Below are 139330 nucleotides of genomic sequence, written 5' to 3'. Positions count from 1 at the left end.
TGGAGATATGGTCTCTGCTCACAGGGAGCTCAGTATAGTAGGAGAGAGGAGTCATGGGCACAGAGACCAAACGTATGGGGACCAGACTAACTACCAGCCAGCATGATCTGGGGAGGCTTCATGGAAGAGGTGGCATTGAACTGGACCTTGAGGGAAGAAGATTGGGGCTGGGGACACCTGCCATTCCAGACAGAAGAAGAGCGTGAATAAGGCTTAGACTTTTAATGTTTAAAACACTGGCTGTGTTTAGGGAGATGAAGGCAGCATAAGTGTTCCAAGGTGAGTGGTGGGAAATAAAATTGGAGATTTAGTTTGAAGCAAGCTCCTCAGTGAGGCTGTTTGGTGCTAGAAAGCTGGGAGGCAGCTCCCCCAGCAGGTGCACTGGTGCTTGTTCCAGGATGTAGGGAATGCCTTTTGGAAACCCTGGGATTCCAGAAGTTAGTGTCTAGTGCCAGCCTCTGGCAGTGCTGGGATGCCAGCCCAGTCCTTCAATGTCCCTGCCCTGCCTGCCCAGCCCGGCTTGATGCTCCTGGCCTTCCCCAGGCTGGGTGACTGTCACCAGCCCGCTTTCTCCACACAGCTCTCACCAGCATCTTGGGGGAATGGGGGGCAGGATCCAGACAAGAAGCCTGCTTTCTTTCCCTTTTAATGGTCATGGACATTGGCTCCCCTATCTGGAGGTCAGGCTTCAAACCTCAGCCCTGTGGGAAATACCTTAATCTAGGAGGGTGGCAGGAGTAGCAGTCAGGGAGCACCCCTGCCTGGACCCTAGCAGTTATTCTCAGAGTGAGGTCAGAGGACCACCTGCCTTGGCATCACCAGGGACGGGGGCAGGACTCTGCATACTTAACGTTATTTGTGTGCTTACTAAGGTCTGAGAGCCACTGTCCTAGGCCGTCCCTCCATTGCTGGTGCATTTTTTTTTTTTTTTGTGGTACGCGGGCCTCGCTATTGTGGCCTCTCCCGTTGCGGAGCACAGGCTGCGGAGCACAGGCTCCGGACATGCAGGCTCAGCGGCCATGGTTCATGGGCCCAGCCGCTCCGCGGCATGTGAGATCTTCCCGGACCAGGGCACGAGCCCGTGTCCCCTGCAGCGGCAGGCGGACTCTCAACCACTGTGCCACCAGGGAAGCCCTGCTGGTGCATTTTTAATGGCCAGTTTGGAGATCCTGCTATGTGCCAGGTAGTGTTTGAGACCCTTTTGATACTACAGGTACAGCCCAAGTCCCTGCTCTCAAGGCCTTATGTTTTAATGTGTAAGACAGGCAGTTGGCATGTTTACGAACAAAATGGTGTCATGTAATGAGAGTTGTGAATAGCTAACATTTTTTGAGCACTTACTCTATGTTCCAAAATCAGACTGGCTGAGTTCAAATTCAGAAAATTACCTACTACTTTGTTCCTCAATTTTCTTATCCGTAGGGTGGGGGTAGTAATGATCCCTACAGTACAGGTTTCTTGTGTGGATCCGATGAGCCAATCCACATACAGCACTCAGAACAACGCCTGGAACATTGTAAGCACTCGCTGAATGTTAGCTCGCATTTTAGTGATGTTGTCGTCATTATCATCACTGTTTGCTGGGCCTGTTCTAAGCCTTCCACATATATTAACTTATTTAATCCTCAGACCAGTCAGTCTTATGAAGTAGTCACTGTTACTGTCTATTTTAGAGATAAGGAAACTGAGACTTAAGTAACCTGCATAAAGTCAAACAGCTGGTCCTGGCCTGTCTTCCTCCAGTGACTGTGATGAGGTTCAAATGAGATAATGTCCGTTAGGCACTTGGTGAACTGCAAAACTAAACTGTGGAGGGCCCTAGTTTTATCTGGTTTCCCAGCCCAGAGCACATTAGACATAGCAAAAAAAAAAAAAAAAATTTTTTTTTTTTTTTTTTTTGCCACACCACGTGGCATGCAGGATCTTAGTTCCCTGACGAGGATCGAACCTGCGCTCCCTGCAGCGGAAGCATAGAGTCTTAACCACTGGACCTCCAGGGAAGTCCCTAGACATAGCAAATTGGTGGGAAGGTGGAGGGTGGCAGGCACAGGGCCTTCAGAAAGGACAGCTGGCAGCACTGGGGGAGGTGCCAGAAAGACACAAAAGCAGCACTGCTGCCCCATCATGCCACCCACCCCAGTGAAGAGATACACGCAGCTGTATAACTAAAAATGGTGGAACTCTAGGCATTCTAAGCAGTAGATATGGAAAGACTGATAATGCTATCCACAGCTTCCAAAACAGCCCAGGGATTAAAAAAAAGCCAAAAGGAGTAAATTAAACTTTATCATTCTTATGAAAAGTAGGAAATTAGAAAAGAAATTAAGCAAGGTAAACAGAAAATACGAAGTAAAATGGTAGAAACTAGTTCACGTGTTCAGTAAAAAGGATAAACTGGCAAAATATAACAAGAGAAATTGCGGGATCAAGTCTAATAGTGGGAGAGGTCCAGAGGCCAAAAGCCTACAGTGCAGCCCTCAGCTCCCCACAATGCTGCACATACACACACACTTAAAAAAAAAGATACACACAGATGCCCACTTCTTTGTTACTTCTGGAAGGCTCTCCCCAGCCCCTAACCAGTTTGGCTCCCAGCACTTGGTACTTGTCTGGCACAGAATTGTCTCAGCTTGTTGATGCAGACTCTGGACTGAGGACTTTATATGAAGACGACCTTGTGGTTTTGGTGGGCATTCTCCATCCAAGAGGTCAGGGCAGGAGATAGTAAATTTTAAACAGATTTCCAACATAAACGGTTGAAACGAGGTCAGCCTCAGGTACAGGTGATGGTGTGTGACTCGCCCTTGCTGGTACCCCTCCCCTCCACCGGGTGTGTGGCCTTCTGCTGTCTCCAGGAGCCCCTCAAGGGCTCGTAAGAAGGCAGTGGAAATGTGGCTGCTTGTAGGTGTTTTGTTGCCCCAAAGCACGTCTCTCTGCGTATGTCTTTCTCAGTCATCTGGAATCTCGAGTCTGATTTCGGGGTCACTGAGACAACCAAGAGGGGAGATCTCTGACTCCTCTGTCTCCTTCTCTTCTCTCCCTTCCCTTCAGACTTGGAGACATCAATTGGAGGTGCCACTGTGTCCTGGCCGCAGCCCAAGCCTGCCGCTACTGCCACCGCCGACATCTGGGGAGACTTTACCAAATCCACAGGGTGAGGAGGGTCATGTTCTCTGTGGGGGACTGGGGCCAAGGCTCTTTCTCTCAAAAACCTGGGAGCAACAGCTCTGGTTCAGACATTTTCCGGCCAGCCAGAGGACAGAGCCCCAGAGTGCCCACTTTGGGAGGCATGTTTCTCTCCGGGAAGGCTTTTTGCTGGTGTCCACTGCTGGGTGGCCTGGAGCCACCTTCTGCAACTCTTTCTGGTCTTTAAACCACCTCACCAAGTGCTTTGGCTTGTCACCAGTACCTCCCTCTTCCCCTCCTCCCCTGCAGCTACCCTAGGATACTGGGCTGAGAGTTAACCTGGGTTCTGGCCTTGGCCCGTTGTCATGGGACCTCTGAGGCAGGGTCTCTTGCCTTTTCTGCTTCCTTAAAATTTCGAGCCTTTACTTGGTGTCACGGTGAAGAGATGCTAAATACTAGTCACACAGTTGTTTATGTGGACAAGCTCTAGGACAGGAGTCAGCACACATTTTCCATAAAGGACCAGGAAGCAAATAGTTTAGACTGTGCAGACCATGTGGTCTCTGTTCCGGCTGCTCAGCACTGTTCTTGTAGCTCAAAAGCAGCCACAGACAGTATATAAATGAATGAGCATGGCTCTGTACAAATGAAACTTTACCTACTAAAACAGGCAGAGGACTAGATTTGGTCTAGTCCTGGGCTGTAGTTTGCTGACCCCTGTTCTAGAACATTCGGGGACTGGCCTTTTGGAGCTCTTTCTGCCCAGAAAGAAGTCCCGTCTTATCTGCTTTGTATTTTCAGATATCTGAAATCTCCCACCCCTCCCTATCTAACCTTTCCAGGTCCACCTCCAGCCAGACTCAGCCAGGCACAGGCTGGGTCCAGTTCTGACCTGAGCACAACTCCTTTTCCTCACACAACTTCTGGAAAGGAGCTGCCTCATCTGGGCAGAAGGAAGGAGGATGAAGCACTCCCTGGCCAGCCTCTGTTTGGAGCATGACTCTCTCCTCTCCTCTTCCTTGCCTGAACTCGCCTGACAGACTGGGCGTGTCAGGCAGTAAATGGGCACCATGTCGCGCTGCTTCCTGGGATTCGAGCTTGCAGCCAGAACACGGGAGAAGAGTTGCAGGATCCCTGTCCCTGTCTGTCCTCTTGACTTGAGAGAGACTGAGACTTCTTCCATCGCAAAGACTCGTGTTAAACACAAGCCCCTGAAGCAAAAGAAGGGGTCGAGTGTGCTGCCTGGATTCAGATCACCCCTTCTCGGGGGGTTACAGGTGTCACGTGATCAGTGTCTGGAGGGGGGCTTTCCTCACTCCCATTGGCTGTAGCCATTCCAGTCAGGTGCCTTAACAGGAGGGATTCCTTCCTGATTTCTAGCAGGTTTATAGGCTGCAGCTTGGACAGATAATCAGGAGGGAAATCAAGAGTATTATCCAGACTTTTAAGATTTTTTTGATACTTGCTTTGCTAACATGCTGATCTGCACTAACTCATTGTCTTTGCAAAAGGCTTGCTTCTGTAGTCTGCGCCCGCAGGGGCCTCTGAAAGCATTCCTCACTGTCAGTCGCAGGAGCTGCTTCGAGCCCCAGGAAGCAGTGTTCATCTTGGCTATGGGGCCTGGTTTCCGTGTTTGCCGGGCCGGGCAGACGCTGGAAACCAGGTGCGACAGTGTTTGCGCTGGAAAGTGGCAGCTGTTCTCATGCAGGTGGGGCTTTGGCCTTCCCATTCACTGGCAGCTCTCTGGGCTCACAGTGCAGTTCCTGGCGGACTTGGGTTTTCTCCTGGGTGGTTTCTGAAGTGCCTTGTCTGCAGACAACCTCTTACTTTCTTTTCTTCTTCAGGGACTGTACATGAAAGACAGAAGGAGTTCTGAAGCAACTGGAAGTCTAGAGTTGCCTGGTTTATAAGAAATAATTTTATAAGAAATAATTTTATCTGAGCACAACCTCTAAAATTGCTTTTATCGACGTATGTTACCTCTTAATTGAAAGATTTCTTTTTCTGAAGGGTCAAGATGATGAACTGAAAAGAAGTGTTAGCCCCTTTGTGGGACCAGATTTCTAAGATGAAAAATAAATATTTCTACTCTGTCAGTGTACATCAGAGATGGAAGTGTTTTTGGCGGCCTGGCTGCCAAACCCTCCAGGATGCCTCAGCCACCTCTCACCACTGAGCATTTGTCCAGACTTAAAAGTCTAGGGCCATGGTGACAGATTGGCCAAAATAGGGGAATTTGGCCCTCTTGCCCTAAGGCAACCAGCAATTTCCCTTCCACATAGAAGAGACAGTCTTTCTGCCATTCTGGGACATTCTGGGCTCCTTGCCTTCTAATGTGGGAGGAGAGTCCTGCCTCCCACCAAGACCTCCCCATAGAAGCATCTTCCTAAATAGTAAGGGTATCTGGGTACACAGAGGCCAAAAAATAAGATAAAGGCCTTGGTGCTTGTCATGTCTGGGTTCTGTAAGAAAGATGCATTTTTGTTGTTGGTTATAGAAATGGCCACTCTGGCTAATAAACTGTGTAAGGGAGGACAAAGAAAATTGGAATTGAGGATCCTCATGTCCTTTGAATAAGGAAAAGGAAATTGCATCAAGGGATTCTCAGGAGTGGTAAACTTCTTTGTGTCTGCTTCCCATTACTCCCTATCTTCTTTATAAGTGCTTAGAGGCTAGAAAAGAGGAAGCTTAGAGTTAGAGGAGAGCCTTAACCAGAAGCATATACCATTGAAGGTAAGCCCTTGGGTCCTGCAGACAGACCTGGGCTTTGATCTAGGTTGTCTACTGGTAAATGTGTGACTACAGGCTCCTTAAGCCAAGTGTCACTCAGATGAGGCATATGAAGCACTAGCGGGTGCCCATCCTATAATTTGACCTTAATCACCTTGATGTAGAATCAGGTAACGCATCCAGAACCATTACTCATAATGGTGCTGTTAAGGCAGCTGATGAAGAAACAGCAGTCACAAAATCTAACCTGAAAAGCACCTTGAGGGGTCTCTGGTGGGCAGGGGATAGTCTGGTGCTCTCCATCACCAACTGGAATCCCAGCTATGGGACCAGGGTCCCCAGGAAAACTCCCAGTACCAAACCAGGCATCTCTTCACTTACACCCTTGACTGGAGCTTCCAAATTGGCGGGGTGGGGGTAAGAGATGGATGTTGGGTTTCGGGATTTTGAGACCTGAGCTGCTCTCTGTACAGCAGGAGGACTTGGACACATTGAGGTGGCAGGCGGACTACAGCAAGATGTTTCCATGATTAAATGACATGGCATTGCAACATCTGTCTTGCTTTAAAGAAACCACCTGCCATGTTGTGTGAGTTGCCCTAATCCGAGGGTCACAGTGTCAAGGTGGCAAAAGTAGCCTCTGCCGACAGCCAACAAATAGCTGAAGCTCCGGGCAGCGGTCTGCGTGGAACCGGATGCTACCAAAACCACCGGAGCTGGGAAGCAGAGCCTTCCTCAGCTGATCCTTGGATGAGCCCCGCCTGCCAACACTGTGAGTGCAGCCTTACAGAGGACCCAGCCAAGTTGTGCCCAGACTCCTAACCCCCGGAAACTGAGTTAGTAAATGTGTTTCAAGCTGCCAAGATGGTAATATCATTAGGCAGCAATAGATAACTAATACAAGAGGTGAGTGAAGGGCATTGGAGATGGGAGTCAGTGTGAGAAAAGAGTCTGGACAGGAACCTCCCTGGTCATGCATGGTTAAGAGTCCACCTGCCAGTGCAGGGGACACGGGTTCGAGCCCTGGTGCGGGAAGATTCCCACGTGCCGTGTAGCAACTGAGCCCATGCGCCACAACTACTGAGCGTGCACTCTAGAGACTGTGAGCTACAACTGCTGAGCCTATGTGCCACAACTACTGAAGCCCGTGCGCCTAGAGCCCATGCTTTGCAACAAGAGAAACCACCAAAATGAGAAGCCTGCGCATCACAATGAAGAGTAGCCCCTGCTCGCCGCAACCAGAGAAAAGCCCGCGTGCAGCAACGAGGACCCAACACAGCAAAAAATTTAAAAAATTTTAAAAAGAATCCTCCTGCCAATGCAGGGGCACGGGTTCGAACCCTGGTCCAGGAAGATCCAACGTGCGATGGAGCAGCTGAGCCCCTGCACCACAGCTACTGAGCCCGAGTGCCACAGCTACTGAAGCCCAAGCGCTTAGAGCCTGTGCTCCGCAACAAGATAAGCCACCGCAATGAGAAGCCCGCGCACCACAATGAAGAGTAGCCCCTGCTCACCGCAACTAGAGAAAGCCCGGGAACAGCAACGAAGACACAATGCAGCCAAAAATTTTTTTTTTAAAGTGGACAGATTTAATGGCTGTATGGCCTTGGGAGGTCACTTAACCTGCTCCTTGGGGGCCTCACTTTCCCTGTATGTGGACAGCAACTATTGCTTATGTGCTGCTTACTCTGCACAAGGCACTGTTCTATGCACTTAACATAAAATTCATTTCAGGCGGTCCAGTGGTTAAGACTCCTCGTCCCCACCACAGGTGGCACGGGTTCGATCCCTGGTCAGAGAACTAAGATCCTGCAAGCCGTGTGGCCAAAATAAATAATTTTTAAGATTCATTTCATTGTCACAGCGGCCCTATGAGATAGATACTCGTCCCTGTTTTACAAGTGATGAGACTGAAGCACAGTGAGATTATGTAATTTGCCCAAAGTCACATAGCTGCTAAGTTGGAACCCAGGCAGCCTGGCTCTAGCATCCATGCTTTTAATCAGGTTGATCTTGAGTGGTGCTGCTGACAGGGCTGGCACCTAAGACCTGCCTAATACATGGAAGTTCCCATTCCCTCCATGTGGATTAAGAAAGCCCTAATATGGGGGCTTCCCTGGTGGCACAGTGGTTGAGAGTCCGCCTGCCGATGCAGGGGACACGGGTTCGTGCCCCGGTCCGGGAAGATCCCACATGTCGCGGAGCGGCTGGGACCGTGAGCCATGGCCGCTGGGCCTATGCGTCCCGAGCCTGTGCTCCGCAACGGGAGAGGCCACACGGTGAGAGGCCCGCGTACCGCAAAAAAAAGTGCCCTAATATGGCAGGTGTTTAATGACAGGCCAAGGGGTGGGGCTTTATTCCATAGGTAATTGGAAACCACTGAAAGGCATCATAGACACACAGTAGGTGCTCAATATCTGTTGATTTCTCTGAGCAAGGAATGACAGGAAGATACCATCCTCAGTGGGCAGAGTAGACCTGATTATGGGTGTGTAATGCAATAAGAAAACAGAAAAACACAATATTAACAAGCAAATGTAATATTATCATAGCAAAAGACTGGAAATAGCCTACACGTCTATATTAGTTATCTATTGCTGGGTAACAATCACCCCAAAACTTAGCTTAAGACATTTCTTGTCTGACACCTGGACTGCAGCCTGTGAGAGGTGTGGAGACAATACCCAGCTAAGCTGCACCTGGATTTCCCACCCACAGAAACTGAGACAATAAATGTGTTAAGCTGCTAAGTATTGGGGGTAAGGTGTAAACGTGCTCTCTTTCGCATAAAATGGGAAGGGGAAAATATACTTTATGTGCATAAAATATCTGGAAAGATATATAGGAAACAGCACCGCACAGGTTGCCTGCAGGGAGAGACTGGGTGTCTAGGAGACAGGGATGGGAGGGATACTTACTTTTACTTTACAACGTTCTGCACTATTTGAATTCGAACCATGTAAATGTACCATCTTTTCAACAAAAGAAAATCTATGTTTAAGAGGTCATCTGTCATCCTAACACCTAAAGATAGCATGGTTAACGTTTTAGTGTCTTCTCATGTTTTTCCTATTATATCTATATACAAGAAATATTTTTCGGGAATTCCCTGGTGATCCAGTGGTTAGGACTCGGCACTTTCACTGCTGTGGCCCAGGTTCAATCCCTGGTCAGGGAACTAAGATCCCGCAAAAAAAAAAAAAAAAAAATTACAAACAAGGGCTAATTCTGTCCTACTATTCCGAAACTTTTCACTTAATATAACAATTTCTGGATTTTCCTGGTGGTGCAGTGGTTAAGAATCTGCCTGCCAATGCAGGGGACACGGGTTCAAGCCCTGGTCCGGGAATATCCCACATGTCAGGGAGCAACTAAGCCCATGCGCCGCAAATACTGAGCCTGCGCTCTGGAGCCCACGAGCCATAACTACTGAAGCCCGTGCGCCTAGAGCCCATGCTCCACAACAAGAGAAGCCACTGCAGTGAGAAGACTGAGCACCGCAACAAAGAGTAGCCCCTGCTCGCCACAACTAGAGAAAGCCAGCAAGCAGCAATGAAGACCCAACGCAGCCAAATAAATACATACATACACACATAAAATTTAAAAATATATATGTATAACAATTTCTCCAGTTGCTGAACTTTTTTTGTAACATTTGGAATGACTTCATAGTATTCCATTAAATGAACAACTTACATATGCAGGTCCCCTATTGCTGGACATTTTGGTCTTTCTAATTTTTTGCTGTTAAAGCCAGGCATTAAAAGGCATTGCCAATTAGCCTTAAGATATCTGGCAAATCCAGTTAACCAGAACATCTGTCCTCTAAGCCTCCTGGGTAATGTGGTGTTGCTGTTGGTGGGCAGAGTCCAACCCAGCCTAGCACGTGGGTTTGGCAGGCACTTGGCTCCAGCAACCTGGGGTTGGTAAGTCCCAGTCACTTGTTTCCCAGTTACCTGAGTTGCAGACTTAGAACCCTCCACAGTGAGTAGGTGAGTACCCAACACAACTCCCTTCTGGTGGCTGGACCTTGGGGCTCTGGGCTGGGCACCACCTGGTTATGGAGCAGTGACCAGTGGGCAGCAGCCCTGGGTATTCAGATGCTCGCAGGCCAGGCTGAGCTGAGCAGAGTCACTGAGTCAGCACAGCAGGGGAGCTCAAGGCCTCTGGAGGAGGGTTGGTGTAAGTATGTGCCTCCCTGCAGCAGGATCCTGGTGCCCCCGGGGATAGGGTCAAGGAGAGAGGAACCGTGTTTGCTGTCCCTCCCAAAATCTCACATTAGGCAGTATGGTGTAGAGGAAAGAGCATGGGTTTGGGGACTTCCCTGGTGGCACAGTGGTTAAGGATCCGCCTGCCAATGCAAGGCACACGGGTTCGAGCCCTGGTCCGGGAAGATCCCACATGCCATGGAGCAACTAAGCCCGTGCACCACAACTACTGAGCCTACGCTCTAGAGCCCGTGAGCCACAACTACTGAGCTTGCGAGCCACAACTACTTGGCCTGTGAGCCACAACTACTGAAGCCCGTGTGCCTAGAGCCCGTGCTCTGCAACAAGAGAAGCCACCACAACGAGAAGCCCATGCACCGCAACGAAGAGTAGTCCCCGCTCGCCACAACTAGAGAAAGCCCGCGCGCAGCAACAAAGACCCAACATAGCCAAAAATAAATTTAAAAAAAAAGAAAGTTAAAAAAAACCCAAAAAGCCCAGGCTCCTCTTTGATAAATAAAACTCCCACTTATCCCCTCTGACTGATGGGGAAACCATTGGCTGTAGGCCTGCTGCTTTTCTTTCTGGGTATTTACTTTTTTTCAAATGTAAAATCATAAAATGAAATATGCTTTTATAGACAAAACACCCCTCCCTAAGCCCTAGAGATTCAGACCTGCCTCCCCCCACCCTTTTTTTTTTTTTTGTGGTACGCGGGCCTCTCACTGCTGTGGCCTCTCCCGTTGCGGAGCACAGGCTCCGGACGCGCAGGCTCAGCGGCCATGGCTCACGGGCCCAGCCGCTCCGCAGCATGTGGGATCTTCCTGGACCGGGGCACGAACCCGTGTCCCCTGCAACGGCAGGCGGACTCTCAACCACTGCGCCGCCAGGGAAGCCCTGCCTCCCCCTTTTGAGGTGGATCTGGTGCCTTCAAGAATGCAGGGAATGGACTTCCCTGGTGGCGCAGTGGTTAAGAATCTGCCTGCCAATGCAGGGGACACGGGTTTGAGCCCTGGTCCAGGAAGATCCCACATGCCGCGGAGCAACTAAGCCCGTGTGCCACAACTGCTGAGCCTGTTCTCTAAAGACCTCAAGACACAACTACTGAAGCCCACACGCCTAGAGCCTGTGCTCCACAACAAGAGAGGCCACTGCAATGAGAAGCCCGCGCACCACAACAAAGAGTGGGCCCCGCTCTCTGCAACTAGAGAAAGCCCACGCACAGGAACTAAGACCCAATGCAGCCAATAAATAAATAAATAAATAAATTTATGTAAAGAAAAAGAATGCAGGGAAGTTGAGGCCAGGTGAGAGGATGGACATCTAACCTATTGTTAGAATAGACAGGACACATCACTGTTTAGTTTCAAAAGCATGGTTTTCTCTATGGTCTCATCCCCATCCCATGTGGAGAAGGCACCTGAGCTTGTGAGAAGGAATGGGCAGCTCCACCATTTTACCGATGAACAAACCGAGGCCAGAGTGCCTCAACCAAGGTTGCAGGTCAATCAGGAAAACAAAGACATTCTCCCTACAGGTCAAGTCATTGAGGTCTCACATGGCTTGGGCTCTGAAATGGGGCAGGCATGCCCCCTTAGTCTGGTTGGGCGACGGGTCAAGGCCAGATCTTAGGAGTTTAAGGCCTTTTCTTTTCTTTGTTTCCTTTTTTTAAACATTTTTATTGGAGTATAATTGCTTTACAATGTTGTATTAGTTTCTGCTGTACAGCAAAGTGAATCAGCTGTATGTATACATATATCCCCTTACCCCCCCCTCTTGCGTCTCCCTCCCATCCTCCATATCCCACCCCTGTAGGTGGTCACAAAGCACCGAGCTGATCTCCCTATGCTATGCGGCTGCTTCCCACTAGCTATCTATTTTACATTTGGTAGTGTATATATGTCATTGCTACTCTCACTTTGTCCCAGCTTACCCTTCCCCTCCCCGTGTCCTCAAGTCCATTCTCTACATCTGTGTTTTTATTCCTGTCTTGCCCCTAGGTTCATCAGAACCATTTTTTTTTTGATTCTATATATATATGTGTTACCATACAGTATTTGTTTTTCTCTTTCTGACTTGCTTCACTCTGTATGACAGACTCTAGGTCCATCCACCTCACTACAAATAACTCCATTTCGTTTCTTTTTTTTTTTTTTTTTTTTTTTGCGGTACGCGGGCCTCTCACTGTTGTGGCCTCTCCCGTTGCGGAGCACAGGCTCCGGACTCGCAGGCTCAGCGGCCATGGCTCACGGGCCCAGCCGCTCCGCGGCATGTGGGATCCTCCCAGACTGGGGCACGAACCCGTGTCCCCTGCATTGGCAGGCGGACTCTCAACCACTGCGCCACCAGGGAAGCCCTATCATATGGTTTTTATCCTTCAGTTTGTTAATATGGTGTATCACATTGATTTGCGTATATTAAAGAATCCTTGCATTCCTGGAATAAACCCCACTTGATCATGGTGTATGATCCTTTTAATGTGCTGTTGGATTCTGTTTGCTAGTATTTTGTTGAGGATTTTTGCATCTATGTTCATCAGTGATATTGGCCTATAGTTTTCTTTTTTTGTGACATCTTTGTCTGGTTTTGGTATCAGGGTGATGGTGGCCTCTTAGAATGAGTTTGGGAGTGTTCCTCCCTCTGCTATATTTTGGAAGAGTTTGAGAAGGATACGTGTTAGCTCTTCTCTAAATGTTTGATAGAATTCACCTGTGAAGCCATCTGGTCCTGGGCTTTTGTTTGTTGGAAGATTTTTAATCACAGTTTCAATTTCAGTGCCTGTGATTGGTCTGTTAATATTTTCTATTTCTTCTTGGTTCAGTCTCAGAAAGTTGTACTTTTTTAAGAATTTGTCCATTTCTTCCAGGTTGTCCATTTTATTGGCATATAGTTGCTTGTAGTAATCTCTCATGATCCTTTGGATTTCTGCCGTGTCAGTTGTTCTCCTTTTTCATTTCTAATTCTATTGATTTGAGTCTTCTCCCTTTTTTTCTTGATGAGTCTGGCTAATGGTTTATCAATTTTGTTTATCTTCTCAAAGAACCAGCTTTTAGTTTTATTGACCTTTGCTATTGTTTCCTTCATTACTTTTTCATTTATTTCTGATCTGATCTTTATGATTTCTTTCCTTCTGCTAACTTTGGGGTTTTTTGGTTCTTCTTTCTCTAATTGTTTTAGGTGTAAGGTTAGGTTGTTTTTTTGAGATTTTTCTTGTTTCTTGAGGTAGGATTGTATTGTTATAATCTTCCCTCGTAGAGCTGCCTTTGCGGCATCCCATAGGTTTTGGGTCATTGTGTTTTCATTGTCATTTGTCTCTAGTTTTGTTTTTTTGTTTTTTTTTTTGCTGCGTTGGGTCTTCGTTGCTGTGCACAGGCTTTCTCTAGTTGCAGCGAGCAGGGACTACTCTTCGTAGTGTTGCACGGGCTTTCTCATTGCAGTGGCTTCTCTTGTTGCAGAGCACGGGCTCTAGGAGCACGGGCTTCAGTGGTTGTAGCATTTGGGCTCAGTAGTTGTGGCTCATGGGCTGTAGAGCGCAGGCTTTGTAGCTGTGGAGCAAGGGCTTAATTGCTTTTCAGCGTGTGTGTATTTTTTACAGTTTTTTTTCCTGTAACTGATATCTAGTCTCATAGCGTTGTGGTCGGAAAAGATACTTGATACGATTTCAATTTTCTTAAATTTACTGAGGCTTGATTTGTGACCCAAGATATGACCTATCCTGGAGAATGTTCCACGAGCACTTGAGAAGAAAGTATATTCTGGTTTTTTTTGGATGGAATGTCCTGTAAATATCAATTAAATCCATCTTGTCTAATGTGTCATTTAAAGCTTGTGTTTCCTTATTTATTTTCATTTTGGATGATCTGTCCATTGGTGAAAGTGTGGTGTTAAGAGTTTAAGGCCTTTAAGGCTGGGCCAGGGAACACAAAACCGAGACTGCAGCCGGGTCTTTGTTCCCAAGCATCCAGCTCTGCCACCCTTCAGCTTCGAGACCCTGAGCAATTAGCTTAATCTTCACTTTCCCGTTTATGCATAAGGAGCTAATAATCCCTGTTTCCTGGGTTGTCCGGCGCAGTAAATGCGATCGTGTATGAAAAGCCCTCCATCTAGTGCGGCTCCCAGATAAGCGCTCGTAGACTGAGGCTGCCGCACGCTCCCAGCGGCCGGCCCCGCCCCAGGCCCAGGGCGCGCCCTCCACCCCAGGCGACGCGGGGACGCGGGCGGGTCGGGCGCGGGCTCCGCCCTCTGGCTTCGGCTGGCCCGGCCCGCTCGGCCTCGGCGGCAGCGGTGGTGTCGCGCCAAGGTAGGAGGCCCGCGGCGCGCGCTCCCGTGGGTCAGGGGCTCGGGCGCGCGGGGCGGGCTGCGGCGGGAGAAGGCCGCGGGGCCGAGATTGCGGCGCGCGCGGAGGGCGGGAAGGCGGGCGCGCGCCAGGGGGCGGGCTGGAGCCGCCGTCCCGGCCCTGGAGGCGCTCAGGGCGTACGCGCCGCACCCTCCGGCGCTGCCCGGCTCGGCCTCCTGGAGAGCGCGCCCGGGGCCTCTGCGGACATCCTGCCAGCCGTCCTGCTCCAAATCCTGCCCGGGTTCCCGCGGGCTCGAGTAGGCGGCAGGAGGCGGGGGCCTGCCCGGGCGCAGCGGCCTGCAGACAAGCGCCTCTCCGCCCCGGGGGTCACCTCTTTCCAGGCTGAGCTGCGGTAGGAGGCTTTTCCCAATTGTCACCACCAGCAGCGATAACTTGCTGCGGCTTCGTGTGGGCCAGGCACCGTCCCTGCCCTCCTCGCTTGGATAGTGTTTCAGTGCAACGTACGGAGTCGAAAGTAGCTCCGTTTTACCGATGAGGAAACTGAGGCCCAGAGCAGCCAATTGAACTGCCCGAGATGGCACAGCCTGTGCAGGGATTTGGGCCCCCCTTGGGTTACTCAAAGTAGGGCCTGAGACCCCACCCTCGTGCCAGTCTCTGGGGTTGCCGTTACGAGCAGGCTCCCTTGTGATCTTTTTGCCAACCCGAGAGGACAGCGCTCTGAGGCAATGTCTGCGCCCTTGGTGGCCAGTCTCCCCAGCTCCATCTGGGACCTTGACTTGTCTGGGGGATTGGGACACTGGGGGAGGGGGCCCTGTTTTCCTTAGCTAAGCTCACAGTAGGTGCTTAACAAACAAATCCTGTGGCCGGATCAGACCAGAGGCTAAGGCCAGGCTCCTCAGCCAGGAAAGACCTCAGGAGTTAGAACCCCTGGATCTTGGAGGTTTCCTTGACTTAGCTCCTCCTCTCTGGTCTTTCTCTCAAGCCCTGGGGATGGGGGTCAGCCCTCAGAGACTAGGTACCCCTCCCACCCAGGAGTCCCCTGTGGGGGACACTGCCTGGTTTTTACCTTGAACTCCTGCGAGGTGTTCAGGGGTTGGGTATGTGTTCGCTGGGGCCCTTATGGGAGCTCAGCCTGTGGGTCACATCAAACATGGCCAAGACTTGCCCTGTGTGACCCCTGCCAAACCGTTTCTTTGTTTTTTTCATTTAATTTCCTATATTACTACTTGTCTCCTAGCATTTATTCACTCACTCAACAGCTGTTCATGGCGCTTTGGGCCTTAGGCCCTGTGGAGACAGCAGTAAACAAGGACGACTTGGTCCCTGACCTTGGAGCAGACAGATAACGTACATGTAGAAGAAAACAGTGAACAGTTACTGGCAGGAACCACTTTGGCTGGGAGGTCAGAGTCCACAATCTCAGAAGGTGACATTTTTGGCCAGGGTCTGGAGTCAGCCATGAAAGGAAGGGAGAAGAGCATTCCAGGCAGAGAAAATGACAGATGCAAAGGCCCTGAGGTCGGAGCATGCTTGGTGTGTTTGAGAATCAAGAAGGCCAGCATGGCTAGAGTGGAATAGCTGGGGGAGAGGGGAGATGAGGTGGAGAGGTAGACCAGGGCTAGACTGAGCAGGCCTTGTTCACTGCGGTAGGACTTTGAATTTTATTTTGAGAGTGATAGTAGCCAGCGTGGGGGTTGAATAGAAGAGGGATGTGTGAGAATAGACTGGGCTGGGGGACAAGAGAGGAAGTAGGGAGACCCATGAGGAGCCATCTCAGCAGGCCAGGCAAGCAGTGGCAGTGGCTTATATAATATACATCAGAGACCTAGGGTGGCGCCTGGCGTACAGTAAGCACTACATGATGGTAGCCATTGTGTGATTGTTTAAAACTTTGGAACCAGCCATACTTCTCACCTGTGGCTTCAGCTCTTCATGGCTGGATGACTTTGAGCAAACCATTTAACTTCACCCAGCCTCAGTGTTGTCATCTGTAAAGTGGGTAGAACGGTACCAGCATCATGGGACTGTCAAGAAGGTTAAAACAGATATGGTACAGATGCAGAAACTGGGGCACAGAGCCTGGCTCATGGTTGGCTCAATATTTTTATTATAATTTCTAGTCAGCAACTGGAGAATAAAGAAAGGATAAGTGGGTGAGAGCAGCTGGTATGTTTGAAGCTCATGAGTGGCCTTTGAGGGACTTTTTGGCTAGGGCCTGCAGCTGGACCTGGTAAATGGCAGCTTTGCAGGGTGGTCAAAGGACTAAGCAGGACTGGGGAGGGAGCAAGTGCAAAGGGTGTCTCCTCTGTGTTTATTCGCCCAACCATGGCTGAGGGTCTACTGTGTACCAGGCAGGGTTCTAGATTGGGTAGGGCGCTGGCTGGGGAGAGGCACAGAATAATTCAGTTCAGTTCACCAAGCACACTGGGTACTGGGAGGAGCCAATAATATTAGTGATGATAACACTAATAATAGACAACACGTATGCACTATGTAACAGTGGGTAATCATTAAGGTAATTCTAGCTGATAGGATAGTGGAATCCTGAAATCTCAGTGGTTTAACACAACAGAAGTTTATTTCTCATTTGTGAAAAGTCCTGTTTGGTGGCTTTCTACATGGTGACCCATGGACCCAGACCCCTTCCAGCTTGTGGCTCTCGCATCCCCTAGGAACTCAGCGTTATTTCCTTCCAGCTGGGGGGAGGAGAGGAGTCCTTGTGGGAGGTTTTTATGGGCCAGGTCCGAAGTGGCACACCTTCTTTCTGTCTTAATTCTGCTGGTCAGAACTTGATCACATGGCCATATCTGACTGCAGTGGAGTCTGGGAAATGACTTGTAGCCATATTCCTAAGAAGAATCAGAAATGTTTTTTGGTGAACACAGAGCAGCTTCTGTCACCCCATATCTAGGCACATAGCTAAGCGTAGATCATCTTTTTTAATCCTCCTAATAGAAGCAGGCACTGTTATTATCCCATTTTACAGAAAAGGAAACTGAGGCTCAGAGAGGCAAACTCATTGGCCATTGGCCCAGGGTCACACAGCTTGTGGGGAGGCACAGCCAGATTGGATTCCTGGCAGTCAGACGCTGAAGCTGTAACATCCAGATCTTTCCTATGAGGAATTCAATTGTTGTTCGGAGAATTGGGTGGAACCTGCAGACATTAGAAAATGCACATACACGCAGGGTTTAGATACGGTTTCTTGGGCTTTATAATAGAACCCAGAAGGACCAGAGGGGGAGAACTTTGTGGACAGAGCCAAGGGCTGGAATCACTCAGCGCAAAGGGTTCTGGTATCCTGCTCCCTTCCCCCATCCCCTAGGGCACTGGCTGGGGAAGGGCACAGAATAAGTCAGTTCAGTTCACCAAGCACATCTGGGGCGCCCTCTCTGCCAAGCTGGGCAAGCAGGTCTGGAGAGCCTGGCCTGCGGGTGCCTGTGGCTTCCCCCTGCTCTGGTTATGGGTGTGCAGCCTGTACAGGGGCTTTCTGGAGGCTGTCTGGAGGTGGGAAAATGGAGTCCCAGGGTTTTGTAGTGACGGCTTCCTGCCTCTGGCTGCGTTTAGTTTTGCCTAAATCTGGCCTTGGTTGCCATGGCAATGTGGAGGCACTTATTATTTTGGCCCAGTGTACCCTGTTTCCTGGTTTTCCATTTCCAGAGCAGATTCCCTAGTTGCGGGTGAGGGTTCCAGGCTCTGCTTGGACTGATGTACGTTTATGCAGCACCTGCTGCATTCCTGGGTCTGACTTAGACACGGTTGGTAGAGCGTTGAAGTGCAAATGCCCCGGTCTTGCCCTTGAGGCACTTATTGGGAGGCTGCCTGGCTTAAGTGGAAAGAACTTAGGGCTTCCCACTTCCCTGCAGCAGTGTGCCACTTTGTATAGGTAGGAGCCCCAACCTTTCTGTGTCCCGGTTTTCTCATCTGGAAATGGGTTGAGGTGAGGATTTAATGAGATAACATGAATGTGCCTCCTATGGGACACGGCATTAGAGCAGAGGGCACCCTGAGGCCGTGGGCCAAGAGGTAGCAGGAGCCCAGACACATGGTGCTAATGACAATGGGAAGAGCAGCCGCCGTTTACTCCCTGCTCACCACGTGCCAGCTGTGGTGCAAACCCCTTACACTGTTCAACCATTTCATCTTCACAGTGACTCTGTGTGGTAGGTGCTATCAGTTTCATTTTAGAGATGAGGAAACTGAGGCTCAGAGAGGTAACTTGTCCAAGGTCATACTGCCAACAAGTGGCAGAGCTGGGGCTCCGATGCGACCCCATATCTGACCCTGATTTCAGAGCTGACAGCCTAACCACTACACCGCACAGCCTCCTTGCCTTAGGGAAGGAACAATGGCAGGCAGTGGGTGGACCGCTGAGCCCCAGGGTCCGGGGTACAGGGACTGTACATTTCAGATCTTCAGATGAATGAAATCAGTATTGATCACATGCTCACTCTGAGCCCGGTGCCCAGTTGTAAGCTCTCTATGCCCCCAGGTGACTCCATGGGATGGGTGCCAATATTCGCATCTTGCAACACGGAGGCTCAGATAGGCAAAGTTGCTTTCCCTGGGGCACACAGCTAGTGCGGGGGTGGGGCTGGGAGTTGGAGAAGGGGGATTCAGCTCCTTGCCTGGACTGGGCAATTCCACAGCCTGCACCTGATGTGGGAAAACGTCATCCCAGCACCCTATAAAGACATTCTTAGCAAACCCTGTGACCCCTTTTCTGGGTCAGTAAAGACAGTCTTGAAGACTGGCCTTTTCCGCCTCCTGTATGCTGACCCCACCCCCTGCGCTTGGAGAGGGTAGAGTGTGTGTGCCTGTGTGTGTGTGTGTGTGTGTGTGCTTTCCGGAGAGGGTAGAGTGTGTGTGCGTGCCTGTGTGTGTGTGTGTGTGTGTGTGTGTGTAGTGGGGGGGGTCTTCACCTCCAGGTCCCTTCCCCCTTTCCCTTCCCCCTCCTCTCCATCCTTTCCCTCTTCTTTCCACTCCTTCCCTTTCTCCCCAACCTCCTCCCCTCTCTCCTCTCCTCCCCCTTTTCGTCCTTCCTCCTCCTGTTCCCTGCTGCCCAGCTTCCCGCCCACCCTCTCTTTTCCCCTCCCCTCCCCCCTCAGCCCCGCCCACCTCCCTGATCACGTGGGGGCGCCGCCGGATTTAAGCCTAATCTGCCCAGCGCTCAGCACAGCAGCCTGGCTGTGGGGTGGGCGGGCTGTGTTGGTCTCCAGGGCCCTGGCGCAGGGCCTGGAGAGGGGTGCCCACGGCCTCCACCCCATGAACTTGGGACTGGAGGGGTCGTTGGAGGCCCAGCTGGCACTGGAGGCGGTTATCCAGGTGGGTCCTGGGGGCTGTGCCCACCCTGTCCAGGGCAGGGGAGTGTGGGCCTAGCAGGAGTGGGAGGCGTGGGCACATCTTAGGGGTCCAGGGGTGGGAGAGGTGTGGTGGCGGGGTGCGCAGGGACCCCAGCTTGCAGCTCCCGGCCAGACTGGTGGTAGAAGGGTGCTCAGGTCTCAACTCCGTGACTCCCTTATCCAGTGCCCCTCGAGTGAAGGGAAGTCCCTACTTCCAGATTTTAGGGTTGAGGTGACCTGTGCTGGAGCAGTGGGGTCATCACCCATCTAGGGTGGGAGCTGGATTGGAGCCCCCAACGCTCTGTGCTGCCCTGGGAGGTCTGTGAGTGGGCCGTGGGCTTTGGTTTGCTTCTCTGGCCCCCGAGGGGGCCTCCTTCCCGGGGCAGGGGGCACACAGAGTATCCTCCCATTGGGCTTTTTGCGATTCTAACTCCCAGGCTTCCTTCCATTTGGGGGTTTCCCGAGGGTCTCCTGGGCACCCACATCTTTGTTTGGTGCGGCAGGACTTTGTTTCTCTCCCACCCACACCAGGGAGCCCAAGGTCCCAGGTTCCCCGCAGACCCTCCTTCTTTCCCTGCAGACACTGGAGAGCAGCATCCTGGGGTCGGGCCAGGAGAAGGGCCTGAACGTGCAGGACCCGGCCCAGGATTCCCAGCCCACCTGCCTGCCTGCCCGCATCAGGGAGATTGTCACCCGCGACTTCTCCCAGCCTGAGAGCCCAGGTACCACTCCCCTTCACAGACACTGCCTGCATCTCACCTCTTCTCACTCCCCCTCCTCGACAGTCATAATGACAATAACGAGTGCAGCTTCCATTTCTTGAATAATCACTGTGAGGCAGGCACAAGCCTGTGATGGAGGGTCCCATTTTACAGATGAGGAAATAGAGGCTCAGAGGTGTAATTTTCCCAGACTTGTTCTCCATGTGATGCTGCTGGAAGGCAGAGCTGAGCATCCCCTCCTTGCTTGCAGGCAGCCTGCTGCAAAGACTTAAACCCCAAACACCACATTCTCTCCCAGGGAAGGAGTGAGCTGGATGAACCCAAGATTAGAGGGGGAGGGCAGCTCAGCTTAGCTCAGGGCTTTGTAGAAGTATAAGGGGTGGCAGTGTCCATTCCCCACCCGGACAGGAAGGCTGATGGACCCCTGCTCCCCCTGGAGGGCAGCACCCACACCTCATATTTGGGTCGAGAGAGTCTGGGAAGGGCCCCCTCAGCTACAGCTCCTCGTGGGGACCTGGTCCATCTTCCTGCCTCCAGGGATGAGTAGGGCACCTGCAGGGGGAGGCGGTTCCTCAGGATGCAGGTGGAAGCTAATTGTGTGCCGGCTGTCCCTCTCCAGCCCTGCTGCCGGCCACCGAGATGGCATCCATGCTGTCACTGAAGGAGGAGAGCCAGCTTCTGCAGCAGGAGCTGTCCCGCGTGGAGGACCTGCTGGCCCAGAGCCGGGCTGAGCGCGATGAGCTGGCCATCAAGTACAACGCGGTCAGTGAGAGGGTGGGTGCTGCGGGGGGCTGAGAGCTGGGCTAGGGGCTCCCCTGCCGCAGGGGTGGGGAGACAGCCAGGGCAGGCCCGCTTCCTGGGCAGAATGTGGGCCCTGGAGTCAGGCCGCCTCCATTCAGATTGTGGCTCTGCCCACTTGAGCGGCCTCGAGCAAATCACCCCGCGCTGCGAGCCTGCTTTCCGTAGCGGGGACAGTAATGTGACGTGGAGCTGTGAGGAATCCATGAGACGAGGGGATGAAGTGCCTGGAAACTGGGGTATTTCATTCCTGGCTGTCCCGAGCCTGCTTGGGGGGTGGGGCACGGAGAACAAGACCCCTAGAGGCCCCTGCCACCCCTTGAGTCTCTGGGCATCTTCCTGTGCCCCCGGTTACCTGAGCCTTGGGGTCCACCCAACAGGCCGGGGTAGGCACAGGCAGCCACAGACCTGCCCTGCTCCCCGTGGGGGTGAGGCCCAGCAAAGGAAGGAAGGAAGGAGAAGCCGGGCCTGCCTGCAAGTCCAGGCAGGATTCACATCCCCCGGGACCTGTGCTGCAGGGCCTGGGCAGGAGGTCGGTGTGAGTGGAGTACAGGTGGTTCTTAGTGCATTTTCTCCTTTAGGCCTCCAGGCTCGTGGGAAATGACCCTGGGGAGTTGATGGTGGCTGAAAGTTGGTGAGAGAGTTGCATGAGGGAGGGAGTGTGTGTGCGGATGGGAGATGTGTGGGTGGTAATAACACTCGTTATAGTAGCTGCTGGTTACTGAGTGCCTACTCTGTGCCAAGCATGAGCTGGGTGCTTTACATTTAATGCACCAAGGTCGGGACCATTATGATGCTCGCTTAACAGAGGAGATAACCAAGGCTCAGAGAGGGAAAGCACCCTGCTTGAGGGTCACACAGCTGAGGGCTCTGGGTTACAGTTTTGTTTCCTGGGTATGGGAAGAGGCAACCGGCCTGGGAGTTCCAGGGGGCACCTGGCCCTGGGAAAGCTGGAAGGGCCTCAGACGTGACCCCTGATGTTACAAACGGAAGATTGAAGCTGGCCCAGGGTCCCCTGTGTGGGACTAGCAGAGCTAGGGATGGCTAGACCCCGGAGCCGGGCCTGTCTACACAGGGGCTTGTATACCCGTGATGGGAAGAGGGATCTGTGTTCCTCTGTGTCGTTGTGGGATGTGCCTGTGTCCTGACATCCGCCTGCCTGGACAAGCCCCTGATGTGTTGGGACCTGCAGAAGAGCAGGATGGTGGCCGGCACTGGGGACTGTGCAGAGCTAGTTTTCCCAAGGTTTGCAGGAGGCGTGGCAGGTGGGCTGGGCGGAGTCTGTATTGTTGGTGGTGGGCCCTGAGACAGCCCCCTCCTAGTTTAGGCTGGTCATCTTTTGGCCCCTGGCACAGTGTCAGGCCCCTGGGGGCTGCCTCTTTTACTTTTATTTATTTATTTTTGGCTGCCTCTTTTATTTTTTATTATTATTATTTTTTTTTGCGGTACGCGGGCCTCTCACTGTTGTGGCCTCTCCCCGTTGCGGAGCACAGGATCCGGACACGCAGGCTCAGCGGCCATGGCTCACGGGCCCAGCCGCTCCGCGGCACGTGGGATCTTCCCGGACCGGGGCACGAACCTGTGTCCCCTGCATCGGCAGGCGGCCTCTCAACCACTGTGCCACCAGTGAAACCCTGGCTGCCTCTTTTAAATGCCAACTTCTGACTGACAGTGAGGCTATCACTGCCCCTTAGGCTGGCATGGGGAGGGAAGAAGAGGTGGGGTAGCGGGTCCCTTTGCTTCTAGGGCACAGCTGTGGGGCTGGGCCGGTTGGGGGAGCTGCTTTGGTCTAGAAAGTTTCCTTGTGTGGCTGGAGAGGCCCCTGAATAGCATGTAGAGCGAGCCTGGCAGGAGACTGTCCTCTGTCTGAGATGTGGCCCCCTGGAGGCAGGGGCTGCATGACAGTGACCTTGAGGCCTTTCCTGGGGGTGGGTCCACAGGGAACCTCAGAGCCTGGAGATCACCTCATTAGAGATGGGGAAACAGGCCCAGGGAGGGGACATGACAGGCCCAAGGTCGGTGGTGGAGCTGGGCTGAGACCCCTGGTCCGGGACTCTGTGCTCCTGTGGCACGGTCACTCCCTGCTGCCCCCTTGTCCCCGGGCTGCAGGTGACAGGCTGCCCTATAACTGCTGCACGTGCGCTGGCTTAGGGGGCCAGTCAGTGAGGTTGTTCCGACCCCTTAAACCCCACAGCATCCCTGGGAAAGGGGAGTGGAGGTGAGGTCAGGATCTCTGTCCTATTGACTACATGTAGGGAAACTGAGGCAGGGGCTCCTAGTGGCTACCTCCCAGGTCAGAGGGAGAACCTCAGGGTCCCAGTGGAGGCCCCCGCTTCTTCCTGTCCCTGACGAGCAGGTGCTGGGCGAGGCAGCTGGGATGGGAAGGAGGGAGTCGGCTCCACAGGCCAGGCCCCCTGCCCCCCCACCCCCAGTGTCCGTGGCAACCTGGACCGGAATGTCGGGGACTGGGGCAGCGGTTGCTAGGGGAGACAGTAAACTTCTTTCATCCCTGGCTTGGTAGCAGCCTCCTTCTCTCTTGAATTACAAGTAAAATTGAAAGGCTGCTTGGTGAGCAGCAAAGTTTGTGGAAAGGGGTGGGGTGTGGCCAGGAGTGGCTTGGGTCTGGCGGTGAGCGCTGGAGAAGCGGTGGAGCGCCTGGCGGCTGCAGGAAGCCCTCTAAAGCCACGAAGCAGGCAGCAGCTGGTTCACACAGATGTGCAAAAGGCACACAACACAAGCCACAATCAGACCCTCCCCGCACACCAACACAAACCCACCTCGGGGAGACACTCAGATTCACAGAAGCTGCCCAGACACCGCACAGTCCCACCCACACGCACAGTCACACACCGTGGTATATCCGGCATACCCACACCGCAGACAACACAACATTGTCTCACAGCTCCTGGACACCTACAGCCAGACAAAGGTACACACAAGTGCACAGACGCGTGCAGAGCCCAGCTTCGCTCCCCAGGTCCGCCCACTTGTGACTGTGCACACCGTCATACAGACACATGGACACACGGGTGCACATGAAGACGACCCATCGCCCGCAGCACAACGTAGACCTGGGACTGCAGCCGCCACCTCACCCGGTCCCTGTGAAGGCCCAGACCCAGAGACACACAGGGTCCCACATGGAGACAGACGACAAGACGCACCCCCCCACCCCCAAGGAAGCGCCCGCATCCATGCACAACACACTCACGGCATCTCGGTGCCACCGTCACTGCACGCAGATGCGATGCTCTGCCCATCACCTGACTTAGGTGGACTTCGCGCAGATGCTGGCCACGGGCCTGCAGCACACCCTCCAGGTGGAGACCCCCTGCACATTGCCTTCTCCTCCACCCTCAGACCGGATCCCCACCCACATAAGCTGAAGCCCCAAGCAGCCTCCGTGGGCACAGTCACCCTGCCCAGCGCTGTCCCCGGGGGTGGGCGTGGTTTGGCCGAATATCGGCTTCCCTGTGCACCGAGGCCGAACAGAAATACGGAGACAGGGATTTTGGAGGAAGAGAGAGATGGCTTTATTTTTCTGCCAGGCCGAAGGCAAGACACAGCAGGCTAGCGCCTCAAGAACGGTGCCCCCCTCCTTGGGAATCAGGGAAGATTTTATATGTGGGGCTCGCAGTCCGGGGTATGTGATAAGGATCAGAGTAGTGAAGGTCTTGCATTCTTCCTTTCCTTTGCATTATTTCGAAACAGTCATAGCTGGCGTCAGGTTGCCCAGTAATTGGGGTCCGGCGGTCTGGTAATGGTGTCCGTTTGCCTCGTTCGTTTGCCTCTGGTTTATCAGCCGGCGACCTTGTTTCTGAAATGCAAAAACTATAGGGGGTGATTTGTTATGGAATGTAAGTGCCGGGACAAAGTAAGGTTAGGGATTGAGAGGCAGGGGATGTAACTCGAAGAGCGAGGCGTGATAGGTGCTGAACGTAAATTACATAGTGTCAGGGAGTGAGGTTAGCTTTGTAAAGCTACTACAAATTAGTGACAGTTAAAGTAAATCGAGGAGTGATTAACTCTTTCAGGCCAGGTTGTGTTTCTTCGCTAGCCTGTTCACTGTTCCCTTTGTTCTCCTTGTTCTCAGGGGAGGGAAAACTCCATTTCTATGTTTGCTGCAACAGGGGTGGGGCTGGAGATGCCTCTCAGCTTGGTGGCTCACTGGGTCTCTCCTGCCACACCGCTTAACACAGGCCTGGAGGGCTGACCTGGCCTGGCCCCCGCTACTAGCGTGGGTGAGAGTAGCTGCCCTTGCCATTGGCTTCCCTGGGACCCAGTGTGGGTGGGCGTGTGAATACCCTGCCCGGGCTTTTGCAGGCCAGGCACTGGGCTGGGCTCTCGTGCTGTTGGTTCTCCCTGGGCGCTGTCGCTCCTCTGTTGGTCTTGCTTGTCCTCAGCGGCCTCCTCCCTCCTCCCTTCCAAACAGCTGGAGGAGGCTGAGGGGCCCCCTGGGACCAGCGGGTACCTAAGGGTGTTAGGGGGTTCCAGGCTAGCGAGGCAGTCAGAGCCGGCAGGCATCCTGCCTCTGCCCCCAGGGTCTGATGATGAAGGGGCTGCAAGCTGCCTGTGGGTAGGGGAAGGGCGGCGACCGCAGAGGCTTCCCTGAGTCCAGGGAGAGGAGGGAGCCCAAGGCTAGGCTGGGCTGAGAGGGCGTTAATAAACCACACCTTATATGAGAACCCATGTGCGCACCTCTTACAAACCTGAGTGCTGTGTATGTGGGGAGTGGGGGCGGGGTGAGTTCATCTGTGTCACCTTCGGGGTGTTTTAGGTGGCCTCTGTGTGTTATGTGCGTGCATGTCTCTAAGCTCAGATATGCATACGTGTATTGATGCCTGTGAATGTATTCACGTGTGCTCATGCTGTTAATTCATTAACATTGCTACTGCCACTGTTCTAAAATACAATGGGGAGCAAAATCCAGGCTTTTCTGAGCTCACTTAGGGTGGGGGTGGGGAGACAGGGGCATGAATCCAATAATTATCCACCACAGGGGGTTGGGTGTCTTGGAGGAGAGGCTCACGGTGTACCCAGGGCCTTTAAGGTTTATCCCAGGTGCATCTTTGTGCTTTGCATGCACACGTTTGTGGGCCCACCTGCATGTGTCCATGCACACCCAGTCTGTGTATCCGCGCTTGCCCAGTCTGTGTGTCCATGCACGGCTGCATTACCCGTGCACACGTGCATTGCATCATGGTATTGCCCACATGTGCCTGCAAGGCATTGTGGGTCCGGGTCCAGCCTGGCGCCCCCTGCAGAGGCCTGTGACTGCCTTCCTGGGGGGCCCAGGACTCTCACCCAGGGCCCTTCCCTGCAGCTGGAGCAGGCTGTGCGGCTGGAGTCTGGGGAGCTGGAAACACAGGAGCCCAGGGGGCTGGCACGGCAGAGCGTGGAGCTGCGGAGGCAGCTGCAGGAGGAGCAGGCCTCCTACCGGCGCAAGCTGCAGGCCTACCAGGAGGGCCAGCAGCGGCAGGCCCAGCTCGTGCAGCGGCTGCAGGCCAAGGTCAGGGCCACCCACTCCTGCTCCTGCCCACCCTTGCGCTCACTTGGCCCGGCCCCCATGCCCCCTGGGGCTGACCGGCCACTCTCCACCCATCCCCAGATCCTCCAGTACAAGAAGAAGACCTCGGAGCTGGAGCAGCAGCTGCTGGAGAGAGCTGCGGAGCTGGGGCAGCAGCGGCTGAGGGTGGGTGCTGGGCTGTGGCAGGGCAGACGCTTCCCTCCACGTTGCCCAGCCTAATGCCCCCGCTTCTCCCACCTAGGCCACAGAGCACAGCCATGACCTAGAGAGCGCCCTCATCCGCCTGGAGGAGGAACAGCAGAGGTGGGACACAGCGGGGGATAGCACGTGGCTGGCAGGGCTGTCCTCTCTGGCCACGCACCCACTGGTCCCTTTTCCCCCACCCAGAAGCGCCAGCCTGGCCCAGGTGAACTCTATGCTCCGAGAGCAGCTGGACCAGGCGAACTCGGCCAACCAGGCTCTGAGTGAGGACATACGCAAGGTGACCAGTGACTGGACACGCAGCCGCCAGGAGCTGGAGCAGCGGGAGGCAGCGTGGAGGCGCGAGGGAGAGGTGGGCACCGGGGAGCTGACCCGAGGGGAACAGCCTATGGGGGCGGGGGGCGGGGGAGGGGGAGGGAGGGGGAGGGGGAGGGAGGGCCCTGCTGGTCAGGTGAGCCCTTTAGTAGAGGTAAATGGTTGTCATAATAATAGCCTTGATTAGCACATACCACGTGCCAGTGCCAGTGCCAGGCAGGCGATTTCTCCTCTGTTCCTCATGGTAACCATATGTGGAAAGTGTCATCATCCTCCTTCTAAAGAGAGGTTGGATAGCTGCCCAGTCATGCAGCTGGCTGGCAGCTGGGATGCAAACCTCGGTCCCCAGCGCTTTCTGCCCTCCCTCACTGCTGCTTGCAGTCCGTGGAGGCTTTGAAATCCAGCTCCCCGAGCCAGCGGGAGGCTTGAGCTGGTGACCGTACAGCTCCGGCACAGCCCTGTCTGCGGGCCCAGAGCCGGCCCCCTGGGAGCCTCCGGGGTGGTCAGAGCTGGGGCAGGAAGTGGGCCGGCCCCCGCTCCAGCCCCTCACTCGGCCCCTCTGCCCTCCAGTCTTTCAACGCCTACTTCAGCCAGGAGCACAGCCGCCTGCTTCTCCTGTGGAGGCAGGCTGTGGGGGCCCGACGGCTGCTCAGCGAGGTGAAGATGTCCACCGAGAGGTGAGGAGGCCTGGCCGGCGGAGGGGCGGCTCGGGGAGACGCTGCAGCAGCCGGGAGACAACCCTGCTTTGCACACTGAATTCAACTCAACTCAGTTGAACTTCGGTCCGACCCAAAACACCTATCGTGTGCCGGGCCCTACGGAGATGCAGAGGCAACTAGTAATAATTAACTCTTACCAAGATCATGGCGGTCACTTAGTATTTACTTAATGTACTTGCTAAATTGGCTATTTATGACCAAATGACTAAGGCTAAATACTAAATACTATTTGGTATTTACTAAATTTACTGTTTCCTAGTCATTACCAGTAAATAGTAAACGTTTACTAGGTGTTTGCTCTGAGCTAGGCTCTTTGTACATTTTATTTCGTCTCATATCCACAGTGTCCCTATGAGGTAGGAACTGGAATGATCCCCATTTTACAGATGAGGACACTGAGGCTCAGAGAGGTAGAGTGACCTTCCCAAGGTCACACAGCAGTAAGTAAGTGGCTGAATCAGGATTTGCAGTTCCTGCTTTTAATCTACTATGATATTCAGCTTCTGCTAACAAGGACCTCGCAACCTCTAGGGAATTCCCTGGCGGTCCAGTGGTTAGGACTCCACACTTTCACTGCCAAGGGCTGGGGTTCAATCCCTGGTCGGGGAACTAAGATCCCACAAGCCGTGTGGTGTGGCCAAAAATTAAATTAAATTAAATTTTTAAAAAAAGGAACTTGCAACCTCTAGACTGAGGAAGTGAGTGGTCAGAGACGTGAAAGTGGAACAGAAAGGATGTCCTGGATGCTCAGAAAACTGGGAGGGGTGGAGAGGTCAGAAGAATGCTTCATTGAGGAGGTGGAATTTGCTCTGACCCCAAGGGATGGGCGGGGTTTTAACTGGCAGAGCTGAGGGCGCCCCAGGCAGAGCAGCAGAAGCAAAGGCTTGGAGGTGCCAGAAAATGGCAGCCAGTGGGGTTGAAGCAAAAGGCAAGTGAAAGGAGGTCAGGTTGGAAAGGAGCCTCAAAGGCCTCCTGCCACAGGGGACTTGGTCCTGCTTGGTCTTTGGGCAGGTGAGGCTGCAGAGGGGAGAGCCTAGAGGCAGGCCGACCAATTTGTTTCCTTTTGTGCCTTAAACATTTGTTTGAGCGATGATCTTTTGTTGAGATCATCTACTATTCTCTCAGTATCCAAATTTCCAGTTGACTCATCAGTGTCACTGATGGTGTTTCTTCACTTTTTGTCTTTAAAATTCTTTGAATCAGGATCCACAGATGTTCACAAAGTGTGATTGGTTGATTTGTCTTCTAAGTCTCTTTTATTTGTTCAGGAAACCGGGACAGTCGTCCTTAGAGATTCCCACAGTCTGGATTCTGTGGTGTCCTTTAACACCTTTAACAGGGTTGTGCCCTGTAAATTGGATGTTGGATTTAAGGCTTGATCAGATTCAGGTTCGGGTTGTTGTGTTTTGCTGTGTTTTGTTTTGACAAGACTTCTTCATAAGCGCCGTGTGTACTCTGCCATCAGGAGCCTCTGTCTGCGTTAGCAGCCCTTGGCGCTCAATGCCAAGGTCCAGACATTCGTCAGAGGCTGCAGAATCATGATTGTCTCATTCTGTCACTTCTTCACGTATTAACTGGAATTCTTCTATAATAAGGCACTTCCTCTTCTTACCGTTAGGTACCCAGTGGTACAGTTCATTCAGGAAAGGGGAGGATTTAACCTATTTGATATATTTAAAATACCTAATTTTTAATTAGCATTTAAAATGTTAACATCTTGCTTTTGAATAACTCACACATGCACAAGGTTCAAATTTCAAAAGGGTGTATGGTGAAAACTCAACTCTTCCTGCTGCCTCTGACCCAGACACTCAGGCTCATTTTTTTTTTTTTTTTTTTTTTGTGCGGTACGAGGGCCTCTCACTGTTGTGGCCTCTCCCGTTGCGGAGCACAGGCTCTGGACGCGCAGGCTCGGTGGCCATGGCTTACGGGCCCAGCCGCTCCACGGCATGTGGGATCTTCCCGGACCGGGGCATGAACCCGTGTCCCCTGCATCGGCAGGCAGACTCTCAACCACTGCGCCACCAGGGAAGCCCTCAGGCTCATTTGATACAAGCAAATACAGCAGATTGTACGTTTCCCCCCCAGCCCCCACTTTTCTTTTATACACTCTTGGGAGAATTTCATCTTTGCAGTTCTTTTTTTTTTTCGGGCACACCGCACAGCTTGTGGGAGTTCCCCAACCAGGGACTGAACCCATGCTCCCTGCATTGGAGGCACAGAGTCCTAACCACTGAACCACCAGGGAGTTCCCTTTTTGCAGTTCTTGAAGATGCTTTGTTCACCCAATAGTTATAGCTGGGAATTGGTTCCGCATCAGGCTCTAAAGAGCTTCCCCATTCGTTTTTCTTGGCTCCAGAGTATTCCACTGAAGGGATGTATCATGATGTTTTTTTTTTTTGCGGTACGCGGCCTCTCACTGTTGTGGCCTCTCCCGTTGCGGAGCACAGGCTCTGGACGCGCAGGCTCAGTGGCCATGGCTCACAGGCCTAGCTGCTCTGCGGCATGTGGGATCTTCCTGGACCGGGGCACGAACCTGTGTCCCCTGCATCGGCAGGCGGACTCTCAACCACTGCGCCACCAGGGAAGCCCCATGATGTTTTTAATAGCAGCTCCCTGCCGAGTTACCTGGTGGCCTAGTGGTTAGGATTCCAGGCTTTCACTGCCGAGGCCCGCATTCAATTCCTGGTCTGGGAACTGAGATCCTGCAAGCCACGCGGTGGCCAAAAGAAAAAAGAAAAGGCAATAGCAGCTCCCTTTCGATAGATATTTAGGTTGCCACCAGTATTTCTTACGTGAGCAAGGCTGCAGTGGATCCCCTTATACACAGGTCATTTTCCTTGCTCTGGGGCATATCTGTAGGATAAATTCTGAGCGATGGAGTCCGTGGGTCCTAGAACCTATCCATTTATAATTTTCAAAGTTCTTCTAATTGCCCTCTGTGTGGTTACACTCACCCTCCCACCAGGAGTGTAGGGAGAGCCTGTTTCCCCGCAGCCTCACCTACACTGCATTATGTGACTTTTTGTCCCCAGTCTGATAGCGACAAATGGCATCCCACTGTAGTTTTAATTTACACTTGGGAGCCCTCCCCCGCATCCCATCCCCATCCTGTGTTCTCTACACCAGGGACCTGCTGCAGCTGGGAGGGGAGCTGGCCCGGACCTCACGAGCCATCCAGGAGGCGAGCCTGGGGCTGAGCGCAGGCCTGCGGCTGGCCGAGAGCCGGGCCGAGGCGTCCCTGGAGAAGCAGGCCCTGCTGCAGGCCCAGCTGGAGGAGCAGCTGCGGGACAAGGTGCTCCAGGAGAAGGACCTGGCCCAGCTGCAGGTGCAGAGCAACCTGGACAAAGCCGACCTCAGTGCCAGGTGGGCGCCCAGAGGCACCACGCGAGGCAGACCTCCCCACAGAGTGTACGCCCGGAGATACAGGGAGGAGGGGGCGTCTGTTCAACAGGGATGGGCCCTTCCCCTGTGTGAGTTCAGCCAGTCTCCCCAGGCACCCCGTTTGGCAGAGGGGGAGACGGAGGTTCATAGGGCTCTTGCCCAGGGCACATCACAAACAGTTCAGCCTCTGCTCCTGAGACCTAGACTAGTCCCAAGGGGTTTTCCCGTGAGATAAAGTGGGTGGCCACCTCATTCTCATTTAGAGATGAGAAAGGAGAGTGACTTCAGGTCACACAGCAAGGGAGGCGAATCCTAGGGTCCCTGCCTCAGGTTTGGGGAAGCATGAAGGACACAGAGCTGGTGGGTTTGAGGAGAAGCTGGGTGGGTCTCCCATTCACCTGTGTTGCTCCCCTGCCTCCAGAGTGACTGAGCTGGCCCTGACAGTCGAGCGCCTTCAGAACCAGAATCTGGAAAAGGATCGGCTCAACAAGGCCCTCACTGAGAAGCTTGAGGCCCTGGTGAGGTGCAGGGCAGGGCGGGGGGACCGACCAGATCCATGGACACAGGCTGAGGGCTGGGTAGCTTGGGCCAACCCCAAGCATCCCACTCAGACTCAGTTTCACCCCTCATTAATTGAGCACCTAGTATGTGCCAGCTTTAGTGTGAGCGCCTAGTGGGTGCCAGCTTTAGTGGTAAGCACATTCACCTCCTTTATCCCATTTCATCCTCTCAGCAGTTCTGTAGCATGATCCCCATTATACAGATGAGGAACCTGAGGCCCAAGGGGAAATACTTGTCCAGAGTCTCAGAGCCATTAAGCTGGGGAGTCAGGACTTGAACTCCTGCCTGTGCCCTGCTAGCCCAGGGCTCTTTCTTTTGGAACTCAGCTGCCTCCCCACCAGAGGGACCCCTCTCAAGGGTACTGCCTGGGTTGGTCATCCTTCTGTGTGGGGTCTGGCCTGGGTTCTACGTCCAGCTCTCCTCCAATAGGCTGTGTGACTTGGGGCAGGACACCACATCTCTCTGGGCCTGGTCTGTTCAGTGAGGAAACTGGGGCCGCTGTGGGGTCTACCGAGCTGCTGGCCCCTGGGCATGGCCTTCGAGGCCAACTGATTGGTGGTAATCCCGTGAGGGAGACGAAGGTGGGGTTTCTGACTAGGGCAGAGACCCTGACCCCTCTTTGCCTGTCTCCCTAACACCACTCTAGGAATCCCTGCGGCTCCAGGAGCAGGCGGCCCTGGAGACGGAGGATGGAGAGGGGCTGCAGCAGACCCTGAGGGACCTGGCACAGGTTCGGAGCCGGGAGAAGCCAGAAGGGGTGGGAACCCTGGGCAGGGCAAGGCCAGGTAGTCCTAGGCCACCACGACCCCTGGTGGCCTTCAGCTGAACTGCAAGTGGTTGGGGGCCCTGGAAACCTAGGCTGCCTTTTAACACCCCTGCTAGCTCCGCCCAAAATCTGCCACCCCCTGCCTCCCACCCCGGGGGAGTTCCCCGTTGGAGAGGAGGCACTGCATGTTCCCTACCCATCTGTGAGAAGCGCTGAATCATGTCTTCCCAGTAAATGGGAGGCCTTACCTGGTGGGCTGAGGGCTGTGAGCTAGCGGAGGTGAGAAAGTGCTGCAGGGTTAGGGATGAAGCTAGACGTGAGGACCCTGGTGGCCCCACTGCCTCCCGAGGCTTTGCCCAACTAACCCCACAGCTCCCCTTCTCCTTCTGCCTCCCTAACCCACCCTCAGGCCGTCCTGTCAGACATGGAGAGCGGCGTCCAGTTAAGTGGCTCTGAGCGTACAGCGGCCGCATCGGACGGCAGCCTGCGGGGGCTCTCGGGGGCCCGGACCCCGTCCCCACCGAGGCGCTCCTCGCCCGGCCGTGGCCGTTCCCCCCGCCGAGGCCCATCCCCTGCCTGCTCGGACTCCTCCACACTAGCCCTGATTCACTCCGCTCTGCACAAGCGGCAGCTGCAGGTCCAGGTAAGAAGGGGCCTGAGTGTCCTGGGGCGGAGCTCGAGTCCAGCGGGGAGGGGCTTGGGCAACCTTGATCGGAGCCGGGGTCTTAGGGGAGGAGCCTGAGCATTCAGGCTAGAGTCAGAGCCTTGAGAAACGGCAACTGAGTCAGGACCCATGGAGGTGGCTGAGAGCACTGGAGGAATCTGAGTCTAGAGTGGGAGGGGCTTGAGAAGCTGGGGGCGGAGCCTGGGGTGGAGTAAGAGGCCTGGTGTAGGAAGGGAGATGGGGTTCCCACACAGAGCCAGAGAGCCTTGGTGTGTGTTTGGAGGGGGGCGGCGTCAGAAGTGGGGGAGGGGAAGGAGTGTGCTTGGCGGTTTGTCTGGTGTCCTGGGGACTTAGGTTGCCTGGGACCCCAGGGAGATGGAGGCTCAGAGGCCTTGCAGAGGTCTCAGAAGGCTGGTGAGGGCACGATGCAGGGGAGTGGAAACAGTCTGGGGGCGTAGCTCCACTCTCCTGCCCCAGGGCTGGACCCAGGCCTAGGCCGCAGCGTAGGCTGGTGTGCATCGTGCGGAGAGCGGGGAGGGTGCTTCACAGGGCTCCCCTACACTCAGTGATTCCCATATGCCACAGGACATGCGGGGGCGCTATGAGGCCAGCCAGGACCTCCTGGGCACCCTGCGGAAGCAGCTTAGTGACAGCGAGTTGGAGCGCCGTGCCCTTGAGGAACAGCTGCAGCGTCTTCGGGATAAGACCGACGGGGCCACCCAGGCCCAGGAGGATGCACAGCGCGAGGCCCAGCGCCTGCGCAGTGCCGTCGACCTCCTGAACAGGTGCGGGGAGGTCAGAGGCGGGGAGCCCAGAGAATAAGTCAGCGTCTGGGCCTAACACGAGCCAGAGCCTGTGAACATGCAGATTTGCACTAATATGGTCATAACTAGCCGCATGTGTCTGTTCAAATGTAAATTAAGTAAACATTTACAAATGTAAACGTTTGCATTAGCCACATTTCAAGTGCTAACAAGTAGGACATATGACTATAAAACATTTCCATCATCTCCAAGGGCCATATTGACACTGTTATTCTCGACTCTGTCTCTCGGAGATTTTGGAGACAAGAAATTATCCACTCTTAGCTGCCTGGTTGTTTTGATTATTTGGGTGCTTGTTTTTTGGTTTTTCTCTTTGTAAATGTAACCACGTAATAAAAAGTTTGAAAAATTGAGGGGAAATAAAAAGATGGGACCTCCTCACAGCTTCCCCTGCTCATCCTAACCCCTGTTAATGCACTGGCTTTGCTTCCGGTTGTGTTTCCTGGCAGTCAGTTTGCAAACCTTTCCAGTATACCTACTATGTGCTAGGCTTATTGCCAAGTGCTTCCTGTGTATTATCTCAGTTAGTCTTCCCATCAAACTCATGCAGTTCACAACTGTTACTGTCCTGAGGTTGAGAGACTTGTCCAAGGTCACACAGCGACGTGGCTGGGGTAGGAATTAGGATTCAGGTCCATCTGACAGCAAAACCAGTGCTTCCCATGCCTTGGAAGGAAAGGGGCTTTTTATGTAGTTGGATTCCCAGCGAACACCTCATTTTTTTTTTTTTTTTTGCGGTATGTAGGCCTCTCACTGTTGTGGCCTCTCCCATTGCGGAGCACAGGCTCCGGATGCGCAGGCTCAGCGGCCATGGCTCACGGGTCCAGCCACTCCGCGGCATGTGGGATCTTCCAGGACCGGGGACGAACCCGTGTCCCCTGCATTGGCAGACAGACTCTCAGCCACTGTGCCACCAGGGAAGCCCGAACACCTCATTTTACCTTCTACTATTTTTCTTAATTTCATGTCAAATGTTTTTTTTTTAAAAACTTGGACAGAGTTTGACCCCACCCTTTTTTTCTGATAATTTTATTTACTCATTTATTTATTTTTGGCTGCATTGGGTCTTCGTTGCGGTGCGTGGGCTTCTCATTGCGGTAGCTTGTTGTGGAGCATGGGCTCTAGGTGCACAGGCTTCAGTAGTTGTGGCACACGGGCTTAGTTGCTCCGAGGCACGTGGGATCTTCCTGGACCAGGGCTCGAACCCGTGTCCCCTGCATTGGCAGGTGGATTCTTAACCACTGCACCACCAGGGAAGCCCATGTCGAGTATTTTTTCCCACCTACTGCCAGCCTTCGTATCTAATATATCAATATTTACAGGTTGCCACTTTGAGCGCAGGGGGGCGGCAGTGGAGGATATGATAGCGATCAGCCCTAAGCCTGAGCTAGAAACCCCTGCCTTGGAAGGAGCCTCCTCCCTCCCCTGCCCTGGCTACCATGTGTTGCTGGCCTGGGCAGCAGGCAGTTGTGGGATCTGGACAGACCCAGCTCTATTGAGCCTCCCAGAATTGAGGGGCATAGGGTGCTGTAGGGGGCATTTCCTGGTCACGTGGACTAGCAGAGCTGGCAGCAAAATTGCCCACATGTCTCAGGAACCTAGCCTGGCATCTTCACCTGGTGGGGTAGTTGGAGATAACACCAGTGCCTCCATCCATTCCACTGGGCCTCCAAGTGGGCTGGTTGGGTAGAAGGAAAGCTGAGTGCCCTATGCCGGGAAGAGTCAGCTCTAGGGAGACGTGGATGAAATGAGTGGGCCATGCTTAGGGGCAGGAAGGCTTTCTAGAGGCCGGGGCCTCGGAGGATGGGAGGATGTGGCTCCTGGCTAGGACAGCAGCACGGCCGTCTTCCCCGGTGGGAGTGGCCTCTGCATCCCCTTCAGCTCCCCCTCCCCTTTTCCTGCAGGGAGAAGGACAGCCTAGCCCACAGCCTGCAGGTGGCCCAGCAGCAGGCTGAGGAGCTACCGCAGGAGCGGGAGAAGCTGCATGCAGCCCAGGAGGAGCTGCGGCGCCAGCGGGAGCAGCTGGAGGAAGAGCGGGAGGACGCAGCACAGGACAGCGCACGGACACGCAGGGAGCTTGAGCGCAGGTGAGTGGCGTCTGGCTCCCTGCCAGGGCCGCTTGGGTGGGCCATGGGGCTCCCGACTGTCCCTGGGGGCTAGGGAGTACTGACTGTGTCTTGGGCCTTCTACTGTCTCGAGGAGCCTCATGGCACCCCTCTGCTATAGGGTCTTCTCACCAGACCCATTTCAGGAGACTGAGATTCAGGGAGGTTTAGTCATTTACCTGAGATCAGAGAACTGGTAGGAGGTAGAGTGTGGATGATGATAACAACTGGACTTCCCTGGCGGTCCAGTGGTTAAGGCTCTGCGCTTCTACTGCAGGCGGCGTGGGTTCGATCCCTGGTTGGGGAGCTAAGATCCCACGTGCCTTGCAGCACAGCCAAAAAACAAAAAAACCGAATATAACAGTAGTTATATTAACTATATAGCATTCGTAGTATTGTTAATTAAGTTAATTAACAATAATATTAATATAACATTAATAATTTTTAAATTTAAAGTTATAATAATAACATCAGTACTTATATTACTAAGTACTAGGCACCTTTTTTTTTTTTTTTTTGCGGTACGTGGGCCTCTCACTGCTGTGGCCTCTCCCGTTGCGGAGCACAGGCTCCGGACGCACAGGCTCAGCGGCCATGGCTCACGGGCCCAGCCACCCCGCGGCATGTGGGATCCTCCTGGACTGGGGCATGAACCTGTGTCCCCTGCATCGGCAGGCGGACTCTCAACCACTGTGCCACCAGGGAAGCCCCAGGCACCATTTTAAGCACTTAGATTCTCTTATTTAACCTTCATGATAACTCTGTGATGTAGGAGATATTATTATCTCCATTTGGATGAGATGGATGGCGAAACTGAGGCACAGAGAGGTTATGTAACTTGCCCAAGGTCACACAGCTAGTTAGTGGAAGAGCCAGGATTTGAATTCAGTCATTGGGGCTTCAGAGTTAATCTCTTAATCACTTCACTATTTACTTCTGTGAGGCATTAGTAACAGTGATGTTTAGTACATTGTGGCGGTGGATATTATCCTTGTTTCCGAAGGCCCTTGGAGAGATATGTCAGGTACAATAAGGACACATATCCTTTTTTTTTTTTTTTAAATTTTATTTATTTTTGACTGTGTTGGGTCTTCGTTGCTGTGGGCGGGCTTTCTCTAGTTGCGGCGAGCGGGGGCTACTCTTCGTTGCGGTGCGTGGGCTTCTCATTGTGGTGGCTTCTCTTGTTACGGAGCACGGGCTCTAGGTGCGTGGGCTTCAGTCGTTGCAGCACACGGGCTCAGTAGTTGCAGCATGCGGGCCCTAGAGCACACGGGCTTCAGTAGTTGTGATGCATGGGCTCAGTAGTTGTGGCTCGCGGGCTTAGTCGCTCTGTGACATAAGGGATCTTCCCGGACCAGGGGTCGAACTCGTGTCCCTTGCATTGGCAGGCAGATTCTTAACCACTGTGCCACCAGGGAAGTCCCAGGACACATATCCTTTTCATAATGTTATGAGGCGAGCATTACCCCATTTTGCAGATGTGAAAACTGAGGCCCAACAGTGGGCTTGGCTGTCCTTGTGGATGAGGCTCCTGCCTTGGGCCTGGCCCCTGGCTGCTCCAGCATGTCTGGCCATGGGAGACTCAGGGTAGGGGAGTGACATGGGGCACCCCCCACCCTCTGTCCCACAGCCATAGACAACTAGAGCAGCTGGAAGTGAAGCGCTCAGGGCTGGCGAAGGAGCTGGTGGAGGTGAGGGAGGCGCTGAGCTGTACCACGCTTCAGCGGGACATGCTGCAGGCTGAGAAGGCCGAGGTGGCCGAGGCACTGACCAAGGTGGGTCCCCGTTTGCCACACCGCCACAAACCCACCTCTACCCTAGGCCCCAGGCCTTCTCACTCTGGGCGCAGACTGACCCCTATTTCAGGCTTACCTCTGACCCTGGCCACACACTGATCTCTGATCCCAGCCATAAGTGAACTGACCTTTAGGACTGGTCATATCCCTGCTTTTCCAGATGCTTCTGGGGCAGGGCCTGCAGCTCAGGTCATCCAGTCCCATCTCTGGACACAGGTCCTGGGGTCTGTGAGGGTTGGGGGCACAGATCTTGGTCGGTGCCTGCCCTGCTGTCTGTGGTCTGGGCCCTGAGCAAGGCCACCCTAGACCCCACTCTGGGGTGCCCTCTGACCTCTGGCCGCGCCCCACAGTGGGAGCCAGCTTCATTGGTCCTTGCCCGGCTCTGGGTGCGCAGCAGCGTGGGCAGCAGGGCGTCTGCAGGGATTTTGTTTCTGTCTCGTGTTCTCATGTTCTATCTCCCTCCTCGTGTCCCCTGCCCTGTCTCTGGGGGCCCTGTCTCTCCGTGCCTCTTCTCGTCACCTCCCTACCTCCTGCCTCTCCCATCTCTCTGCCTTTCTCCCCATTTCTCCTTATCTTTCCATGTCTCTGCACGTCTTTTCCCATCTCTCTCCATCTCTCCCCGCCTGACCGTCTCTGGCCGCCCTGGTCCCGACCCTGCAGGCTGAGGCTGGCCGCGTGGAGCTTGAGCTCTCCATGACCAAGCTGAGGGCCGAGGAGGCCTCTCTGCGGGACTCCTTATCCAAGCTGAGCGCCCTGAACGAGAGTCTTGCCCAGGACAAGCTGGGTCTGAACCGCCTTGTCGCCCAGGTATGTTGTGTGCCAGCAGGCCCTCCTGCCTCGCCCACCTGTCCTCCCCGCTCAGAGACCCTGCTGAGGCATCCCCAGGCCCAGCCTAGGCCCACACCCCGACGTCTCCCTGTACACCTCTGTCCCTCTGTCTTGTTGTTCTGTCTCTGACTCCTTCTGTCTGTCTGTCTTCTCTCTCATGGTCTGAGAGGAAAGAAGCTCCATGGGCCCTTCCTTCTGCTCCTCCCCAGTGTCCACACACCCTAGGGCACCGCCCCTTACCCCCGGGAGCCTCCCACGTGCTGGCTGTAATAGGTGGGTGGAGAAGGCATCCTTGGTCCCGGGTGGGACCTCTTCGGACCATGAGGGCCTGGGCTGATCTGGTCACTCGCCTCCGCCTGGCCCCCACAGCTCGAAGAGGAAAAGGCAGCCCTGCTGGGCCGGCAGCGGCAGGCGGAGCGCGAGGCCGCCTCCGCGCAGGAGGGGCAGGTGCTGCTGGAGCAGCTGCGGCTGGAGCACGAGGTAGAGCGGCAGGGCCTGCAGGGCTCCCTGCGGGCGGCAGAGCAGGCCCGGGGGGCCCTGGAGCGCCAGCTCCCGGAGTTGCACCAGGAGCGCTGCCGGCTGCAGGAGCAGCTGGCCCAGGTGGGTGTACGTGGGGTCTGGGGAGCAGGTGGAGAAGGGGTTCTAGGCTCCCGGCCTTTTGCAGTCTGTCCTGGGGGATGTCACAGGCTCAGGAGCCTGCTTCCTGGCTGAAATCCAGCCCCACCTCTGCCAGCTGGGGGCCTTGAGCAAGTTACCCGACCTCCCCATGCCTCAGTGGCCCCACCTGTAACATGGGGCTAATAGTTCTTACCACAAAGCGTTGTTCTGAAGAGTATACGGTGTAAGCACTTACAGAAATGAATCACCACTCAGTAAAGATTAATGATATGATAATTGGTAGAGAATTTTAGAATTGGAATCTTAGACTTGTTGGGAAATCATAGCTGGAAGGGACCTTAGGGTGTCTGTCCTGGAGGGCCTGGCTTCCTGGGAGGGGCCTCTAGGGAACAGACGACGCGGTGCAGGGAGCCAGGCTCTAGGTTCCCTTTCTGAGGCCTGCAGCGCAGCTCTCCTTTGCTTTCTCTTATACATTCAGCTTCTCTGGACATTTTGGGGTGCAGGAAGTGTTTGGTTGCCACCCAAACTAAGTGACGACCCTTATGTTTGCATGTGCGTGCACTGCAGGTCCAGAGAAGGCTGTGATTTGTCCAGGTTCACACAGCACATCAGGGTACAACCGGGGCTTGAACCTGGTCTCCTGCCTGCCAGGGCCGGGTCGGGCCCAGGGTCGGGGTGATGCCCGATAAGCAGGCTGGGGGATTCCAGGGCTGGTGCTCACAGCGCCGGGGTGGGGCCAGCTCTCCCGGCAGCTGAGCGGGCGGGAGCATGAGCTGGAGCAGGCTCGGCGGGAGACGCAGCGGCAGACGGAGGCGTCGGAGCGGGCGGCCCGGGAGAAGGAGGCGCTGGCCAAGGAGCGGGCCGGCCTGGCGGTGCAGCTGGCAGCAGCCGAGCGTGAGGGCCGGACCCTGTCGGAGGAGGCCACACGCCTGCGGTGAGGCCTTGAGCTCTGCCCAGCCCGCCTTGGGGGGTCTGACGGGGCCACCCCGTGGCCAGCCACGTCCAGCACGGGCCCTCAGGGGCCAGGTCACCGGCTCATCTCAGTCTGGGCTCAGGCTTCCCCGGGGAGCGTGGGCACGGCTGGGCAGGTGGGCTGGCGCCTGGCCCATGGCTGGCCACGCCCTGGGATTCACAGTGTCCTGGGGCCCGGGAGGTTGGGTCCCGGGGCCTCAGGGATCGTACGTGCTGCAGCTTGGAGAAGGAAGCCCTGGAGAGCAGCCTGTTTGAGGTGCAGCGGCAGCTGGCGCAGCTCGAGGCCCGGCGGGAGCAGCTGGAAGCAGATGGGCAGGCCCTACTGCTGGCCAAGGAGACCCTGACCGGTAGGGAGGCCAGGGGTGAGGGGTGGGGAACCCCGGGCTCCAGCCCGGAGCTGGAGCTGTAACCTGTCGAGTTCTGGGGTCTCACCGAAACTGGGATCACTGGCTTTGGGTTGTGGCTGACCTGGCTTCCAATCCAGCCACTGTCCCAGGCCAGCCGCTTCCCTCTCTGGGCCACGGGTTCCTCATCTGACAGTTAGGGGTGATGAGGCTTTGCCAGGATGAGGTGAGAAAAGCATGGCCTTGGCATAGTGCCTGGCTCTGCAGCCAGCGGTGGCCGCTGTCTGTCATCATCAGGGCGCTTAGAGAGTTCTGCGTCTCCGCGGAGCCGTCATCAGCTGCTTTTCTGGCGACTCTCATTCCCGCCCAGTCTCTGAACTCACAGGTTTTTCTTGCTCAACAGACATTTACTAAGCACCTGCTTGGGCCGCGAAAATTAAGTTTTTCGTCCACGTCCACATGAGCCAGACAGAACCGGGAAGGGAAATGCTGACAGCCTCTGGTGGACTTCCCACCCCGAGGATAGTTTTTAGATTGTCCCCTGTGGGGTGCACCCTCCCCTGGTCACTTTCATTAGTGCTGAGAGTCCAGCAAGTATGCTTATGGCAGTCAGTCAGTAAAGGTGATGCCTCATGGAAAGCTGTGCAGCCTTGGGAGGTTACCTGTCTCCTCTGAGCCTCTGTTTCCTCATCTGTAAATTGGGGATAAGCCACATGGGTGTGATGTGAAGCTGTGTTGTGCTCAGCCAGGTGCCTGCCCGTGATAAGCACTCAGTCAGTGATGGGGGTTCTCATGTTTTTGCTGTCCTCTCCATGTGGGGGGCCCTCCTCATCAGTCACTTCATCCTTTAGATGCCACTCCAGGTAGGTAGGGAGGGGGACAGGGCCACTGGGCCCATGCAGTTGGCGGGGAAACAGAGGCCCAGAGAGGGCAAGAATGTTCTCCAAGGGAACTCAGCTAGATACCGGTGGGCCCCCTCCCCTCTGGGATTTTGCCCACACAGCTCACCTGGCCTGAGTCTGTTGGCCCACTGGGAGGTTCTCCTTTCCATCCCTTCTGTGCAGGGGAGTTGGCGGGCTTGCGGCAGCAGATAACAACTACAGAGGAGAAGGTCGCTCTGGACAAGGAACTGATGGCCCAGAAGTTGGTGCAGGCTGAGCGGGAGGCCCAGGCCTCTCTGCGGGAGCAGCGGGCAGTCCACAAGGAGGACTTACAGCGACTCCAGCGAGAGAAGGTTCAGGCAGCTGGGTTGGGGCAGGCGGTGGGGTGGGGGAGGGCTCTGAACCACTGTCTCTGTCTCCTCTGTGACCTCAGGCGAGTATCCTTCTCACTCTGCATCAGTGAAATGGAACTTCATCTCTGTTTCAGGGGTTCTGGGGGCAGCTGGGAGGATCCATCGGGGACCACTCCTTATCAAACATGCAGATTCCCAGGCCCCAATCTGGTCCAGCCCTGGTGATCCTGATGCAGGGGGTCCACGACCATATTTGGAAAATGCTGATCTAATGTAGAGTCAGAAAGCACTTTAATTTGCTAAGAAGTGCAGTTTGCATATGAAAGATCACTCGGGGGACCAGAGCGCATAGAAAGGCGAGGGGCCAGGTCACCAAAAGACAGAAGTACCTAAGAACACTGGCTCTGGAGTTACATTGCCTGGGTTTCAACCTGATCTTGGCCAAATGCTGGTTATGTTACCTAAGGTCTCTGTGCCTTCATTTCCCCATTTAAAAAAAAATATATTTATTTATTTGGCTGCACCAGGTTTTAGCTGCGGCATGTGGGATCTTTGTTGCCGCATGCGGGATCTTTTTTTTTTTAGTTGCAGCATGTGGAATCTTTAGTTGCGGCATGTGGGATCTAGTTCCCTGACCAGGGATCGAACCTGGGCCCCCTGTATTGGGAGCGCGGAGTCTTAGCCACTGGACCACCAGGGAAGTCCCCCATTTCCCCATCTTAACAATGGGGATAATGATAGTATAATTTATGAGGATGAGGTGAGATGATCCTTACAAAGAGCTTAACGTAGAGGCTGGCGCTTTGTAAATGCTCCATAATTGCTGGTTGTCATTATTACTATCGTACTGAGATACTCTCCAGAGTGGGCCTCTGGACAGGGGACCTGAGTCCCTCATCTTGGACTGGGCTGCTGCTGACAGAGGTTCAGGCTGTGGCTCCCGACACCAGGGGGCGCCATTCACCTTGTACGTAGTCTTTTTGGATTTGTGGATAGAATCACTTTTCCAGGAGGTGGCGACAGAGCATTTGAAGCAGAGACCATTTTCACACAGCTGTTAGGGACTAGTGCTGGGGCCAGGCACCTCCCTCAGACCCCAAGTGGGCTCTGCCTGTGGGTTGTACCCACCCAGTCCCCAGGGAGCCACGCTCTCCTGTGCCTTCCCTCATTCTCCCTGCACCAGCAGACTCAGCCTCTTAATGGCACCATACCTGTACTCTTCTCTGCAGCTATTCTGCCACCCCCAGACCCATGCCCTCTTATTGCTCACAGCTGACCCAACTCCCCTCTACTCCAACCCCCAATCCTGGTCCCTCTTTCACAAGCTCTGAGCAACCGCTATTCTAAAATTCAGATTGCTCCTTGTCACTCTGTCTTGAGGCTCTGCCGTCTCAACTGTCCTGAAAATCAGGTCACCCCTCCCTAAAGCCCACTGGTCTGGTCTGGCCTGGCTGCTGCCTGTGGCTCTGGCCTCGTCCTTCACCATGTCCTCCTCGTAGTCCAAGCTCCAGTGACCTTAAATATCACAGTTTCCCTGTTCGTCATGTTTCCTCTTTCCTCCGAGTCGTCTCCGGGGCTGTACTCTGGCCTGGGGTTCTTTTCCTTTTCTCTCTACCTGACTGACGGCTGCTTGTTTCCTCCAGGAAACATTCTCTGACCCCTCACCCTCCTCCCCCCGCCCACCCAAAGGCCAGGCTGTTGCTCCTGGCATGTCCCCATCACGGCCCTCATTATCACCCACCCCACCTTGTAGTTCCCTGATTACCTGCCCCACGGCCCTTGCTGCCCCGAGGTTGGCGAGGGGCTGTCTGGGCCCAGCCTCGTGGGTCACACGCACGTGGGCCTGGCCCCCAGGAGGCGGCATGGCGGGAGCTGGAGGCAGAGCGGGCCCAGCTGCAGAGTCAGCTGCAGCGGGAACGGGAGGAACTGCTGGCCCGGCTGGAGGCCGAGAAGGAAGAGCTGAGCGAGGAGATTGCCGCCCTGCAGCAGGAACGCGACGAGGGCCTCCTCCTGGCCGAGAGTGAGAAGCAGCAGGTTCGTGAGCCTCCACTGCTGCCTGAGGGGCCCCTGTTCTGGGGCTGGTCCCCGCTCAGCCACCCAGCAGCTAGGAGCTAGGAGTCCTTTTCTGGGCCTCGGTTTCCTCACCTTCAGGATGGGGGAGTTCAAGGGGTGTTTGTGAAGCGTCGCTGAGACCCCTGTCCAGCGAGCGGGCCCGGCACGTGGTGGGAGCTTACCGAGTGGCAGCCGCAGTCATGACACCGTGAGCATTGTTCCGGAAAAGCTGACCCACGTTCTCCCATCCCTCCTCCCACCCCAGGCTGGGCATGGCGTCCCCATGACCGCCTCTGAGCAGTCCCTGCGAAGCCCACATGCAGCAGCTGACCCTCCTCAGAAAGAACTAACTCCTGACTTTCCCATAATGTAATGGAGACAGGGCAGACTGCGTCCATCTCCTCTCCTCACCTGCTGCATCACCCTGGGCAAGTCACTTTACCTCTTTGAGCCTCAGTAGCCTCATCTGTAAAATGGGAATCATGAAAGGCCCTGCTTCAGGATGTGAGATGTCCGAGTTGTATCTGTGTCCAGGTTATTGTTACTGCTGTTGTACCCTTTCCTGGGGCTGCCGAGGGGGTGAGCCTGCACCTCTGCCCTGGCTCCACCTGTGGTGGCCCAGTCAGGTCCCCGAGCCCCCAGTGGGCACATTTCCGAGGCCAACGTGGGGGAAAGGCCCAAGCATGCCCAAGACCACCCAACACCCCGAGCCCTTTGCTCCCTGCCTCTGCCCAGGCCCTGTCCCTGAAGGAGTCCGAGAAGACGGCGCTGTCGGAGAAGTTGATGGGGACGCAGCACAGCCTGGCCGCCATCTCCCTGGAGATGGAGCGACAGAAGCGCGATGCTCAGAGCCGGCAGGAGCAGGACCGGGTAGGCCAGGCGGGGGCGGGCGGGCCTCCATCGGAGCCAGGGTTGGGGATGGGGGGGGCACAGCACTGCCCGAGAGGGACACGTGGCTCTGCCCTGGGGGCGGCATCCAGGCTGTCGGCGGAGCTTCCCCCTTCCTTGGGAGTCCCCATTGGAGGGAGGTGGCACGGCTCTGCCCTGTGAATCCCCTAGTCTGAGGGAGAGACCGGCTACGTGCATAGCACTTGCCAGGCGTCAAGGGATCAGTAGAGGGCCCGGCAGGCCAGCGTGAGGGGCCGTGTCTAGAGCCGCAAATGGACAGTTCAGTTGGCGCAGCTGGGATCAGTGGCGGTGCGGGTTGGGAGTGCGGGGGAGGAGGACACAGCAGTGCCAAGTCTCAGGAGCCCGTGTGTCCTAGAGCACCGTGAATGCCCTGACGTCCGAGCTGCGGGACCTGCGGGCCCAGCTTGAGGAGGCTGCCGCGGCCCATGTGCAGGAGGTGAAGAGGCTGCAGGAACAGGCCCGAGACCTGGGCCGGCAGCGGGAGTCCTGCCTGCGTGAGGTGAGCTGCCTGCCCGTCCACCCACCCGCTTCCTCCTAGGCAGTGCAGCCTAGACGCCGCTGGGAACCCAGAAGCGTGTGTTCGAGGACAAAGGAATGCATGAAAGGAAGCAGGCGGCAGGCGTTAGGCGTTTATTAAGTACCTGCTGGGTACGTGTGGGACTTGGGCTCTCACAGAGAGGCTGGGCTGGGCGTCCCTGCCCTCTTGAGGTCGATCCACAGGATGAGCTTTTTATTTATTTTATTTATTTATTTTTTGGCTGTATTGGGTCTTCGTCGCTGTGTGTGTGGGCTTTCTCTAGTTGCGGTGAGCGGGGGCTGCTCTTTGTTGCGGTGCGTGGGCTTCTCATTGCGGTGGCTTCTCTTGTTGCGGAGCACGGGCTCTAGGCGCGCGGGCTTCAGTAGTTGCGGCATGCAGGCTCATTTGTTGTGGCTTGTGGGCTCTAAGAGCGCAGGCTCAGTAGTTGTGGCGCACTGGCTCAGTTGCTCTGCGGCGTGTGGGATCTACCCGGCCCAGGGCTCGAACCCGTGTCCCCTGAATTGGCAGGCGGATTCTTAACCACTGCGCCACCAGGGAAGTCCCACAGGATGATCTTGATTGATGTTTATTTCAGGCCAGAGCACCGCTGACTCCAATATGTTTTTCCCCAAATCATAACTCTCACCTGCAGTCCGAGCCGCTGCAGAGGGTTGGGGCAGGTGCCCCGTGGCCAGGGAGACGGGGATGGGCTCCTTTCCACCCAGCTTGAGTGGGCCCCGACCCCCGTATGTGGACCCCCGCTGTCCTCACAGGCAGAAGAGCTTCGGACCCAGCTGCACCTGCTGGAGGATGCCCGCGACGGGCTGCGGCGGGAGCTGCTGGAGGCCCAGCGCAAGTTGCGTGAGAGCCAGGACAGCCGTGAGGCCCAGCGCCAGGAGGCGGGTGAGCTGAGGCGCAGCCTGAGCGAGGGGGCCAAGGAGCTCGAGGCCCTGCGGCGGTCCAACGAGGAGCTGCGGGTGGCCGTGAAGAAGGCGGAGAGCGAGCGGATCAGGTGGGGTGACACGGGGGCCTAGCCCCCAGCCCTTCACCGAGCCTCGTCCTTCATTCGCACTGAATGTCATCCCAGGAACTAACTTCACCCCCCATGGTTCTGGGGAAATCGCGCAGATGGGGGGTCTCTGCCCTCGAACCAAGCCCGGACTTGGTTTGTTTTAGGTGACTGTCCTTCCTGAAGGAAGGGGAATGGTGGTTGCAGGCAGGGTTGGGCCCAGACTCTGACCTCACCCACTGGCATCACCCTGGAGACTAGCGTGTGTCGCTGGTCCACCTCTCTCAGCCGAGGGCCTGATCCCCAGCCCTGGAGGGCTCAGCTCAGGAGAGGGCCACTTTGCAGGCAGCACTGGGGGAACCTCTAGGCCAAGAGCCTGCCAGACCCACTCTGGGAATCAGGGGAAGGGACCTTTGTGTAGGGCCACTCACCTACTCTTCCAGGACCTGGGGCTACCTCTGCCCTCTGCCCTCTGCCCCCTCCAGCCTGAAGCTTGCCAATGAGGACAAGGAACAGAAGCTCGTGCTCCTGGAGGAGGCCCGGGCGGCTGTGGGCAAGGAGGCTGGCGAGCTGCGGGCTGGGCTGCAGGAGGTGGAGCGCTCACGGCTGGAGGCTCGGAGGGAGCTGCAGGAGCTCCGGCGGCAGGTAACACCCCTGGGCAGTCACTGTGTGCGCTGGGCCACAGCACCCCCTTTTGGGAGCCGAGGTCCCTCATAGGTAAAACCAGGGCCTTGAACTATAACAAGGCTTGTTACCTAACCTTGGTATTAATGGGTGGGCTTTAAGGAATCCTCAGACCCTGAAACCGTGTGTTTGTGTGTGCGTATGTGGATGCATTTGTGTTCACACTCGCTCACATTTCTCCAAAGACTGGGTCTGGGGCTCTTGTCCAATTCTCAAAGGAATCTGTGAACAACAAGAGGTGCAGATCCCGTGAACTAGGTCAGGAGCTGGCAACCTTTTTTTGTAAAGCGCCCAGTAGTAAATATTTCCAGCTTTATGGGCCGTACGGTCTCTGTTGCAGCCACTCAACTCTGCCATCGTAGGGAGGAAGCAGGTCTGGATGGTACCTACATGAGTGGAGTGTGTTCCATTAAAACTTTGCTTATGGACATTGAAATTTGAATTTTATATACTTTTTTTATGATTTAAAAAAATTATTTAGGCTGCATTGGGTCTTCTTTGCTGCGTGCGGGCTTTCTCTAGTCGCGGCGAGCGGGGGGCTACTCTTCGTTGCGGTGCGCGGGCTTCTCTTGTTGCAGAGCACGGGCTCTAGGCACGCGGGCTTCAGTAGTTGTGGCACGTGGGCTCAGTAGTTGTGGCTCGCGGGCTCTAGAGGGCAGGCTCAGTAGTTGTGGCGCACGGGCCTAGTTGCTCCGTGGCATATGGGATCTTCCTGGACCACGGCTTGAACCTGTGTCCCCTTTGTTGGCAGGCGGATTCTTAACCACTGTGCCACCAGGGAAGTCCCCTGAATTTTATATACTTTTCACGTGTCGGAAATATTGTTCTTCTTTTGCTTTTCTTTCAACCGTGTAAAAATGAGCCATTTTTAACTACTTAAAAATGTACAAACCATCCTTAGCTCAAGCCCTTACAGAAGCAGATGACCGGTGGAATTTGGCCTGCAGAATTTTGGCCTGCAGTTTGCAGAGCCCTGAACTAGATGATTTCCAAGCCCATCAATAACAGCAAGCATTTAACAAGCGCCTGCTGTATACTGGGCACTGCCCTGGACACTAAGGGCTCAGGCTTTCCCGCCCTAGAAGACCCGGCAGAACAGGAAACAGCCCCCTTTGGCACCCAGGCCCTGCCTCCCCAGAGATATTGCAGCCTGAATAACAAATCCCCTCCACCTCCCACCGATGTACCCCTCTACCCGGGCCCCCTCCCAATGGGCTGAAGTCCCAGGAAACATTAGGAATCCCTGAAAGGAACTGTGTGCCAGGCTCTTGCTGGGTGTTTTGTGTGCTATGGCACGTTTTCATATTCCCTTTGCTGTAGCACTGTGGGGTAAGTAGGCCTCATCCCCCCACCTGCTCCTCTGGGGAAATAGGGGCCTAGAAACATACCTTTGATTCTGCTTGTCTGAGATCAAATCCCAGTCTGCTGCTTAGGAGCTGTGTGACTTTGGGCAAGTCTCTTCACCTCTCTAAGCTTTCATCTTCATGTCTGTTAAAGAGGGAGAATGTTAGTACTTACCCCGTATTGAGTTAATATGAGCGAAGTGCTTAGAACAGAGCTGGACACATGGTAAACACTCCATAAAAGTTAGGCATCATCGTGGAGGTGAAGAGTGACCCAGAGTTCCTGCCCTGCAGAGCTCTTAGGGGTTCAGCACTCCCTATCTCTACTCTCCACGATAGGTAGTTATGATTAGGTGGTACATTGAGGTCATTGGTGCCCAGGTGCCTGGCGTGGCTCAACCAGGGTGGAGTTAGCAGGGGCAGGCTCCCAGTGGATTGGGGTGGTGTTCAATGTATGTGTCCCTAGAGCAGTGGATCCCAGATACCCTCTGTGCCCGGTTTGGACTGGGCAGGGTATAGGGGCAGAGCTGAAAAGGCTGCCATTGAGCCTGCGGGCACTCTCCGGTACCCTGGGCTAGAAGGGGCTGTGGGTGCTGAGAATGGGTCCTAGGTCCTGCCTGTGTCCACTCTTTCTCACAGATGAAGATGCTGGACAGTGAGAACGCCAGGCTGGGCCGGGAGCTGGTGGAGCTGCAGGGCCGCGTGGCACTGGGCGAGAGGGCAGAAAAGGAGGGCAGACGGGAGGCCCTGGGCCTCCGACAGAAGCTGCTGAAGGGCGAAGCCAACCTGGAGGCTGTGCGGCAGGAGGTAACTAGATGGTGGGCAGACTGCCTGGAGGAGGAGGATCCTCAGAGGCAGCCAGGCTGCCCTGGGCCTTCTCCAGTGAGAAGCAATGGGGACTCCAATGCTGGAGTCATTCTGAGAGATCACGCCTAGGACTGGTCCCTGTTCCCCACTCCTTGAGATTCTTCCCCAGGTATAATAATAACAATAATAACAACTGCAAGAACTGTGTAGTGGGGGTGGGGGGAGCTTTGTAGACAGAATCTTGTTTGATTCTCCCAGCAGCCTCATGATGTAGGTATAATTAGCCCCAGTTTACAGAGGGAACCAGACACTGGGGCTCAGAGAGGTCAAGGGATCTACTCAAGGTCACACAGCCACCCAGGTCTGTCCAACTCCAAAGCCTACACTCTTTTCACTCTGTGTTTTCTGGCAGTGAATCTACTGTGTGACCTTGACTAAATCACTCAACCTCTCTGTGCTTTAGAGCATTCATGGGATAGGGGCTAGCACAGCAGGGGATGTATACCAGGTCCTTGTGTAGGTCTTGTCATCCAGGTGTTCCATAGATGGTTTCCATTGAAACTGATGACTGTGAGGGGTTGACTCATTCTCTGAACCAGAGGGGTCTGTGTGAGTGTGTGTGACCATGCACTTCACTGGTAAATGATTTTTTACTACCTCCCCTCATTGTGGGATTTATTGATAAATTATGTGTACTGAGAGGCAGTGTGGTCTAGTGGTTAAGAGAAAAGGCTCTGGAGCCAGGGTGCCTGGCTTTGAATCCTAGCTCTCAGTTTACTAGCTGTGTGGCCTCCGGCAAGTTACATAACTGCCCTGTGCTCAGTTTCCTCATCTGTAAAATGGAGATGATTTATAGTGGTAATTAGAGTTGATTTTTTTGAGGGGAAAGTACTTAGTGCCTGGCACTAATAATTCCTATCTGTGTAAGCATTAGCTGTTAGCTTATTACTAATAAACTGTGTACATTGCAAGGCATATACACAGAAGAAAGAGGTAAACAAATTCTAATAGTTTCCTTCCATACTCCCATGATGTTCCTGCATCTCCTGCCTGGGTGGAGACCATTAACGAAACAGGAGTTCTGCAAGCCACTTTTGGGCCCGTGGGCTCCAGGCTGAGCCTGGGAGGGTGGGTGTCGGGTTGAGGGGCGGCCTTGCTGACCCTCACCTCCCGGCCTTGCCCCCTCACCCCAGCTCCAGGGAGCCCAGCGGAAGCTGCAGGAGCAAGAGGGCGAGTTCCGGACCCGCGAGCGAGGCCTGCTGGGCTCCCTGGAGGAGGCACACAGCGCCCAGAAACAGCAGTTGGACCATGCCCGCAGCCTGGAACTGAAGCTGGAGGCCGCCCGGGCCGAGGCTGCGGAGCTGGGGCTGCGACTGAGCGCGGCCGAGGGCCGGGCTCAAGGCCTGGAGGCCGAGCTGGCCCGCGTGGAGACGCAACGGCGCGCAGCCGAGGCCCAGTTGGGGGGCCTGCGCTCAGCCCTGCGCCGGGGCCTGGGCCTCAGTGGTGTGTCCAGCCCTCCCCCGCTGCCCGCGCCCGTCTCTCCTAACCGGAGCGCGCCTGCTGGAGGTGAGAGAGCTCGGTGGAGAAGGGGAGGGTCAGTGGGCGGGCCTCGCAGAACCTCCGCCCCTACTCTCCGCCCCCATGTCAGTTCTGTCCCGCCTACGAGGCCGCCCTTGGCCTGGTCCGCCCCGCCCCTCTTTTGATGACCAGTCTCAAACCCCGCCTCTTCAGCTAGTTCCTTGCTGAGACCCGCCTACCTGCGCCCCCCACCCCCCTTACATCACTTTCTGGCCCTTCGCTGGGCCGCGCCCCTCTCGAGCCCAGTCTCTGTCCTGCCACTCACCCAGGCTGATCTGCGCACAGCGTAGCTTGCTGCTTTTTAAAGGGAGTAGAGGGTGGCGCTTTTTTTTTTTCCATTGAAATATAGTTGATTTACAATGTGGTAATTTCTGCTGTATTGCAAAGTGATTCAGTTATACATGTATATACATTTTTAAAATATCCTGTTCCATTATGATTTATCACAATATTGAATATAGTTCCCTGTACTCTACAGTAGGACCTTGTTGTTTATCCATTCTATACATAATAGTTTGCATCTGCTAATCCCAAACTCCCACTCAATTCCTCTCCCACCCCCCTTTCCCCTTGTCAGCCACAAGTCTGTTCTGTGTCTGTGAGTCTGTTTCTGTGTCATAAAAGTTCATTTGTGTCATATTTTAGATTCCACATTTAAGTGATTATCATATGGTATTTGTCTTTCTCTTTCTGACTTACTTCACTTAGTATGATAATCTCTAGGTCCATCCATGTTGCTGCAAATGGCATTATTTTGTTCTTTTTTATGACTGAGTAGTATTCCATTGTATGTGTATACCACATCATCTTTTTTTTTTAAAAAAAGAAATCATTTATTTATTTGGTTGCACCAGGTCTTAGTTGCAGCAGGTGGGCTCCTTAGTTGTGGCTCCAGGGCTCCTTAGTTGCGGCTCGCTGGCTCCTTAGTTGTGGCATACGAACTCTTAGTTGTGGGATCTAGTTCCCTGACAAGGGATCGAACCCGGGCCCCCTGCATTGGTAGCATGGAGTCTCATCCACTGCGCCACCAGGGAAGTCCCTGTACCACATCTTCTTTATCCATTCATCTGTCGATGGACATTTAGGTTGTTTCCATGTCTTGGCTATTGTGAATATGTGCTGCTATGAACATAGGGGTGCATGTATCTTTTTCCATTATATTTTTGTCTGGGTATATGCCCAGGAGTGGGATTGCTGGGTCATATGGCAGCTCTAGTTTTAGTTTTTTGAGGACCCTCCGTACTGTTTTCCATAGTGGCTGAGGGTGCTGCTTCTTAATGCCCTTAACTCCTCTGAGTCTTTGAGTCTCCACCCTTTCTAATTGACCCCTGCCCTCTCTTCATCAGCACCTCATCCTCTTCATTCTCTTGTCGCTGGCTCCACACCCCTCCATACCAGACCTATGACCCCCATATCTACCCCAGAAAGATACACATTCAGCCCAACCCCCTTTCCAGGAACTTCTTCTGAAGAGATCCTCCCACCCGCACCTGCTCCCAAGGCCCAGGGGATGACTCTGGGAAAATCAGCACTGTGTTTCAGCGGGTGCAAGCAGCCTTTTAGGGAGCATTCATCTTGTCTCGGCCTGACCCCAATCTCACCTTGATTCCTAGGGCCTAGAATAGAACGTGTGGAATCTTAGAACGGTGGGAAATTTCACTATGAGATATTGAGTTGTTGCCTCTTCAAATCCACGGATTTAGCCCCAGGATTGCATTCGTTCATTCAGTTCCGCTATTTATTAAGCACCTACTATGTGCCAAATACAGTTGGAGCACTGGGGATGGAGTGGTAAACAAAACTGCCAAGCAGTTCTGCTTCTATGGAGCTTATGGTCTAGGTATGGGAGTAGCAGACAATAAAAGTGCTATATAAATTAAATATAGAATGTATTGGGTGGTGGTATGAGCTGGAAAATAGGTAAGGAAAAATAAGTCAAGGGATATTGCTGGTGAGAATGTAAAACGGTGCAGCCACTTTGGAAAATAGTTTGGCAGTTCCTCAAAAAACTAAAACTTAGAATTACCGTCTGACCTAACAATTCCACACCTAGGTATATACCCAAAAGAATAGGCACTTGAATAGATATTGTCCACCAGTGTTGGTTGTAGCATTATTCACAGTAGCCAAAATGTGGAAGCAACTGAAGTGTGAGTCGGCAGGTGAATTGATCATGTGATACCATTATTATTCAACCTTGAAAAGGAGTGACATTTTGATACATGTTACAACATGGGTAAACTTTGGCAACGTTATGCTAAGCGAAATAAGCTACTCACAAGAGGACAAATATAGTATGATTTTACTTATATGAAATATGTAGAATAGACGTTCATGGAGACAGAAAGAGTTTAGAGGTTACCAGGGTGTAAGGGGGTGTGAGGAGGGGAGAATTAAGAGTTACTGCCTCCTGGTTACAGAGTTTGGGGTTGTATTAGTCTGCCAAGGCTGCTGTAACAAAGTACCACAAACTGAGTGGCTTAAACAACAGAAATTTATGTCTCAGGGTTCTGGAGCCAGAAGTCCAAGGTCAGGGTGTCTACAGGGCCATGCTTCCCCTAAAGGCATTAGGGAAGAATTTGTTCCAGGTTTCCTAGCTTCTGGTAGTTCCTTGACTTATGGCAGCATAACCCCAGTCTTCACATGGAGTTCTCCTTGAGTGTGTGTCTCAATTCCCCCTTTATATAACGACACCGATCATACTGGATTAGGGTCCACCCTACTCCAATATGACCTCGTCTTAACTCATGACATCCATAACAACCCTATCTCCAAATAAGGTCACATTCTGGGTATGGCAGTTAGGACTTCAACATACGAATTTTGAGGAAATGCGATTCAACCCATAATAGGGGTGATGGAAAGGATTTAGAAAGTGGTGATGTTCACACAACAGCATGTAATTAATGCCACTTAAAGGTGGTGAGAAAGGCATATTTTGTTATATATATCTTAAGACAGTAAAATTTTTTTTTAAATTTATTTATTTTTGGCTGTGTTGGGTCTTCGTTGCAGCGTGCGGGCTTTCTCTAGTTGTGGCAAACGGGGGCTACTCTTTGTTGCAGTGCGCCGGCTTCTCATTGTGGTGGCTTCTCTTGCTGCGGAGCACAGGCTCCAGTTGCTGTGGCGCATGGGCTCAGTAGTTGTGGCGTGCGGGCTCTAGAGCGCAGGCTCAGTAGTTGTGGCGCACGGGCTTCGTTGCTCTGCGGCATGTGGGATCTTCCCAGACCAGGGCTCGAACCCGTGTCCCCTGCATTGGCAGGCAGATTCTCAACCACTGCGCCTCCAGGGAAGCCCCAGTAAAATTGTTTTTGAAGCTAAGGCCAGGACGGGGGCTAAGGTGTCCCTGTGGGAGGCAGGGAGAGCCCCGCTGAGGAGCAGGTGGGGAAGGGAAGGGTGGGAGAAGAGACTGAGGGCAAGTGGAGAAGTCCTGAGTGGCGGTACCCCTGTCCTGTGCACAGCAAGGGCCACAGCGCTGCCGGAGTGTAGCGAACCAGGTGGAGAGGTGTGGGATGTGAGGCCATGGGACACCAGACCTGCTCAAGCGGTCCTTGCAGGCCGCCACGAGGGTACCGGCTTCACTCTGAGGGGAGGGAGGCAGTGGGTAGACGTCCCGCTCTGGGTCCTCTGGGTGCTGATGGAGCTGTGGGGCTGGCTGGGTGTCACTGCTAAGGCCGACCCCCGTCCTGCAGTTCTCATTATTGACCTCCAGGTGCTGTCTCATCTCTGTCTGCCCTGTCCCCTCCCACCTCGTCATTGCCTGTCATCTCCCAAGCACAGTTCAAGTTTTTCTGCTGGGAAATAGGGACACCTGGGTTCAAATCCCAGCTCTGGATCTTCCGAGCTTTGAGACCAAGCAAATCACTTAACTGCTCTGAGCCTGCCCAGCCTGTGAAGCGGGGGAGTTGGTCCTTACCTCTCAGGGAATTACTGTGAGGATGAAACGAGATGATGTAGGGTAAGCATTGGCCCAGTGCCTGGCACATAGTAAGCGCTCGTTACAGGGCAGTGTTGAGGGGATGGAGTGTCCACCCTTGGACTGGGCCCAGGGGATGCAGCCCTCATGTGCTTGTGGTCTGGGTGGGAGAGGCAGACATCGGACCCCCATGAGGGTGGGATGAGCTCACCCTAACCCAGCCTGGGGTCAGGGAGGCCTCTGAGGAGTGTTCTTTTTTTTTAAAATAAATTTATTTATTTATTCATTTATTTAATTTTTGGCTGCATTGGGTCTTTGCTGCTGCACGTGGGTTTTCTCTAGTTGCGGCGAGCGGGGGCTACTCTTCCTTGCGGTGCGTGGGCTTCTCACTGCGGTGGCTTCTCTTGTTGCGGAGCATGGGCTCTAGGCGCTCGGGCTTCAGTAGTTGCGGCACTCGGGCTCAATAGTTGTGGCTTGCAGTCTCTAGAGCGCAGGGTCAGTAGTTGTGGTGCACGGGCTTGGTTGCTCTGTGGCATGTGGGATCTTCCCGGCCCAGGGCTCGAACCCGTGTCCCCTGCATTGGCAGCTGGGTTATCAACCACTGCCCCACCAGGGAAGCCCCTGAGGAGGGTTCTTTACACGTAGGAATGGGCCAGGCAAAGAGAAGCCATTGAGAGAGAAGGCAACAGAAGGTACAAAGGTCCTGGTGCCTTTGTAAGAGGGAATGTTCTAGAACGTGGGAGCTGTGGGTGATGTGAAGTGGCCAGCTTGTCAAGGGAGAGGGTGATGCTGGTGGGGGTGAGTGACAGGTGATGGCAAGGAAGCTGGGCTTGGTTCTGAGGGTTGGAAGGGCTGGTCAAGGGTTAAGCAAGAAGCTGAGGGGACCCAGTTTGTGCTGTGGGGAGCTCACTGGGCTGCCGGGCTCAGCAGGGATGGGCGAGATGCCTTGGGAGCCTGCAGGCACCAACCAGGCAGGAGAGGCCTGTGGCTCCTGCATCCCCGAGCGTGTCTCATTCTCTAGGAAGTGGGGAAGAGCTCAGCAGCCCCAAGCCCTTGGAACGCAGCCCTGGGTCCCAGCCACCATCCCCAGGACCTGCCACCTCCCCGGCATCTCCAGACCTGGACCCGGAAGCAGTGCGGGGGGCCCTCCGGGAGTTCCTGCAGGAGCTGCAGAGCGCCCAGAGAGAACGGGTGAGGTGGGGCGTGAGTGTCTGCAGGGGGAGCCCCGTGGCCCAGGGCCCTGTGAGGGGCCGCAGGTCGTCCGAGCAGGTCTTCCCTCCCCCCCCAACATTGGGGTTGCAGGATGAGCTTCGGGCCCAGACGAGTACCCTGAGTCGCCAGCTGGCGGAGGCGGAGGCCGAGAGGGACAGTGCGACCTCACGGGCGAGGCAGTTGCAGAGGGCTGTGGCTGCGAGTGAGGAGGGTGAGTCTGATCCTCTGGGTCCTTGCTTTGCTCTCTTGTGCCCTTAGCAGCTGAGGTGGGAGGCTGTGGGCTTGGCCTGAGCCACTCCTGCGTCCCTGCCCTGGCCACCGTGGCCTGAGCGGGCTGTCTCCTCTGGGGCCCCCTCCCCGGTCAGCCTCACCCCGTGTCCAGACCCACGGACCCCCCCAAGGGCTCAGAGAGGCAAGCCCTGCAGTGGGCGGAGGGCGAACCTGATTCAGGGCTCAGGCTGTGTGCCTGGCTGGGCCTGACGGAGCTGGGCGGGGGCCGCAGCCCAGCGCAGCGTGGACGGGCGGCTGAGCGGGGCCCAGGCCGAGCTGGCGCTGCAGGAGGAGAGCGCGCGGCACAGCGAGCGGGAGCGCCGGGCTGTGCTGGACCAGGTGGCTGCCCTGGAGAGGGGCCTGCAGGCCACCGAGAGCGAGCTCCGGGCCAGCCAGGTAGGCAGGAGCTGAGGGCCAGTGGGAGAGGGCGGCGGAGTGCGGGCGATCTGTGTGCGCCTGAATGGACGTCTGTAAGGCCTCCTGTTCTGTCTGCCTGGGTCTGCCAGCACCCACTGACGTGACCAGCCTGTGACTTTCTCCAAAAGCACATTCAGATTTCATCATCTTGTTCCATATGAGGTCATTAGGCTACAGAAAAAAGAGCCTGGGCATTCGCAGCTCACAGACCTGGGTTCAAGTTCTTGCCCTGCTGTGTGATTCTCGCTTTTCTCATCTATAAAAGGGGGAGAACAGTAACTCTGTCCCTGAGACGATGCACGTGCACTCTTAACACATAGACAGTGCTCAGCGGACCTGTTTCCTTCATCTCTGTATAGCCACACCACTGGTGTTCTGGGGGTTTTATGTGTTTGGGAGACATCTGTATATACGTGTGTGCATGCGTGCGTGCGTGTGTGTGTGTGTGTGTGTGTGTCTGGGGCAGGAAGCACAGGCCCTGGTGGTGACAGTCCAGGCCGCCGAAGCCTTGAGCCCTTCTTGCTGCCGCAGATTCCCCCCCTCCCCTTTCCTCCTCTGGCCCTCCATGCCTGTCCCCACAGCCCACCCCAGGCCTCTGGCTCCAGGCCGAGCTTGAGCTGGATTGTTGTGTCTGCGGCTCCGGCTCTGGCCTTGGGCCCAGCCACAGGGGCCGCGGGAGGAGGCCAGGAACAAAGCTGGGCAGGAGCCAGAGTGGGGCTGCTGGGCCCAGACATGGCAGGGTTGGGGCTCTGAGCAGGGTGGAAGCGGGGCAGGCCTGGACGCTGTTGTAATAACAGCCCCTTGCCCCGCCCTGTCTCTAGGATGGTGACAGGAAGAGAAGGACCCCTGTCTGTCTTCCTGCCCTATCCCCACTCCCCAAGTCTCCTTCACCAGCTGACCCCGCATCAGGAAGGGAGGAGTATCATCCCCTAAAACCCGGCAGGGCCCAGGGCTCCTGCCCGACTCAGTTCAGGTCCCGCATGCAGCTCTGGGCCTGCCTCTGGAGAGCAATGCAGCAGAGCAGGGAAGCCCTGGAATCTGCATTTTTACACCTTCCCCCCTCACCGCCCTGGGGCTCTGTAAACACCTAGGTTGTGGCGTCCCTGGACCAATCTGGTCCCTCGACCACACAGAGGTGAAATAGGGCCAGAGAGCAGGGACGGAGGGATGAGCCTGGATCACACAGCCTGTGAGACTTGGGCAAAACTGGAAAGTGCTCTGGGGTCCTCAAGTCACCCTGTGAGCATGTGGGGAGACGGAGGCCCCAAGAGGGTCAGGGGCTGGCCCTGGGTCACACAGCGAGTGGTGTCTGTGACCACTTCCAGGCTGCTCCCCACTTCCTCCTAAGGGTCCTGAGGGATGTGGGAGGCGTGGGGTGGGCTGCACAGCTGGGGCCTGAGCCCTGCCCCACCCACAGGAGAAGATCAGCAAGATGAAGGCCAACGAGGTGAAGCTGGAGAGCGACAAGCGGCGTCTGAAGGAAGTGCTGGATGCCTCTGAGAGCCGCAGCGTCAAGCTGGAGCTGCAGCGGCGCTCGCTCGAGGGGGAGCTGCAGCGCAGCCGCCTGGGCCTGAGCGACCGGGAGGCCCAGGCCCAGGCCCTCCGGGAGCGGGTCGACTCCCTGCAGAGGCAGGTGGGTCCCGTCCCCTGACCTCAGGCCCCTCTTCTGCATGCCCTGTGCCAAGTGCGTTATGGGGACTCTGTTTGATCCTCCCAGCTACCCTGCGAGGCAGGTATTATCATCACCCCATTTCACAGATGGGCGGATGGAAGCTCACGGAGGTGACGTCATTGCCCAAGATCCCATAGCTAATAAGAGGCAGGGCCAAAATGAGAATTCAGGACTGTTTGTTGACGGGGTCTGCACTCATAGGAGGCATGTGGGACCAGTTAGAGATATAGATTTCACTCATTTTCTTTCTTTGCCTTGGCCGCCAGGAAGCTCAGCTCTAACTGGAATGTTCAGTAGCTCTGCTATCCCTACACTGTCACCCACCTAAGTCAGGAACACAGAAAATCTCAGGGTTGTGGTGGTTACCCTTTCTTCTCCATAACAGGGAGGAATGGGGAATGAGAACCGGCGGAAGACCACGGGGTCTGGGACAGCCAGGTTGATGGCATTCTGCGTGAGGGTAGTTAACTGACGGTGCGACCGGGCCCAGGTTGTAGTCACCTGAGCCAGTGGGAACGCATGGGAACAGTATCAGTGAGAAAGGCCTAGAGAGAGGTGGCAGGGGCTTGGGTTAGGCACACCTGGACCATCCTGTCTGTCTTCCCACCAGGTGGCAGACAGTGAGGCAAAGGCGGGGACTCTGCAGCTGATGGTCGAGCGGCTGAGGGGGGCCCTGGCCAAGGTGGAAGAGAGCGAGGGGGTCCTGCGGGACAAGGTGCAGGGCCTGATGGAGGCTCTGACCCAAAGCAGCGCCAGCCTCACCAGCACCCAGGACAAGAACCTGCACATGCAGAAGGCCCTGACTGCTTGTGAACATGACCGCCAAGTGCTCCAAGTATGGGGGTTCCAGGGTCTGGCTGCGGGTGGGCCCAGTGAGAGTTAGCCTACAAAGGCAGGCTTGGGGGCCCTGGTGGAGAGCTGACCCCTGGGACGGTCAATAAGAGCTGCCTTTGAGGGAGGGGTGGGCCCAGTAAGAGCATCAGCCAATGAGGGGAAGCTCTGGGGGGAGGTGGGATCAAGCCTACTAGGAGAGGCTGCAGGACCCAGGGGCAGGCTAAGGGAAGAGCTGGGGTCTGAGGGCTTCCCCACCTTGTGTAGGTCAGTGGCTAGGCTGTGGGCCAGGCCTGCTGTCTGGCTTACTCTCCAGGTGAGAGGACTACCTGTTTAAGGGGCTGCGAACCTGGCCCAGAGGTCCCGAGTAGAGAGGAGCCCCTTGCCTCAGGGCTCCCAGGACAGCCTGGCACCATCAGCCCTTGTCCCGCAGGAACGGCTGGAGGCCACGCGGCAGGCGTTATCCGAGGCAAGGAAGCAGAGCAGCTCCCTGGCCGAGCAGGTGCAGACCGTGCGGGGCGAGCTAGCGGACCTGGAGCTGCAGCGGGCGGAGTCCGAGGGCCGGCTGCAACAGCTGCAGGAGGTGAGGGCCAGGGTGGCCCTTCCGTTCCCAGGACCGTGAGGCCCTCGGCATCGGGACCTTCTCACCTATCTCCACCTTATCCCAAACTTAGGCCCAGCCTCCTGTGAGGAAGCATGGATTCACTCAGTCCATATCCCCATTATACAGATGGAGAAACTGAGGCCCAGAGAGAACTGTCTGGCCTCGGGTGACCATTCCCTGATGTGGCCCTCATAATAGCCTTACCTAGAAAGTGGGCCTGGCAGGCTGGCATCGTCATCTCCAAGCTTCCGATGCACACCCTGAGGCCCAGAGGGATTAGGGACTCGCTGGCTTCTGCTGCAGGCGCTGCGGCAACGGCAAGAAGGTGAGGCTGCGGCCCTACACACGGTCCAGAAGCTGCAGGATGAGCGGCGGCTGCTGCAGGAGCGCCTGGGGAGCCTGCAGCGTGCCCTGGCTCAGCTGGAGGCCGAGAAGCGGGAGGCGGAGCGCTCAGCCCTGCAGCTGGAGAAGGACCGGGTGGCCCTCAAGAGGATGCTGGACAAGGTGGGCTGTGTCCCTAGGGCCCTCCCTTCACTTCCTTGGGTCCCAGCCCTGGTTGGTCCCAGCTGTGTGTCCCCAGGATGTGGGGGCTGCAAGTCCCCCCGGCCCTGCTACCTGTAACCCAACACCCCTTTCTGAGCTGCTCCCACTTCCTGGGACCTCCCTCCTTCCCCGGGCACCCTGACCCCCTCCCGCTCTCCCACCTAGGTGGAATGGGAGAAGCTTCGCAGTCACGAGGACACGGTGCGGCTGAGCGCAGAGAAGGGCCTCCTGGACCACACGCTCACAGAGGCTGAGTTGGAGCTGGCCGAGGCCCGGGGGCAGATCCAGCTGCTGGAGGTCTAGCCCCTGCCCACCCAGCCCTGGACACGCTTTCTCTCCCCAGCCCTGGACCCAACTCCACCCCCACAGTCCACAAGCCCAGAGCCTTGGAGGGGGTGCCCAGAGCCAGGTCCCAGAGGGAGGGGTCCTCCCCAGAGTGGAGAGGAAAGAGACCTGCCAGCACACGCGCCTGTGTGCTCACGTTGGTTGTGGACGTGAAGAGCTATGAGTGTATGTGAGAGTATTCTTGCGCGTGTAGCACGACTCTTGTGCATGGACGTGGCATATCTAAGTATTAGGGCTATATCTGTGTCTTCATGTACAGGTCTCCTGTATGTAGATGTATGTAAGAGTACTGGGCTTCTGCACATATGCATACATCCGTGTGAACACAGGTTTTTACATGCTTGCTTTTATCTGTCTTATCTATCTATATCTGTATACACATGTGGACTTGTCTCTGTGTTTGAATGTGTCTGTGTGTGTGTTTGTGTGCCTGAATGGGGGTCACTAACTACCCTGACCCAGGATTTGCAGGCCAGGAGGGCTGGGGGTTGGGAGAAAAACAAGGGTCTCTCCTACATCCCCTGCTTTGCCCCAAGGGGCCCTCAGGCTCCCACCCCAGGGAGGTGCCTGACACCCTACGGCCAGAGGCCTGACCCGTGGGCCCTCCTGCAGGCCCAGGTGGCAGCACTGCAGCAGAACCACAGCCCAGCGCGGCTGGAGGTGGATGAGCAGCGGCTGGAGCTGCAGCAGGAAGTGGATCGCCTGCGCAGTGCCCAGGTGCAGACGGAGCGCACTCTGGAGGCGCGGGAGCGGGCCCACCGGCAGCGGGTGCGTGGCCTGGAGGAGCAGGTACTCAGGCCTGGTGGGCTCTGGCCCTTCCCCAGGGGGCGGCAGCAGCGGCAGGACTCCCCCTTCAGGAGGCTGGGCCAGGATGGAAGTGTGGAGCTGGGGGAAGGGGGCGGAGGAAGAGGAGGGGGCGAGGAAGAGGAAGAAGTGGGGGCAGGGAGAGGGCTGGCAGTAACCTCTTGGGTATAAGTGGTCAATGGCACCCATAACTGAAACGGCCCGGGTGGATCTGTGCTGCTATGAGCCATGGCTGGACACAGGGGCTCAAGTGATGTCATTGGAACTCAGTCCCCTTGCCACGGCTCCATGCCCGGGCAGGCCGTTTCCCCGGGTGGCACAGGTGGCCTCAGCAGCTCCAGCCTGGGGTTATCCTAACAACCCATGATCCCAGCGGAGAGGGGGGCCCTTTTCCCTGAGGTCAGCAGCACAGGTCCCAAGGATGCACCTCATTGGCCAGCTGAGACCGCAGGCCCCCTCGTGACCATCTCTGCCCTGATCATGTCTGCAGGGCAAGGCTGCTTTGGTAGGCCAGGCCTGGGTCACAGGTCCACCCCTGGAGTCCAGCTAGCTCCAGGCCTGGCCTAGTGGTGAGAGTGGGGATGGGTGGCCCCCAAAGAGAGGCCGAGCAGTCTGGAGACACCCCGCTGCTCCATGGAGCAAAATGAGAAGGGGAGGAAATACCCTGGCTCTTAATGACACCTGGTTTTTCTGAAACAGGCAGCACTGGGTCCCTTCTGGTGTCCTTCCATCAGCCACACCCCACCCCCGCCACCCCGCTTTTTCTGAAACCAGGCTGGGGTCCCGGGCTGGCGCTACCGCCTCTTTCTTCTCCAGGTGTCCACACTGAAGGGACAGTTGCAGCAGGAGCTTCGAAGGGGCTCAGCTTCTTTCTCCCCCTCCTCCGGCCCCCCAGAGAAGTGAGCACCTTGCCGGCGGGCACCCTGGAGAGCAGCCCCGTGGCCGGGGCGGGACAGGGGAGGGGGGACTCCGGCACCAGGCCAGACCCGGCAGCGCCCTCCCAGCCTCGTCAGAGCCGACCACCCTCTGTGGGCTCCCCACTCAGTCCAGCCCCCTCTCCCCCAGGATGAGCCCGTGTGAGGTCCCCCAGGACCAGTTTGAGGTCCTCCCTGAGTGTCTGAGCCAAAGCCAGGGGTTGGAGAGACCTCCCCCCCACCTTGTCTCTGGCCAACCCCGGAGCACAGGTTCACGGGAAAGAGAAGGGATGTCCAGGCCTGGGGCAGGGGACCTTCTCTGGCTTCCCAGAGATCTCTTTGCCTTAGTTCAGAGTATTTGTCAGGAAATTCCTCAGAGTTCAGAGTCCCTGTATTTTTGTACGTTTTTACAATGTTAACTGTTCAGAACTGTTGTGTTTTTTGTAACAAGACGACCCCATTTAAAAAAAGACGGTTTGTACAGATGTGTCTCTTTACTATTAATGTGCCTTCTCCACCTGGGAGACAGGAGGGGGGACAGGAGGGCCCTGGGGCCAGAGGGATGGGGTCCCCTAGTGGGTGCTCAGGGAGATGGGGGCAGCTTTTGAAAGGCCTGTGACGAAAGGTAAGGAACTTACCAACCTCACAGGATGGTGGGATGGGGAGGCCTCCAGGGTCCTGGGCCACCCACCCCATTTAACAGATGGAGCTGTTGAGGTTTGGGATGGGACCCAACCTGTGCCGCTCGACTCTTTCCAGCTGAAGCTTTCTGCCCTTTTCTCTGGCTCCTCCTCAGGACAGGGCCCGCCCTCTGGACAGTAACAGGCATTCCAGGCGGTGTGGTAAACAAGTGCAGGCCTGGGAGTGGACGTGGGGTCTTGCCTTGGCTCCGCTGGGTGATCCTGGGCAAAGCCGCTTAACCTATCAGAGCCTCAGTTTGCTCCTCTGTAAAATGGGAACGTGCCTCCCAGGGTGGTTATGAGGAAGTACACACAGAAGATGCTCAGTGAGTGTTTCCAAGGAGAAATTCCATTCATCTCATGGAGTCCAGTGGAGTCAGGTTCCACCCCAGCCCTGCCACTTACCACTGTGGACCCTTGGGTGGCTTATGTAATCTAGGCTTAGTTTCCCTGTCTGTAAGATGGGAATATTAACTGTACCCACCACATAGGCCTGGTTGGAGGGTTAAATAGGCCTGTGTGCTGAGCCTTCAGACAGAGCCTGGTCTCCATGCTGGTCAGAGGGAGGTGTTGTAACAGCTTGCCCTGTTTCTGCCCTCTGAACTGCACCAGCCTTCCCTCCTGCCAAAGCCCTTGATATCAGAGTCCACCAACCTTGACCTCCTGCCTTCCACCCTATACGCTTCCACATGGGCGGCCTCTCATCTTGCCTTGCACCCTTCTCTGGTGATGGGGCACTCACAGACTCACCAGGCAGCCCTGACAATGAGGAAGCTATATTCCTGAACCTTCTATCTCTGATACAACCCCCTGCAACACACACACACGCGCACACACACACCCTGGGGGCGGGGGGCAGTTGTCATGGCCCATCTTTCTGGGCAGGTCAGAGCTGAAGCGGGTGGATGAGGAGGCACGGCCACAGGTCACCTGAACCTACCCTTCTCCCGAAGGGGCCTGGGAGCCTCTCCGTGAGGACATGCAGTGTTGAGGCACCTGGCCATCTCCTCTGTGCCCTCGACCGAAAAAGTGACTCTGAATCTTTTGTAAAAACCTGTTTTTAATTTTGTATAAAACAAAGGTGGTCTATGCCCAGGGGCTGTAGGAAATCCAAGCAGACCAGCTGGGGTGAGGGTCATAGCCTACCTTGGGGGTGGGGCTGGAGTGGGGTACTGTCCTCAGAGGGATGGAGAAGGCACATCAGGGGCCCAGGTCCCACAGAGATGCCTGGGATGTCCCCCACCTGGGGGCGGAGACTGGACACTGGGGAGCCCCCTTTGTGCCCCAAGGGTGGCCGCAGGCTGGGGGAAGGGCCTGAGGCAACCCCCGGCGCTGCAGCCACTAACATTTTACGGGATAAGAGGAACGTCTGGCTGGGGAGAAAAGCACCAGGTCAGGCAGAGCCTGAGGGCCCCAGATCCGAGGAGGGTCCAGGGCTCGGGGTGCCAGTTCCACCCTAGCAGCCCCCGCAGCTCCTGGCACAGGAGGCTGCCACAGATTGGCACAGGCCGCTGCTGGCCATCACGCCACATTTGGAGAACTTGTCACGACACAGGTCAGCTGTTGGGGGTGGCAGGAAGGAGTGGGGGTCAGGGTGCGGCTAGGTGATGGAAACTGCTACCCCCGCCCCAACCGTGGTGATGGGGAATGTTCTGAGGATAAAAAGCAGCCGGGAGGGGAGCTCAGGATTCCCCGGAAGTGGCCCTGGATTGAACACATGTTTAATAAACATCAGATGGGTGGACGCGTGGATGGATGACGAGTGGGCATGGGGGCAGGGGAAAGAGGAGGGTGGAGGCCTTCCTACCTCGCAGGAGCTCCTCGTGGGCACAGACCGTGCGGACACAGATTTCCTTGTTGATGACATACACACGGCGGAGGCTGAGAGGGACAGAGGGACGGGGCCGGGAGAAACGTGAGCCCCATCCTCACCCTGCCCCACGGGAGAGCCGGAGACCCAGCCCCTAGGCCTGGGCGTAACCAGAGTTGAGCTCAACCTTGGGACTCACTAGCTTTCCCCACTCCCACGTTGCTGGCTGGAGCTGTGGTCCCCCTCGCTCCCCTGCCACCCCCGTCCCCCCAGTCCCTGCCTGCGCTCACCTGTAGAAGCAGACCTCGTTGAGACACTGTTTACAGGGCTTGTGTATGGAGTAGAGGCGGGTACACGGGTACTGCTCCTCGCGGCAGTCTGAGTGACAGGTGGGATCACACTTGGGGGGGCTGCAGCTGGGGGCTTAGAGCTGGGTGGCAGCCCCCAACCGCACCCATGGGAGACTGGCTCTCAGGGCCTAGGTACCCCTGCACCCTCAGGCCCAGCCTAGACCTGCGTGCACACACCAACACACGCACACGCGAGCACTGTTGGACCTTGCGAGGCTGCCCAATTTTATCCAGTGTATTTATACATATACAAATTCACAACCATGCTTGGAAGCATATATTCAAACACAAACCTATACCCACACACAGTCACAAAAGTCCACAGCAGCCTCACAGGAGGTCCGCACACTCACACGCTGAGCTGTGAGACAGGGTCCCTCACACACAGGCTGGCTCTTGGGCTCTTGGCCTGGGGAGGACCGCTGAGCTGGCCTGGGCTTCCTGCCCCATCCTCGCCTCTCCTGCCTCTGAGCACCACCCTGTCCTGCCGCCGGCATGCTCCCGCCCCGCCCCGCCCCGCCCCAGTGTCCGGGAGTAGAGGCGCCTCCTGAGGCTGCAGCCAACTTGGCCTCCAGCTGGGCCCAGGGGCAGGGGGATCTCCCAGAGCTGCCTCGGGGGGCCCTGGAGTTGCCAGCCTAAAGCAGGGGCACCTCTGTAAGCCCCTCACCCCACCATCTACCCCAGCGAGAGCAAAAGGCCTGGCTTTCTCTGTCCTCCCAGTGCCGCACGCCACTGCACCCTAACTTCCGGGGCGATGCCTCTGTCCCTCCAGTTGTCAGGAAGGTTCTTACCCAGAGGCCCAGGCTCCGTGGGCTCCGTCTCTACAGTTCCTGGTTCTGGTGTTGGGGGAGAGGTAGGCAGAGATCACTGGGACGGGTCTATTCAGGGCAGGGTGAGGTCACCTCTCCCAGCCCTGGACAGACCTCCCCACTCCCGGGGCTGGCTGGAGCTGGTGGCCTACCTAAGGTGGGAGCTGGAATGACTTCCTGTTGGACTTGCTGCTGGGACTGGAACTGAAACTGCTCCTCCGGGGGCCGAGGAGTCACCTCTGCAACGAGAGATGATGAAAGGGTCTGCTCCCCTACTCCCATCGCCCGCAGGTCTCTACGGACTCCCCACCCAGCTGCCTGCCCATCCTATCCTGCCCTCAGCCCTTTACCTTGATAATCATAGTAGTCCGGGTTGTCTGAAAATAAAGATGAATGTGGAATTGGTGGGGGTCAGGCTAGCCCCCAGCCCCAGGTCACAACTGAGCAAGGGACCATACCCCAAGATTCCCATCGCCCTACCACCCCAACTGATCCCTGGCTGAGCCGTGCAGATCCAGGGAGCAGGGCTGGCGGGGAGGCCTGGGGGCGGACAGGGCGCTTACCGATCTGGTCGCTATAGTGGGTGTACTGGACGTGGTCTGGGAACGGAGGCAGCGGATCCAGGTCGTACTGGCCCTGAGCCAGCAGGCCTGCTGTGGGGAGGCAAAGCTGAGGGGACGTCCAGCAGGGAAGGGCAGCAGAGGCCCCAAAGCACTTCTGGGGAGGGTAGGTAGAGGTCCCTAGGGCAGGCCTGTAAGACCCTAAGATCCTCAACAGACTCTAGACCCATAGGAGGCAAGCGCCTTCCTTGACTATAAAGGCCCTTATACTCCCTGGTCCTGTGTCGCCTCACGGGTCATATCCTGCCCCTCTCCCCCATGCCGGCCGCTGCCTGCCCCAAGGCCTTTGCACTTGACTCTCCCTGGGCCTGTCATCCTGATTTGCTTCTCCTCCTTCAAGTCTCAACTGAAATTTCAGCTCTGCTAAGAGGCCCTCGCTGGCCCACCCACACTCTCCATCTCGTTCTCCTGTTTATTTCCATCATAGCACTCAACATAATCTGACACTTATCACATCTCCCTTCCCTAGACTGGCAGGCAACACCATGAGGGCGGGGTCTGTCTGCCTGGTTCATCACTGTGTTCCCAGGGCCTAGCTCAGTGCCTGGCCCAAAGAAGGAGCTCCACAAATATCTGTTAAATTAATGGATGTTAGACCTGGCAGGGCCTTTGGGGTCCCCATTGATAACTCCTCATTTTGACTAACAGGGACTTCTCCAAGGTCAAGATTGTATAGGTTAGTTGGGCCCCAAAGGGGTCTAGAACCCAGGCCTTCAGACTCCCTGCCTTAGGGGCCTCCATTCCTGCACCTCAGCTCCTGGGAGGGTCAGTAAGTAAGAAGAAAAATGTGGATCCTGGTGTCTGGGCCCACTCTCCAGAATCCTGCCAGTCTGCTGCTGTGGAGGGTTGAGGAGGGGCCCAGGAGGTGCCTCTAGTCTTTGGGAGGGGTTGCCAGCTGTCTGTGGCCCAAGACGTGGACGGTCCTGGGAGCGATGGAGCTGAGTTCTGGCCATAGGACACGACAAAAGCTTACTGCCAGCTCCCTCCCCCTACAAATCCTACTCGCACCCACATAAAGGGAGCCCCACCCACCTAGGTGCCACTTACCGGGCAGGAACAGCAGGAAGAGGTAGGCAGCTCTCATGGTTACACAACAAGGCGGGCTGGACTGGTGTCAGGGGACAGCTGGAGGAAGAGGAGGGAGCAAGCTGTATCCCGGGCCACTACCCCAGGGCTGCAGAGCCCACTTCTGCTGCCCCGAATTCAGCCTGGAGAAGGAGGGATTCGGAACAGAAGCCAGGCAGGTGGAGGGTCATGGAGTCTGGGCCCAGGGGGAGGGGACTACTTTGGACGGACATCCAAATGGCCCACTGGGTGTTCAGGTCCCGAGGGACTCGGCCTCCAACCTGGCTCCAGAGCTGGTCTTGACAAACAGACCCTACCCTGCCCTGCTCACTAAATGGACATTTCTAATCCTCTATCAGCCCTGCTCCTGCTCTCCTTGCCACAACCCATGCCCACCCTCTGGTTCAGCACTTCCCCAGGTGTCTAATGCACTGATCCTGACCCCAGGCCCATCCTCGGGACTCCAACCCTGCCCAGCCAACATCGCAGCCCAGACTTAGCAGGAAACCACATGTGTGCCTGGGCCTCGGGGGCCCCTGGGACAGCCAGGCCTGGGCAGGGTTCCCACCCCTAGAAGATTCCTCTCCTGCCAGGCCTCCAGGCCTCCCAAGACCTGGCTGACTTCATCGCACACTCACGAGACCGAGACTGAGGTCTACTTGTCTGCGGCAGCAGGAAGCACTTAGGGTGGAGTCTGAAAAGCGCCTCTCCAGATCCTAGAGGGTAGCGCTGAAGGGGACCGTGATGTCCCCCAACCTGACATTGTATGACAAGTGTTATGTGTGTAGTTTTTTTGGGAGAGGGCCGTGGTCCTTAGCTTTCACTGGGCTCTTGAAGTTCAAGAGCTCCTGGTTGAGTCTAGCCTCCAGTCTTTGACCCCACAGTGGACTTGGCAGAATCTACAGGTCCTCTTGTCCAGTCCCAGCTCAGTGCGGGGCAGCCCCAAGGCTGTCAGCCTTCTGCTAGGAGGGCTGGGAGAGAGTCCCCGGGCTCACCCATCCGGAGGACCCCCGCCCTGCCGCAACAAAAGGAGTTCTTCCGGACAGCTGAATGGAAACCTAACTTTGCCCCATCGTGCCTCGCCCAGGGAGTCGAGGGAGAGGGGGAGGGAAGGGGCAGAAACATGGGCATCTTTCCCTCCTTCTGTCCAGTCCCGCTGCCTGTCTCATACACTCAGCCTCTCACTCCCTCCTCAACCCTAGCTGCAGTCGATGGGGTGGGTGGGGATGAGGTGGGGTGGCGGAGGCGAGACCTGTGACTCAAGCTGCCGCCCAGGCCGGGGACATCTGGCTCCCACATCCCCATTCTGAGCACCCTTGGCCTCCTCTTGGTGGGGGCCTGAAAGGCCTGGAGCTCCCCACAAGGCCTCACTGTCCCCTATTTGCCCCCCAGGCTGGTGGCAGGCAGGCTAGCTGGAGCTGTCACCACTCAGGAGAAGGCCCCGAGCTGGGGAGGTTGGTTGGGGGGCGGGGGGTTCTGTCGGTCCCCAAAGCCCCTCCTAGGCCTCTCGGCCCCCTGCAAGGAGTCTTTCCTCCCCTCGGAGGTTGAGCACCCAGGCCCAGGCTTATTGGGGGAAGGAGGGCTGGGCTGTAAAGAAGAGAGTCCCTGTGGCAGAAGCGGGTCCCTCCAGGGGACCACACCTCCAAGCACATCTAGACGACAGGCTGTTTGGGTGTCGGGAGGCCGGGACCTGCCTAGGAGGCCTGTTCCTGGCCCCTGGCCCCTTCCACGGCTGGGACGCCCCCTACCCTCTGTGCCTGGCGAGGAGGGGCACTAGCGGGGCCTCCTCCGGGCCCCCTGCCCCCACGCTCACTGACTCACTCTGCTGGAGGCTCTGTCTGCTCCAGAGGCCGGGCTGGGGTCCGGCTGGAGGAAACCAGATGTTGCAGCGCCGCACAGCTGGGAACAATCAACCATGGAAACTTGCTCGGGCGCGCTCCCTCGCGCTCTCTCGGTCTCTGATCTCTCTTTGTCTCTCCGCGTCTCTGTCCCCGCCGCTCCCGCCGGACACCCACACCCCAGCCGCCGCATTCCAACCTCCCAGGGAGAACAAAAGCCGCCCCATCCCCGACGGCCCCCAAATCGGGCTCCCCTCCCTTCCCAACTCGCGTCTTCCCCTCCAAACGACCCCAAACTTTCCAAGTGCCCTCTTAGCATCTGCTCAGACGGCCCCGGACTCAGGGATCCCGAAAGGAAAGCCGCCCCCAGGATCGGGGACCCACAGAGACCCGCACCCTCAGTACCTGGGGGCCCTCCGACGTCGCGGCCCACGACCCAGTCCCCCCTTGCGCCCCCGGCCCGGTCAGGCCGCCAGGCCCGCGCCTACCTGGCCGGGTCACTCCGCGGCCCGCTCCGAGTCCGCCCGCCGGAGCCGCCCCTTTGCCCGCTCCGAACCCCCCTCCGGGCCCCCGACGGGGCCGGCGCCCGCCCTCCAGCCTGGATCCGCTGGGTCCTAACGCGAGCGCCGCCGCCGCCGCCGGGGCCGCCACGCCGCGACCTCGGGTCTTCAACCCTCTTCTGGGGGCAGCCCCGCGGGGAGGAGGCGCCCGCGGAGCCAGCCTCACGTCTGTTCAGCACTTTGCGCTGTGCAAAATGCTTTCTCCTCACGGCCTCATCACAGCTGGAGCGCAAAGTGGTGAGATGGGTGAAGTGGGCGTGCTGCCCCCATTTTACAGAGGAGGCTCGGGAAGATGATTCGCCTCCCGCGGCTCAGCGAGAAAGAGCCTTGCCCTCCCTTTTGGCTTCTCCCAGCTTCCAGGACAGCCTTCCTGGCCTGGTTTTCCTTCTGCCTCTCTGGTTGTGCCTTCCGGGTCTCCCTAGCCAGCTCCTGGCCACAGCTGCCTTCCATAACCAGCATTTCTTTGAAACCACAGGCTACAGGCTACCGGGCCTGACCACATGAATGTCCCCAAGGCACATCCAATTCAACAGGATCCAAGTCCAAATTCACAACATCCCGACCTTCCCCAGACCTGGCCCTTGAAGGTGTTCCCATACAGGGAATGAGCCCACCGTCCTTCCCTCACCCGGCTAACTGTAACTCCCGTGTGCTCACCCCCTGCAGGCAATCCAGCTCCCACCACTAATTCTGACTCTGTAATACCTCCAATCTAGGCCTTCCCAAACGGGCCCTGCCCTCACCCACTCACCTCAGACAGGGTGGGGGGCAGGGAGGCTTCTACCTAAAGCCTTTCACTGGTTTCCCAAGGTACCCGGGAACAAGGCTAAACTCCCCCGGGGCCCCCAAAGGCCCTACCTTTCATCACAGTCTGGCTCTGCCTCCTCATTCCCTCTGCCTGGTCTCCCAAAAGCCTCAATGGCTTTCTGGCTGATTCTCAGTAAACCCCTCCCTTCCTCCACCTGCCACCAGGCCTTTGCTCAAGATGTTTCTTCCTTCTGCAACACTGGTGAGGTTTTCCTCCTTCAGATTATAGATCAAACCCTCCCTTCCTCAGAGGCGGCTTCCCTTTCTCCCTGTTAGAGCTCTTAAGCATCTTCTGCTTTACCGGTCACAGCTGTTGCCCTATGTCTGAGACCATGTGAATCCCGCCCCTCTCCCCGAAGAGCCTGTCAGCCACGTGAAGACAGGGACAAGGTCTGCTTCTGCTCATCCTCAGTTTTTGCTCACTAGGCACAGTGCCAGGCTCAGAGCAGCTGTTCAGTAAACATTTGTGGAATGAATAAATGATGTACAGTGGATTCTCCTGGGAGGCTGGCCGGGTGTGGGGTTGCAGGTCTCCTGCCCCTGGGGCAGTCCTGCCTGGTCACGGGAATCTAGGCCTGGGGCAGAGGGCTCAGGCTGGGAGGGGGATCACGATGCCCCTTGATTCAGGCCCTCACCGTCAGGTCTCCTTAGGCTGCTTGTCCCTTAGACACTGAATCCTGTTAGGCAGGGACTGACCATGTCCCATGCATCGTTTGTTCCCCAGTGCTGGTCTGTCAAGTGAATGGATGAATGAATAACTATCAGCCACCCTGCCCCCCTCCCCGCTCCAGTGTCTATGGCAGAATAAGCAGGGATTTTTGTCACTTGGAGCACTATGGGCCCCAGGGGCCAGCCCGGCCCTCTCTGCCCTTCCTTAGCGCTTCACTGCTGCCAGATGCAATCCCACTAGTGTAGGAGAGGAAACCGCCTGGCAGAACTGCTGTCCCCTACGCTTGACAAAAAGGGGAAACTGAAGCCCCAAAGCTGCCACCTCTAGTGTCCTGGCTGCCAGACCCTCTGCTGCTTCTGCCCACTCCTCTGGCTCGAAGGATCCAAGCACAGGTGGCAGCTATCGGGGAGGGAGGAGCAGGTGTGGGGACTCTTCTCCCAGTGCTCTTGGAGATTTGCTCCTTCCCCGCTCGCCTCTCACAACACGTTATAAGCTGCACCCAGGCAGAGGTCATGTTTTTTGTTCACCGCCGTAGCCCCTGTGCCTGGCACACGACTGCCCAACAAATGCACGAAGAAGCAGCTAGGGGTAGAGGCGGGAATCAAACCCAGGCCTCGCCGTGTCCTCCAACCTCCCTTTGAACAGCATCTGCCCCCCTGAACCATTGCTGTCTGATGACTCGGTGCCCAGTGCAGAGGGTCTGTGGATGTGCCTGGTGTCACAGGTTACCTCCTCACGCCCCCCATCCTTGTCCTCAGTTTGATTCAACATTCGCTGAGCTCCTACGAGGGTGGGCTGGGGGTGGTGCCAGGGCTTCCAGTAATGAGGTTGGCGGGGGCTTTTCTTTCCTGTGGTCCCCTGCCCAGCACAGATGGACCAGATGACGGGGCTGCATCTCCAGAGCAGGGCTTGGCGAGGGTCCCACTGGTGGGATGAGGTCAGAAGCACCCACCCTTCCCCGGGGGATGGCGCACGTGGTTCTGGCTGGGAAACGTGGGCTCAGAGCCTGGATCGCATCTGAGAGAAGAACTGGACCGTAAACACATCCCAGGATGCGGGAGGTGGGGAAGGCAGGGAACTGCCCCAGTTACACGCCTTGTAGGTGCTGGCAAGCTGACTAGGTGCTGACTCGATGGGCTTGAGTCAAGCCCGTTCTCTCCTGCCCCTGCAGGAGGGTAGGACGGTTAAGAGTGTGGACTCTGGAGTCAAAGCAATCTGGTCCCAGCTCTGACTACCTGCGTGACCTCTCAGCCTCAGTTTCCATATCTGTAAAAGGGGGACGGGGAATACCCTGGCCGTCCAGTGGTTAAGACTCAGTGCTTTCACTGCCACAGGCCCGGGTTTGATCCCTGGTCAGGGAACTAAGGTCCTGCAAGCCATGCGGTGCGGCCAAAAATAAAAATAAAAAAGGCGGGGGCAGTACTGCACAGTTATAAGGATTAAATGATGATGCCTATAAAATGCTGAACGGAGCACCGGGCATGTGCTCAACCTGGAGATATGACTGTCAGATGAGGAAACAGAGGCTCAGAGAGGGGAGCTGTCCAACATGATCTGAAAAATCAGCGGATGCCGGGAGCAGACACGTGCCAGGGGCACCCAGGTCAGTGGTATCAGGCAGGCCGAGGCAGGAAAATATTATGACTTTATTTGCTCCACTGACAGTGGCTCTGAGTGCGGTGGTGGCCGCTGTCTCTACATGGGGCGTCCAAAGTGGGGGACAAGGGTAGTTAGCATCTCCCCAGGCGGGGGCAGGGAAGGCTGGGCCGGGCAGACGTGGGACATGAGTGTGACAACCGCCAACCTCAGGGCTGCAGGAGCGATGGCAGTGGTGTCTCTGGAGATGGGTCCTGGCCGATGGCTCAGAAGCAGGGAGATCCAGTGTTTAGGGTGCCGGCCGGCGGGCCTGCGCTACCTCCCGGGCCCGGCGGCCGGTGGCCAGGGCTGCTCGGCCAGCTCCTGCTCCAGCTGCTTGAAGCGCTTCTTGGAGGCCCGTTTGGGCCGGAGCCACCGCAGGCAGCCTGGGAGGCACTGGTCCAGCATGCTCTGCCGGGGACAGGGAGGGCGCAGGGGGCAGCTGTGGCTGAGTCCCACCCCCTGGAGCCCCCTGCCACCCCAGCGCGGGGCGGGCCCCACCTCCAGCATGAAGGCCGCCACGAAGTTGAAGGCGACCAGGCCCAGCAGCAGCAGCTTGAAGTAGGTGTCGGCGATGCTCCTCAGCGCCAGCAGCCCCTGCAGCAGGCCGGGGGCCAGGAGAAGGCCCACCAGGACAGAGCCCAAGAGCACCAGGGCCAGCAGGAAGGGCACTGGGGGTGGGGGAGTCCGTCAGCCAGGGAGCCCCGCACACTCACACCCGTGCCCGACGGGACCCCACAGGCACCAGCCCCACAGCCCTTCCCTCCATCACATCCCCCCTCGCTCCATCTCATCCCCCTCCCTCCACCTCATCCCCCCCTCCATCTCATCCCTCCTCCCCTCCATCTCATCCCCCCTCCCCTCCATCTCATCCCCCTCCCCTCCATCTCATCCCCCCTCCCTCATCACATCCCCCCTCCCCTCCATCTCATCCCCCCTCCCTCATCACATCCCCCCTCCCTCCATCACACCCCCCTCCCTCCATCTCATCCCCCCTCCCTCCATCTCATCCCCTCCCTCCAGTTCATCCCCCCTCCCTCCATCTCATCCCCCTCCCTCCATCTCATCCCCCTCCCCTCCATCTCATCCCCCCTCCCTCCATCACATCCCCCCTCCCTTCATCTCATCCCCCCCCTCCATCTCATCCCCCCTCCCTCCATCTCATCCCCCCTCCCTCCATCTCATCCCCCTCCCCTCCATCTCATCCCCCCTCCCTCCATCACATCCCCCCTCGCTCCATCTCATCCCCCCTCCCTCCATCTCATCCCCCCTCCCTCCATCACATCCCCCCTCCCTCCATCACATCCCCCCTCCCTTCATCTCATCCCCCCTCCCTCCATCACATCCCCCCTCCCTTCATCTCATCCCCCCTCCATCACATCCCCCCTCCCTTCATCTCATCCCCCCTCCCTTCATCTCATCCCCCCTCCCTCCATCACATCCCCCCTCCCTCCATCTCATCCCCCTCCCTCCACCTCATCCCCCTCTCCATCTCATCCCCCCATCACATCCCCCCTCCCTCTATCTCATCCCCCCTCCCCTCCATCTCATCCCCCCTCCCCTCCATCTCATCCCCCCTCCATCTCATCCCTCCTCCCTCCATCTCATCCCCCCTCCCTCCATCACATCCCCCCCCGGCTCTCATCCCCCCTCCCCTCCATTACCCCCCCCAGCACATCCCACCCCCAGCACAGCAGCACCATTGGTGTAGAGCGGCCGGCGGAAGGGCGCCCCCTTGGACACGGCCATGGCCAGGATGAGGTACTGGAAGCTGGACAGACAGAAGACCACCGTGTTCTCATAGTTGGGCAGGTTGTCTGGTGCGGGTACCGTCCTGTTCAGAGGCACGAACCTGGGAGCACAGGGACCGGGAGTCAGGGAGCGGGGGTGAGGAGGACGGGGCATGGGTGGGATCTGGGGTGAGCTCCCTGCTACTCACCAGGGCTGGGCCACGGTCAGGAAGTAGCCCCCCAGCTGCACGCTGGCCACCAGGGCCACCTGTAGCAGCAGGCTGCTGAGCACGGGCACGCTGAGCAGGGCCCCCGGCGGCCGCGCCTGACCCAGAGCCAGCGCCGGCCCCGTGCGGCTCATGAGCACCGCCACCGTGGTGGTGATGACCAGGTCGATGACCAGGAACTGCACATCGCCCAGGTTGGTGTTGACCTGCCGGCAGGGAGGGAGGGCGGAGGGGAGGATAGCTCCTAGTCTGATGGGACAGGCACCAGCCCTGCCCTTAAGAAGTCTGATGGGGAAGCTGTTTTCTTGCCCTGTAACTTGATGGGCAGACAGCACCCTCCTGCCTCTGGGAACTCCCAATCTGATGAAGGAGACACGGCCCTGCCTTCAGGAAGCCCCTCTCCCCGTCTGAGGGAGAAGGCATCCCTGCTGACCTGATGGGAACTACCGGCCTGAGAGGGAGGCTGAGGCTCTGCCTTGTGGAGCCCCAAGGTTTCTGGAGGACACACAGTTCCTGCCCTCAGGTTTAAGGTGGACACAGGGACAAAAGCTGGCGCAAGGCCTGCAGTGCCCCATGGCGTCACCTGTTTCCAGTGCGGGCGAGCAACGCATGCTCTGAGCAGAGGAGTGGGTGATACCCTTTGGACAGGAGGCCGGAGGCACAGTCGAGGTCTGATTAGGGTGAGCGGGGAATGGGCGGATTCATGGGAAAGGGGCAGAGGCCTCGGGTGTCCCACTCCTGCCTCTGCCTCCTTCGCCCCTGCCTGGGCTCTGTCTCAGGCCCCCCTGAAGATGGGGAACTCCCAGAGGACAGGGATGAAACGCTAGCACAGGACAGCTGCTCCCGTTTCTGAGGACCTACTGTGCACCAGCTGCTCAGTGCTTTCATCATCTCAGACAAGCCTCACGGCCGAGGCTCCGGAGCGCCTAAGCCACGCGGCTGGAGCAAGATTTGAGGCCACGCTGTCGCCGCCAGAGCCTGCCGGCCTCCTCACCGCGCTGCTGAGGTCCTCGCCCCGGGCCCGGCATGGGGCCTGCAGATACTCACCGTGTAGAGGATCAGGACAGAGATAAACTGGGTCAGGCTGTACAGGGCCATGTACTTGAAGACGCTGAACGACGTGTCCAGGGAACAACGACCTTCCCTGGGGAGCGGGTATGGGCATGAGGGGGCCCAGGCCGGCTGACGGGCCCTGCCGAGACCCCGCCCCCCACCAGGCCCCTGCCCGCCTCACCTGATGACCATGGGCACACACTCAATGTTGGCCACGCTCGAGGTGAAGGGCGAGACCACTGAGGCCTCGGCCTGGGACAGCGAGATGCCCACGTCAGCCGCCTTCAGGGCCCCGCAGTCGTTGGCGCCATCCCCACACATGCCCACACAGTACCTGCCGGAGAGGGGAGGGCAGGCGTGGCCCAGACTCACGTGCTGCCTCTGAGCCCGGGAGGGCCCTCCTCAGCTGCGAAATGGCCCACCCACCTCCCGGGCCGGCTGGCAGAACCCGGGGACGGCTGCATCCCGACTGCCCGCCGGGTGCCTGGGAAATGCTCAGTAAATGGTACGCAGTAGGTGCTCAGTAAATAGGTGCAATTACAGTGGCCACAGGGTCCGTATCCACAGGGTCCGTATCCACAGGGTCTGTATCCACGGGGTCTGTATCCATGGATACAGAGAGCCGACTATACCACGCCATTTTACATAAGGGACTCGGGCATCTGTGGACGCTGGTATCTGCGGGGACTCTCGGAACCAATCCCCCGCAGATACTGAGGGTGGTGTACTACGGTCAGCAGGACAGACCCGGGGGTGCCTGCTGGGCTCTCTGAGGCTGATGGCTCCTGAACGCCTGGGGTGGGAAGCAGGGACATATGGGCCAGCTGGGCCCCCGCAGGCCCCTCCCCCACAGGCACTCACTGAAGCTTCTGCAGTTCACACACCAGCTCTGTCTTCTGCTCGGGAGCCATGCGGGCAAAGACGGTGCCCTGGACCAGGACCTGGGAGCACAGGGAGACAGGGGAGGGGCTGAGGCAGCCAAGAGGAGGGAGCAGAGCATGGCGAGGCGTGGGGCGACCAGGGAGGTCCGGGGCAGCCCTACCTTGGGCAGCAGCTTGGGGAAGTGCTTCATAAGGACACCAAAGGTGGACCCGCTGAGGGCCAGGTGGCTGGATCGGGGGTCTGGCTCCATGGTGTAGCTTGCAGCCTGGTCAGGATCCTGGGGGCCCGGGAAGCTCAGCTGAGCTCCCCCTGCCCACCCTGAGAGCTGGGGCCCGGGACAGCTGACACAGGGGTGGGGTCATGGGTGGGGTCTGTGGCGGAACTCGGGGTCAGCCTCACCTGAGCCCCGTTCACGGCTGCAGAGGACTCCACTGGCAGAAGCTCGAGGGAGGCAGGCTGGCCCCGCTCAGGCGGGTTGGCGTGAACGATGACCAGGCGCTCCTGGGGGCCCACCATGCCGCAGCCCTGGGCCACGGTGACCGCCGTCTGCAGGTTGTCCCCTGGGGGTATGGGGCAAGGTCAGGGTCCAGCTGCTACTGAGGGGGCCATCCTCACCCTGACACGTATAGATGCGGAAATTGAGGCCGGACAGAATCCGTCTGCCACGACTGGCTCAGTGAGCTCAGGCAGGGTATCAGTGTCTCTGAACCTGGGTTTCCTTGTCTATAAAACCAGGGATCAAAGATCTTAGGAGAAACCGGGAGCCTGGGTTGGAGTTCTACATACACCTTTTTTCTGGCCACGCCATGCGGCATGTGGGACCTCAGTCCCCTGACCAGGGATCGAACCCGTGCCCCCTGCACTGGAAGCGAGGAGTCTTAACCCCTGGACGCCAGGAAAGTCCCCTGAATCTTTCTTTTCTTGCTCCATGAAATTGTCACAACCTTTGAGGCTGACCTAACTTCCCCCATTTCTCAGAGTTGGAAACTGGAACTTGGGGAGAGGTCACCAGCAGCTGAGCTGGAACCCGGGCTGTCCAACACCAGCCCCAGACTCTTTGGAACTCACTCTACTCCTCTGAGCCTCACTTTCCTCATCTGTCAACTGGGGTGACAATGATCACTCAGGAGGGAGACTGTGAAGATACCTGAAATGTCTGGAAAGGACCAGGCCTGAGGCAGGGGCCCAAAGAGATGCCCCGGGAAGGGACGCCAGGCACCCTTATCTCTGCCCGGGATGGGGTAGATTCTGCCCGCCTAACCCAGGCCCTGCCGGTACCTGTCACCATGACGGTGCGGATGCAGGTCCTCCGCAGAGCCTGGATGACGGGTGTCGTCTGTGGCTTTAGCAGATTCTGCATGACTAGCAGCCCCAGGAGGCTCAGCTGCCACTCCACTGTGTCCCTGGGGGGTGGGCAGACCCGGGTCAGAGGCCATGCAGTGGCCACGACCCCTTCCCCAGCCACTGGGCAGGGGCATCGGCCCTGGGCTCTGCCCCGCTCTGCCCTCGCGAGGCCGTAGGCTCAGTGCCCAGGGCCCACCTTGTCAGTTGCTGAGCTGCTTCCATGTTGGGTGCGATGGGCAGCGGCTTGCTGGCGAGGGCCACCACGCGGTAGCCAGCAGCTGTGTAGCTCTGCAGCATCTGGGAGAAGTCGGTGGGCACTGCCAGGGAGAGGCAGGTGTCACTGGGACGGGGAGGTGGAGGCAGCGACACGGGCCGGGCGCCCACCCCATTCCGTGCCAGTGCCGACCTGCAGACTCTGGGGCCCTCCCCCTTCACCTGTCTTGGGGTCGCAGAGGCCTGCCACCAGCTCGGGGGAGCCCTTGACGCAGGCCTCGGGCCGAGCCGCCCCCGGCCACGCCACCACCACGCTCATGCGCTGCAGAGCCGATGAGAAGGGGAAGTGGCTGAGGATGCTGACCGGCACCAGGGGCTCCTCCTGTAGGGTTGGGGGGCAGCTGAGGGGCTGGCCTGTGGAGCCCACCTCTCCCAGCCCACGCCCCACAGGCACCCCCTCAGCTCACCATGCCCTGCAGGTGGAGCTCCTGAAGCGGGGGTTTCATCACCGCCAAGACCTGGGTCCCAAATGTCGAGTCTGCAGCCGATCCCTCCTCCAGGACCTGCGAGGCAGGCAGAGAACACTGGCATCGAGGGGCCGGGTGCTGGCTTGGCCTGGGGCAGCCAATCCTTGGCCCGTGGAGAGAGGCAGTGGGAGACACTCAAGTTAAACTCATGGAGGACTTCCTTCATGGGAGACTAGAGAGAACAGAAGTCAAGAATGTGCGCTTTGGAGTTGGGAGGACCCAAGTTCAAACTCTGGCTTTGCCATTTACAAGCCGCTGGGTGACCTTGGACAAGTTATTCCAAATGGCCCTCAGCCTCAGTTTCCTTCGTGAAGCAGGTTTGAAGCTACCTCCCTGGGGCTATGGGGAGCAGTACATGAGACGAGGCCCGTGCAACAGAGCGCTGGCACAGGGTAGGTGCTCAGCACTAGGCCTTGGCCATTGTTATTCTCGGTGGTGGGCATGATAGAGACGCCCCCTGGAGGTCCTAGAATGAAGACTGGGTGGGCTTAGTTAGGGCTCGGCCTCCTCACCCAGCCAGTAGATTCCACCATCTTGAGGTCCATGGGGTCACCCACTGGGGTGTCCCGGAGCCGGCTGAGGGTGTGGCAGGTGGCCAGTGCCCGGAGCAGGGGCCCCATGGGAAGGCGGCGGGGCTCTGGGACCAGTGGCAGGAACTCCTGCCCCTTCAGGGGCACCACACCCATCACGTCCAAGCCGTCCTCTGTGAGTGTGCCCGTCTGCAGGGGGCAAGAAGCGGGCGGGCCAGTGATGAGTCCTGGGGTGAGCTGCGCCCTGCTGCGGTGGGCGCCCACACCCCTGGCCAGGCGGGGCCCATGGGAACCCCAGGAGCCAGAGCTGGACCTTTGTTCAAGCAGGTCCCTCTGCCAGGCTGTCCTCCCCAGCCCGCGGTGCTTCTTGGTCTGGCGTCATTCCCCAGGGAGTCTTCTTTAACCCTGCAGTCGGGTCGGGGAGTGCTTGCTTGGGGTTCCCGCCCAGGGCCTCTTTACTACTCCATCATTTGTTCACTGTGGTACCAAGAAGAGGGCCTGGCCATGTACAGCTCTCGGTGTAATGAATGAATGAATGAGTGAATGAATGAGTGAACGGATGCCTGCCTTTCCCATACCATATTCCAGTGGCTCAGTTACAGTCTGGCCCCTTCGCTGGCCTGGGAGCTCTGCGAAGACGACCAAGCCCCACCCTTTCAGTTTAAATAACGTCCAAGCTCCACACCAGGGCCCACCCGCCTCTGATGGATCAGGGCTCTGCCCGTTTCATCTTGCCCCCCTCCCTGCTGTTCCCCGAGCCCCAGGCACACCGCTCTGTTCCTCCAAGGAGCCATGAGCCACTCTACTTCTTCCCCTCCACCTTGCCAGCCCTGCTCTCCTCTCAGTGTGGTCCACCCCTCAGAGGTCACCAAGGGACCACAGGAGCCTTCCTTGACTGCCCTCTAAGGGAGTGACCCCCATGTACCACCCATCACATACCCCATTTGCTTCCTCCCCAGAACCCATCACCATCTGCAGCTCTGTGGCCCCTGGTTCACTCATTATGGTGGTGGGGACATCTCTGTGTGGGTCACTGCTGGATCCCCAGTGTTGACAGCAGCCCTGGGTACCCAGCAGGCCCTCAGTGGTTCTCAAACAAACAAATGAAATGAGTTTAGACATTTCATGCTCCAGACTGTGAGCTTGATGCAGGTGGGAGCTGGGGGAGAGGGTGCCTCTGAGTGTTTCCTTCCCAGGACAGGACCTGGCAGTGGCCAGTGTCCGCAGCAGGGGTGCACGGGCAGGCGGCGGGGCTCTGGGCTCAGCAAGCCCTCAGTCAACGTTGCTGAATGAGGGATGTGGGTGTGGGGGGCCTGGCCGTGTCCCCCACCCCACGGCCCCCACCTTGTCGAAACACACCAGCCGGAGCTTGCCCCCCAGGTTGATGCGCATCGGGTGGGTGCAGAAGACGCCCTGGCTCCGCAGCCGGTTCTGGGCGTAGAGCGTGCACACAGTCATGGCGGCAGGCAGGGCGGGCGGCACTGCCACCGTCACCAGGTCCAGAGCCCGGATCACGATCTCGTCCAGAGGCACCTGGCAGGGGGCACTGTGAATGCCAAGGGCCAGGCCGGGTGGGCCCTGGGCCCCCAGTGGCAGCCCCCGCCCGGCCCCCAAGGCTTACGTGGTTGCGGTGCAGGATGAAGATGCTGTAGATGGTGCCGAGGAGAGCTGAGGAGACAGCAAGGGGCTCAGCGGGACTGGGGACGGGGCTCCGGGGGCCACTGGCAAAGTGGGGTGCGGGGGGCCACTCACCCAGGACGGAGAGGGCAGCCACAAACTTCACGCTGTGTTTATAGAACTTGAAGTTGATGGGCCGGGGATGCAGGATGGAGCTCACCAGGGCCCCTTTAGCCGTGCAGAACCCTGGGAGGAGATGGGGAGACTGAGGCAGGGGAAGCTGAGGGTCAGGATGACCCCACCCCTCCCCCACACCACCCACACCTCTGAGGTTGTAAGGCATGACGCTCCTGGGGTCAGCAATCACCCAGTGTGGCGGTCACACGGGACGGCCACAGGCCTTGCCCAGCCTTCATAAGCTTAGTAAATAAGGAATTAATAGTACCATCTACAAACTGGGTGGTTTCACTTAAAATCCAGATGTGTGTCTTTCGCTGAAAAATGTCAAATCTGGTGACACACTGGGTCCCTTTCACATGTGGCAGGGGCCTGCTGGAGATGTACAGCACTGCTCTCTTCTTAAGGGATGCGCTCCTTCCTTCTTGCCCCGTCCCTGCCCACTCCAGCCAATCCCAAGTAGGGGTGGGACGTGCCTGAGTCGCACAGCAGGGCAGTGGTAGAGGTGGGTCCTGCCCGGCTCTGTGTCACCTGTCTTCTAGGTGCTGGGCCCAGCATCCCTCCCCACTTCCCAGACTCGTTACCTGTCTGGGTCACCACTGCCAGGGCATGGGGTCCTACAAAGGCCCGGGCCTGCAAGATGAGGGTCCCACAGAAGAGCGTGTGCCGCTGGTGGGTCTCTGGGAAGTAGGGCACCGGTCCCTCCGGCAGGGCGGTCTTCAGCACTGGAACGCTCTCCCCTGGGAGGGATGTGGTATGAGGCCCATGCTGGTCCCTCCCACCAACAAGACCAAGCCTTATGCCTAGAACTGTTACGGAAGCCCCAGGTCTCATTTAACGCTTGTAACTGTGTGTGAAGAAATCACTGCCCCCGTTTTACAGAGAGGTACACTGAGGCTCAGAGAGGGCAAAACACACAGACACAGTGAGACAATCCTGGGACGTGTGCAGCCAGTTTCCAGGAACCAGCTCTCAGGGGAGCCAGAAAGAGCTGTGAGCATACAGCATGGGCAGCGTGGGGGGCCAGGGTGGGGGCCGGTGTTCTCCTTCTGTTGGAGTTATTTTGTAACGAGCTGTGTTACTTTTATAGTTCAAATAAGATATTGACACGAGAGGGCTTAACCTCTGTAAAGCCCTGAGCTCGCTGCCTGGCAAAGAGTAGCAGTGCCTCACCCAGCATCTGCAGGGGTAGGACCTGCTGAGGCCGGGACTGTTACCTGAGCAAAGGGAAAAGAGAACTCCATCTAAAAGTTCTGACACAAGGCAGAGAGGCTCAGGGGCCCGGCAGGGGGGATGGGAGGCTGCTGGCCAGGGGCAGGAACTGACCTGTCAGAGAGCTCTCATTGACCATGCACTCGCCAGCCACCAGGGCAGCATCGCAGGGCATCAGCCCCCCCTCCTGGGGCAGCACCAGGCAGTCTCCCGGCACGAGCTCACTGGAGTCGACCCATTCCTCCTCTTCGGGCAAGCAGGGGCCTCAGTATAGCCTGAAGGGGACTCCCCCACTGCCTCCCCCAGCCTTCGTCTCTCCCCTAGCCTCTCTCCCTCCCCCAGCCTCCCTCCCTCACTCAGCCTCTCACCTCCCCCAGCCTCCCTCCCTCCCTCCCCCAGCCTCTCACCTCCCCCAGCCAGCCTCCCTCCCTCCCAAGCCTCCCTTCCACCCCCAGCTTCTCGCCTCCCCCAGCCTCCCTTCCACCCCAGCTTCTCACCTCCCCCAGCCTCCCTCCCTCCCGCACCTCTCACTTCCCCCAGCCTCTCACCTCCCCCAGGCCGGCACACGCACACCTGTACAGACAGCTGGACCATGTCCCTCAGAGTCTGGCTTTGCTGTGGGCAGGGGGACAAGCAGGGAGTGGGTGGGCGGAGGTCTCCTCGGACACCGCCTGCCCTGTCCCATCCGCCTCACACCGCACACCTTTCTGGTCTTGTGTATCGACACGCAGAGGGAGACGATGGAGATGAGGAAGATGCACAGGGCGTACCAGTAGTAGTAGTCAGCCAGCCACAGCCCGATGCTGAAGGCCTGGAACCCATAGTAGGGGTTCAGTGCCTGGGGGAGGGGCGGGGAGGCAGCGTCAGGGCCCAGGTCCCCCAGGGCAGCCCAGCCGCAGGCTGGGCCTCCTGTGCCCACGGAAGCAGAGGGCCCGGCAGTTGCCGAAGGACTAAAGCCAGGCCTGTCTCCTGGTCAGTCCTGTCCAGATGTCCCTTGAGCCAGCAGCTTCTTTGCTCTAAGGAGGACACACGGGTGTTTACACGCCAGGCCCCTGCTAAGCACATCATCTAAATGCCATACGATGGTGAGGACAATTCCACAGGGCAGATGCTACCATCAGCTTCATTTTACAGCTGAGGAAACTGAGGCACAGAAGGGTTAAGTCACTTGCCTAAAACCACACAGCTCCCAGGTGGCCGACTAGAGTTTACATCAGGCCAGACTCCAAGGCCTCCTCTCTGCCTCACAGGTGTCTGCCCCTGGCTCAGAGGGCTGGGATGTTAGCAGTGTACTCTAGGTGTGTCCAGGTCACTGGCTTCCCTTTGTCCCCATGTGACCTTGGCCATGCCACGTCCCCCACTCTGTAGCTCCAGTTCTTCATGTGTGAACGGAATGTCCCTACCACGAGGCTGTTGGAGCGTGAAAGTGGGCAATGCACGGAAAGGACCCAGACTCTGGAGCCTGGCGCTTGGCACATAGCAGGAGCCCAGGCTGTGTGGGTTTGTCTCTTGGCCTCTAAGCCCCAGTCCCAGCCTGGACCAGAACTTCCAATTCCTCTCCCTGAGCTGACTGGGGCTGGTTCTGAGACAGTTCTCCACCACGGAGAAGAGGACAGCTGGTACTATCTGCCTCTGTAAGGGTGGCCCAGAGAGGGCAAGCCCCTGGCCCAGGTCACACAGCCAGCTCAGGCCAGAGCTGGGGCGGGGCCCAGGGACAGCCCTACCTCGTCCACCAGCAGCTGGGGATAGGACTTGACTGGTACACTGATCACGTTGGGGCCGTAGATGGTCTTCCTGTAAGAGGAAAAGCGGCAGGGCCATCAGATGGAGGGGCCGTGGCAGCTGGACCCTCTAGCAGTCATGGAGCGCCCTACTTTCCAGCTGGGGAAACTGAGGCCCAGAGAAGGCAGGTGACTGGAAGAAGGCCACACCCAGCAGGGCAAAAGAGGGGGCCCCAGCTCTCAGGGCAGCACCCACCTCACGGTTTGGTCCTGGAGGCTGAGGCCGGTGCTGGAGCAGTGGAGGTCGTCACAGGTGCGGCCGTGGTCCAGCAGGCTGGGAGGACGGGAGAGGCACTCGTGTGGGTGGTGGGGTCTGAGCTCTGCACCCCCCACCCCTCCTGGCCCACCTCTGCCACACCGAGCTCCCGGGAGAAAGCTGGTCCCTCACGAACTCTGGGCCTAACCTTCTCCTTCTGTTCCTCTGATCGGGCCCCAAACCATCTCACCCAGGAAAAACGATGAGAGATGATGATAATACTTAACAGTGACAACAGTCGCTATTATATAGTGACGTTTAGAGCTTTCTTTACAATGATGCCTTCTTAGGTAAGTCACTTAACCTCTCTGGGCCTCAGACTTCTCATCTCCAAGATGGAGACGGTGACAGCATCTCCCTCACGGGGCTACGGGTGGATTAAATGAGATAAGTTTTGCAAAGTGCTTGGACGGTTCCTGGCACTTACTAGGTGACAAAGGTCAGCGATTTTTTTAAATTTTTTTTTTGGCTGCGTTGGGTCTTCAGTGCTGTGGCGGGCTTTTCTATAGTTGCAGCGAGCGGGGGCTACTCTTCTTTGCAGTGCACGGGCTTCTCATTGCAGTGGCTTCTCTTGTTGCGGAGCATGGGCTCTAGGCATGCGGGGTTTCAGTAGTTGTGGCTCGTGGGCTCTAGAGCGCAGGCTCGGTAGTTGTGGCGCACGGGCTTAGCTGCTCTGCAGCATGTGGGATCTTCCCGGACCAGGGATCGAACCTGTGTCCCCTCCGTTGGCAGACAGATTCTTAACCACTGCGCCACCAGGGAAGTCCCACGTCAGCGAGTTTTGCTATTCCTCTCACGTAGCAGAGGCTGTTGGTGCCCTCCCCACACCCCCTTGGAATTCACGTCTGTGCGGTGCAGCCTCGTACTGGAAACACCTGTCCTGGCTTGAGGGCTTCTGGCTGCATAAGCATGGTCTGCCCGTGAGCTAGGAAGGCCGAAGTTGTGCAAGAGTTCATGTATTCCGCAACCGGTAACGGTAGGAAGGTGATGGGTACGTACCCCCTGGCTTCCTCACTCCTTGGGTGACGGCACCCTGAGGTGCGTGCTCTACACTGGCTCAAAGGGATCCCCAAGGGACTGTGCTCCAGGCGCCCACGTCAAGCCCCCTCCACCGGCTGCCTTCTCTTCCCGGCCTCACTTCCCCTACGTCTCCTGCCATCACCTTGCAAACAGATTCCCTGCACTTGAATCCTCGTCTTGAGGTCTGCTTCTCGGGGCTCAAACTAAGACATAAGCTGAGCTCGTATTTATCAAGCACTTAGTAGGTGGCAGAGCAGGTACAAGACGCCAAACAGAAGGTCCAAGTCCAGAGCTTACGGTCTGACTCACAGCAGTGTTGCCACCTCAGGCCAGGTGCCGTGCCAAGCCTTACATGACAGTAACATACTTTACCCTCGAAACAACCCTAGGAGGCCGGGATTCCCTTCATGAGCTATTTACAGACAGGCTCAGCGAGTTGAGGGGGCCAAGGCACAGAGCTGAGAGGGGAGTCCAGGCTGGGCCACCTCATGCCACCTTCTCTGCCCAATGCAGCACCCGCTGTGGGCGTGGTGTAGCGTCGCCGGCCCTGACCCCTACCTGACTCGGCAGAAGGCCTGCTGGGTCTCGATCCAGACATAGCGCTGGCCCCGGAAGAGGTAGTAGCGCAGCGTCCGCTGTTGGGTGGGAGAGAGGAGAGGTGGGCTGGAGGCGGCCCCAGGAGGAGTGTGTGGGGGGCGGCAGGGCGATGGCACAGAAAAGAGGCGGGAGAGGCATGGAGGGGTAGAAGGTGATCGGCCAGCATCCTGGACGATTGGGACGAGAGAACCAGAGGCGCCCGGAGAACAGCTGGAGTCCAGTCCCCATCGTACAGGGTGTGAATCTGAGGCCCAGAGACAGGCAAGGACTTGTCCAGAACCCAGCTGTCCACTTACTGCCTCTTCGGTCCTGTGGAGCTGGGCGGTGTCCTTCCATGTCCCCTCTGGTAGTGTCCCCACAGCTGCCTGGCTCCGGCCGTCCTCCGCCTGGGTCTGTGGGGGCAGCTCCAGGCTGGGGACGGGGGTGGGGTTACCGTGGAGCCCTGGGAGCTGCCCCAGCCCCTCCCCATCCCCACAGAGCCACCTTCCCTCTCTCGGATGGGAGGCCCCGGGATCAGAGCCTTCACGGGGGGAGGGCACGGGGAGCAGGGGCTCCTGGGAAGGGGCGATGGGGCTGCCTCACCTGTCTTTGCTGATGGCCTCAGTCTGCACCTGGACAGTATAGAGCTGCCACGAACTATCCTGGAACACGGAGGTGTGGACTCAGTCCTGGAAGAGACCCCTCCCCTCCCCGGCCCCACCCGACAGCCAGGTGGCCCCTGCTGGAGGAGGCAGGGATCAAGGATAGAGGTGACCTCCTCGGAAATCACCCACCCCGTCCCGTCTGCCCACTGCTCAGATGGGAAAGCTGAGGTCCAGGGAGGAGAAGCACCTGTGTAAGGTCCCACAGAACGTCAGCGGCCAGGTTGGGCTGAGAACCCGAGCACCCTCCGCCCCGCAACCCTGAGCCACCGCCACCCCACTCCAGCTCCAAGCTCGCCCCTGCTCGCCCGTCTCTCACCTCTTTGTCTCTTATTTCGATAACGAGGGTTTCGGCACGGGCCAGGCTGCACGGCTGGAGCCGCAGCCGCACCCGCCACATGGGCTTCCATCGGAAGAGCAGCAGAGGGATCCCCGCCATCACCCAGACCACGATGTGATAGCCGATGACCCTCCATGGACTGCCACAGTAGCCGCTGAGCCTCTGTGGACACGGGTGAGAGCAGGCCAGGGAGTGGGGTGGGCGGGGGCTGGAGGAGGAAGCCAGGGTATCTGGGTGGGCCTGGGTACCACCCCCACCTGGAGTTGCCCCTGCCCCTCCCCTGCCCACGTACCACGGATGAAACTGAGGAGCTGAGGGGATCTATAGATGTCTCTATCGTCAGGGTCCCATAACCGGCGGGCGTGTTGCCCACGAGCGGGCTGCTGTCTGTGGACAGAGGGAGAAATGTCATTGGGGGGGGTTGGGGGGGCTCCTCCTTCTTTCTTTAACCACGACTTAAGCACAGTCATTTTATAAATCTGGTCTGATAAATCCAGTAACTCGAGTCTTCACGGGTCTGTTACTGGGCTGTCCTGTGGGTCCTCACTCGTAGGACCTTGTTTCCTTGTGTGTCCGGCGATTTCTGACTCAGTGTGGGCGCAGAGTCGGGGGACGGGGCCTGTTGAGCACTTTGGGCTTCAAGAGCACCCCCACACACCTCCAGCTATTAGCTTCCTGGGAGCTCTGTGTCCCACGTTCCATCTGGTCTACACTCTGAGGGCAGGGACAGGGCTGCTCATCCTTTTTCTTTTTTTAGACGTCATTTTTATTTATTTATTTATTTATTTTTTGCGGTACGCGGGCCTCTCACTGTTGTGGCCTCTCCCGTTGCGGAGCACAGACTCCGGACGCGCAGGCTCAGCGGCCATGGCTCACGGGCCCAGCCACTGCGCGGCATGTGGGATCTTCCCGGACTGGGGCACGAACCCGTGTCCCCTGCATCGGCAGGCGGACTCTCAACCACTGCGCCACCAGGGAAGCCCTATTTATTTTTAATTTATTATATTTTTTAAAATTTATTTTTGGCTGCGTTGGGTCTTTGCTGCACGTGGGCTTTCTCTAGTTGCGGCAGGGGGGCTACTCTTCGTTGCGGTGCGCGGGCTTCTCATTGTGGTAGCTTTTCTTGTTGCGGAGCACAGGCTCTAGGCACATGGGCTTCAGCAGTTGCAACATGCGGGCTCAGTAGTTGCGGCATGCGGGCCCTAGAGCGTGTGGGCTTCAGTAGTTGTGGCGCGTGGGCTCAGGAATAGTGGCATGCGGGCTCTAGAGTGCAGGCTCAGTAGTTGTGGCTCGCGGGCTCTAGAGCGCAGGCTCAGTAGTTGTGGCTCGCGGGCTCTAGAGCGCAGGCTCAGTAGTTGTGGCACATGGCCTTAGTTGCTCCGCAGCATGTGGGATCTTCCCGGACCAGGCATCGAACCTGTGTCCCCTGAATTGGCAGGTGGATTCTTAACCACTGCACCACCAGGGAAGTCCCTGCTCATCCTTTTTCAACCTTCATGCCCAGCACAGGCCTGGCAGTGAGGAGATGCCGAGAAGTCGAGTATGGACTGATAAAATGTCAGGGCAGCCATGAAAGGGGCAGCTTCACTCTGAAGGTGAAATGGGGGAAGGAGGAAGGAAGAACCCAGTCACTGGGGGTGGGCTGGAGAGGAGGGTTGAGCTGAGAAAGCCCCCAAGGCTCAAGGAGAGAAGCCGCTATGTGCCAGGGCCCAGCTGAACAGCTGACAGGTTCCTTCTGTGAGGAAGGGCCCACTATCACCCCCATTTTACAGATGGGTAAACTGTGGCTCAGGGAAGACCAGTGGGCATCTCTACTGTAGAAACTCTTTTTTTGCTACTGCCTCCCCTGCTGTAGTGCTGCGGTCCTAGCAGAGCAAGCAGGCAGTGGGTGTTCTGGGGCCCGGGACGGGGTGGGGCTCATGGCCTCTGTCAGGGTTTCTCTAACTGTGCTCCCTGGACCTCTTGGGGAACCTGTTAGACATGAAGATGCCTGGGCCCCTCCCAGACCTGCTGGCACAATGGCAGCGGTGCTGAGCATCTGCATGTTTCCCAGGAGCCTCTGGAGAAGTTCACTAAGGGGGATGGGAAAGCAGGGAAGGTGGGGGGCAACCTGCTGGTTTTCTGGGCTCCCTACTCCTCCTCCCCAACCAGAGCCCTGCAGAGGCCTGATCTGAAAGTTCCACCCAATAAGCCCAGGGTGTCCCAAGCAACTGCCTGTCACAACATCCCCAGCCCCTCAGCTGTTCTGTCCCCACACACTTAGGTTTCTGCAGCTTCTCCAAGCCCCAAAGCAACCATGATAGTCAACATTTCCCGAGGCCCCACTACGTGCGGGCTCTGCTCCTGGTCCTTCTTACATGGCTAACTCAGTGACCTTGCCATGTAAGCACAATAATTATCCCCTTTTGTTTTTAGCTGTACGCGGGCCTCTCACTGCTGTGGCTTCTCCCGCTGCGGAGCGCAGGCTCCGGACGCACAGGCTCAGCGGCCATGGCTCACGGGCCCAGCCGCTCCGCGGCATGTGGGATCCTCCCGGACCGGGGCACGAACCCGCGTCCCCTGCGTCGGCAGGCGGACTCTCAACCACTGCGCCACCAGGGAAGCCCCATCCCCTTTTTATAGAAGAAAATTAGGCTCAGAGAAAATTAGGCTCAGAGAGGTTAAGGAACTTGCCCAAGATCACACAGCCAAGTACATGGTAGTGTCAGGATACAATCCTAGGCAGGCTGACTCCAGGGTGGGGTTTTTTTTTTTTTTTTTTGGCTGCACTGGGTCTTCGTTGCTGTGCATGGGCTTTCTCCAGTTGCGGCGAGCCGGGGCTACTCTTCATTGTGGTGCGTGGGCTTCTCATTGCGGTGGCTTCTCTTTGTTGTGGAGCACAGGCTCTAGGCGCATGGGCTTCAGTAGTTGTGGCACACGGGCTCAGTAATTGTGGCTCGCCAGCTCTAGAGCGCAGGCTCAGTAGTTGTGGTGCATGGGTTTAGTTGCTCTGCAGCATGTGGGATCTTCCTGGACCAGGGCTCGAACCCGTGTCCCCTGCATCGGCAGGCAGATTCTTAACCACTGTGCCACAAGGGAAGTCCCAGGGTGGGTTTTAATTCCCATCAGACCACGCAGAGTCTGTTCTGTCCTATCGCAGCCCCCCATATCTCCACATAGGACTGTGATAATAATTACTATGGTAATTACCATAATAAGAACAGCCAATATCCATTAAGCCCTTCCCAGGTGACAAGAGCTGCTCTAACCCTCCACGCAAATTAGCTCATTTAACCCTCTGGCAACTCGATGAGGGGACTCTTATTTTTCCCATTTGTACAAATGAGGGAACCGAGGCTCAGAGTCACAAAGGCCCCCTGGTAACTGGTGGAGCCAGGAAGTCAGAGCCCAGATCTTGTGTTTTGGGGGCCAATGTGGGCACTTCCAGACAACAGGGCATATGCCCTCTGCCACCTGAGGCCTCTTTCAAACAAGAGGACTCAAAACCCAAATTAACCCAAGCTCCACCCACGGTCAATCCCTCCCCTGTCCACTGGGTGACTCAGAAAATATACGGAGCTGCCACCAGCTCCAGAAAGGGCCTGGTCTCTGGGGAACTCACACACATACACACGAAGCCTGTAGCTCTCAACCATCCTGGTGTCTGGCCAACGGTAAAGTCTCAAAGCCAGAGGGCAGGAGGCCTGGTCAGCCTTCTGCCCTGGGGCTCAGAGACCTCAGCCTGGGTCCCCAGGGGTGGTCCCTTCTGCTCTCTGGTCCCGGCCAGTCCAGCTTGTGAGGGAGGCTTGTCAGAGCACGATTTCCTTCCCTTCCTGACAACAGCCCGCAGACAACAGCCGAGGCCCTTCTGCTCCCTGGTGTGTGTGTGCTGTGCAGGGGCGGGGGAGGCTCGCCCTGGATCCTGTCTTGGGGGGCAGAACCACAGGTATTCAGGGCAACTGACCCGGTCTGGCAACCTGGGTTCTCAGGTCCTTGGCCACCAACAAGCCCCAGCCCTTTTCTTGTCCCCTCCTCAAAAGGCCACAGTCCCAGCTGTCCTTCTTGCCGAAGCCCCTCACCAGCCCTGGAGACCTGCTCCTTGAGTGGGTCAGGGCGGATAGTTTCACCCCCTTTAGGGCTCTTGTCGGGCAGTTTCTGGGGTGTAAGGAAAAAAAGCACCTTAGGGGGGACTTCCCTGGTGGTCCAGTGGTTAGAACTTCGTGCTTCCACTGCAGGGAGCATGGGTTCGATCCCTGGTTGGGGAACAAGATCCCCCACAAGCCCTCAGTGCGGCCAAAAAACAAAAACAACAACAAAAAGAGTACCTCAGGGCTATCAGGGGCTGACACAGGCCAGGCACCGTTCAGGGCTTTACACACATCGATTCATCCATTCCTCACCACTGTGAAGTGGGGACTACTTTTATCCCTATTTTACAGATTAGGAAACTCAGGCCCAGAGAGGTGAAGTAAGCTGCCCAAAGGCCACACAGCCAGCACGCGGTGGGACGTGGATCCAGGCAGTGCGGCTGCAGCGTCCACGCTCTTAACCACGGCACTACCAGCGCCATCGCTGTCGTCCCCATCAGTCACTGTGCTCCTGGCTCTCTCACAAATGACTCAGCCTCTCTCCAGGCTTCCGTTTCCCATCTCTAGGATCATAACCCCAAAGTAGCTGGCACATGGGGTGTCTGAAGTTCCTGAAGCATGGCCTGTACAGGAGGGCATTGCTGGCTCCCCTGCCAAGGAGGTGTGGCTTCCACTCTGACCCATTTCTCAGGCTCCCCTCTACATTCCCATTGCCCTGTCTGAAAACCCACAGCTGTGCCATTGCTCCCCTGTGTGCACTCAACAGCTCTTCCCCGGGCCTTCAAATCCTCAGGCCAGCAGCTGTGCTGGGGATGGGACTGCAGCGTGCTGCACTGACCCCACGTGGGCCACTTTGCTCCTGCCAATCTGCTTTCCTCCTGCAACAATCAAGCAACTTATCTCATTTTACAGATGAGAAAACTGAGCCTTGAGAGAGGCAGTGTGCCCACCAATTTGTCTCGCAGCTGGAAGGGGCCTTGCTCCAAAATCCTCTCTGCCCACCTCACCCCCACCCACTGACACTAACACATCAGGCTTGCACAGGTGTCATCGCCCTCCTGCTCACACTGCCTGGCATGTGGCTGGGACTCAGGAACCATTTATTGAATGAACCAATGAATGAAGGTTGTACACCTCACGGACATAACAGAGCACGGGAGCAATGGTGCAAGAGTCCGTGTGTCCACCTCCTGCCTCTGGGTCAGCTGGGAGGTGCAGAGGGACAAGCCTCTTCTTGAAGGGCCCTGCCAGAGACCATCTGGAGCTGCCCTCACTGGATCACTTCCCCCAGGACCTAAACAATGTTGCCTCTGGAAGTTCTTCCTTGTGTCTATCACACACCCATCATTTCACAAGGATGCTCTCCCCGTCAACCTGGGGAAGGAGGCAGTCACATCTGTGGAACACTCTAGTCTCCCAGCAAGGTCAAGCCCAGGGCATGCTCTTGCAGAACATCTGTCAAAACACTCAGAAGGGATGGCAGGGATGTCTCCCCAGGGATGGCACAGGAAGGTCGGAGCAGTGTCTGATCTCTTCTGGTACCACCAGCTCAGGCCAGCTGCTTGGGAGGAGAATACTTTCACAAATGACTGACTGCATTGGTCTTCTGAATAACCGCGACTGATCTTCACGCGTAACCCTCTGAGGGAGGGACTATTACCATCTCATTTTACAGTTGGGGAAACTGAGGAACACAGTTTCAAAATCCCTTGCCCAGGGTCATACAGCTTGCAAGGGGAGAAGCTGAAAATGAGTGGGTCTAAATGAACACATTCCTCTCAGTTCATCCTCACAGCCACCTCTCCAAAAGTACGGATTAGGATTCCCATTTAAAATGAGGCACAGAGGTTGATTAACATGTCCAAAGTCACACAGCTCTGAGTGGTCAAGATTAGACTTGAACCTAGTCTGACTCCCTGGCCCTGGGGCAATGCCACGAGTACTGCAGAGCGGAGGGGCTGGCGTCAAAGCCATTTGGGAATCTCTTGTTTCCTGCGGAAGCACGGGTTTCCTCCTGATGACCTGGCAGAGGCCCAGGGCAGCACTGCTGCCTCCTCCCTTGTTGTGCTTCTCCTGTGGCCAGAAGCTCCTCTCCTGGGCCAGGCTGAGTGTGAGGGATAATCTGCCAGGAGCTCCCTGATCTTTGGATCTGGAGTCCAGGGACCATATGTCCTCAGCCTTTCCCCTTCCTCACCCTGGGTGCACCCTAGAGTTGGAGGGGGGGATGGGGGGGAGCAAGGTGGGAGACCGGAGGGAGAGACCTGAATGAAGGGTCTGCAGCTGCAGAGAAGATGCTCAAGCGTTGGTGGCCCTTGGCTGAGGTCTAGGCTCTGAGTGACCCACGTGGAAATGAGACCCTTCTAAACGCGAGAGGTCTGCTGGCACCCTTTGCAGCAGGTAGAATTAGACTCTGGAAAGGGTGGCCTCCAGACACAGGGCCTGGGACAGGTAACATGGAGGGTGTGGTCCCTGGACCGGCGTGCTAACAGGCTTGCTCTGGGGGCCTGACTCAGGGGATCAGGAGTGGCATTTGTGCCCCAGGGCACTCCGATCCAGGGACTCAGGAGCCCTGGCTTCTCCAACCCCATTCATTCATTCAACCAAGAGGAACAACCGCTCAGAGGCCCTGGATGCGGCGGCCTCCACGTCTCTTCCCCCACCTGGACATCCGTCACCGCGCGGGGACACTTCCCTGCGCCCCGCCACCGCGGCCCCCGGATTATCCTTTCGCACGGCGGCGCCAGGCGCTTCCTCTCCCAGGGCTTTAGGAAGGCGCGGAGCGGACGGCTCTGCGCGGTGCCATCCCCGGGCTCCTGGCCTCTCTGGGAAGGGGGAGGGCACGGGCGCGGGGATGTCCTGGGGGCCGCTCCCTCGGCCCGCGCCCCAGCGGTGGGGGTTTCCCCCCACGACAGATGCGACGACGGGCGGTCCGGGGACCGCGCCCGGTTCCTGTCGGCTGGGGCTGCGCGCTCACCTGCGCTCATGGCGGCTCCTCGCGCTCATCGCCGGGCCCGGGCGTCGCGATGCCCCGCGGTCGGGGCCGAGGCGGAAGGCCGGGGGCGCGGGGCGCTGCGGAGCTGGGCGGCCCGGGACACCTGCAGGACCCAGCGGCTGGAGCGGCGGCGAAGGTGCCGCAGTCAGGCTCTGCGCACCGCCAAGCCCCGCCCCGCCCTCTGCGGCCCCACGTCCTCCCGCGCGCCGCGGGGGCTGCCGGGATTTGTAGTCCGAGGCCGCTCCCAACGCGCACGCAGGGGCGGGGCGCCGAGAGACAGACGTGACAGCCCTGGGACAGACTGACACATAGAGAGGAGGACACTCAGGGAATCCGACAGGACAGCCCTCAGACACATGAACACATAGACACAAAGGGCTGGAAGGAGACAGAGCTGCGATGGAGAGTAATGGTGGGGGAGAGACTCCAGAGGGGAAGCAGGGAAGGCCTTGACAGTATCTGGTCCATACCGAGAACTCAGTACATACACTTGATAAAGGGGTACATATCGGCAGGACTTGCTGATGCATGGGAGGTGGAGGTATAGGAATGGAATCAAAGATGCCTCTCCTCCCTGGGTTTTGGTCTGAGCAGGTAGGGGGTGGTGGAGCCGTTCGCTCAGCTGGGGCAGGCTGCTGGTGGAGCAGGTTGACCACCTGGGGGATGGGGCTGGCTTCACTCAGTTCAGGTGAGAAGACCTGTTTCTTCTGCTGATGCCTCAGTGAGGGCAGCCTACTGAACTTCTCAGAGCCCCTGTTTCCTCCTCCAGGGCTTAGCTGGATGTCTGGCAGACCACTTAACCAGGGGAACCCTGATTTCCATGGCAGGCAGGATGGCTAGGTTTGTATAAATGACTTGCTCGATGCCCTTGCCAAGAGGCAGTGTGGTACAGTGGCAAGTGGCTGGGCTCTGGCACCAGAGAGACTTGGGTTTGGATGTGCATCAGTTGCTGTCTAGCTGTGTGAGCTTTAAAAAGTCACTTTCCCTCTCTGAGCCTCTCTGCTCATCTGTGAAATGAAAGCTGCTGGAAAGATGAAATGGGGGGGCAGGAACTTGGCAGAAGCCAGTTGCTTTCTTGAGATCCTGGTGCTGGGCTACAAGCTTCATAAAAGCAGGGGGCTTGGGGACTGCATCGCAAGATTGGTCCCTCATTCTTCATATTGCTACTTGGCATTTAAGAGACTCCATCCTCTGAGCCATCTGGGAAGGAGCTGCACCTGCCGCTTGGTCCATGTTCTTCATGAGGCGGAAACCAGACGAAGCTTCCTTCCAAACCACAGAGGATGTGGAAGGCCTCGCCTCTGCCCAGGGTTACCTTTGGGGAAGTGGCCCTCACTGTGGTCATCTGGGCGGTCTGTGGGCTGGGCTGCAGTCATCTGTGGGCTAGGACCCATGGAGAAGACTCCCTTCGGGGGCTGTTGCTCCCTTGGGGGCCCACAGGAAGGACATAATATGCCTGGTCCTGCAACCAGGTAGGGTAGGGAGAACCCAGAGAAAGAAAACCAGGCACGGCTTTCTTGACATAAGAGAAGCCGTCTTTTGTGATCTAAGCCTGGCCACAATCCTTGACCTAGAACAGGTCTCAGTAATTAATGATCTTAAGGGAACAAAAGAATAGACAACTGTTATCAGGCAAGAGAAGTAACAATAGCAAAGATAGCAGTTGTAAAGACTCCCAGTTCTGTTTCAGTGGTGAAGATTAGCCTGAAATGCTCAACTGGAACCTGAGGGATGATGATGACCTTTTCTGACCCTCGTGACTTCAATCAACTAAAGCTTGGACTCTGTCGAGCACCCAAGCCCCTTCATGAATAGGTATGTACCCTTAGCTTAAAAATTCTCCAGTTTTGCTGTTGGGGAGACACTGCTTTGGGAGAGATCCCGGGGTTCTCCTTACTCGCTGCAAAGAATAAATCCTTCCTTCTCCTGACCTTTGCCTTGGTTGTGTCTTTTGGCTCGACACCTACCAAGAGGTAAACCCAGTTTTTGGGTAACAGTCCGAGTGGCAAAAAGCTGGAGAATTCACTAATTTGTACTGGTTTATTCTAGAGCATTGCCAAACTTCTCAGTTTCTCTAGTTTCACTAGATTTTTGCAACAGAAGGGATTTTCTCACCTAGTGACAAACCCCATGACAAGATTATGGCTGTCTAGACACATAAGGTGCAGTTTCAGCAGTCTGTCTTGTATATAGTTTCCCGGGCAAGGAGGAGGCTGGGAGAAAGTTTGAGTGTTGGGAGTCAGCGGCACACCCTCTGGCACCCAGCAGTCAGTGTGATGTGGGAGACGAGAAATGAGCATTTTTAGTCTTGCACAGATAATCCATCCTCTGAACAGGAGGTCTCTAACTCTAGCCAGCTGTGTCGGAAATACACCAGTTTTCAAGTCCAGAGAGCTGTGAATTAATCACCTTTTTTTTTTGCCTGGCTGTGCTGCCTGGCTTGTGGGATCTTAGTTCCCTGACCAGGGATTGAACCTGGGCCCTCAGCAGTGAAAGCGCGCAGTCTTAACCACTGGACCGCCAGCGAATTCCCAGGGAATTAATCACCTTTGTAGTAGGATTCAGCCTTCCACACAGTAGGTATTTGAGACAAATCAGTTAAATTGAGTTTATGGAGCATTTGCTCAACTGCAAGCTAGATGCTTTTCACATTTATTATTTTTTAAACTCATATATGTTAAGACTTATTTATTTTTAAAGTTCTTTTTTTTCAGCTTAATTGACAACATCATAAGATATTTAAAGGGTATGATGTGGACTTCCCTGGTGGCGAAGTGGTTAAGAATCCGCCTGCCAATGCAGGGGACACAGGTTCGAGCCCTGGTCCAGAAGATCCCACATGCCGCAGAGCAACTAAGCCCATGTGCCACAACTACTGAACCTGCGCTCTAGAGCCGATGAGCCACAACTACTGAAGTCTGCATGCCTAGAGCCCGTGCTCCACAACAAGAGAAGCCACCGCAACGAGAAGCCCCCACTCGCCGCAACTAAAGAAAGCCCGCACACAGCAATGAAGACCCAATGCAGCCAAAAAAAAAAAAAGTGTCTGATGTGATGATCTGATATATCTATATACATTGTGAAGGGATTTTTCCTCATCAATTAACACACCCACACCTCACATATTTACTTTTTTTTTTCTTTTTGGCGAGAACTCACATTTATTCTTATGTAGACTTTACCCACAATTCTGAGAGGTAAATGCTCTTAATTCCCATTTTACAGATACGAAAATAGAGGCTCAGAGGTTCAACAACTTGCACAAAGACCGGGTAAGAAGGGATGGCTGGCTTCAGCCCTAGAGAAACTTGAAGCATTCCACAGGATGATTTTTGTGAATGAAAGCACATTGTCTGGACACTATCAGAGAACAGAAGTAGCATAAAGGACAAAACACTGTCTTTCTCTGCTCAAGCCTGCAGTTTTATTAGTAAAGTCTTTGTGACTTGAAATAGAACATTTGCCTGCAATCCAATAAAAGATTAAATAAGCAGTAAGTTAAACTATCAGTTGATAACATATTCTAATTTAGCTCGAGTTTAAATGGGGTGAGTGACCTACAGTTGCAAACTTGACGTCTGATGAAGCTGATTTGAAGTGGCAACTCCCCGGCCTCTCCTCAGAAGCTGGCTGGCGCAGAACTCATCTTTACAAGCCATTAAATTAGTCATGAGAAAAAAACCCATCTTTCTCCATACAGGTCTAGTGATTAGAAGCAAAGTCAAATTACCCATGAATCCAAGGAATGCGACCTTCCGTGGGGCTGTCTGAAACCAATTAGGTGTGAACAGACCTGGAAGGCAGATTTCGCCCTACTGCCCTCCCAGCCCGGGTATGGAGGGCTCCCTGAGGGTTTTCCAGTTCTCACTTCCGAATCTGGAGCTTTAACATCTGAGGACTGTGTACTGTGTGGTCTTACTGAGGTGGCCAAGAATTTTTAGATGCTAACATAAGGGCAAAGACTGTGTTCTCTAAATTTCTAATATTTTAATGTTTGTTCCTTTTTCCTTGGTGAACTTGGCTCCTAGGTGGGAGGGGACAAATCTTGTTCATCTTTACCTCCAGCACCTCACCTCTCACAATGCCAGACACTAGTGCTTTTGAACCATCCCCCTTTTTTTTTTTTTTTTTTTGCGGTATGTGGGCCTCTCACTGCTGTGGCCTCTCCCGTTGCGAAGCACAGGCTCCGGACGCGCAGGCTCAGCAGCCATGGCTCACGGGCCCAGCCGCTCCATGGCATGTGGGATCTTCCCGGACAGGGTCCCCTGCATCGGCAGGCGGACTCCCAACCACTGCTCCACCAGGGAAGCCCGAACCATCCCCTTTTAAAGCCAGAAATGCTCATTAAGATTCATTCTTGGTGAGTCAGACGTTTTTCTTAGCCTCCTGATAAAAGAAGCCTTTGTTTCCAGGATGATCTCAATGCTACAACTTAAAAACAGCCTTGGAGTATTCCTAAGAGTGAAAATAGGGTCCACCCGAATGTGCGTTAGCAGGGGAAATGGGTAAATAAGTAATGATGCATCTACGCCACAGAGCAAGAAACCAGTGGTTAAAAAAGCTAAGGTTGAAAATAAATTTCACACACACACAGGTAGATCTTTAGCACCAGAGGCCCTTGTATATCGTGGGGTAAACGTAGAAAGCTGCTGTTATTCACAACAGCTAAAACATGGAAGCAACCGAAATGTCCATTCATGGATCAATGGAGAAACAAAATATGACACATACGTACAATGGAATATTATTCAGCCTTAAAAAGGAAGGGAATTCTGACACGTGCTGCAACAGGGATGAACCTTGAGAACTTTATGCCTAGTGAAATGTGTTACAAAAAAGACAAATACTATATAATTCCACTTATATGAGATAGAGTAGTCAAAGTCACAGAAATAGAAAGTGGAAGTATGGTGGCTAGAGGCTAGAGGAGGAGAAATGGGGAGTTAGTGTTTAATGGGCAGAGTTTGAGTTTTGCAAGATGATAACAGCTCTGGAGATAGACTGGAGTGAGGGTTGTACGATAACGTGAATGTACTTAATACCACTGAATTCTCCATTGAAAAATGGCTGAGGTGGTAAATTCTGTATGTATTTAACCACAATGAAAAAAAAAGACAAAATAGAAAGTTGCTAATATCAATATTTTGTACCTTATTTCTGAAGGGAAAAAAAACTTTACATATGCTGCGCATTGTAATGACATAAAGGTCTGGAGGAAATGTGTGAACTGTCAACAGGGGATGTGAAACTTGAGGAGTTTCCATTTTTAACTTGACAAACTTTTACACTGGTTGCGTTTTCAGTGTTACCGCTTTTGTAGTAAGCGTCAGAGCCAAGGCAGCAGTGGTGGGGATTCATGCTTCCCGTGCGAGGTCTCTGGAGGTCATTTGTGGAACTAACTGGAGTTTATAGCTGTGCTGGAAGTATCTGTAACCTGGCCTCAGTGAGACAGAAAAGGACTTACCAAGATTTGGTTTGAAGAATTCTAATACTGAAAGCTGTAGAAACTGGGGTGCTGTATAATGACGAGCCACTGTTTACTGAGCACCCAGAGTAAGTGCAGGCATCCTCACTCCAGGTGGCTGAGGGTGGCACAGCTAGGAATCCCATTTTACAGATGGGCAAATGGAGTAGCAAAGAGAAGGGACTTGCCCAGTGTCATCAGCTGGTGAATGGCAAAGCTGGGAACAAGCCCCAGGTCCTGCGTGACACCAATTCTATGCTTGTCCCCATCGTAGCCACCCCCAATGGTGGCTCAGTTCTGGAGGCCTGGCCCCCTCTTCAAGGACAAGGACTCCTCCTTCTGGCACCTTCACATCCCACTGCAGCAAGTACAAGGAACAGGCTTGCTTTTTTGTTAATAAAGTAGAATAACATTTATTTATTAAAATTTTTATTATATATGCTGTATTTGTGGGAAATCGAGACCTTTGAAGGAACTCAGATTAGATACAAATTACGTTCAGCTGAGCTGGTTACAGTCATGTTTAGCACGGGAACACTTAAGCTGAAGCTTTCTTTTCCTTATAGGTTGCCATCATTTTCTTGATTTCAGCAATAGCTTTCCCTGGATTCAGCCCCTTGAAAAAAGAGAAGAGAAGCAATACCAAATGGTAAGTGAAACTGAATGGAAGAACCCCATGACCTTGGGCGACCCAGGACCTCCTGACCTAGTTGGTCAAAGCACGGTGATTACAAACCAAGTCCTTTAATACCCAGGGGTTTGGGCTAAGAGCTCTCTTCTGTTTCCACTCTTAGACGTTTGAAAATGGCCAGCTCTCTCTGGCAGGAGCCCTGTCTCACTGAATTCCTGATGGTGAGGCTCAGTGTGGCAGGTCAATGAGCCCAAGGAAGAGTCATCTCTTCTATGACTACAGTGTCAAAATTAGCCAGTTATCTCTAAAGGTTTCACATCATTACCATTATCATTCAATCATCATCACCAGAAATCTGCATCTGCAAGCCCTCAAAGGTATGTGGGAGAAAGAAGCCTCTGTTAACCTTCCTAAGCACCACTGGTTAAGTGGCCCACAACACTGGATTAGCTGCAGTTGGCCTCACAGCTGTAACATCTGTCCTGCACGAGGTATGGCAATTAAACCCAGTGGGGCCAGTCTCGCAGAAGCAGGAAGTGAGATCACCAAATATTTGGTAAGATTAGACAAGCACTCATCTGAGGCTAGTGAAGCGTCCCCTTGTTCAATTAAATTAAATTATTTATTTTATGTGCCTCTGCGCTGAGCGGCATGCAGAATCTTAGTTCCCGTGCCCCCCTGCAGTGGAAGCGTGGAGTCTTAACCACTGGACCTCCAGGGAAGTCCTGGGTCCCCTCATTTTAGAAGGACAACTTTAACTCTGAAATTAAAGTGTGCAAAGAAAGAAAAAGAAAAAAGATCTTCGGAGAGACAGAAAGGGAAAGAGAAGACACTCTTTAAAAGACGGATATGGAAGGATCCCCGAAATGTGTTAAGTGAGAAAAGGTAGACACTGTGACAAAGGACACGTGGAACATTTGCGTGTAGCACAAACTATCCCTGGAAGGACACACAGGAAGCTGATACCACCACCAGGGAGGGGGCTGGGGAAGGAGGCAGGCCCTCCACAGCACTTCCTTTTGAACGCTGAGCCTGCCCCATCAAAAGGAATTTAGAGTCAGTAAACAGACTGTACCCAGTCCCAGCGTAGGAAGAAGGCACTGGGAGGTGGGTGGCCTGCTTCTAGGCCTGCCCTGCCCCCAACCTGAGAGTGACCTTGGCAAGATGCCCCCACCCCCAACTCCCGCTCATGGGCTCAGCTTCCGAACCTGTAAAGGGGCTGCACTTGACGATTTTTGAGGTCCCTTCTAGTTCAAACAATCTGGGCCTATGTCTAGCCTCACAGCCCCAGTGTCCACCCCTGCTTTACTGAAGGGGAGGGCAGGACACAGAGAAGTCTGTCCTTGGTTGTCTGGTCTGTCTGCTGTCCTCTGCGATGCAAACATTCACGCCTAGGAGCGCACCACAGGATCCTCCGCGGAGATTTTGAAGAAATACACAAGCCAGGCCCCAGCCTTGGAGAGGCTGTCTTCTGACTGACCGGCTCAAACGAACAGAAGGTCCCATTAAGTGCTTACTACGTGCCAGGCACTGTCCTAAGCGCTTCAGTGGCATGACTTGCCTCAGAAGCCACAAGGCTCGCTGAGCAGAGCCTGGGTAGAAACGCAGGCAGCAGGATGCGGAGCCTGAGCTCTCCCGCACTTCTCGGGACCCCACCAGGCCCCAGGCCCACCCCAATGCCGATGGCACATGAGAAGCATCTGGCAGGGGAAGGGGGGCCCTTGAAACACCGTGGAATTACCCAGTCTGGATTTCATGTTTGTTAAGATGTGCTGCCTTTTCTTTCTTTCTTTCTTTTTTAAGCTGCTAACTGGTCGTGCTAGAGTTTTCCATCTCGCTGCCTGCTTACTCACTGCACCTTTAAAATGAAATTGCTCTGCCCACAGTCTCTGCTCCAAGGGCAGCCCTGGCTGTTCCCCGCCCACTGACCGGCCCAGGGCTGGCACCTGACGGTAGCTGGCCGGCCAGCTCTGACCGTGCGTGGGCTGCGCCGTGGAAAGCTAAGCTGGGCCAAGGAGACTCCCTCCGAGGAATGTGAGCTGAGAAATGCTGAGAGAAGCCAGGCAGATGCTGAAGCCGTAGGCAGGGTGAATATGAACAGGAAGCAGGAAGTATGAACAGGAAGAGGGAGTGAAAGCTAAGCAAGCAGGAGCCCCGAGACTGAGGAAAGACACGCAGAGGAGAAAGCACAGGCTGGCTGCCAGGGAGCCGCGCGGACCGGCAGCCATGTTGCCACACAGAGACCTTGGGGCCCGGAGAGGGAATGTAGCCCTCACAGCTGCCTGTGCTCAGACGGCTTTCCTCCCGTGGTTCCCACAAAGTCAGGGCAAACCCAGGTTCCTGTTCACGGGTCCTCGTGGCATCCTTGACTCCCACCAGGCCCGTGTGAACCCGACTTGAAAACCCTTCTCAAGGGGGCCTGAGTGAGCCTGTGCTCCGCAACTAAGAGCCAACACCCCCAGGCTCACACGGAGGGGAGAGTGCTCTCTGCTCCCCGCCGAGCACACGTCAGTGCTGGGCCGCGCGGGGGGCCGCAGCCGCGTACCTTGGGACAGGAATTCGTGCAGTTCATGATGGTGTGGCAGCGGTACAGAGAGAACGGGTCCTGCAGCTTGGCCAGGCGCTCCTCTGTGAAGTCGTCTCTGGAGTCGATCATCCAGCGATAGGCCTGGGGGAACCGGGGACTGGTGGGCTGAGCTGTCACCTTAACTGGCCAGAGCAGCCCTCTGGTTCAACTCAAAGCTCCAGGCGCGCAGAGGAACAGGAATTCTCAGCTTGGAAGCCATCTCCACACTTTACTTCTTGCCATCTTTCAAGGAAAGGCTCCCAACCCTTTGTAACATCTCTTGATCACCTTGACTAATGAGCCCCACCAACCTTTGAACCACATGCCGCTGGTCGCTGGTGCTTAATAATATACCATCAAGCATCACCTTCTACTGATTTCGTGCTGCTCATTAGCTTCCTCCCTAGAACATGAATGAGCGAAGGCAGGGATGGTGTCCTCGACTCTCTTTAATTGCCTTCAGAGCACCTACCCACTGCCTTTGGGTGAACTGATAACAGACCTGCACAGAGAGAACATTTGTTCTACTTATTCTTTTGATTAGCATACCCATCCCAGAAGCCTGAGATCAGCCAGCTGAAAACTGATTAAGCTCCTGGTCACCGGGCCGGCTCCAGCAGTGTTACCGACACCACTTTTACATTTCCCAACAACTCAGATCACTGGTCCAAGAGCCAGCTACAAATGTACCTCATTACTCAATCTTTAATTTGGCCAGGAATCAATCGGTACTGCTAACTGGTCACACAACCACAGAACTTCTCTTTTTGTGGGAAAATGAGAAACAAGAAGTTTCTTTGAGTTGCTTCAGAGTCTGTGAAGAGCACTGGCCACAAATCTAAAAAGTATGAGCTTTCTGGGAACAAAGACAGTGACTCTGTCTGCAGTGAACTACACATATAGTGAAAGACGATGAAAAACAACACTACTTTCTTTCCAAGCAACCCCTCAGCCCAGTACTGCAGGCTTTCACTAGCCTGGAAACAATTTCCAACCTTGCAGCTGGGTAACTGCTCCTCAATGAAATTTCTCTCTCCCCTGCTTCCACGTTAAAAATCCCGTGACAGGGAGATGGGGAGCCTTCTGACAGATGCAGTCCGGGGAAAGCGGGCAGGTGGGCAGGGAAGAGCCAGCAGCACAGGAAACATCTGAAACATCTGCAAGGCCTGGTGTCCCAACCCGCAGCCACCGCCCCTTGGCGTGACCCTCACCACACTAAGTGAAGGCATTTTGCAGATGAAGCCCCAGATTTACTGAAAGCCAAGTGAAGGTGATGCAACCAATTACCGTTTGTAATGGATGCCAAAGAAGGAAGCCATCGCCCCTCAGAACATCGGTTTCCATTTCTCTTACAGAAATGAAGGAGCGCCTTACCTGCATAAGAACCGCGGGTCCCAAGTACTTGTCTCCATTCCACCAGTAGCTCGGGCAGCTCGTGCTGCAGCAGGCGCAGAGAATGCACTCATAGAGCCCGTCCTGTGCGGGGAGAAAGGGCAGTCAGGAGCCCACCATGGAAGAGATGGTCGTGTTCTGAGCTGATTAAATGCGAGGTCTGGGGTCAGTGCACGAACAAAGTGCCTACTCGCACGTGAGTTTTCTTGGCAAAATCCTAGGAGTGGTTTGCAGAGATTTATCAGATTATAAAAAAGATCCTGAAATTGAAATTTAGACATCTGCTGGATTAGAGCCCAGAGTTCTTAAGTCCAAGTACAGTGTATTCATCCTTTAATAAATACCCCTCACTTATCTTAAAAACAAAACAAAAACAAAAACATGAAAAGAACTTACCACCTCGAATGCAGTCTAGCAGAAATTAAAAAGGCCCTGAGTGCTGAGGCATCTGGAGTCTACACCAGCCGCTGCCCTGGCTCAGCAGACACCTCAAGTTTTCGATAGGAACATCAACATTATCCTAAACAGCCAACCAGCACTGAGCACCATGTGCCTTACTGACTACCTCATTTGATTGTCACAATAATCCTGGGGTGAGTGCTATGAGATTCCCATTTTACAGGTAAGGAACTGAGGCTCAGAGAAGTTAGGTCACTTGCCGAGGGTCACACAGCTGCAAACAGCAGAGCTGGGATGGGCCCCCAGGCGGCCTGACTCTGGAATCCGTCCTCTAACACTGCCACACTGACTCAACACGCCCAACCAGTTCTAACTGGACTTTCTGATTTGGAGAACAACAGAAACTGATTAAAAGTGGCAAAACAGGAGGGCACGCTGACATCTGAAGTGACAGCTGAAAACAGATGACACAGAGTTGATGGTCATGATTGTAACCAAGAGTCTTCAACAAAATTTATGTTCTGTTCAGGCAGCTGGTGAGAGTGTAAACTGGCTCCACTGTCTAGAAAGCATAAGGTCACAGGATTAAGAGCCTTCACGATAGTCATATTCTTTACTTATAAAAGGGTAGTTGTCGATAGAGATTACCTTTGGGTGGTGGAATTATAGATTATCTGAAAATTAGTTTTCTTTTCCAATTACCTATAATGAGCATTATGGCTTTTAAACTCATGAAAAAAAGTTAGGTTCAGCAATATTAATTTGAAGAAGTGAAAAATGCTAAATAAGCAAATGTTTGGTATTTAAATGAGTGAATTTTGACTACCTAGAAAACATGCTCAGGGGAACCCTCCAATCCCTAAAAATAGTACATCAAGGAGATGTTTATAAGCTACAAGCTTTCCTACCTGAGGACTGTGAAATGACAAGCTGGGCCAGGGTGGCCAGTTCCAACCTGGACCCTGGGATGCGTCAGACTCCCTAGAGTTAGAAACTGGGGCAGAGCTATGTCCTGAGAACAAGAAACTCTTGGAAGAGAAGGCAGCTGCTTGCTCTGAATTACAACATCACCACGCTGACCCTCAACATCTCGATGACGACAGAGCTGGGCATTCTTACCAGGACCTTCCTTTCTTAATATTTTATGGGGAAGAGGAGAGGGGCTACATGTTCCCCCAGACCTAAAAGGCAGAATTCATTTATTCATTCACACAACTCATATTTGTTGATAAGATAGCACATGCCAGGATCCTGGGATCCAGAAAGGGGTATAAGACACAGCCCCTGCCCTTGAGGTGCGCTCAGTCTGCTAACGGACTGTCATGTAAACGAATGAAGTGGTGACCCTGAGACAGCACGAGTCCTTCCCTCGTGTAGGCATGATGTTGGACCTATCTCCATCTGGTCCCCTTCCCACTTCTTCCTCTCCAAAGGACACCAAGTGTGCAGGGAGTGAGTGTGCGTGCCTCCTTCTTCGAGGAGGTAGAAGTGTACACGAGAAAGAGACTACAAGCTCGCTAATAACCCCTTCACTTGCAGAGACTTCATAGCCTGTACCCAGGGGTAGCAACTCCAAGAGGGAGTGGGCCTGTCACAAGCCCACACCGCGTCACTAGATGTGTGGTGTCAGGAAAGCACCAAGTTCTAGTTCCAATTTTGCTATCGGCTTCTCTCACTCCCATCTGCAAACAGGGTGGTGGCAGCAGGACCGCAAACAGCCGGCATGTGTTTTAGTTGCCCACAGGGTTAAAGAGTAACTCTGATTTAGCTGTCAACTTTTCAAGACCTGGCGATCGACATCCTGGTTTCTTTTGAAAAAGACAAATGTCTGGCAACACGGTAGCAGTGAGCCCCTCTAGGCAGAGCACTCCAGGGCCTTGGTCCTCTCTGTGCCCTTCATAGGTTCTCACTACCCACCTGGCCCTGATAGGATGGGTGTCCAACCCTTGGACAGATGGTTCTCAAGTTCCTTTCCAGAAGACGCTGAATGTTCTGCATGATCCCATGCTGTGCCCCCCATCCCCTCTGCCCCTAAGCCCCACTTCCTGACAAACATCTTTGCAACAAAATTCCTCAAGTCAAGACAATGAACAGGGACTAATGACCAGTTTCTCACGATCTTCTATGGACTGCAGATACTGCTTCTTGCCTTCCTGGGATTCATCCTTCTTCTTTAAATAAGGCTCAATGGACTTGTACTGGGCATAGAAGTTGCTCAAATCCTGAGGTTAAGAGGAAGAAGAAGAAATGGGTCAGATTCCACCACCACTCCTTAGCTTTCCTACTTATCCCATTTTTGGGACACTGCCCACTTTCCTGCCCTGTGACAGGCAGTAGTCAGACTCTCCTCCTTTGGCACTGATACATGCAAAGGTCACGAAAGGAGAAGTGGTCACATGTAAGCGTGGTTAGGGAATTTCTCCTTCACCCACTTGGGAAACTTTCCAATCCCACAGTCCTTTCTCCTCAGATGCCCTTGAGAACACCCAGTCAGGGAAAGAGAAGGTGGTCAAATATAGGGAGGTAGACATGAAAACACATAAGAATGGCTGCATTCCCAACTGGTATTTGCCACGTGAACTCTTTGTTGTTATGGCCAAATTCTTCATTTCTGAAACTGTTCCAGGTCTAAAATTCTGTGCCCTGTTATTCCCAAACAATCCTCACCAAATGAGCTGCTGGATGACCTTCTAGGCCATTTATCTTCTGCCATTCAAATTCCTTAACTAAACTCAAGACAGGAAAAAACCCTGCCCTGAAGAACTATAGCACAACACACATACCTCCTGCCCCCCTTAAAAAAAAAAAGCGGGCGGGAGGTGCTGGGGTGGTGGGGAGACACACACACACACACACACACACACACACACACACACACACGGGCAGGAACTCACAGGAACAAGATCCTTTATCACATACATATGTGGAAGAGGGTAGATTTTGGAAACTTTGTTGAGGTTGATGTCAATCCTTCGGGTACAAGCGAGAGTGTTGCCTCCATTGATGTTCATGGCACAGGAGCCGCAGATGCCTGAGACACAGCACAGTTAACACTCCCCTACCCAGCTGTAGGCAGTCCAGCTGCAATTCTCCCTTCCCGACTGTCCTTACTCTACCAGCAGGAGTAGCACTGACATGGAATACACCTGTGCAGAGGTGCCCGCTGCCTTTTCTCCTTCCCATTCTTCTTAGAATGTAGATCTAACGGCTGTAGTTCCAAAAACCATGTTGTGAAACCAGGAGGCAACCCTGAGGTTGGAAGCTATCTGCTCAGGATGGCACTGGAACACAGACGAGCCTGGGGTGCTAGTTCCTTGCTTCATGTATTTTGAGAGAAAAGCCAGTTTTTTTTTTTTTTTTAAGTCACTGTTATTTGAACTCAAACTCTATTTTTCTTAAGCTTTTTTTTTTTTGGCCGCACCACAAGGCTAGTGGGATCTTAGTTCCCTGACCAGGGATTGAATCCAGGCCCACGGCAATGAAAGCACAGAGTCCTAACCACTGGACCGCCAGGGAATTCCCTGGACTCAAACTCTTAACAGATATAACACCCCAAAATAAATCAACACTGTCTTGGTCATCTTAAAGTTGAGGCCTGGATACAGACTGTCCAGAGACAGATCTCATTCTATTGTCTCCACAAAGCCTACACTGGGGACATGAAACCCACAAAAGCTGCCTTAGCACTGACTTTTCAAGGAGGATGAGCTAATGTGAAACCAAACCAAAGTAAGCAAAATAAGGTGCTGACCAAGGACCCTGAAACGAGAATTTTCTTAGCCTGGACTCACTTCCTGTGTATGGAATTTCCTAGGTATTTCAGAGTTACAAATGACTACGCGCTCTAAGCCCCTGCTACCACTTCTTCTGAAGCTGTTTTTTGAAAGTAGTTAGGCCGGAGAAATGTGGTTACTTGTGAAACTTGGACTGGGTTATCACTTTCTCTCCCCCTCCCGTTAATCTTAATAAAAGTATAATAGGACACAAATATCCACTTAAGCAAATACTCCTACAGTTCCCCAAGAGGTCGAATATTATCAGCACATTTCTGTGAGCCTGGCATCCAGCAGAGCAGTGTGCTTTAATAAGAAATGGTATAAATACAATAATAATAAAAATCCAAGGAGACTTCTCTTAAAAAGGCTCCCCTGGAAATTCTCTTCACAAACTACAAGGGAAACAGAAGTAGCCACAATTAATATCATTCTGCCTCATTTTTTTTTTGCCCACATGGGCCACACCTTGTGTTCTTGGCTCTGAAAGAGTTTTATGGGGAAGCTTACTGAAAAGCGTCTATTTCCTGTGTTGTCAGGACTTATGTGGGAAGGCTGGTACTTAATTACAGCAGAATGTTCCCTAAACAGCAGGATTCAGCCAAACTGTCATACCCTTAGCATCTGCTACACTGAATCCAATCCTGTAAGATTAGCTGAATCAAAACAGATGTCTTAGAAGTAGGACTTTAAATGCTTGAGATGTACAGCAGAACACAGATAAAGAGCGATGGGCCAATAGCTATAACGACTTTTTCTTTTATGGAAGGTTATTTTAGGGAGAAAGTTCGATCACAGCCCTTGGTCTTGGCCCCAGCTGCCCTGTTTTGGTTTTATCCCAGGTTTTCCGAGCCCGGCCAGTAAGTGTATCACCTGAGAGTGTAATTCTGGAATCTGACAACTTTGGCTGAGTCCTGGCTCCCGACTCACCATCTCTGTGTCCTTTCAGAAGTCCCTTAACCTCCCTGGGCCTCAGTTTCTTCACATGTACGCTGAGTGTAAATGGTAACAGCACCTGTCTATCTCACGTGAAGTGCACAGAATGGAGTCTGCACAGTCTGTGTTCCACAGCCACCAGGATCAGTTAGCCGTCATGGCACCCCCGTATGATTCTTCCCACACCTGAGAACCATCTGAATGATTACTTAGGAGTTTACTTTAAATCAATTCATTTTACCTTAAAATTATATTTAAAAATCATTTCTATCACTGTTACACTGTCATTAGTAATTATATTTTTCTAGTACATAAAATCGATACATAGCTATTAAAGAATGTCGGTATGCACACTGCCTGGAATCAGCAGCACACTGTAGGAATCGCTGTTTACATCCAGAACATTCCTACTGACCACCTGCTCTGTGCACGTGTAATGCTGGGAGCTGGAAGGGGATGCATGTCCCCCTTGTTGGACAAGTGTTAAGTGTGCACGAGCACCAGCTAGAAATTCCCCACTACTCCCCTAAAGAAGAGCTCTGCAGTGACCAGCTAGCATATCTGAGCTGGTCCTTGAAGGATGCAGCAGCTCACAGGGACCGCCAGAAGCAGTAACCATGCAAGTGAAAGCTCCTGAAGGGAAGCAAACTTAGAAACCAGAACTTATACCACAGTTCAAATTTCCAACACTTCTGCCTAAGAAAAGGAAGTGTGACTTGTGGCAAGGTCACCTGGCAGAGCGCTGCAGCCATCCTCCAGGTATCCCCTGGTATCAGTTCTGGCCAGCCCAGGCTTCTTTTGGGAAACAGAACAAAAGTGTCCAAACCTAACAACAGGGAAGGAAATGCTTACCTTCTCTGCACGATCTTCGGAAGGTCAAGGTAGAATCAATTTCATTCTTAATCTTGATTAAAGCATCCAACACCATAGGACCACAGCTGACCCAAAAAAAAAAGAAAGAAAAAAACTCACAAAAATAAAAGACCCAGTTGTACTTATGTGAAGTTCAATCTCCCGACACTTTATCAAAATATGATCTGAGACAGCTGCATACATTAGCTGCTCTTCTTATCCATGGCCTTCTCAGGTCACATTCAGAATTTTTTCCATAGTTTTATTTTTGCACATTCTTACACATTTTAAGTGCCACACTGCATATACATTTCTAGGAAATGGAAAGCTAAAGAAGAAGAGAAATATTTAGGTTAGGAGACAACTTCCATATACTGGCAGTTTTTATTTTTTCTTCTAAAGCTCACTGAAAAGTTTTCCAAAATAATTTATTTCAAATTTTAGTTTTATTTTTTTGGACAAAAATAGTAAGTAGCTTTATATGGTTAGTTAACAGCTTCCTATCTACAAAGCACAGAGAGCAACGCCCACATCTCACAGGACTGCTGCAGGTGAATTAACATAGAGGAAAATGAAACACTCAGAGTAGTGTCTGCCACAGACATTTGGTCTCACTATGATTATCATCATGCAGAGACTGTGACTCTATGGAAATGGCTATTCTCTCTGAGCCTCAGTCTCTTTATCTGTAAAATGGAATTATTATTTGTATCACAGGATTATTATGAAGATGAAATAAAAACATGCAACAACAAGGTCCTACTGTATAGCACAGTGAACTATATTCAATATCCTGTGATAAACTATAACGAAAAAGAATATGAAAAAGAATACATGTATGTTTAACAGAATATATGTATGTATAACTGAGTCACTTTGCTGTACAGAAATTAACACAACACTGTAAATCAACTATACTTCAATAAAATTAAAAAACAAAACAAAACGTGCAATTGTTATAGCACCTGGCACAGAGAAGCGCTCAGCAAATCTACTTCCTGGTTGCCACTGCTACCTGCGCTCCTCTCAGTAATTTTCTATGAATGGGATTTAAAAAAATATGCGACCCCCCCCTCCAATTTCCTTTCTTTGTCTCTATTTCTTTTTTCCCCTCAGCTTTGAGATTACTGACAAATAATAGTGTGTAAATTTAAAGTGTATAACATGGTAATTTGATATATAGTGAAATGATTACCATAATAAGGTTGGTTAACATACCTGCATTATCTGTACGTATTTCTACCAACAATATGCTATACCTTTTTCACTGTACCTCTGCTAACACTGGGAATTGTAACCTTTAAAAACCTCTGCTATTCTGAGAACGGAGAAGTTATTACTGTCAGTGTTTTAATTTGAGATCTCTGAATACTACAGTGATTGAATATTTGTCATGAATTCACTGAGCTTTCCTCACTTACCAATTATTTACTGAAAGCCTGCTCTGTACCAGGTTCTGTTCTAGGTGCTAGAGATACACCAGAGGACAAAACAGATGCAAATTCCTGCCCGCACAGAGCGTTCATTCTAGTGGACTAATTCTATAGACTCAGTCTGTCCATGTTCTTTGCCTCTTTGTTTACTGAAGTCTGGGGATTTTTTTTTTTTTTCTTTTAAAGATCTGAGCCTACCATCTTCTAAAACAAAAACTCTTCTGTTTTTCTGTACTACTAACTCCCAATACTTCACTTCTGGTCACCAAATGTGTGGGTGTCTTTCCCATGCCAAGCAATTCTGCAACACCAAGTGGGTGTCCCACAGTGTAACTCAACTCTGCCACTATCAATCGGAGTGGCTCACAGAATTAAAAAAAAAAAAGTTTACTGACTAGATTACTGGTTTATTATAAAAGGATCAACCCTGCAGCAGCCAAATGGAAGAGACACACAGGGCAAGGTATGTGGGAAGGGGAGGAGAGCTTCCATACCCTCTCCTGCAGGCCACTCTCCCAGCACCTCCTGGAGTTTACCAACCCAAGCTCTCTGAACCGTGTACTTCAAGGATTTTTATGAAGGCTTAATTACGTAGGGATGATTGACTATACCACTGGTCTCTGGTAACTGATTCAACTCCTACCCCCTCTCCCCTCCTGGGAGGTCAGGGGATGGGGCTGAAAGTTCCAGCCCTCTAATCACATGGTTGGATTCCCTAGCAACCAGCCCCCATCCAGTGGTTATCTAGGGGCTTTTTAAGAAATCATCGCATTAATATAAACTCAGGTGTGGTTGAAAGGGGCTTGTTATGAATAACAAAAGATACCCATTTCACCTTTATTATTTTCTGAAGCTATTTCAGGAACTGGGAACGAAAACAAAATATAACAAAAGATGACCCTATAGTTCTTATTCTTTAGGATTACAAGGGTTTTAGAAGACAGAACAAGACCAAATATATACCACAGCATCACACATCTAATACATCTGTTGCTAATCTTGCTCCCGCCCTCAACCAGCAAGTGGCTATCTGACTTCTGATTTTGGTAATCAAAATTTTTTTTTCACTTTTATTTTTTTTTAAAGGCCGCTCCACGCAGCATGTGGGATCCTAGTTCCCCGACCAGGGATCAAACCCGCGCTGCCTGTACTGGCAGCGCAGAGTCTTAACCACTGGCCCCCCAGGGAAACCCCCAGTAATCAAAATTTTCAACCACACATAAAATTTAAATGTTTACATTGTTAAAAACTGACCACTTTTCCCCTTATGATACTATCCTCTTTTAAGTCTAAAAGACCACACTCCTTCCTGAGGTTTGATGAATATTTTGAATTTTCTTCCATTTTAAAATTATTTCCCCCAAGTTGCAAAAATTGCTAATCAACTGCCCCAAATCACTGACTGACTAAACCCTCTTTTGCTTCTGATTTGTGATGCTCCCCCTCCAACCGCCCCATTCTATACTAGAATTTTATATATAATGTAGTCTATTGTGGAACTCTTTTTTTTTTTTCTTTTTTTTGGCCACGCCACGTGGCTTGCAGGATCTTTAGGGGAAAAATCCCCTGACCAGGGATTGAACATGGGCCCTCGACAGTGAAATCATGGAGTCCTAACCACTGGACTGGCAGGGAATTCCCTAGAACTTTTTTTATTCTAATGATCTGTCTATTCTTGTCCTGGCATGTTTTAAATTATGTACATCAATTCTGTTTATTCGTTTTCTTTAAGTTACAAAAGTTAGTATTTGCATTTTATAAAAATTTCAAATATAAATAGTAAAAAGCTAAAGCTCTTCCCTTAACCTGTCTCATGCTAAATTTCATAATAGGTAGGCAATATTAAGCGTTTGGTATAAATTTTCTCAGACTTAAAAAAATGCAATATATATATGATAGTATCTTGCTTTTTTCATTCAAAACAACTCGGCCAAGGGACTGTAATTACGTAACCATTTTCCTATGGAAGAACCATTTTCCTATGGAAGAACCATTTTCCTATGGAAGAACACTTAAAATCCTTCCCTGTTACACACAATGCTGCAAATAACATTTTGGTACATAGAAATCGCTTGTTCTGGCTATTCTTTGTCCCTTGCATTTCCATATGAATTTTAGGATCAGCTCGTCAATTTCTGCAAAAAAAGGCTGCTGGGGTTTGAGAGTGATTACAGTGAATCTGTATATAAACTTGGGGGTGCACTGCCACCTTAAAAATATTAAGTCTTCCAACCCAGAAACATGAAATATCTTTCCATTTATTTAGGTCTTTGTTAGTTTCTTTCAACAATGTTCTATAGTTTTCAGTCTTGCATTCCTTTTGCCAAGTTTGTTCCTAAGTATTTTATTCTTTTTGATGTTACTGTAAATGGAATCATTTTCTTATTTTAGGATTGTTCATTGCTGGTGTACAGAAATACAATTGATTTTTATATACTTATCTTGTATCCTACAACTTTGCTGAACTAATTTATTGATTCTAATAATTTTTTGGTGTGAATTTGTTAGGATTTTCTATATACAAGGTCATGTGATCTGTGAAAAGAAAGAGTTTCCTTCTTACTTTCCAATTTCCTTTTCTTCCTTTTTGTTGCCTAATTTCCCTGGTTAAAACCTTAAAATTCTGAATGGTTGATGCTAGTATAAAAAAATTATTTTTGCATATTGACCTTGTATCCTGCAACCTTGCTAAATTTACTTAGTATGTTCTTGTAGTTTTGTAGATTCCTTGGATCCTTGGAATTTTATATGTAAACAATCAAGTTATTGGTGACTACAGACAATTTAATTCCCTCCTTTTCGATCTTCATGTCTTTTCTTTCATTTGCCTTTAATGCACTAGTTAGAATGTACAGTAAAATGCTGAATAGAAGTGGAGAGTGGACATCTTTGTTTTGTTCCAGGTCTTATGGATAAAGCATTCAATATTTCACAATTAAGCATGTTGTTAGCTGTAGCTTTTTCCATACATACTCTTTTTTTTAAAAAAAAGATTCATTTTTATTTATTTATTTACCTGTCTATCTGTCTATCTTGGCTGTGCCGGGTCTTAGCTGCGGCATGCATGCAGGATCTAGTTCCTTGGCCAGGGATTGAACCCAGGCCCCCTGCATTGGGAGCGTGGAGTCTTACCCACTGGACCTCCAGGGAAGTCCCTAGATACTCTTTATCTGGTTGAGGAAGTCTCCTTCTTTTTCAAATTTGCAGAGTTATGGCTTTTCTCCTTTATCCTTTATATGATGAATTACAATGATTGATTTTCCAGTGTTAAGCCAACTTCATATTCCTGAGATAAACTGAAACTTGGTCATTAAGGCATTATCCCTTTTTATAGATTGCTAGATTTGAATTGCTAAAATTTCTTGAGGATTTTTGTGTCTATGTTCACGAACTATACCAATTTGTAATTTTCGCTTCTGTAATGTCTTTGTTAGATTTTGGTATCAGGTTATGATGGCCTCATAAAATGAACTAGGAAATGAATATTCCTTGTTTATTTTCTGAAAGAATATTTGTGTTAGGTTTTTCTTAAATGTGTGATATGATTCACCAGTGAAGCCACCTGGGCCTGGAGTTTTCCGTGTGAAAATGTTTTTGATAACACATTTAATTTCTGTAACATAGAACTATTCATATTTTCTATTTCATCTTATGTCAATCTGGTAAGTTGTATTTTTTCAAGGAATTTGTCCATTTCATCAATTATTGAATTTGCCATAAAGTTATTCATAATACTCTCGGTATCATTTTAATATCCATAGGCTCTCTTTCCATCTTGATACTGAGATTTTGTTTTCTCTTATTTTTCTCCAGTCTGGCTAGGAGATGATCAAATTTGTTTCCAAAAAAACCAACTTTTGGTTTTATTTTTTTCTACCAGCTGTCTTACCCCCAGCCCCCATCCTATTTGCTCTTATTTTTATTATTTCATTTTTCTACTTGCTTTTGGTTTACCTTGCTCTTACTTTTCTGCCTTCTTAGGGTAGAATCTTAGATCATTGATTCTAAACCTTTTTTCTTTTAATGTATGCATTTGAAGCTATAATTTTCCCCCTAAGCACTGCTTTAGATGCATCTTGCATATTTTGAAATGCTATATTTTCATTATCATTTAGTTCAATATCTTCTCTAATTTCCCTTGTGATTTCTGCTTTGATACCTAAAATATCTTGCTGTTACTGCTTTAAATTTTAATTCTACTGTGGTCAGAGATTATACCCTGTAAGATTCCAACTTTCTGAAATTTATTGAAATTTGTTTTATGGCCCAGTATCTTAGTGAATGTAGCATGTGCACTTAAAAAGAATGTGTATTTCATAATCACATTTATGATTGTTATGTCTTCCTGATAAAATGATCCCCTTATCATTATGAAATGTTCCCTCTTATTTCCAGTAGTGTTCTTTGCCTTGTAGTCTACTTTATCTGATATTACCATAGCCACTCTTTTTTATGTTTAATGCAGACTGCATGTATATTGTTTTCCACTCTTTCACTTTCAACCTATCTGTGTCTTTATATTTAAAGTGCATTTGGGGGGACTTCCCTGGCAGTACAGTGGTTAAGACTCCACACTTCCACTGCTGGGGGTGAGGGTTCGATCCCTGGTCGGCGAACTAAGATCCTGCATGCCCCACAGTGTGGCCAAAAAAATTTTTAAAGTGCATTTTTTTGTAAATAGCATGTGGTTGGGCTTTGCTTCTTTACTTATTCTGACAATCTTTGCCATTTAATTGGAGTGTTTAGTCTCTTCATTTGATGTACTTACTTATTCTGACAATCTCTGCCATTTAATTGGAGTGTTTAGTCTCTTCATTTGATGTACTTACTTATTCTGACAATCTCTGCCATTTAACTGGAGTGTTTAGTCTCTTTTCATTTGATGTACTTATTGATATGGTTGGATTTGGGTCTATCATTTTACTATCTGTCCCAACACTTTCTCCCTGTTCTCTGTTTCCGGCCTTCTTTTAAGTAGTATTTTTAGATTAAGTAAATGTTTTCAGAATTCCATTTTAGTATACATATATTTAATTTATATATTCCAATTCCATTTTAGCTATATATCTCTCTGCATTAAAAAAAATGGTTACTCTAGAATTATATGTCCTTAACTTTTCAGTCTATTTAGAGTTAATATTGTACCATTTCATGTAACAACATTCCAACCTCTATGTATGTTATATTTTATGTAAGACAATGTTATAATTTTGTTCTGTTTTTAAAACATGTTATTATTTATTTATTTAGGCTGCGCTGGGTCTTTTAGTTGCGGCATGTGGACTTCTTACTTGTGGCAGGAGAACTCTTAGTTGCGGCATGCCAACTCTTAGTTGCAGCATGCATGTGGGACCTAGTTCCCCGACCAGGGATCAAACTCGGGCCCTCTGGACTGGGAGCGTGGAGTCTTACCCAATGGACCATCAGGGAAGTCCCTATGATTTTGTTTTAAACAGTCATATCTATTTTAATAAAGTTAAGACAAAAAAATGGTTTTGTATTTATCATATATAGTGCCTTTTATTACTTTTCTAAGAGCTGAGTTTCCACCTGGCATTATTTTTCTTCAGCCTGAAAAACTTCCTTTTTCATGTGGCATAGGTCTCTGGCCCACCTGGTATTATTTTTCTTCAGCCTGAAAAACTTCCTCTTTCATGCAGTACAGGAAGCTATGACTCCTTTTACTTTTTGTTATCTGAAAATATCTTAATTTCATCTTCATCTTGAAGGATCTTTTTGCTGAATACAGAATTTCAGTTGACAGAGCTTTCCTTTTAGTAACTTAGAGAAGACATTCCACTGTCTTTTGGCTTCTGTAATTTCTGATGAGTAGTAAACAATCATTCATATCCCTGCATACAATGTGTTTTTCTCTCATAGCTTTCAAGATTTTGTTTATTTTTATCTTCAGTAATTTGATTATGATGTGCTTGGGTGGTTTTCTGTATATCTACCCTGCTTGGAGTTCACTAAGATTCTATTTATTTATTTATTATTTATTTATTTATGTTGGGCTTGGAGTTCACTAAGATTAAAAAAAAAATCTATCTATCTATTTACTTATTTATGGCTGCATTAGGTCTTCGTTGCTCTGTGAGGGCTTTCTCTAGTTGCAGCGAGCGGGGGCTACTCTTCGTTGTGGTACATGGGCTTCTCATTGTGGTGGCTTCTCTTGTAGCAGAGCACAGGCTCTAGGCGTGCAGGCTTCAGTAGTTGTGGCACATGGGCTTAGTTGCTCCACAGCATGTGGGATCTTCCTGGACCAGGGCTCGAACCCATGTCCCCTGCATTGGCAGGCGGATTCCTAACCACTGCACCACCAGGGAAGCCCTCACTAAGATTCTTGAATATGTAAATTATGTTTTTCACAAGTTTGAGAAATTCTTGGCCATTACCTTTTCAAATATATTTTTTGCCCATTCTCCCACTCCACTCCTTCTGGGACTCCCAATTACACGTGTGTTAGACCTTCTGATACTGTTTCATGGATCAATGAGGTTCTTTTTAAAAAATCTTTTTTTCCTTTTTGTCTTAAGAATAGACACTTCCTAGTAATTTACTTTCAGGTTCACCAAATCTTCCTACTGTCATTTCCAACCTGCTGTTAAGCCTATCCAGTGAATTTTCTATTTCAGATATTGTATTTTTCAGTTCCAGATTTTCCATTGGTTCTTTTTAATTATCAATAGTTTCTAACTCTCTGCTGAGATTTCCTATCCCATCATGAGCGTATCTCCCTTTATCTATGAACACAATTATAATTGCTTAAAATCCTTTCTGCTAGTTCCCACAACTGGGTTGCTTCAAGGCTGGTCTCCACTGATTGTCTTTTCACTTTTCACTGTTTCTTTGTATGATTAGTAATTTTGGGTTGTATGCTGGACCTTATGAGTAACATGCTGTAGTAACCCTGGACTGTATCACGCTTCTCAGAAGAGTGATTTTTTTTTTTTTTTTACACCTTCAGAGAATGTTTCACTAGAGAATTTCAAAGCACTCCCCAGCGCCTCACTTTCTGTAACTGGACAAACACAACACAATTATGAAACTGGATGGCAACAAATCTCAAATGGGCTGAACCAAAGGTGGAAACTCAGGATTATTAGTGCTTCTAAAACCCACAATTTATCCTCATTGGAAAACACGCCCTATGCAACGTGAAAAGTAAATTTCATATAACACATGATTTTAAACCAGGCAGTCTCAGTGGTTAAAAATAAACAAATTCGTTCATATCTATCTTAGCATTTAATATACTCAAAAATGTGAATTATTTAATAAACAAGCTCAAACATGTTCACTGTTTTTGGATTTGAAAATGTGCTGTCAATTTGAAATCACACGTTCGATCTGTATCAGGAGACAAACCATCCTGCCTTATCAGGCCTGCAAGTGGCAGAGTGAGCCCTGCCCCCTCACCACTCCACCCACCCCCACAAAGAAGAGTCCAACCACAGCACAGCCAATATAATGATTAGACGTATCAAATGTAAACATTATTTTCCCTTTAACGTATTCTCAAAATTTGGCCAAACTCAGTATTTAATACGAAAACCCGGCCTCACAGCAGTGATGCCTGTGGGACTATTTCTGGCATTCTCTTGCCTTATCAGATCACCCATAACAAAGACAGTCTAGAAAGAGGCCCGTTCCCTCTTTCAATTCAAAGGTTAGAACTGAAGTAAAGGCAGAGCAAGAGGAAACACACAAACACATCCTCAAACACACCCACATAAACTGCGGCAACTTCCACATCTGACATGACTGAATTTCATTCCAAGCAGGTTTTAATGATAGCTTTGCTATTTAGAAAATTCAAGTAAAATGCTCAAGTAAGGATGTTTCAATGCAAGAGGAAAACAGCGGCTACAACCTTAAAATTTTACTCCAAAATGGAATCAAGACCGACTCTGGCTGGTGGAGACCAGGTGGCAGGGACAGGCAGGTCCCATCCTCCCAAACCTGCACTGCTGAGAACCACAAGCTCCAGGCACTGCTAAGGGTGTCTGATCTCCACCATAAACTTAAGGTGTGATGATTTTCCCTTTTCCTCTGAGAGATCAGTTGGAGAGGACATGATGCAGGAATTACAGTTTTACGTTCTGGGTGAGAAAGTGCTACGCTGCACAGATTTGCTTAAAAAATTTGATTCTGGCAAGCTTCAGGTAAAAATCATTTTTAAAGGGTCAATTTTTCATTTACATATAACCAATACATCTTATTTACATATACATGACCCAATTTTCATTCAGCTTTCTTCATGTGAAGCCTACATTTTAACTGGTATGTAACCGTTATATACTGTCTTTATAGAAAGACTAAATATCCTCTTATTCACAAACAGTTCTGATGATAACAGTTTGTCTCCACATTGAGAACTGAATATAGTTAAAACCTCAATGAATAACAAAGATGAAGACCTAGAGTTAAATCTGTGGAGGGCTGCATCAGCTATTCAAGGAGAGAGCAGCTGCATCTAAACACAAAGCAAGGATGACTGAAGACATGGACGACTGCTTAACGCTGCTACAGACGTGAAATTCTTATACTGGATTCATTTTTTCTTTTCAAAAAACACTGATTTTTCTAGTGATGTTTAACTTTAAAAAGTTATCTTAGTTCTTTAACCCTCAAAGAACTGCTATATTTAGGCTGCTAACCAAAAAAATAATCAAGAGCATGTACCTTTGTCCATAGTCTCCAAGGGTTAAAGTGCAGGAACTGTCTATAACCTGGTATATATAAGGCACCCTATTCCACTTTTTTCTTAAAAGAAGCCTTTCCTTTGGTCTCTTGCAGTTTTTCACTGAGCCTGTCCTTTGTCTCCTCCAGCTTCTCTGTGAGGAGCTCTTTTGTCTCCTCCATCCTGTCTTGCGGATACTCCTTCACAGGAGGTGGCGTCGACATGTAGCCGTGGCTGCGCAGATACTTCACAGTGAAGGAGGTCCCCCCCAGGGTCACAGTGTACTGCGTAGGCATTGCAATCTTCAACAGGGCATATGCTGTTGGTGCATTTCCACTCTGGGAATTTTTCAGAATGTTTACTACGCTGTCAAGTAACCCAGTAAGTTCTAGAAAAGGAACGACATTCACTCCTTTTATGGCTGCATAATAAAACATTCCAAACCAAACACCGGAAGTTATTAGATGCACTGGAATAAAAACTTTCCCATATTATCTAAATGTTTTCTTTTTTTAAAAAATAAATTTATTTATTTTTATTTATTTTATTTTTGGCTGTGTTGGGTCTTTGTTGCTGTGTGCGGGCCTTCTCTAGTTGCAGTGAGAGAGGGCTACTCTTTGTTGCGGTGCGCCGGCTTCTCATTGTGGTGGCTTCTCTTTGTTGCAGAGCATGGGCTCTAGGCGCACAGGCTTCAGTTGTTGTGGCACGTGGGCTCAGTAGTTATGGCTCGCGGGCTCTAGAGCACAGGCTTAGTAGTTGTGGCGCACGGGCTTAGCTGCTCCGCAGCATGTGGAATCTTCCCAGACCAGGGCTTGAAACTTTGTCCCCTGCATTGGCAGGCGGATTCTTAACCACTGTGCCACCAGGGAAGCCCTAAATGTTGTCTTAAATCGTTGGTAAGGACTAACTGATCTGTCTTGTAAAGGATCAGGTTCTTCCTTTTTTTGGAGGGAGTTCCTGGGGATGTAGCACTGGATGACAGAACCCTCTTGGGTAAGATATCCTGCTCCCACTGTTTATGGTGAAGGACCCCTGGTTGGCGTGTATGAGCAATGAATGGCTTCCTTTCCTTTGCAGCACACTGGGCAGCAGGTAAGTGCAGCCATCGTTTCCGAGGGCCTGGTACCCAAACCACTCTGGATTCCGACGTATATAAAAGTAATGGCTCCTTTATGTTTTGACAGTGTCCCCAAAGACCAGCTTTATCTGGTTCCATGCATGTCCTACATGCCAGTCGGAATACAGTCTTTGGTACATTTCATTGCATTTTGAAGAACGGAGATTGATGGATTTCAGCTTCTATAGAGACTCAGGACCTGAGGCCGCTGCTGCCGCTCCTCGCTGTGCGGCTGCTCCGAGCCCCTCCACCGTCCCTCCAGTGACAAGCCGAGCGTGGGTCAGGGTGCTGGAAGCTGCGGGCTCAGGCGACTCAGCTTCCGGCCCGCCCACCCGACATACCAGCTCCACCAGCCACCCGCTCGCACCCGCTTTTGCCGGTGCCCTCAGTACGGCCTGATTTTTTTTTTTTTTTTTTTTTTGCAGTACGCGGGCCTCTCACTGTTGTGGCCTCTCCCGTTGCGGAGCACAGGCTCCGGACGCGCAGGCTCAGCGGCCATGGCTCACGGGCCCAGCCGCTCCGCGGCATGTGGGATCTTCCCGGACCAGGGCACGAACCCGTGTCCCCTGCATCAGCAGGCGGACTCTCAACCGCTGCGCCACCAGGGAAGCCCCTGATTTTTTTTTAAAGCAACAATTAGTATGGCTGAACTCAAGATCTGGGCACAGTTCATAAATAGAATTTGGGGCTCCCCCTCTGTACTTCTTTCCAGGATTTCCCCCTCATTTTCTGGTGCTATGGTAGCTTCCAAGTATATCATCTGGTTATTCAAGCTAGTGACCACACTAAGACTGTGGGGTTTTCTTGTCTTTGTTTTCAATAAATTTATTTTCGGCTGCATCGGGTCTTCGTTGCTTCGCGTGGTCTTTCTCTGGTTGTGGTGAGCGGGGGCTACTCTTTGTTGTGGTGCGCGGGCTACTCCTTGTTGCGGTGTGAGGGCTTCTCACTGCGGTGGCTTCTCTTGTTGTGGAGCACAGGCTCTAGGCGTGTGGGCTTCAGTAGTTGTAGCTCGCAGGCTCTAGAGAGTAGGCTCAGTAGTTATGGCGCACAGGCTTCGTTGCCCTGTGGCATGTGGGACCTTCCTGGAACAGGGCTCGAAACCATGTCCCCTGCATTGGCAGGCGGATTCTTAACCACTGCACCACCAGGGAAGTCCCTAGACTGTGATTTTTTTAAATCCAGTTTTAGCCCTTGCACTCCCACATCAACCGGGGCTTGCCCTCAGGTAAAAAAAACATGCAGGGGGCTTCCCTGGTGGCGCAGTGATTGAGAATCTGCCTGCCGATGCAGGGGATGAGGGTTCGAGCCCTGGTCTGGGAAGATCCCACATGCCGCGGAGCAACTAGGCCCGTGAGCCACAACTACTGAGCCTGTGCGTCTGGAGCCTGTGCTCCACAACAAGAGAGGCCGTGATAGTGAAAGGCCCGTGCACTGCGATGAAGAGTGGACCCCGCTTGCCGCAACTAGAGAAAGCCCTCGCACAGAAATGAAGACCCAACACAGCTAAAAATAAATAAATAAATATTAAAAAAAAACAAAACAAAACATGCAAAAACCGTTTATTTATCCAAGCAACACCCTATACTTCCAAGTGTCAACTCCCTTCCAGTGTCTGCCTGCTTTGGTCACTCTCCTGTGCCTTCAGGTCATTGCTTCTTATATTTATCTTATAAACCAGAGTGTACAGTTATTATTTGTTGAAGGGTTAGTATGAGGGAAACTATTCTGCCATTACTGGAAGTAAACGCAATCACTTTAAATTTTATCGTTAAGAACAGAGTTATGAATTTAACTCTTCCAGTTTTAATCACATTCTGTAGTTTTAATTTGCAATGTTTTTATTTTCTAAGTATCTGATAATAATATTTTTATTATTCCTTAATCAAGTAGTTATTTAAAAGAGTGCTTTAAATTTCCAAGTAATTAGGGTTTTTTTGTTCTTAATATGAATTTTTAGTTTTATTGTATTACGGTCAGAAAATGTGGCCTGTACAATTTCCCTTTCTTTGAATTTTATTAATAATTTTTGGTTGCTGAATATTTGATAATTTTGTCTGAGAAGAAGATTATATATCAATTAACTCTATCTTATTAAAAGAGTTTGTGTGTTGATAGAGTTTAAAAAAAGCATTTAAAGTACCTGTGGTTTTCAAACAATTTTTTTGGTGCCATAGAAGCTTTTGTTCAAAAGAAATACTTACTCATTTACAAATAAAACAGATCATAAAACAAAACAGCGCTGGTTCTACTTGGGAGGTGGAGATGTGGAGTGGTGGGAAGCTAGAGCACAGCCCACTAGATTCTTCTTTCCTTTTGGCTACCTGTGGAGATTCTTTAAAGATGGAAGAGGAGTGGTTCAGGACTGGTAATGTGAAGGACTCAACGTGCTGTTGCTGGCTTTGAAGATGTGCACTATGAGCCAAGGAATACAGTTTCTCTAAAAACTGGGAATGGCTCTCAGCTTTTAGCCAACAAGAAAACAGGGACCTCGGTCTTACAACCATAAGGAACTAAATTCTGCCAACAGCTCGAAGGAGCAGAAAACGGATTCTCTAGTCTCCAGAAAGGAACACAGCCTGCTGACACCTTGATTTTAGTCACGAAAACTTTACCAGACTTCTAACCTACAGAACTATAAGATAATAAATCTATGTTGTTTTAAGCCACTGAGTTTGCGGCAATTATTACGACAGAAACAGAAAACTAATACATAAGTATGGATCATTTTTAATATTTAAACTACACCCTATCTTGGCCTATCACCATTCCAGCCAAGTTTACACCGCTTATCACTGTTACAGAATACACAGGTCCATATACATAAATTAACATAAAAACATTGAGTATTTTTAAATTGCTAATGTGTTAATGACTTCAGATACTATGCATAATGCCATCTCTGTCAGTATTCCTAGAAACTGTTATGCTTTGATTTGCAGGAAGGAAACGAATTTTGTAAAAGTTGTTCTTCTTGGTATTATGTTTTTCAATCAGGTATCTACCTTGTTTTAAAAATAGATGATAAATTCCAGAGCCACTGGATAATCTGTTTTTAAACCTTCCAAGGATGGAAAAAGCATGTCCCTGAAATAGATCAAGAGCTCACCTTCATTTATCAAATACCTAGCTTTCAGAGAGATACTCACTTATTCAAATCAATTTCGTAAGTTTGCATATGAGGTTTATCTCCAGTCTTGTCTGGGTCCCATCGATAGATGGCAAATTTCTTGATTCGGGGAGCTGTGGCTGCAGCTGTCTGGGCCCCACGGCAGGCCTGAAATTTAAAAAGTTCACAAGAAGGAAAAAAAAAATCATTAAAAATGCAAGATAAGTCCTTCATTTAGTTGCCACTATAAACTGCAATACTGGATACAAACCCACACATTACTGACACAGTCTTGGAATAGGCAGTCATCCAATATCCAACACACAATACTAAGTACCTGTAATATGCCAGACATGGTGCTGGGGGCTGGTGAAATGGTGCTTAATAAAACAGACATAGCCTTTGCCCTTATAGAATCTACTTTGTAGTGAACAAGAAATGAAATATTCACAATAAAGTGTAGAGAGGGAAGAATGCAGCAGAGACTTGCACTAGTCTAAGTGGTCGGGGAAGGCTCTATAAATGATACTTAAGCTGAGGCTTGATGTATAGGGATGAAGGGGAAGGAGAACAGGGTGTTATAAACCTAGGAACAACACATGTAGAGGCCCGGGTGTGGGACAGCACAGGCACCTGTGAGGACAGAGAGAAGTCCACTGTAAAGCAGGGTGACTTGACAAGGGATGGAAGAGCGGCAGACTCAAGGAAGTTAAGAAAGACTTGTAAGTTTTCATTTTATCCTAAGAGCAATAAGAAGCTAATAAAAATGTATCAGGTGGGTGACACAATCATTTTTCTTTTTGAGAAGAACGTCACTGGCTTACAAAGGAAGAATTGTCACATGACATCTGGGGAAACCAGTTAGAAAGCCACTGCAGTTGTCAAAATGAGATGCTGGTGTTTTTAGATTAGGTGTCTTAGTCTGGGCCATTCTAAAAAAATCCAAAGACTGGGTGGTTTAAACAACAATCATTTACTTCTCACAGTTTTGGAGGCTGGGAAGCCCAAAATCAAGGTGTCAGCAGATCTGATGTCTAGTGAGGACCTTCTTGGTTTGCAGAGAGCTACATTCCTGCTCTATCTTCGCATGTTGGAAAGGGATCTCATGTCTTTTCCTATTTTTATAAAGGCATTAATCCCATCATACAGGTCCTACCCTCATGACCTAATTTAACCCTAATTCCCTCTCATAGGCCCCATTTTCAAATACCACCACAGTGGGGATTAGGGCTTTCACATATGAATTTTGGAGGAACACAAACATTCCATCCATAGCATTATGGCAGGAAACAAGATAAAGAATATTGTATCTTAAAATAAATTTAGGGAACTAACAAACAGCTGAGACCTGCTCTCTCTGATGATTCTGTTCCATCTCCTGGGCACTTACAGTCCCTGCCAGTGGGTTTCACACAGCGAGCCAAGGAATCCTAGAGTGCCACCCAAGGGCTGCCGGGATAGGATAAGGTTAAGAGGGTAGGCCTGACTTCCCTCACTCCTTCAGCCAGAACAGCCTCCCCATAAAAACATATTTGCAAAAAGGGTGCTGTTGCTCAAAAAAAAGTTTTATATTTAAGTTTATACTCATTAAAAAAAACACTATTATTGCCTGGCACCAAATTAAATGCTTTATATTAATTACTCCATTGAATCTTCATTTTAAAGATGAGAAAAATGAGGCTCTGAGATCAAGTGATGGGCCCATGATTACAGAGCTGGTGAGTGGAGCCAGGATTGGAACCCAGGTCTGTCTGTCTGTCTCCAGAACCCATGCTCCTAAACACTGTATTATTCATTTGTGAACATTCTCAGGTCTCTTCTTGGTGCCGTTTTCTTCTCTTTACGTCTTAACTCCTTAAGGGCAGGTGTATTAGTTAGGGTTCTCCAGAGAAACAGAACCAATGGTGTATACATATATATACACATATAGGGAAAGAGATTTATTATAAGGAATTGGCTCACGTGATTACAGGGGTAACAAGTCTCAAGATCTGCAGTTGGCAAGCTGGAGAGCCAATGGTATAGTTCTAGTCCAAAGGCCAGCAGGCTCAAGACCCAGGAAGAATCGTTATTTCAAGTCCAAAGGCAAGAAAAAAAATCAGTGTCTTAGTTTGAAAGCAGTCAGGCAGGAGGAACTTCCTCTTATTCGAAGGAGGGTCAGCCTTTTGTTCTACTGAGGCCTTCAGTTGATTGGATAAGGGAGGGTAATGTGCATTACTCAGGCTATCAATTTTTTAAAGTTAATTAAAAATTTTTAATACAATTTTATTTTTTTACTTTATTTTCTGGTTGCGCTGTGTGGCTTGTGGGATCTTAGTTCCCCGACTAGGGATTGAATGCCGGTCCTCGGCAGTGAAAGCGCGGAGTCCTAACAACTTACTGTATACAGTAGGTCCCCTACATAAGAACCTTCAAGTTACAAACTTTCAAACGTGCGAACGTGCATCTGGTTCCAGCAAGGAACCATCTCCCACCTCCTCTCCCTCCTCCCGTCAGTAATTCTTCTTGTCTGTTCACTCGATGCCAGCCCCTGTACACCAGCTGTTATACTGTACTACTGTACTTTTAAGGTACTGTACTGTAAGATTAAAAATGTCTTCATCTTTTGTGTTTGTTTTTTATGTATTATTTGTGTGAAAAGTATTACAAACCTATTACAGTACAATATAGCCGATTGTGTTAGTTGGGTACCTAGGCTAACTTTGTTGGACTTACGAACAAACCGGACTTACGAACGTGCTCTCGAACGGAACTTGTTCGTATGTAAGGGACTTAACTGTAATGCTAAGCTGCCCCCATCCCACAGTCCTTGAAGCCCTTTTGCATTTAGGCAGATGAAACAAGGTCTCAACAAGTCCTGCTGAGCTTCCACTATGGTGATGAGGGATCCTGCCAGTCCAAAGAGCACTTATAAGGTGAAGATAGAAATATTCAGATGGTATTCCAGGCCAGCTATTTCTCTTATACACCGTTAAAGAAAGTAAAAACTCTTAAGGTTAACTGAGTAATTACAAGAAATGCAATGGAGTTTATTACTTGCTGGCAAAAACCGCCCCAAATTAAGTGAAGCTGAAAATATCAGCTCTCAGCATAAAAGAAGAGAATATATGAAGAAAATGAAAGTGAAGGTGAGGATGAAAGTTGTATTTTATCTTATCACCAAGCTGGCTAAGATCCTTAATAAAAGGAAAGTCATTTCTGCAAATGAACACTCTTCACTAGGGGCTCCAATGTGAAATGACAGGAACGTTTGGCTAATGCCACCTTGTGGTGTTTAAGAGGAAGTGGAGGAAGTGAAAAGATTCCTGAAGACATTATTATTATTTTTTTTTGGCCGCGCTGCATGGCTTTCGGGATCTTAGTTGCCCGGAACCTACAACCTCGGCAGTGAAAGCGTGGAGTCCTAATCACTGGACCACCAGGGAATTCCCTCTTGAAGATATTAGCTCCAGCGGCTTTCGCTTGCTTAACACACCCCCTTTTTTGTTTTTGTTAGATTTAATGAGGTATATTCATTACAATAAAATTCACTAATTTTAAGTGTATAATTTGATGAGTTTTGATAAAGTTATATAACTTCTACCACAATTATGACAGAATATTTCCATTCAGAAAGTTCTCTAGTGTTTCTCTGCAGTCAGCACTCTCTCCCTACCCCTGGCAATTGATCGGCTTTCTATCACTACAGATTTGCCTCTTACAGAATTTCATATACATGCCATGTGACAATACATCTTGAGTCTAGCTTCTTTCACTCAACACGATGCTCTGAGACTCATTCACGTTGTTGCATATACCCATAGATTTGTTAGTTTTTTAAATTACACTTCTCATTTGGAAATAACTGTAGAATCACATGCATTTATAAGAAATAATACTGAGATCCCGTGTCCTCTTCACTCAATTTCCCCCAGTGGTAACACTGTACAGAACTACAGCACAGTATCATAACCAGAGTATTACCACTGATATAGTCCAGGCACAGAACATTATTTCCAGCCCGGCAAAGATCCGCTCTCTTACAGCCACAGCCATGCCCCTCAGGCCTCCCATTCCTACTCCTTCACCCCTAGCAATCACTAATCTGTTACATTTCTGTAATTTTGTCATTTTAAGAATGTTATATAATGTAATCATCTCATATGTAATTTTGGGAGACTGGCTTTTTTTCCATTCAGCATAACTCTCTAGAGACTCAGCCAAGTTATGTGCCTCAACAGTCATTTCTTTTTATTACCACGTAGTGTTCCATGGTCTGATGCACCTCAGTTTGTTAAGCCATTCACCCACTGAAGGATATGCAGGTTGTTTCCAGGTTTGGGCTATCATGAATAAAGTTTAATGAACATTTGTGGACAAGTTTCTGTGTGAACGTAAGTCTCCATTTCTCTAGGATAAATGCCCAGGAGTGTAATTGCTGGGTTGTATGGTGGTTATATGTTTAACTTTTTAAGAAACTGCTCAACTGTTTCCCAGAGTGGGCGGCTGCTATGCCTGAGGCAGGTAGTAGGGGGAAAGGGATAAAGTGTCTTTAAAAAATATACAGGGGGGCTTCCCTGGTGGCGCAGCGGTTAAGAATCTGCCTGCCAATGCAGGGGACACAGGTTCGAGCCCTGGTCTGGGAAGATCCCACATGCCGCGGAGCAACTAAGCCCGTGAACCACAACTACTGGGCCCGCGCTCTAGAGCCCGCGAGCCACAACTACTTAGCCCACGAGCCACAACAAGCCCATGCGCCTAGAGCCCGTGCTCCGCAACAAGAGAAGCCACCGCAATGAGAAGCCCGCGCACCGCTACAAAGAGTAGCCCCCGCTTGCCACAACCAGAGAAAGCCTGCGTTCAGCAACGAAGACCCAATGTAGCCAAAAAAAAAAAGAAAAAAAAAAATTAAAACAAACAAACAAAAACCCCACACAACAGAATATCTGAAGGCGATAAAGCCCAACATAAGTTTTGGGGTACCCCAAAGTGTCACTAATTTTTTTCCAAAACAATTTAAATTCATTTTGAGTTTTGTATACAACGTATTTTATACATTTGGTGGGGTAAGGGGGGGCTAAAAGGAATGAAGAGAGAAGATACTGAAATCAAAATGGCCAGGGCAGGTTGTGGTTCTAAAAGTGATGGAACTTTGTTCATCTTGAGGGCTGAACTAAGAGTTAATCCACAGGATTATGGGAGCTGTGATTAAAACAACATTCCCCAAACAAAGAAATCTAAAAATTTGTTCTGTAGGTGTCTATGTAGTAGAAAGTAATAATAATAGCTTTCATCACTCAGCCCTTACCAAGTGCCAGATGTCGTACTAAATTATGTCTAATCTTTACAACATCTCTATGAGGAAAGTTTTTTATTCTTAATTAAAAAATGAGAATAAGGTCATATAACAGAAGAGCCAGTATTCAAACATAGGTCATCTGACTCCAAAGTCCAACCTTTTAGCTGCTATATAGTGGTGAAAATGCAAATCCAAAACAGAACAGCACAAAAAGATAACTCCTCTCCCCCAAAAGATCCACAGAGCAAAAGTTTTTACTCTACTTATACAATCAGCAAGATTTTAGGCGGTAGTTGGTCCAGATATAGTCATTCACTTATTTGTTCAACTACTATGCTCCAGGGACTGTTCTGGGCTTTGGGGGAATCAAGGACCAAACAGACATACATCCCAGTCCTGTGCAGCTTACCCAGTGATTGGAGGAGACGCACACAAATAAAACCTATAGTTTGTCAGGTGGTGATAAATGCCATGATGGGGGTGGAGGGAGGGGTAGAAGGGGAACAGGGATCCTGGAGACAACTCTAAATGGGGTGGCCAGGGAAGACTTCACTGAAAAGCTGACACTTGAGCAAAGACCCAAAGGAGGTGAGTAAGCAAGCCACACATAAATCTAGGGGAAGAGCACAGAACGCAGAGGGAGCACGGAGCACAAAGATCTTCAGGTGGGAATGTGTCTGAGGAGAAACGAGGCGCCGGTGGTAGCTGAGAATGGAGTGAGTGAGAGGGACAGGAACAGGAGAGGAAATCAGGACGTTAATGGAAGAACCAGACCACGCAGGGCCTTGGAAGGACTTTTGCTTCTACCCCGGGTAAGATGGGAAACTACTGGAAGGTTTTGAGAAGAGGAGTGACAAAGACAAGTTTTGAAAGGATCATGTTGTCTCCTGTTTTGAGAACCAACTGTAGAGGTGCAAAGATGAAAGCAAGAAAAGCAGGAAGTAACTGCGATAATCAGCTAAGAGATGATGATGGCTTGAACGAGGCTGGTGGCTGTGGAAATGGTGAAAAGCAGTTAGTTTTTAAATACACTTTAAGAAGGAACTGACAGATTTGCTTACAGATTGGGAGTGAGGCAAAGAGTAAGGATGACTCCAAAGCTTTTGGCCCAAGCCATGTGAAGGATGAAGTTGCCATCAACTGCGATGGGAGGGAAAGTTGGTGTGTGTGGCAGGATTTTGGTTTTAGGCAAGCAAAGTTTATTAAATATCCATGAGGAGATTTTGAGAATATAGTTGGGTGGCCATCTGAATCTGAAGATTTGGGGTGAAGTCTGGGCTGGAGACATAAGTTTAGGAGGTATCTAAAGCCCAAAGGAGTGTCTATAAGGACGAGGCCTAAGGACTGAGCCACAGCATTTAGAATTTGGGGCAAAAAGGAGAAATCAGCAAAGGGAGACAGAAAGCACTGCCAACGTGCAAGGGGGAAAACCTGAAGCCTGGGATGTCCTGGGAGTCAGGCCAAAAAAAGTGTTTTGAGGAGGGAGTGAACAATATGCTTCAGAGAGCAAAGTACCATGAGAACTGAGGACTGACACTGGATTTAATAAAGCCAAGGTCACTGGTGACCCTGACCCAAGTACTTTCCGTGAAGTGGTAAGCGTGAACAGTCTGACTGGAATAGGTTCATGGGAAGATGTGGGGAGATGAACTATGGTCAGCGCGTTTAGACACCTCTTGAGACATTTTTCTATAAAGATGAGTGGAGAACTGGGGTGGTGGCTGGATCCAGCTTTTCTTTTTTTTTTTTTTAAGACGGAAGAAATTACACCATGCTGTGTGCTGCTGCTGCTGATCCAACAGAGAAGGAAAACCTGATAAGGCAGGGGAGAGGGGAGACTTTCTGGAGAGCTATCTTTGCCTCTTTATTTTTTCACATACAAATCTTGTGGGGTCTTAGTTCCCTGACCAGGGATTGAACCCATGACCCCTGCAATGGAAGCGTGGAGTCTTAACCACTGGACGGCCAGGGAATTCTCATGGAGAGCTATCTTTTTTTAAAAAAAATAAATTTATTTATTTATTTATTTTATTTTTTATTTTTGGCTGTGTTGGGTCTTTGTTGCTGCACGTGGGCTTTCTCCAGTTGTGGTGAGCTGGGGCTACTCTTCATTGCAGTGCACGGACTTCTCACTGTCGTGGCTTCTCTTGCTGCAGAGCATGGGCTCTAGGTGCACAGGCTTCAGCAGTTGTGGCAAGTGGGCTCAGTAGTTGTGGCGCACGGGCTTAGTTGCTCTGGGGCATATGGGATCTTCCCGGGCCAGGGCTCGAACCCATGTCCCTTGCATTGGCAGGAGATTCTTAACCACTGAGCTGCCAGGGAAGCCCTGGAGAGCTATCTTTGAATAAGCAGTGGGACAGAGAGCACGAGTGAAGGGCAGCTACTGGAGTGCTGCCGACTGTCCCACAGTAACAGGCAGAAAAGGAGGATATACAGGAGGAAGTGGGGAGGTGGGCAAAAATTTGAGTTTTTTTTTCTTTGTAGCCTGTCCGGAAATTTATACCACAAACCCATGACCAAGGTGGCGGGAGCGGGAGGGGGGGTGGGGGTGGTCCTTCAAAAGCATTTCTACCTCAATCTACAAAACTAGTGAGTATTCAAGGCTTAGCGCACCTTTGTAGGAAATCTTGGATAAGATGAAACCCACAGTTTATAATTTAAGGGAAGAAGCAAGATCATCAACAACTGGACTGAAACCGGACGGAGGATGAGAAGGGGGAATTCTGGATCATGCTGAAGGCAGCTTGTTATGTCCCTAGGAAATCTTCCTTAAGGAGCAGGCTTGGAGCTAGATGTGTGAGTGGCATGGGTTCAAATCCAAGCTCTACCACTTAGTAGCTGGATGTTCTTTGGCAAATTACTTAACCTTTCTGATTTTATTTCCTCTTTTGTAAGAAGGTCGGGAGTATTAAAATCTACCTCATAGGATTAACTAGAGGGCCAAGTTTCTAGCATGGCTCAGAAAATAAGTTCTGCTTTTTAGTATTGGCAACCGTACCAGTTCTCGTATTATTCTGATTGGCAGATAAGTATCCTACGCCCTGCCAGTGCCAGGAGCAATGATATACACAACTGAAAGTAGGTGGTAATTGCCTTCAAGGAATACAGAGTCTAGACGAAGAAATGAGGCAACACCACAAACAACAGTTAATACATTACAGTTAAATACAGGCAGAACTGTGGTTCGGTGGTGCAAACTAAATAAAAGGAATTCAGAAGAGAAATCCTACTGTGTCCTAGACTCCTAGAAACCTGAATATACCCAGAGCTAATACACCAAGCTCATTACTTTTTAGGTGGCTTTTGTGGGTCTGAATGCATATTCCTACAAGGGGGTGCATGTGTGTGGGAATCTTCTATTTTCTCTGCCCTCAGGAGGCCCTACAATGGACTCACTTGGAATTGCAACACTGACCTATGAAACCAGCTTTTCCTATAATTCATGCTTGGAAGAGGGACCTGAGCTTTAGAACTCGCTCTCCTTGGTGGGGTTCTCACAACTTAATTGCCTGCTCAGCAGCTATAAAAGGAACTGGTAAAAATGTCGTTATCAATCACCAATTTAATGTTCAGAGGGCACCAGCTTGAGGTTCTGGTAGGCAGTCCTCTTTCTCAGCCCTCCTTCTCAGGAAGACTGTAAAATGACTTGTCTAAGTTCACGTATAGCATAGTGGAAAGAGCTAGCATTAGAAGATGGGCCATATGCACGGCGCTGTGCAGCCAGAGCAGTTTCTTAAGATGAGACGTATTCTCATGGGAGTGCAAGAAGAGGAGAGGACCGAATACTTCTTGTACACCTACCATGTGCCCAGATCTGTGCTAGGAATTTTTCACACATTATGTTCAAAACACTGAGTTTAGGTCCTGGAACAACTGGTTCTTGGCTGTGATATTTTTGAGCAAGTAAAAAAATCTTCTTTCTGGGGCCTCAGTTTTCAAATCTCTAAAAAGGAGGTTAGAATTCCTGCTCACCCACCTTACAGGGTTTTTTCAGGAGCCCAGAGGAGGAAAAAAGATTTGAAAGATATTTGTAATACCTCAGTCCCTGATATACACAGATTGCAATGGCAGTTTCCCTTCCCCTTCTACCTGTTTCCATTTAGAATGCAGATCAGAAGTGTGTAGTTTCCTGACAATACAAGGGGCGTGGAGGAAACGTATCAATGCACCCGCAATAATATAAACAAGAGCAGTGCCAAGCTCTGTACCTGTGATCCAAGCCCAAACTCTGTCGGTATTATGATACGTCCTTTACAGACAGGGATACTGAGAGGATGACGCTGCTTTAAGGAACCCAGATAGATCCTCAGGGGGCTGAGTGGATTTTCCTCCGTTTCCCCCTTCCCCTCTTTACTGAGCCCTCAACCTTTGCACCCCGGAGGAGTGCCTCGCCTCCCAGCCCCATCCTTCACGCTCCGGCGGTTCTTTCTCAGAGGGGATGGTTTGGTGGCAGAAAAAGGGCCTGGCGTCCAAATGTTTGGACTCGAATTCTGCTTCCAAGCCAGTCGTCACTCGCTCGCCATGTGACCTTGGGCAATTCAAGTCCCCTCTCTGAACTTTTTTATTCTTATGTCTAAAAAAGTCCTCTCCGCCCAGACCAACTCACAGGCTGCAGAGAGATGCAGAAAGATAACCAGCAGGTATGCTCCCGTCCAAAATCAGAGCCCTGAGCAAACGGGAACTGGTATCCTCCTCCCTGAGGCCTGGCCCTGTGCTCCCCTCAATCTCCTCCGCCGCCCCCTCAACTGCAAGCCATCTCTGTGACTTTCATCCCTGCCCTTCCCACCCCACAGCCGAAGCTCACCTGCAGGCAGGCTCTGCCAAGGGTTGTGGCCGGGAACCGGCGCCTCAAGGAGACTGCGACCACCGCCGCCATCTTGGATCCTGACGTCGAGCCCCACCCCTTAACCCCTGTCACTCTCCGCCGGCGTCCCGCCGAGCACCGCGGCACCGAGCCAGGATCCACCGAGGACCCGCTAGCCGCGCAGGAACCACCGAGTGGGAGACGGCTTCCGGTTTTCTGAGGGGGAGGAGGGAAGGAGGAGAAAGCCAACAAGAGCGTGCGCAGTTGCGGTGGGCTCAGCGCATGCCCACTTGGCTTCCCGCGTTGGAAGGTGACCTTCCTCAAGGAAGGGGGCGGAGTCTGAAAAGGAGGGCAGTGGAAAGGGGTGGGACAAAGAGCATGATGGGGCGGAGCCATCTGATACAAGTCTTAATACGATTTTTTTTTTTTTTTTTTTTTTTTTTTGCGGTACGCGGGCTTCTCACTGTTGTGGCCTCTCCCGTTGCGGAGAACAGGCTCCAGACGCGCAGCCTCAGCGGCCATGGCTCACGGGCCCAGCCGCTTCGCAGCATGTGGGATCTTCTCGGACCGGGGCACGAACCTGCGTCCCCTGCATCAGCAGGTGGACTCTCAACCACTGCGCCACCAGGGAAGCCCCTTATCCCGATTTTAACCCCTTTCTTCCTGAACATTTATCAATCAATCACGTCACTCAACTCTGTCGCTGAGTTCTGTGAGACACAGTGCGGTTTGCCTGAGACTGTCCAGGTTTCAACACTCCCACATCCTGAGAACCCCCTTAGTGGCGGACAAATCAGGGGGGTTGGTGAATGAACCGAGGGGACTTCAAAGATGACCAGCAGAAGTGTCATTCATTCATTCATTAATTCTGATCTCGGGTGGCCTCCGCCTTGCAGCGGCTTGAAAGAGGGTTTCAGCTCCTGGCCAGTGATTGAGGTTAGGTCGCAGCGGTGAGAGCACGAAAACTAGCCACTAGACCACTGGTCAGTGGCAAGGCCTTGTTTCTTCAGCTTTGCAGAAAAAGAATTCCCACAAAGACGGAAAGTAGTGAAACAAGTAAAGTGTTTATTAGGAGAAAAAAAAGAGTACAGTACGTGTGGATAGATACACGGGCGGACTCATAGAGAGAATCGCACCCTTTTGGTTTGAATCACTTTTATGGGGCATTTCTTCCGGGTTTCCTTTGATTAGTCATCTTGCTTTGCCTGGTTCTGAGTCGGTATTTGGTATATCTCAGGGTCCTCCCCTGTGTGCGTGCACATCTCTTAGCCAAGATGGATTGTAGTGAAGAGGCCTATGGGTACTTCACATCACTTACTATGAGGTGGTGCCCCCCTCCTCCCTTTTTGACCTCCAAGGAGCCTTTCTTTTTTCTTTTTTTTTTTTTTGCAGTACGTGGGCCTCTCACTGTGGTGGCCTCTCCCATTGCGGAGCACAGGCTCCGGACGCGCAGGCTCAGCGGCCATGGCTCACGGGCCCAGCTGCTCTGCAGCATGCGGGATCTTCCCGGACCGGGGCACGAACCCGTGTCCCCTGCATCGGCAGGCGGACTCTCAAACACTGTGCCACCACGGAAGCCCCCAAGGAGCCTTTCTGCACATGCGTAGTCGAGGAGGTCTCCCTGATTCCAAGAATGAGGAATAGGTGGTCTTTTATCTCTTATCTGGTCAGGGCCCAACTCCTCCATCATCCTGTTTTTATGGAGCTTCTGCTATTATGGAGTTTCTGTCCACAGAGGAGAAACTGTTCAGCCTGGGGCCCATCTGTCTCCTGCCTCAATTCATTTGTTCGTTCCTTCGTTTGTTCAAAAATCTGCATGGAGCACCTATTATGTGCCAGGAGCTGGGGTGCTACAATGTGTGAACAAGCCAGGCGTGGTTGCTGCCCTCACTGAATTTACTCTCAAATAGGCAAGCAACTGGACAATTGCAATACAGTAAGCTCTGTTCTGTAAAAGAGGGGTGAGAAGGGAACCAGGCCCTTCATGGCTTAGGCATTTAGTGTCAGAAACCATTTCTTGAACACCTGCTATGTACCAGACGTTATGATCCATCATCTTACATAATCCCCACAACAGTCCTATGAAAGTGTTGTGTGTGTGAGTGTGTTTTTTTTTAAATTACTTTTTACTGGAGTATAGTTGCTTTACAATGTTGTGTTAGTTTCTGCTGTGCAGCAAAGCGAATCAGTTATACGTATATATATATCCACACTTTTTTTAGATTTCCTTCCCATTTAGATCACCACAGAGCATTGAGTAGAGTTCCCTGTGCTATACAGTAGGTTGTGTGACTGTGTTTTAAGGCTCCATTTCAGTCATCTCAGCTGCTTTTTCCAGACCCCTGCTTAGTTCATCTCAGACCTGGGACCTGGGACCTGAGACCCTTTTCTGCAGTGCTTGTACCTGGACAAATGGCTCCTGGAGCAACAAAATATAAAGAAACTATAAGGGACTAAAAATAACTGCATTCATGTGCAGTTTGGGCAAATGATGGGCAACAAGATACAAAAAGACCAAAAACCCAACTGCCACTTCTGAAGAGCCGGGAGCAAAAGCAGGGTACCGCACATGCCCTCTGCACACACCACCAGCAAAGGGGAGGACAGATCCCCTAAGCCACCCCTCCGGCCTGACCCCTGGACACACCCCAACCCAGCTCACCCCTCCTCAGTGAGCCAGCAAGGGAACCTGTAACTTGTTCTCACTCCCCACTATTGCAGCAGGAGCCCCAATAAAGCCTTGCCTGAATTTCTTGTCTGACCTTTTATCAATTTCTATTAAGGAGGCCAAGAACACTGATCGGTAACAACTCTGGGGGCTTGGTTACCTTGGGCAGGTGTGGCCTCTGTCTTCCAAGTCACATGGTCTCTTCAGTCACCTCCCGCAGTTCATGTAGTTAGCTAACTTTGCAGGTACCTGTGTTTCCCAGGATGATGTTTTTCCTTCTCTGCCCACTTGTTTTTCACATATGAAAGGCAGGTTTTTATTTTCCTTTTCTTTATTTATTTATGTTTTATTTTTGGCTGCGTTGGGTCTTCGTTGCTGTGTGCGGACGTTCTCTAGTTGCAGCGAGCGGGGGCTACTCTTCGTTGCGGTGCGCGGGCTTCTTATTGTGGTGGCTTCTCTTGTTGCGGAGTATGAGCTCTAGGCGCGCGGGCTTCAGTAGTTGTGGCTCGCGGGCTCTAGAGCGCAGGCTCAGTAGTTGGGGTGCACGGGCTTAGTTGCTCCACGGCATGTGGAATCTTCCCGGACCAGTGCTCGAACCCGTGTCCCCTGCATTTGCAGGTGGAGTCTTAACCACCGCGCCACCAGGGAAGTCCAAGAAAGGCACCTTTTTATTTTTTTATATATATTTTTTAAATATTTATTTTGATTTATTTGGCTGCACTGGGTCTTAGTTGCAGCACATGGGATCTTCATTGCCGCATGCACGATCTTTGCCGCACGGGAGATCTTTAGTTGCGGCATGCAGGATCTAGTTCCCTGACCAGGGATCAAACCTGGGCCCCCTGCATTGGGAGCATGAAGTCTTACCCATTGGACCACCAGGGAAGTCCCTGAAAGGCACCTTTTTAAAACATTGAGGGAGTTCCCTGGTGGCCTAGTGGTTAGGATTCGGCACTTTCACTGCGAAGGCCAGGGTTCAGTCCCTGATCAGGGAACTGAGATCCTGCAAGCTGCGTGGCATGGCCAAAAGAAAAAAAAAATTGAGGTTATAGGTTATGTATAATATTATATAAGTTTCAGGTGTATGACACGATTCACAAAATTTAAAGGTTACGCTCCATTTATAGTTATTATAAAGTATTGGGTATATTCCCTGTATTGTACTGTATATCCTTGTAGCTTGTTTATTTTTCTTAGTAGTCTGTACTTCTTAATCCCCTACCCTTGTGAAAGGCACCTTTTTATATTCTTTGGCTTCCACACTCACATAATTTAGATGCTACTGGAGAAATTAAGGTGGCCAAATGAATTGGTGGATGAGGCTTAGTTTCTGGAGTCCTGGGCTAGATCTGCCATGTGGCCTCATTAGAGGAGGTGTGTAGTGAGGCCACAAGAAACAGCCAGGACCCCTGGGTCTAACCTTGAACCTTCCCCTGGAGACTGTGTGACCTTGGACTAGTCCCTCCCCATCTCCGGCCTATAGTTCCCTTGCCTGTATCATCAGGGTGTTGTGCCAGCTGATTTAAGATTCTGTGAGTCACATGGCTGCCTTGGGGGGCTGCCTTGGGCGGCTGCCCTAGGGGTAACTGGTGACAGGGCTGTGGTCACCTTGACTTTTCACTGGGGCTGACCCCGCACTGGAATAGGGCTCCTCCAAGTCTGCCTCAAGG

At 52.9% G+C, this 139330-nt stretch overlaps 5 protein-coding genes and 1 pseudogene across 10 annotated transcripts in view; 2 read left to right on the top strand and 4 right to left on the bottom strand.

The window, feature by feature from the left end:
• NECAP2 (NECAP endocytosis associated 2) overlaps window positions 1-6207 on the top strand; it is a 15327-nt gene extending 9120 nt beyond the window's left edge. The window contains exons 7-8 of one of the 3 annotated variants that reach the window (XM_082834128.1): window positions 3052-3154; window positions 4971-6207. In XM_082834128.1, the coding sequence (XP_082690254.1) occupies window positions 3052-3154; window positions 4971-4983 (116 nt within the window). In that variant the 3' untranslated portion in view covers window positions 4984-6207. Of the gene's footprint in view, window positions 1-3051; window positions 3155-3927 lie in introns of all 3 variants that reach the window. The other 2 variants (XM_082834127.1, XM_082834129.1) reach the window with 2 other exon arrangements.
• A 13419-nt stretch (window positions 6208-19626) lies between these two features.
• Window positions 19627-62941, top strand: CROCC (ciliary rootlet coiled-coil, rootletin; the record flags this gene model as incomplete). The annotated part of the gene is made up of 37 exons (XM_082865690.1): window positions 19627-19686; window positions 20284-20425; window positions 21045-21199; window positions 26547-26732; window positions 26832-26915; window positions 26992-27053; window positions 27138-27303; window positions 27837-27943; window positions 31115-31351; window positions 31791-31887; window positions 32577-32660; window positions 33106-33339; window positions 33946-34145; window positions 36089-36271; window positions 37920-38064; window positions 38746-38892; window positions 39283-39513; window positions 40272-40465; window positions 40723-40850; window positions 41912-42081; window positions 43936-44115; window positions 44869-45003; window positions 45398-45541; window positions 46333-46571; window positions 47054-47213; window positions 49235-49402; window positions 50596-50968; window positions 55918-56087; window positions 56199-56319; window positions 56611-56774; window positions 58213-58428; window positions 59078-59302; window positions 59732-59881; window positions 60206-60406; window positions 60611-60742; window positions 61403-61579; window positions 62411-62941. 37 exons carry the CDS (start codon window positions 19627-19629, stop codon window positions 62495-62497), a joined length of 6054 nt encoding a protein of 2017 aa, XP_082721816.1. The 3' UTR covers window positions 62498-62941.
• A 1703-nt stretch (window positions 62942-64644) lies between these two features.
• On the bottom strand, window positions 64645-67861 carry MFAP2 (microfibril associated protein 2; the record flags this gene model as incomplete). 3 transcript variants are annotated; one of them, XM_082832440.1, is made up of 8 exons in its annotated part: window positions 64645-64748; window positions 64996-65069; window positions 65289-65376; window positions 66140-66184; window positions 66310-66396; window positions 66508-66534; window positions 66721-66810; window positions 67825-67861. In XM_082832440.1, the coding sequence occupies 8 exons, from the start codon at window positions 67859-67861 to the stop codon at window positions 64645-64647; spliced, it is 552 nt and encodes a 183-aa protein (XP_082688566.1). The 3 variants fall into 3 exon arrangements, with proteins under 3 accessions (XP_082688566.1, XP_082688565.1, XP_082688567.1); XM_082832439.1 differs by having other exon boundaries at window positions 66140-66178; window positions 66280-66396; window positions 66721-66807; XM_082832441.1 differs by having other exon boundaries at window positions 66721-66807.
• A 5767-nt stretch (window positions 67862-73628) lies between these two features.
• Window positions 73629-94662, bottom strand: ATP13A2 (ATPase cation transporting 13A2; the record flags this gene model as incomplete). The annotated part of the gene is made up of 29 exons (XM_082833006.1): window positions 94541-94662; window positions 87792-87886; window positions 87479-87661; window positions 87101-87159; window positions 86815-86929; window positions 86480-86556; window positions 84842-84919; window positions 84589-84658; window positions 83568-83702; window positions 83413-83479; window positions 82979-83110; window positions 82237-82392; window positions 81611-81721; window positions 81480-81526; window positions 81203-81391; window positions 79841-80047; window positions 79269-79364; window positions 79024-79183; window positions 78785-78905; window positions 78523-78647; window positions 77644-77804; window positions 77405-77521; window positions 77224-77303; window positions 76544-76696; window positions 76357-76453; window positions 75292-75515; window positions 75053-75204; window positions 73854-74023; window positions 73629-73763 (listed from the first exon to the last, which is right to left on the bottom strand). The coding sequence occupies exons 1-29, from the start codon at window positions 94548-94550 to the stop codon at window positions 73629-73631; spliced, it is 3522 nt and encodes a 1173-aa protein (XP_082689132.1). The 5' UTR covers window positions 94551-94662.
• Window positions 94663-100424: 5762 nt separating this feature from the next.
• On the bottom strand, window positions 100425-135123 carry SDHB (succinate dehydrogenase complex iron sulfur subunit B). Its single transcript, XM_082833617.1, has 8 exons — window positions 134993-135123; window positions 124951-125078; window positions 110572-110657; window positions 107905-108041; window positions 107116-107232; window positions 104594-104695; window positions 103199-103321; window positions 100425-100638 (listed from the first exon to the last, which is right to left on the bottom strand). The coding sequence occupies exons 1-8, from the start codon at window positions 135062-135064 to the stop codon at window positions 100561-100563; spliced, it is 843 nt and encodes a 280-aa protein (XP_082689743.1). The 5' UTR covers window positions 135065-135123; the 3' UTR covers window positions 100425-100560.
• LOC309957351 (protein FAM210A-like) lies at window positions 120709-121939 on the bottom strand (annotated as a pseudogene). The gene is made up of 2 exons: window positions 121560-121939; window positions 120709-121182 (listed from the first exon to the last, which is right to left on the bottom strand). The product of its transcript is annotated as a protein FAM210A-like (transcript).
• Window positions 135124-139330: the final 4207 nt, after the last annotated feature.

Source organism: Leucopleurus acutus (genome assembly GCF_964270905.1).
Source record: "Leucopleurus acutus genome assembly, chromosome: 2".
Taxonomy (NCBI): Eukaryota; Metazoa; Chordata; class Mammalia; order Artiodactyla; family Delphinidae; genus Leucopleurus; species Leucopleurus acutus.
Note: the sequence above shows the minus strand (reverse complement) of the source record. Positions and strands in the feature narration are given on the sequence as shown.

What these genes read in the sequence shown, in the direction of transcription:
- SDHB (XM_082833617.1), bottom strand. Translation starts at nt 135,064, where the DNA reads ATGGCGGCGGTGGTCGCAGTCTCCTTGAGGCGCCGGTTCCCGGCCACA. An exon ending in CCGAAGATCGTGCAGAGAAG is followed by an intron (nt 108,042 to 110,571) that starts GTAAGCATTTCC and finishes GCTGTGTCTCAG; the next exon opens with GCATCTGCGGCTCCTGTGCC. An exon ending in GCACGAATTCCTGTCCCAAG is followed by an intron (nt 100,639 to 103,198) that starts GTACGCGGCTGC and finishes TCTTTTTTCAAG; the next exon opens with GGGCTGAATCCAGGGAAAGC.